General features: G+C 42.5%; 3 protein-coding genes and 1 pseudogene across 9 annotated transcripts; 2 read left to right on the top strand and 2 right to left on the bottom strand.

The window, feature by feature from the left end:
* The first annotated feature begins 26,782 nt into the window (after positions 1–26,782).
* On the top strand, positions 26,783–27,519 carry LOC127665030 (60S ribosomal protein L13-like; annotated as a pseudogene).
* A 2,377-nt stretch (positions 27,520–29,896) lies between these two features.
* Asb13 (ankyrin repeat and SOCS box containing 13) lies at positions 29,897–47,580 on the bottom strand. Its single transcript, XM_052157398.1, has 6 exons — positions 47,424–47,580; positions 39,867–40,054; positions 38,088–38,238; positions 36,619–36,753; positions 32,164–32,355; positions 29,897–31,548 (listed from the first exon to the last, which is right to left on the bottom strand). Exons 1-6 carry the CDS (start codon positions 47,464–47,466, stop codon positions 31,421–31,423), a joined length of 837 nt encoding a protein of 278 aa, XP_052013358.1. The 5' UTR covers positions 47,467–47,580; the 3' UTR covers positions 29,897–31,420.
* A 14,689-nt stretch (positions 47,581–62,269) lies between these two features.
* On the top strand, positions 62,270–107,756 carry Tasor2 (transcription activation suppressor family member 2). 7 transcript variants are annotated; one of them, XM_052157373.1, is made up of 20 exons: positions 62,276–62,624; positions 73,336–73,482; positions 73,613–73,736; positions 73,822–73,841; positions 73,931–74,030; positions 75,406–75,506; positions 76,483–76,586; positions 77,856–77,928; positions 78,029–78,091; positions 81,167–81,877; positions 83,289–83,531; positions 86,146–86,998; positions 88,435–88,873; positions 93,203–96,895; positions 99,551–99,676; positions 102,661–102,814; positions 104,288–104,393; positions 105,726–105,907; positions 106,308–106,422; positions 106,757–107,756. In XM_052157373.1, the coding sequence occupies exons 3-20, from the start codon at positions 73,711–73,713 to the stop codon at positions 106,758–106,760; spliced, it is 7,113 nt and encodes a 2,370-aa protein (XP_052013333.1). In that variant the 5' UTR covers positions 62,276–62,624; positions 73,336–73,482; positions 73,613–73,710; the 3' UTR covers positions 106,761–107,756. The 7 variants fall into 7 exon arrangements, with proteins under 7 accessions (XP_052013338.1, XP_052013337.1, XP_052013333.1 ...); XM_052157375.1 differs by having other exon boundaries at positions 62,276–62,666; positions 88,435–88,546; XM_052157372.1 differs by having other exon boundaries at positions 62,276–62,666.
* Positions 107,757–107,852: 96 nt separating this feature from the next.
* Positions 107,853–133,213, bottom strand: Gdi2 (GDP dissociation inhibitor 2). Its single transcript, XM_052157389.1, has 11 exons — positions 132,983–133,213; positions 122,321–122,428; positions 120,385–120,484; positions 117,345–117,479; positions 115,838–116,036; positions 115,347–115,478; positions 112,635–112,734; positions 110,561–110,732; positions 109,059–109,203; positions 108,830–108,884; positions 107,853–108,743 (listed from the first exon to the last, which is right to left on the bottom strand). Exons 1-11 carry the CDS (start codon positions 133,025–133,027, stop codon positions 108,597–108,599), a joined length of 1,338 nt encoding a protein of 445 aa, XP_052013349.1. The 5' UTR covers positions 133,028–133,213; the 3' UTR covers positions 107,853–108,596.
* Positions 133,214–144,179: the final 10,966 nt, after the last annotated feature.

Raw genomic sequence — 144,179 nt, 5'->3', positions numbered from 1 at the left:
CCGTTTGGTTTGGCTGAAGGTGGTACATCGTCAGAGTGGCAAGTGGAAGAGGACAAGAGGTCAGTCCTCCCTGTGGACGGGACTAGGACTCAGTAGGGACAGGGAGAAGAGAGACAAGCACATTCCCTGCTAAAACTCACTTGGGTGTGTACCAGATACCACCAGTGGCCACACATTGGCAGCACGGCTCAAATCCACCAAGGGTTAAGTCCAAGCAAGAAGATCTGTCCTTCCAGGCATTCAAATATCAGGGAAGCAGAGCCTTCCTGAGACACACTGCTCACTATAAAAGAGCTAACATTCATTAAGTGTGGTAGATTGGCCCGCGAAGGCTCATCGAATGTTTGGTCCCCAGTTGGTGGAACTCTTGGGGAAGGATTAGGAGGCGTGGCTTTGTTGGAGGCATGGCTTTGTTGGAGGCGGGATCAGGGGAGCCTTTGAGGTCTCGAAAGCCCATGCCACTCCCAGTTAGCTCTTTCTACCCAGTGGTTATGGATCGAAATGTGAGCATTCAGTCACCATGGTCTCTCGCCATCTGAAACCACAAGCCAATTAAACACTTTCTCTTATATGTTGCCTTGGCTGTGGTATTTTATCACCGCAATAAAAGAAAAAAAAAGTAGCTACGATGTTGGGTGGCTAAAGGCAATAAAATGTTACCATTTGGCAGGTAAGAAAACGGAGGCCCAGAAAGGCCCCTAGATAGTATTTCCACCTACAACTAAACAAGCCTTATTATTTCCCCAACATGACCACCTCATCCCAAAAGGAGCCTTTGAACAATAAAGCCACTTAGTCATACTAAGTTCAGCTCCCTCTGAAAATAGACTAGAAAAGTGAGGGAATCAGAACCACTAGGTTCGTTTAGTCGTCAGTTCCAAGACTCCTGAGGGAAGAACAGGAATTGCAGTAGAAAACATGCCAGGTTCCAAACTCAGAGTTCTCTCCTTTTTATTCGTTTTTTTTTTGTGTGTGTGTGTATGTGTGTGTGTGTGTGTGTGTGTATCTTTACACCTGGATATCTGTGTGTGAGGGAGTACATATACATGCACATGTGTACAGGAGCATGTGTCTGTAAGCATGCAAAGCCACAGCATGGGCATCCAGTGTCGTCCTCTAGCAAGCCGAACCTATGCTTCTGAGACCCGGTCTCTACCTGAACCGGAGGCTCGCATGTTCTCAGCTAAGCCAGAAGGCAGTGAGCTCCCAGGAGCTGAAGCTATGGAGTTCACAGCTATGTGCAGAATGCCTGGCTTGTTACGTGGGTGCTGACATCTGGACTCTGGTTCAAGCACTGTTTAACTGCTGACCCATGTCTTCAGTCCAAGCCTCAAAGTTTTCCATGGACTACTTTGGGATTCAGCTGGAGAAAAGGGTCCCTCGCCCTCCAGCAGGATGCAGGACCTACTCTTACAGCTTCTCTCCCTTGTGTAACCCGTGAGTCCTGGGGCCCTGCCTCACCTCTCACACCTGGGTCTTGGGAATGCCTCTCACTGTGCATGCTTATCCACCTGCAAAGTTCCCCCTCTGTGTCATTTGGTCACAGAAGTACTCACAGAGCCATGTAAGGTTAACGTGAAGAGTTTCTTTGCTCACTACCATCAACGTGCAATTGTTTATCCAAAGGCCAAGGCGCACCAGCCCTTCATCATAACGAGCGAGCACATGGTCAGAAACCACCAGGAAAGTTCTAGCTTTATAGTTCAGGAATTCAAAGCCAATTGGTGCCAAAGTCCAAGAGAGCTCCTGGCACAAGTGGTGTTTGCAGCTCTGAGTGACTTACAGATTAGAGGAAACTGAATCATAGCTCAGCCTCCTCGTTTCCTGGGAATCATACACTTTTGGACTTGTGGAAGAGTGGCATATGTCAAGGTACAGCCTTTTAAAAGAGGCCAAGATGCAGAAGAAAACCAGGAGTTAATCAGTGGCAAAGCTAAGTGCAGGGTGCAGCCTCGACTTCTGGCTTCCTACCCACGATCCACCTCGGAAGGCAGCGTGGCGTTGCCTGGCTCCAGCTCACTGGAGTGACAGCTTCTACCAAGTACTGATTGTCACGCAGAACAGCCTCCAACACCTAGGTTTGCATTTAGAGCCTGAGTTATACCTCCTAAATCATTAAACTTACTTCATTATAGGGTCACCAGGAGGTTGATGGGTCCTTAAAAAGCACTATCCAGGGAGATGGCTACTACTGGAGAGATGGCTCAGTGGTTAAGAGCACTGACTGCTCTTCCGAAGGTCCTGAGTTCAAATCCTACCAACGACATGGTAGCTCACAACCATCTGTAATGAGATCTGACGCCCTCTTCTGGTGTGTCTGAAGACAGCTACAGTGTACTTACCTACAATAATAAATAAATCTTAAAAAAAAAAATAGCACTATCTGGAAGATTGCTAAGGACTCTTCTGGGACTGCTGATCCTAACAGTCTATTTGACAGAACCTAGAGTGGATTAAGAGACAAACCTTCGGCTCTATCTCTGAGGGTATTCTACACCGAGTTCACGGACTGGATGTTACCGGTCTGTAGGCTGGGAGTACCAGAGCAAATAAAAAGGAGAAAAGCAATCTGAACGCCGGCATCCATCTCTGTCTCCTGACTGGAAAGGAAGTGTGGCCGTCTGCCTGACGTTCCTGTGGCGAGTGAGGGAAGGGCTAAGTGGGCATCCATTAATGACATGAGCGCGGCCACACGATGTGACAGACACCAGTGCCTCAGACCCACGGCAATGGAAAGCCTTCCTCCAGTCCAAGTCCTGATATTAACAATGATTGACTTTTAGCTAAAAACAATGTGTGTAGAAATCTCCTTCTCCCATATGTGCTAGGCAAAACTGCTCCCCTGAAACAGTGTTTCTCAACCTTCCCAATGTATAAAAGGAACCCTTTAATACAGTTCCTCCTGTGGTGGTGACCCCCAACCATAAAATGATATTATTGCTACTTCATAACTGTAATTTTGCTACTGTTACAAATTATAATGCAAATATCTGATATGCAGAATATTTTACATCTGATATGCGACGTCTGTGGAGTCCCATAGGAGGAGGACCCCTTCCCTACAGAGACCTCTTAGCCAGATTAGCTAACCCACCTTCTACTAGTTCAGCTGTACACAATAAACCTGTCTCCTCACTCAGCTGCATACAATAAACCTGTCTCCTCACTCAGTTGGATACAATAACCCTACCTCCTTGCTCAGTGGTTTCTAATAACCATTGTGAATTTCTGGGATACCGTTGGTGCATCTGCAGCAGAGTGCATGGCCCACCTGATTGCACCTTTTCTGTATCTGTGTCAGTGTGTCTGTCCTTTTTCCATGCCCTCATCATCAGGCCATGGAACTTACCACCGTGCCTTTGTGATCACGAGATCTACCTTCCAATTATGAGCCAGAGCAAGCCTTCCCTCCCTTAAGTGACTTCTTGCCTGATACTTGATCCCGGCACTGAGACAGCGAGCACCACATCTAGTCATGTTGAGAAGCAAGCAGACTCATTAGAAGGATTTCCTGATGAGGGTATGCAAACAAATTATGACATAAAACAACAATTCAACATTAAAAAAAAAAGGTTTATTCAGAGCCAAGTGTGAGTGACTGAAGCTCAGGGTCACAGCATTCAAGTTACCCTGAGATGACATGTTCCACATCACATGAAGTTGTGTAGTCACGGAACAAAAGAAATCATAAGTCAATACGTTTGTCGGCTGTATTGATGAGATCAGCAGATAAGCTACAGAACGGCAGAGCCATCATCTACCCTACGAGACTCATGTGCTCTCATGTCGGCATCCTTAAAGGGTTTCCGTAGGCCAGGCTGCTGGCCTCTGCTGCAGAGTCCCAGAGTCATCTAGTAGCCATGAGGATTCGAGGAAAGATGTAGGGATTGGCAGTAAACAACTATTTAAAAGAACTAGGGGGCTGGAGAGATGGCTCCGCGGTTGGTTTGTTTGTTTGTTTGTTTGTTTGTTTTTGAGACAGGGTTTCTCTGTGTAGCCCTGGCTCTCCTAGAATTCACTCTGTAGACCAGGCTGGCCTCAAACTCAGAAATCTGCCTGCCTCTGCCTTCCAAGTGCTGGGATTAAAGGTGTGTGCCACCACCACCCGGCCATAGTACAGGCTCCATGGTTAAGAGCACTAACTGCTCTTCCAAAGGTCCTGAGTTCAAATCCCAGCAAGCAGGGTAGCAGCTCACAAAGAGATCTGATGCCCTCTTCTGGTGCGTCTGAAGACAGCTACAGTGTACTTAGATATAAATAAATAAATAAATAAATAAATAAATCTTTAGGCTGAAGCGGGCTGGAGTGAGTGGGGTTGGCCAGAGAGAGCCATCCAAGCAGGATGACCAGAGTGAGCAGAGGTCCTGAATTCAAACTCCCAGCAACCACATGATGGCTCACAACCATCAGTAAAGCTACAGTGTACTCCTATACATAAAATAAATAAACAAATAAACCTTTAAGAAAAGAACTAGAGATAGCCCGAACCAGCTCTTGACTTCTATCCCACAATCATGAAGTCCTGGATGGCCGAGATCAGGAAGTCTACGGCTTCCTCTATATTGGTGTGGTTTTTCAGAGAACTACAATCTGGACAAACAAGCTAACTTCTTAGGATTTCCTTTCGCAGCTCACGCCAGACTGTAGAGAGACAGCTGCAGCCTGGAGAGACGCTACAAGGGCAGCCTTTTGACAGTCGCCATACTTCCATTTTAAAGCCTTCTTCTCGGCACTGAACCCCACTGGAGTCTGGCTCCAATGCCCCCCCCACCCCCAACCCCCAATTCTCCTCTCTACAAGCAATGAATAAAATAAATGTCTGAGTGAGAGAGAGCCCCCAGTTGGATAGTTCCACAGCGTTTCTTCATCCCTTAGTCCACACCAAGTGAACTCTGGTTCTGTAAGGCTTCATGTGGGCGGTGAAGTGGACGCTGGAGCTGAGGTGTATGCTGTCTGAGTGCTTGGGTAGATAGCCTGGTTTCAAGGAAGAATATCTACAGATCCAGTCTGGGCTGTGGAAATGAACAACTTAGTTCTAAAAGGACAAACAAGGGTTGGAAATGCAACTCGGTTGGCACATTGCTTACCTGAGCTGCACGAAGCCCAGGTGCCCCCTAGTACCCCACAAATCTAGATGCCCAGAAAGCTGCAACCCCAGCACTCGGGATGTGAAGGCAGGAGGAGCGAGAGTTTAAGGTCATCCTTGACCACATAGATCAAGGTCAGCCCGGGGCATAGATATTTCTATAAATATGTAAATAAAGAAAACCGTTTACCAGCCTTTCTTTTAGAAATCTTGTTTATGACGTGCAAGCTCATCAGCCTTAGAGCTACTGGGTCGGAGATACAGTAAGGAGGAGGCTCAGTGTGGGTTTTTTGGGTTGTTTTATTTTGTTTTTTGTATTGGGACCACTTTGTAGAAGGGTTTTCAGGAAATTCAGATCTACCAGGAACCAGGCATCTGGGTGTGTTTCACTATTCACATTGGCCTGGACAGTCATGGAAGAGCCCAGGATTCCACATATCTGACCCACCCTAAACTCACTGTTTTGGTTAGGTGTGTTTTGTACCACCTCATCACTAGCCCTGTGGTTTTCTAAGGCCTCCTCCCTGCTCCTGTTCCATCAGGTTCTTCTTTCCCAGGGGGCTATATTGCTTAGGGCCAAAACAAATATCGAAAACTGGACCGGAACGGGGCTTTTCCAAGGGTGGGGCTGCCCCGTGTCTTTTCCTCTGCAGTCTCCATCCTAACTCCACTTTCATGTTAGCTGCACGCCCCAGCTGGACCACGGGCATCTCCCCAAGCTCCTCGCTGTGAAGATTTTCAAGTTTCTTTAGATTGGCAGCAAAAAGGAGACACTGTAGCATTGGAAAATACTGTGTCCTTTCATCTATCTAAGACCACAGAGCACCACAGTCAGCAGGGACAGAAAAATCAATCCTGTTCACCCAGCCATCTCAAATGTGAGCCTCTCTGCTCTGCAGCAGGATGCAAGGGGAAAAAAAGAGTAACAGACCCCAAGTCAGACGGACATGGTTCACCACACAAAGGTCAAGCACGTGCTCTGATTTCCTCAATCAACTGTTCGCTTCTGCGCAATGGAGACAGCCCAGTAAAGTGGTGTCTTCAAGAACAAGGATGTGAGTTTGATGTCTAGAGCCAAAGCCATGTATGGTAATGCACACTTGTTCTGCCAGCACAGGGAAGTCAGAGATGCTCCTGAGGACTCACTAGCCAGCCAAACTTGTCTGCTTGGTGAGTTCCAGGAGTAAAGGAGCTTGTCCAAAGTTTAAAAATGTGGACAGCTCTTGAGTAAAAACACCTGGGCTTGCCCTCTGGCATTCACATGCACGCATATACATATATGTGCACATACACACACACACAGTCTGACACACATGTGCACACACTCACAAACTCATACACACTCACATATGTATGCATGCACACATGCATATACATATGCACACACTCACACATACTTATGCACGCACGCATGCACACAAATGCACACACAAACACATACACATGTGCACACACACACGTGTATGCACACACATGCATCTTCTGACTGGAGATATAGGTCAATGACAGACAACATTATCTTGCACAAAACTCTGGGTCCAATCCATGAAGCCAAACGGGTTTATTAAGTAGTAATTACATGATCTCTGACTTGTATCAGGCACCTCTGTCAACATCATTCTTCCCTAAAGAACGCCAATTGCCTGGATCTGACACTTCTAAGATGGTGAATGGGCAGTGATGCAAACAGCCCTTCCGATTGTGATGTAGATTACACAAAATGATGTCTTTAGATGTCTGGCACGTACTGGACCCCCAGGAGATGGGCACTAGCTGATAACCTCAGTTCATGAAGCTTTCTCAGACCACTCATGGATATCAAGGTCTTTCTTCTGTCTAGACTCTATGAGTCTCATTCAGCAACTGTCCTGAGTAAAACTCCAGTAAAATACCTTATATTTACCATGTCCAGAACAGTGTTGTGTCCCAGAAATGATTAACAGCAATGGCACCGTCCATTGTTCCTGGATTCTCTCTATCCATCCCACCTGGTACTCTCAGTCCCCGTCTACGCCACAGGGTCCTCCTCTTCCTCCATAACTGACCACAATGGGTTAGCATCTCTGTGAGTAAAAATGCAACCCAAGTGTGACAAACAGATATGAGTGGATATTTAAGCCTGTAGCAGGTAAGATGAATGTGGGAGGGCTGGAGAGATGGCTCAGTGGGTTAAGAGACCTGACTGCTCTTCCAGAGGTCCTGAGTTCAAATCCCAGCAACCTGGTGGCTCGCAACCATCTGTAGTAGGATCTGATGCCCTCTTCTCATGTGTCTGACGATAGCTACAGTGTACTCATATACATAAAGTAAATGAATATATTTTTAAAAAAGAAATATTAAAAAAAAAGACGAGCACGGGAATTATTTCCAAAGTATCAAAGCACTCTGGGAATTCATTTAGGATGCACTATATATTCATATAGGAAACGCTATTAGGAGGGGTCACATTCCTGGAACATGGTCAGTTTATAGCCATGGTTTAAGAAGAAAAAGATAATGGATACCCTTCTGAGCGTGCTTCACCTATGGCAATGTGTAGGGTATGTGTTTGAAAGACTAAGATGGAGGATAGAAATGCCTCTGGAACTGGGCAGTCAGCTTAGACCATGCAGAGAGTGGACAGGCATGCGAGCTTTCACTGGAATCTAAGCTGGAGAGAGAGAGAGAGAGAGAGAGAGAGCTTTGAAGGATGATGCCTGCCTCACTGAGTGGCTAGTATCTCTGCCAAAGCAAGGTAAGGTAAACAACCCTTCAATACGGAATGAAACAATTCTCTTTGAACAGCTTCCACTCCTAAATCTTCCATAGCCTTTTATTTATTTATCTATTTATTTATTTATTTATCTATTTTGTGCACGGGAATTCAAGTGTTTTAGACTTTGAGGAGAATGCTGTAGTGAGCTGTCATGGGTTGGACTTGAGAGACTGTCTAACCCCTCCACTGTCAGGGAGAGAGACCTTGTTAAGGAAAATGAGCTAAATGTGAGCTCTAGACTGGCCCAGACCCCTGGATTTCAGTGGCAGGGGGACCATGGGGAGAGTAATGAGATCATGTCTGCAGAGGCCCCCCAGCCCCTTGGAAAAGGATCCTTCCATCACTTCTTAGAAAAGCTTTAGCCCTCCAGCCATTTCTGCTCACACCATCTCAATTTTCCTGTCTGGCTACAGCCACCAACGGCAGCCAGCGATATCCTGCCAAATTTCCACTTACTTGGCCTCTGGCCTTTCCGTGCTGTTAGGTTTCTCCCCTCAGGACCAGATGCAGGTCTGAGCACGCGGGCAGAGTTTTTAAGCGTGTGGTCCCCAACCAATCATCTAATCCTTCAGATAATTTCAATAAAGGGTGCCTGAGCAAGCGGGATGCGTGGTTAGGTTTGCTTCTCTGCCCTCACGCAGTCCCTCCATCTGTCTGGATGTGGGGATCTGAGGAAGGAGGAGACAGTGGATTTCTTTGTAGGAAATGTGCTACTAGGGGGGTAGAGTAACTCGGGCTTTCCAGATCCTTTGTTGACCTTTGGGTATGTGCAGTTTCCATTTAATGGTTTCTCATTGTGCTCAGGTAGCAGGAGATGGGGAACCCCACCAGGCTTCTTAAACAACTCTACCCTAGACACCCTGGGACTGGGCTCCAATTCCACCTCTCAGGTCGATTCTCCTTGATGATGGAAGATAAATCCCTTTCCTAGTCTCTTGCCTGTGAGATAACCATCCCCGTCTGGGAATGGGGAACTTAAGGAGGTTCACCAGCTTAAGGAGCAGGAGGATGAGGATGGATGTCGTAGGAGCAAGAAAGGATTACAGGTGTCGCAGTCAAACCGGAAAGCCAACTGCTGGAGGCAGGGCCAGGGAACACTGGCTTTCCCCTGCATAAATTAGGCTCAGCTTGACACAATGATCTATAGGCTTGACCCAATGATCTATAGGCTTGACCCAATGATCTATAGGCTTGACCCAATGATCTATAGGCTTGACCCAATGATCTATAGGCTTGTCAGAATTGTTGCACTTGTGAACTCATGACAGCTATGGTTGCTTGTACAAGACCAGCCCAAGATGAAGCCAGTCAACATTCCAGTGTGGAAGGAACCCGCTCGCCAGCCCCTACCTCTAGCTAGGCAGCTCTTGACATTTGGTGGTTACGAAGGAAGGAAGAGTTCAGTTTCTGTAGGGATGTGGCCCTTGGTGCATTCACCATGCTCCAATGGATGGACTCCACACCCGTGAATATATAAGCAGCATTAATTAGGCAGGATGGATTATTTAAAAAAAAAATAGGAGAGGGGTGTGGAAGGTGAGTGGGGCGGTGTTAGAGGCAGGAGTAGAAGTATGATCAAAAAGCGTTGCTACGGGTATGAAACTCTCAAAGCATAAATTAAAATGGCATAATTAAAAATAAAAAAGTGTGCCTTGAGGCCACTTAAGAGAGAAGGTCCTTACCCTTCACCCAGACAGCTCATACACTGTCTGTCACTCCACTGTCCATTGCTCAGTGCCTTAGGCAACATCAAGACAGGACTCAGAGTTCTCCTTTAAAGAGGAAGTCAGTGCTGCACTCCAAAGGGAGTCAGTGGCCTTGGATGGTTGGTTCCCTCTCTAGGAGATGGACTCAGACCACAATTAAAGAGTGAGCTCTGGGGTCCAATGTCCCAGTGGGAATCCTAAGGGTCTGCCTTACCCCGTGTGTGGCTGGGGTGCATTTCTGCACTTCTCTGGGACTCCCTTAATTGTGATCTGGAGGTCACAAGAATTTCTCACCCATTGAGATGATCTTAGAATTTAACATTTTAGTCCATGCAAAAGGCTTAGAACCACACTCTGCATGTCACAGGGTTCCACTAAAGTTAGTTAAGATGCTGGGTGGTTTTCTTTCAATCAAATAATAATAGCTTTGAAGGAAGGCTGGAGGTTTGGGCTGGGATATAGCTTCCCACACAGTCATGAAAACCCAAATTGGATCCCCAGAATCTATGTTAAAAAGCCAGGAGTAGTAGCAGATAACTTGTAATCCCAGTGCTGGGGAGATGGAGACAGGCGGGTCGTTGGGACTTGCTGGCCAGCTGGCCTAGTCTGATTCCCCGAAACCCAGGTTGTAGTATGAGAACCTATCTCAGAAAGGAGGAGGAAGAGGAAAAAGAGGAGGAGGAAGAGGAGGAGGAGAGGAGGAAGAAAAGGAGAAAGAGGAAGAAGAGGAAGAAGAGAAAGAGGAGGAGGAAGAGGAGGAGGAAGAAGAAGAGGAAGAGGAGGAGGAAGAGGAGGAGGAAGAGGAGGAGGAAGAGGAGGAAGAAGAGGAAAGGAGGAGGAAGAGGAGGAGGAAGAGGAAGAGGAGGAGGAAGAGGAAGAGGAGGATGATGGTAGATAAATCCTAAGGAACAAAACTGGTAGCTGACATCTATTTTATTTCCACATGTACATAGCCATTCCTCAGCCAGGATCTCCCTGGTCTGAAAGACTCTGGCGGCCCATTCTCACCACACGTATGGCAAGGAAGAGGCCAGTTTCACGTTGACCCTTCTAAAGCAGCTCACGGTCAACAAGGACAGGAGATAAGGAAGTCACGCGCTGACTCCGGGAGTGTTCTCCCAGCCCGGGCTCTTGAACACACCGCGTGAGGAGCCAGCTCACAAGGCCCAGGCCTCAGAGGCAGAGCCTTGGCTGATTCCATGAAACCACAAGCGTAGACTTTTTCTCTGTAATTTGTGGGAGGCATCAGCATTTCCTCTTTGGAGAAAGGGCAGCCAACCCCCGGGGCTGAGGCAGGCGTGGTAATCAGTAACAGCTGCAGCCTCTGCTGGCCAAGAGTTAAGGCGACTCCAGCCCTGTTCTTTTCCCCATGGTTTTGCAGTCTGGCTGATCTGGAGCTCGTAGCTGCCCCCACAGCCCAAGCACAGAGCCCCATTCTATCTTGAGCCAGCTGTTTGGATTAGCTTACCTGTCAACCTACAGAGAGAGACTAGAACGACATAGGTCCCCCATTCAATGGTAAAAGGGTAGATTTGTGAGTCGGTGAATGAATGAATGAATCTTTCTACCTCTTTCTTCCTTAAACACAGCCTCTGGAGAGCTCAACCTAATGGGCTTCCCAGCACTGTGCTGAGAAGGGAGTGTGGTAAGTTTCATGTCCAGGTCTCACAGGTCAGAGAGCAGACAGTCCTCTGACCCTCCCCCAGATCATTCCTCCTGCAGGAAGGGCTCACCTGCCTTCCCTCTGCACAGCCAGCGGCCAGGCACTTGAGCAGACAGCATCAGGAGGGAAGCCATCTCCAACCTCAGCACCAGGTAGGTCCCTGGCTGTGGCAGGGCGGGCTGCAGAGGCAAGGAGAAGACAGGGCAATTCTATGCAGAAGGAGGTAAACATGCCAGAACTCAGGGTGTTCCTAGGCCCTGGCCCTGGCCCTGGCCCTGCCCTCCTTGGGGCCTATGAGGAAAGGGCTAAATTAAATGGACACCATCTCAAGAGAGGCTGTGGTTGCCTGAAGACCAAGGGAAAGGAAGAATTTAGCAGTATGCCTGAGAAATGGCCTTTCAGTCGGAGCAGCGGAGAGGCCTCTGCCCGTTCTCTCTGGTGACCATTTTCTCTGCTCTGTTGACTGACTCAGAGTGGGAAGCCCTATCTGAACATTGAGCTCTCAGCCCTAGTATGAGGGACTATCCCCTCTCCTGTAGCATTCCCCCATCTTTGTGAACTCCCAACACTAACCCTTTATTTCCCTTCTTCAAGGCTGGGGGATGACCTGAAGCAGAACCCACAGACCAGGCATCTGAGCCTTATCACGTCATAGCTTGAAGTGGTTTGGAAGTGAATCTGTTTCTGGATTTGTTTTGAGGCCAAAATGCATGCTTTGACTTCCTCTACCCTTTCCTGTTTCCATAAACTTGTTATGACTGGTTCTGAAGAGTACATGGAGAAAACAGAATTCACAGGTTTAGGGAAAGTGGCCAGTATTCCTCCAAAGAGTGCCCAGCCAAAAGGAAAATGTATTAGGCACATTTCTGATTGCTAAGACAAAAAAATTCTGAGCTGGTGAGATGGCTCAGCGGTTAAGATCACTGACTGCTCTTCCAAAAGGTCCTGAGTTCAAATCCTCAGCAACCACATGGTGGTTCACAACCATCTGCAATGGGATCCGATGCCCTCTTCTGGTGTGTCTGAAGACAGCTACAGTGTACTTACATATAATAATAAATAAATCTTTAGGGGAAAAAATCCACAAAAGCAACTTTTAGAAAAGTTTACTTGGTCCCTGGTCCAAGGGTCCGGTCCCCAATGTTGCGGAAGGCATGACTGCAGGCATGTGACATGGCTGGTCACATTACGTCCCACGTCAGGAAGCAGACAGACATGAATGCCACTGCTCGACTTGATTTCTCCCTTCTGTTCAGTCAGGTCCCCAAGTCTGCCCATGGGATCGTGCTACTCACATTTACGGTGGATCTCCCCCATATTCTCTAACAGATACGCCTGAAGGTTTGTCTCTTGGGTAACCCGAGATTCTGTCAGGCTGACAGTATTAACCTTCACAAGTGAGCAGCCGGAAGGGACCATAGAGTCTCGGGAGCAGTAACAGGAACATGGAAAGCCACCTAGAGAGGACATCATGGTCAGCGTTGGCTAAGATCCTCCTCATGCCCAAGGGACGACTGACACACCTTCTGAGTTTTGGACTGTGTCAACCTCAGACTACATTTCACACACTAGGAGTCCTTCATTTCTCACTTTCTTAGACTAACACAAAGGCAGAATTTCAGTTCCAGTCTCCTAAAGAAATAAGTATCCTGGGCCAACCCTGCACTTAGGACTGACAGCAAGATCACGTGAGTTGTGTGCACAGGGATGACGATGCGGAGCTGGGGGACATGTCACCGGCAGCATTCCGCCACAGCCCTGGAACAGCCAGCACACCACCCTAGACTAAACAGAAGACGGGAAAGCACTGCTTCCAAAGAATTGCTATTTTTACATTCCCTTTTCCAGAATTACAATATTCCAAGATAAGAATTCAAATCAGAAGGCTTGGTCAAAAGAGAGCAGAGGGCAGGAAGAATATCCACAAGTAAGAAGGATTCATTCCCTCCTCCCGTTGCCATGGCATTCTCTAACCTGGGTACCACGGCTTAAAAAAATACAGATTCTTGGACCCCCATCCTTGACTGACAGAATCATTCCAGACGAAGGGGTGATCTAGGACTGTTTGTCTCCAGTCAACTGTCCCCATGATTCTCTGCATGGCTGCTCAGAAGCAGGGACCCAGAGAGAGACCCAGATGCTTTAATGCAAAACAGTCCACAGCATCATAAAAAGCACTTTAAAATTTATCTTATTATTTTGTGCAGGGGGCTATTTTACCTGCACGCACATCTGTGCACCTTGTGCATGTAGTGCCTCTGGAATCCAGAAGAGAAACTCTGGGCCTGGAGTTACGGAAGGTTGTTAGCCTCTGTGTGGGTGCTGGAGACTGAGCCCAAGTCTTCTACAACAGCAGCCAGGGCTCTTAAATACTGAGACACCGCGCTAGCCCATGTAAAAGGCCCTTTAGATGATAGGCTGTTCATAAGCCAGGGAAGGTAGAAGGTGCCCGAACAGAGCCACCTAGAGTTGCTGTTGTACTGTTGACCTGTTGTGCTGTTGCAAGGAATGCAGGGAATCTGTGTCCAGACAGATCTCTGTTCTGTTCTGTTCTGTTCTGTTCTGTTCTGAACATTTCCCCCTACCAGAACTCAGCCACCCTCCCACGCCTATCTCCAACCACTTCGACTTGACCCCTAGAGCAAAACTTCTGAAAACTTCAGGTGTCTGGATGATGTCATCTCCGACCACCATCTTCCAAAACAGACTCCAATGGAAGGCCTTTCTCCGTTCACAGACTTGGAGCAGACTGTATTCTCTCAGACAGGCTGATGACACACTGACAGGAAAGGGCTAGCAATAGACAAGGTAGCAACTGCTTTACCTAAGGTTGCACAGGCAAGGGAAAGGCAAATGGGTATCAGAACCTAGAGCTTCTGTGAAACTAAAGCTCAGCCCTGGCATATTCCCTGCAGGACTAAAATCTGAATTGGAGGCTGCAGAGATGGCTCAGCAGGTAAGAGAACATACCACACTTTCAGAGGACCTGAGTTAGGGTCCCTACACACCCACCAGGCAACTTACAAGCACCTGTAATTCCAGCTCCTGGGAATCCACTGCTTGTTTTCCGCTCACATGCGCATGCCTGCACACAGACACACTCATATTAGTTATGCATACACACAACTAAAAGTCGTAAGATAAACCTTTTTTTAATCTGGCTGTATTAACACCTGAATTCCAGCACTGGAAAGGCAGAGACAGAGGATTCCCAGGGTGCACTGGACCGACAGCCTGTCCCAGTCGGAGAGCTCCCGGGTAAGGGAGAGACATCATATCAAAAGCTAAAGCAGAGCAGCTGGAGCGATGGCTCAGATGTTAAGAGCACTGACTGCACTTGCAGAGAACCAAGGGTCAGTTACCAGCACCCACGCGGCAGCTCAGAACCTTCTGTGAGTCCAGTCCCAGTGACCAGCTCAGGCTTCCACACATGTGTAATGCACATGAACATAGGTGCACACACATACCTATGCATAAAATTTAAATTAAATTACATGAAAAACACAGACAATGATTGAGGAGTAACACTGTAGGCTCATGCACACACACACACACACATGCACATAGGCACACACACATACATGTATATACAGACAGACAGACACACACATGCACACACACATGCACACGCACATGCACACATACAATGAATTAGCCAAAAAGTGAAAAAATTCCATTACACAGGATGAATGGCCCCCTGGACACTGAAGTACAGCCTAGTGGCTGTAGTTAAGAACCCTGTGTTGTATACTCGAAGTTTGCTGGAGGCTTCCTAAAGGGTTCCCACCACACCAGATAAAAGATCTACTTTGGCTGTGGTGATTATTGCCCTGCAGGTGCATACCACAATATCACATTGTATCCCTAAACCTTACAGAATGCTGTCAGTGCAGCTCTACAAAGCTGGGGTAACATCTCAAATTTTACATTTTACTTTAAGAAACAAAAAACAAACAAACAAAAACCAAACGAACCAAACAAACAAAAGAACCCTGAGAACAGAAAGTGTTCCTTATCTGAACCCTTAGTATTTCAAGTAAATAGTCTAAGGGCCGTGGAGGTAACACTCCCCTAAACCACTAGCTCAGTTGTGACATGTGAGATCTCTGTCCACCTCCAACTACTAAGGTTCTACCGTATCTGGAGTCCCAGAGCCATAGCGGTTACTTGGGATAGTAGCTGGGCTTCAGTAAAGGGTTGTCTGACAGCATCAGCAGGCCTAGGCCTCTGCAGCTTGGAGAGCCCCAGCTGCCCTTTCCCAGGAGTTGACAGACAGGCGGGTACTCTGACCAGGCAGGTACTCTGACCAGACTGGTGCTTTGGTGCCTCCGTGTGGCCAAATGTCTGAACAGCAAGCTGGCTATAAATTTAGGCCTGGGCAGCCTGTCCTTCAGAGCATGGCCAAAATCATTAAGAACCCCTGTGCAGGCTGGTGAGATGGGTCAGTGGTTAAGAACACTGACTGCTCTTTAAGAGATCCGAGGTTTAATCCCTGGCAACCACATGGTGGCTTACAACCTCCTATAAAGGGATCGAATGCCCTCTGCTGGCATGTAGGTGTGGGTGCAGAAGTAGATATACATGCATTTAATTATAAAACATATGTGTATATTATATTTGTATATGGTATTTAATATAATTTATTATACATATTTACATAAATGGGAATATATGTGAAGACAGACAGACAGTCAGAATGAAAATGTATGTATATTGACAACTCAGGATCACAAATTTGTGCTTAACTGTGGGCTGACAATATTTTAGGATGATTCCTAGATTCACCCATACTACTCCCCCAATCTGTCCCTTTCCTAGATTCATGACTTTTGGGTTTGTTTGGTGACCCATCTTGTGACCATTATTAGCTTGGGAATGTCCACTGGGGCATGACGGGATTAAGTCTGGGTACATAATTAAACTATCCTTAGGAGACGTTCAGTGCCAAGGACACTGCTCCCTGGTCCCCTCCTCCCTCGTGTCTGGCTGTTGATGAACACCTTCCTCTGCAGACCCGGCATGATCACCCACAGCTGTTGAGAACAGCAGTTACGAACCTTCATGTTTTCTTTTCCCTTTATGTCGCATCGTTTCTTGGGTGGACACTGAGCTGCGGACAGCCATGGAAGTCCAAGATGGCAGTGAGGATCTGGAAAAGAAACAAGGGACCCAGGTGACCAGGTCCTGTTCTAAACATTACTCTGTTTCTCAAGTTGCTGACTCTGGGCTGTGACAGGAAACTATAGGTTCGTTGACCCTGTTCTTCAGGCAAGCCGGGCTCATAAAGGCCATGGCCCTCTGTCAGACGTCCTTATTGACCTGGGTCTCAATCAACTCAAAACAGTTACTTATTCACCCCTCAACCCCACCATGTGGCTAAAATCTAGATTCCAGACTTCAGGTTTATTCGAATGCTGCTGAAACCTTTACCCACTGACCCAGAAACACTCTCCCCAAGCAGGGACCTTTGGATCCCTTGGCTTTCCACAGCTCCCCAGCCGCCACACCATATCAAAGCTGTGTCTGTCTGGAGAATGGCAGACGAAGGCTGCAGAGATGCCGGGCCCTGTGCTGTATGGAGAATGTGTGTAGGATTCAGAAGGAACTCTGGGGAGGGTAAGCAAGCTCCCTCCCACATGGTGGGCAAGGCAGGGACCCCAAGAACCGCTTCCTGCCTATCCTCCTTCTCATAGCAACCACCCTGGGGGAGCCAGGCCATGGGCTGGGGATAGGATTTGGGGGTGGTGGCACCCAGAACCTGGTTCCCATCTTCAAAGCACTTCATGTTTGAATACCTCTAAAGGTTCATTAGAAAATTATTAGAATCGAGTATGAGCATGGCTGTCACTGAATCCAAAAGCCAGGTGCTTTTGGTACATTTACAAGCCATGAGCCAGGCAGTGGTGGCACATGCCTTCAATCTTGGGAGGCAGAGGCAGAGGCAGGCGGATTTCTGAGTTCGAGGCCAGCCTGGTCAACAGAGTTCCAGGACAGCTAGGGCTACACAGAGAAACCCTGTCTCGAAAAACAAAAAAAAAAAAAAAACAAAAATAAAAACAAAAAACAAAAAAAGCAAGCCATGCCCATGCAGACCAGAAGGGGACTGATTCTTCAGGGATCATCTAAAGAGAGCCACCAGGGTTGTCAATCCGCTGAGCCCCAAATAAAAGGGAAAGGATTTCCTTGCAGCTAAGAAGCATCTGCCTGCTCAAGTCTTTTCAGAGTGGAGTATAGGCCAGGCAGTGCATGCCTGGGCACCTGTTGTTCTTTTAAACACACACACACACACACACACACACACGTATGTATATAACTTTTGTGCTGCTGCGACCACATAGCTAACAAGGAACAGCATGAGAGAATTTATTTTGGCTCTCAGTCTGAGGGCACTCAGTCCATCTTAGCGGAGAAGGCTAAGGTCAAGAAGCAAGGAGAGATGAAGCCTGGGGCTCAGATCACTTTCTGTCCTCAATGAGTCCATGGACTGATGACCCCGCATTTCAGCTGTGTTTACAGTCATATCTAAGAACAGTGTTCAGATTGTATCAGAAGTTACAATTCAACCCCTTAAACCCACAGACCCCACCCTGAAACCTACTCCTTTCAGGACTCGCGGGCAGGATGGGCGTGGCTCAGTTATCAGCTTCACCTATATCCAAGTGTCATAGACTGAACCCTGACGTTCTGAGAGTGGGAGTCTGCGGTCAGGTCACAGTGCAGATGCAGTGAAGGCTCTTCTGTGTGTATGGCTGTCTTCTTCTGTCTCCACGCAGATCGGGCACTGAGAGATCTCTGGTGTTACTCCCCCTTTTACGGAGTAGTCCTGTCAGACCAGAGCCTGCTGTTGGGGTTGCATGGAGCCTCCATCTTCTCTGTCAAGGCTCACTCTACAACTGCACAGGAAGGAAGTGCTCCCCAGTATGAATATGGGGAGACAAAGCTCAATCCACACACCAGGCATGCGTAAGAGTGAATCAAAAGGACATGAGGGACTGGAATATTATTGTCTTAGAATTTTATTGCTGTGAAGAGATACCGTGGCCATGGAAACTCTTATAAATGAATGCACTTAATTAGGGCTGGCTTACGGTTGCAGAGGTTCAGTCCACTATCATCATGGCAGGAAGCGTGGTGGCAGCATGCAGGCAGGCGTGGTGCTGGAGATGGAGCGGAGAGTTCTACACCTGGATTCCCAGGCAGCAGCGGGAGACTGTGCTCAACACTGGCCTTGAGCTTGAGCATAGGAGACCTCAAAGCCCACCTCTACAGTGACATACTTCCTCCAACAAGGTCACACATCCTAACAGTGCCATTCCCTATGGACCAAGTATTCAAACATTATGAGCTTTTGGGGACCAAACCTATCAAAGCATCACAGGCATGATGGTGCCTCAGGCCACCACTTACAAGGTCAAGTTACGAGAATCTCAAGGTTAAGGTCAACCTGGGCTACATAGTAAGACCCTATTTCAAATAATAATCATTATTAATAATAATAAGTAAATAAATCATGCAAACATTGAAGAGACTGGGCCAATAGAGAATTAGAAAGGAAGAGGCCATGGTCCATTTGGGTGTCAGAAAGACTTATTGAACATGTTTAATAACTGAGAACACACCATCCAGGGCAGATTATAAGTCACAGAGGGAAGTCTGAGGAGCCTGTCCTGTCCTCCTTCTCTGTCAGATCTACTTGGGTCAGTGATGACTTAGGCATATTTTTTTCTCACGCTATTCTCTTTTCACTAAAAGAAGCATTCTGGGAAATTGGGAAGGAGTGATGAGAAAGAGCCAGGATAGAGAAGCTGTGTGTTGGGGCCTTTCTGCACCACCTGGGAATTCTGCACCACCTGGGAATTCTGCACCACCTGGGAATTCTGCACCACCTGGGAATGTAGCTTGGTGGCTGAGTGCTTGCTTAGCATGCGAGAGGCAAGGCCACTCTGGGTTCAATCCCCAGCATATCACTCTCTCTCTCTCTCTCTCTCTCTCTCTCTCTCTCTCTCTCTCTCCCTCTCTCTCTCTCTCTCACACACACACAGAGAGAGAGAGAGAAAGAGAGATGGAGAGAGACAGAGAGAGACAGAGAGAGAGACAGGACACAGAGACTAAGAGAGAGACAGAGACAGAGAGACAGGCCACAGAGAAACACAGTTAGAGACAGAGAGAAGAGAGACTGAGAGAGAGAGAGAGAGAGAGAGAGAGAGAGAGAGTCATCATCTCATCCCTGCTGGCAAGACTGTGGAAAATGAAGCAGCAATACCTGGGTTTTGAGTAGAAGTCCTGCCTTTGATTAAAGTGTTTTTGCATAGCATTGAAATCAGTGATCAAGAGGCATCATGGGAACTTCTTCTGCAAGCCTTTGAGCAGGGCGGGTAACTCCTGGTGCCCATCACACACCATCAATCACAGCCTGGAGTGGCTTTGAGCTCCCCACTCCAATCTTCCGAAGCTGCTAACTATTACTGCCCCACAGGAGCACTCAATGCCCTCTCCCTGCCTTCCTCGCCAGCCTCCTCCTCGCCTCTGCTCTGCACCTGGAGCTCCACACCACATGAAACAGCGATTGAAGTGTCTGGTGTGGTTTGTATTCTTTAAACACAGGCTGGAAATTTCAAGTCATCTTTTTGAAAATTAGACCGGGAGGTTGCCTTGTTCTCTAAGAACACAAAAATGAGGCTTAGTGAGAGAGACCAGAAACAGGTAACTAAGAAGTCTTTATAAACTAATTTCCTGCCACGTGCTTCAAACGGGGCTATTGTAAGAACTGGGAGATTTAATGGAGGTAGGGCAGCTGGGGAAGCAGCTGCTAGGCTATGATCCACTTACTTCCCAGTGTTTCTTACTAAGAGAACCTTATGTTTTATGAATGTCAGTGAGCCAACCAAGCAAAGAAGAACAAAACAACATTGTAAATAAGGTCTCCCAGCAGGCAACAGTCTTTTACACCAGCTTTTCCGTTTTCTTCCTGTCTAGAACATGGTACCACGGCAGCCATTAGAAGCTATGAATGGTTAAGAGAATAATAAAAATGCTTTCCTTGATACAGCTGAGCTTACACACCAAGGGTTGTCCAACTACAGTACATGGTCCAAATCTGGATTCACCACTTGTTTCTGTAAATAAGGTTTTATTGAAACGCAGCCTCATGCTCGCTTATCTAAGGCTGATTTTTGTCATAAAGGACAGAGTAGTTATAGAGAGAGATGATGGGGACTACAGAGCTAAAAATGGTTACGATCTGAGCCCTGGCAGCAGCAGAAGAAGGAGAAGGAAAAGGAGCAGGAGAGGGGAGGAAGAGGGAGGAGAAGGGAGGAAGAGGGAGGAGGAGAAGGGAGGAGGAGGGAGGAGGAGAAGGGAGGAGGAGGGAGGAGGAGGGAGGAGGAGGAGGAGAAGGAGCAGGGAGGAGGAGGAGGGAGGAAGAGGAGGAGAAGGAGGAGGGAGGAAGAGGAAGAGGAGAAGAGAGGAGGAAGAGGGGGAAGAGAAGGAGGAGGAGGAGGAGGAGGAGAAGAAGAAGAAGAAGAAGAAGAAGAAGAAGAAGAAGAAGAAGAAGAAGAAGAAGAAGAAGAAGAAGAAGACAAACTACCAGCTTCTGCAATAAATTATAGACAGTTCAGCCTACCACCTCCAGATCTTTTCTGTAAAAACAAAACAAAACAAAACCATCTTCTGGCTTAAGGCCAGAGATTCCTTGTGATTAGGATCTGTTACTCTAGTCAAATTAGTGTAACATTGACTCTTTCTAGAGTTTACAAGCTATGGAAGCAGAGGAGAATGAGGAAAACACATAGGCCAAGTTCCCTTCATTAGGACAAGGATCAGAGCCAACGAACTGGACACAGAGCTACAAAGCTCCAGAAGGCTCTGCTCACTGCACAGACCTTCCTTCTTTTCTTTCTTCCCTCGTTCCCTTCCTTTTTCTCCTCCCATTCTTACTGATATCCTCTCCTCCCTCCCCTTTCTCTCCTCCTCCTCCTCCTCCACTTCCTCCTCCTCTCTCTTCTTCATCAGGGTATAGTCCAATACCTTGGAGCTTGGAGCTTGAAAAGATAACTGGAAACTTCTGACCCCCTTGTCTTCGCCCCCTGAATGCTGGGACTTGGAAGTGTGTTATCACACCTGGTTTAAGCGGTGCTGGGGATTTGAGTGCAGGAATTCTGTGCATGCCAGGCAGGGATTTTTATTTCTTAAACTTGTTGCAGCATTCATCAGAATAGCTGAAGGGCCTTGTTAAAATGCAGGTTCCCAGGTTCACCATTTGAATTTCAAGGAAGTCTCAGATGAATCCCAGGGGTTAGCATTCGACTAGGTTTCCAGGGGTGCTGGTGGGGTGTGTATATGGAGGGGCTATCCTTCTCCTCTACACAATCCTCTTTCTTTTTAACTTCCAGCTCAGTTTAACGGGTGGTCTGTGCAGTCTGGTGTTTTAGAAAGCCTGCAGCTCGGATCTTACCACGTTAGATTACCAGGCCACAGCTACTTTTACCAGGCCCCTTTTCAACTGCAGGCTCCTCTGTCTGCTTCCTGGAGAGATATCCCCCAACTAGGCAATGTGCTTTGCAGACCTTAAGTCAGTTTTCTCATTCCCATCTGTTAGACTTCCAGAGTCAGGCAAGCGTTTGAGATTGCGTAACTGAACACGGTAACTGTATGTACTTTGTGCCCATGGATAACAGATGTTACCTCAGACCAGATGACAACCATTATTTTCTTCCTTGTGTTCCAAACGCTGCAGTAAATGATTGATGAACGGAAGGGATCCACAAGTGTTCTCCACATCTCTATCATGTGGCTGAATAAGGATCAGCAGTCTTGAACTACCTTTCTCTTGTGTATCGGATCTTTCCAAGTGGATCAAGCTTTCCTTTTGAGTGCCCTCTCGAGGAGAGACTACTTCTATTTTCCACAGGAAACAATAACTCAAAGCAAATGTCCTACATGTCAGATGGTCGGTCACCTGCAGACAGAGCCTCACACGCCACTGCTTCCACACAAGTGACAGAGTGGTGACAGTTTCTTTCCTCATAAGAACACTGGAGTGAGCCCTGGGCTGCATGTTATTTTCTTAGTAAATTCTTCTGCAGAAACTGGAACCTCTGGTCCTTTAGGGAAATCAGAATGTCTGCAGGCTAGTAGTAGGTGACTACTCTGAGAAAAGTAACTTCTGTCAGGACTGTTTTCTCCACAAGCTCAAGAGAATATAGGAAGAGTCTGAAGGCAGGGACCAACCTACCTCTCCCTTTCCCTCATTGGAATCACAAGCACACACCACTCACCACACAGCTTTTACTTTTGAGTAGATTTCTGGGGATTAAACTCAGGTCCCTGGGTTTGCAGGCATTTTATGAACCAATCTGTCTCCTGGACACAAGGAATTTCTGTATTTTGAAAAAAGTTGAAAATAGTTTGAAGAAATTCAAGATACAACCTTCAGCATTTCGATAACGCTTTCTCCTTACCGCTCCATCCTCCTCCTGCTTTTCCCAAGTTCAGCATAAAGTAAAAGCCTGTATTTTACATTCTACTTTGTACAGTTGGTAAGTTTAATCATGTTTGTTCACTCTGTGATCTTTCAGACACATTATAATCCCTTGCAGCTATGAGACAGATTCCCAGGGTGTCTTCCGCACAGCAGAACTGTGCCTTTGGGGGTGTGGCACTCTCCTTCATTACCTGGACAAGATGTGGCCAGACCTAAGTTCTGTCAAAGTCAGTCAATTATGCTAATTAATTGTTAATTGAATACAAAACCATGCATTGTTATTGGCTGGCTGGAGAGACCCAAATCACTTAAAATATTTGCCCGTGTAAAGAACCGTGCTCTGGTTCATGTGTGGCACTGCTCCTGTGTGACAGAGAGGACACGGCAGTTCTCGAGTGACTCTTTTATAATGCCCTGTCTGAGTTAGGGGTTTACTGCTGTGAACAGACACCAGGACCAAGGCAACTCTTATAAGGACATTTAGTTGGGGCTGGCTTACAGGTTCAGAGGTTCAGTCCATTATCATCAAGGAATTAGCACACCAGAGACCAGGCAGGCATGGTGCTGGAGGAGCTGAGAGTTCTACATCTTCATCTGAAGGCCACTGGGAGAAGATTGGCTTCCAGGCAGCTAGGATGAGGGATTTAAAGCCTAAGCCAGCGACACACCTACTTCAACAAGGCCACACCTCCTAAAGTGCCACTCCCTGGGCCGGGCACATACAAACCATCACAGGTACTATTACAGCTTGGAAGGAACACTCTTCCCAAACAGGCTCTTACATTTGAATACATGGTCCAACCTGACTTTGAGGGTTATAATCCAGTCCAGCTAAAGTGGCCTGAGCGCTTGTGCTCTCTCTCCCCCTCTTTTTCTCTCTCTCTCTCCCCCTCCTCTCTCTCTCTCACCTTTCTGGTGGTCCCAGATGTGAAGCCACATCACAGGCTTCAGAGCTCCAGCCTCCCCTCCACGAAACTATAAGCCACTTTAAGTAAGCCCTTCTCCCTTAAGTTGTTTCCATCAGATATTTTTGTCACAGCAAGGAAAACAGTCACTAACCAGGCACTAGGTCATAACAGCTCCACCCTCCCAGAGGCTTCATGTCCTAATACCATCCCCACTGGGAGAGAAGAGTCCAACCTGTGGTACTAGACCATTGCCTGCCACAGGATCCTCTCTGTGTCTCTCCCTGCAAAACAGCTCTGAACGCTTGGGTGAGACCTGTTTCTGTTTCTTTTTATATCTTTGTTGTTTACTGGAGGACATAAAAAAAAAGGTGGAATAAAAGGAAAGCTAAGGGGGGAAAGGGGACCCAGTAATGAGTGACTGTCCCTTCCTGTCTTGCCTCACTGCTGTGTCCCTCGTGGAGCAGAATGAGCCTCAGGACTCGGGTTAACACCAAGAAGCAGTGGGAGTTGCCGTCGCTGAGCCCTTGGCATGCAGACCCACAGACAAGGGAAACGTCCTGGCTGGGGCTTAGGAGCAAAGTCTGCCCAGCTTCAAAGGCTAGGATCACAAGCACCACACACCTGGAGACCAGCTGCAGGGAGGTAAAATCTTATTTAAACAAAAAGCAGAGAGCAAGACTGAATAGGAGTCTCGTCGCTCATTCATCATTTGGAGACTGCGCTTTTCAGAGATGCTGCTTAGACTGGTCCAACTGAAAACATGCTCTCCTTACAATTGCCAGGCTAATATAAGCCTTCCCCGACGACGGCATGGCGTCGAGGCCGCGTGGTACCACGGTGGGTAAGAGAGAAGAGGCGAAGGATCTAAGGACCGGAAATAGTTTCTAGGCCCTTCCAGGAAACGGACTTGCCCCGCGGGCAGGCACAGTCAGCAGCTTGCTGATATCTTTATGGTACAGCTTCGGCCTGTGGACCGGCTCAGCTGCTTGTGATAGAGTTGAGCCGGAGAGTTTTGTTCTCAGACCCATTTTCACGCTCTCTTTGGTGAATAAAATAACTCCCCTGCTCAGAAGGGGAAGGTGTCACCCCTGAAAGAAAGCAGACTTCCTAACTAAGAAACCAGGAGGATCCAAGCATGCAAGGATGTTCTAGTTTTTTGTCCCAAATGATTTCCAAACTCTCCAAAGTCTTACCTAGCTGCTAGACAGATTATCATCTGTGGTATTTTGGAGGTACAGGAAAAGGTAAGACTTGCCTGGAAGACTATAAGGTACCCAGATACAGTTTCTGGGATCCAACACGACCCTTTCTCCCCACCCTGACCCCAGCCCCACGCCTCAAACCGGCAGAGGCTGGGAGCCACTCAACGGGATTGTCCAGCAGCCCAGCCCGGCACACAAGCCAAGATCTGTGACTCTCCCCTGCAGAATCGCCCCTTACGCAGAGCCTTGGTTTTTGTTTTTGTTTGGTTTGTTTTATTTTGTTTTGATCTCTACAAATGCAGAGCTTAAAGCTGGAGACTTTGTCCACAGAACCTCTAACATAGAAGGCTTGTCATCATCTAAGGGGTGGGCCACGTAAGAGAGGTGGTCCCTGAACGGCATTTTACCCAGCCCTTTCCTTCAGAGATGAGGGTGAGTCTGTGGGCCAGGGCTGCAATGTTTAGTTTATGTTAGAGTCGGACCAAAATAAGAGTCAGAGCCTATAGAGAAACAGATCACATAACCCAAACCACTGCTCGACAGCACAGAGAATCCAGCTTATAGTAATCATACAGTTCTCTCCTTTTTGTTTCTAAAAAAAAAAAACCCAAGAGACATTCTGCCTGCTGCTGATGCTTCTCTATATAGTAACTTTTAAGAAGAGCAAGAGATGGACTTGAGAGATGGCTCAGCGGTTAAAAGCACTGACTGCTCTTCCAGAGGTCCTGAGTTCAATTCCCAGCAACTACATGGTGGCTCACAACCATCTGTAATGGGATCTGACGCCCTCTTCTGCTGTGTGTCTGAAGACGGCTACAGTGTACTCGGCATATATATAAGATAAATAAGTAGATAAAATCTTTTTTTAAAAAAGAGAGTAATTAGCACACTAAAAAAAAAGAAGAGCAGGATATTTGGCTCAGTGGCTCAGCGGTTAAGAGGTTAAGTGGCTGCTGTTCCAGAGGATCTGAGTTCGAGTCCCAACATCCACATAGTAGCTTACAAGCATCTATAACTCTAGTTTCAGCAGATATGCAGCCTCCTCACCAAGCACACATGTGGCACACACACATATATGTAGGGAAAGCACCCATACATACAATAAAGATCAAAACCTAACAAAAACACTGAAATTCATTGGTAACCTCTCTTACTCTCACTCTCGCTGTGTGGGCTGTGTGTGAATGTGAGTGACTGAGCGTGAGTGTGTGTGTAAATGTGTGTGTGTCCTATTTCCCTCTTCCTCCCCCTGTCTTGTCTCAGACGGATTTTTGCTACACAACCCACACTACACTGGTCTCCAACTGGGCACTCTTCTGCCTCAGACTCTGAATGCTCAGGTGAATGGTATGAACCACCACAGCCAGATTTAACAAGGAAGTTTCTATTCGCTTTCCAATATTGACGAGTCACAGTATTCCGTTATGTTTAATTCATCTGACCTTCCCAGACAGGATATATCGGAACTGAGATTCCCTTTCGTCCTATCCTGAGGTCACATGTCTACTTTCCTCCCAGAGGTCACCAGAGTAAGGCTTAGCTCTTCAGTTAGGCTGCTGTACACGTAAATGGACTGAGTAGATGCATACAATTCTTAGGCAAGATTTGGCATTTTTTAAAACCCCCCATTATATTTTTGAGACCTGTTTGTGTTAAGCCTAACTCATCTTAACTTTTATGGCATGTAAGAATTTTTAAAAATTAGTCCTTTATAAGCAGCTTCAGCAAACGTCCTCCACATATCTTCTTACATGCCTGAGAGTGTCATTAGGGAATATTTATATAAAAGCAGAACTATTTCAAGCATGCCGTATGCTCATTTAAATCATATTACGTGTCATCCAGTAGTTTTCCAGAACGAATCAATCAACATGTCCCCTGTGAGAATACCTTGCATGTCCATCTGACAGTATGATCTAGCAGCGTTATAAAAGCCGTCAGACCTTTCCGCTCCGCCGTTCTCCTGCACAGGAGACAGCCATGGCACCCAGCCGGAGTGGCGTGATCCTGAAGCCCCACTTCCACAAGGATTGGCAGCAGCGAGTGGACACTTGGTTCAACCTGCCGGCAAGCAAGATCCGCAGATGCAGGGGCTGGGCAGTGGTGGTGCACGCCTTTAATCCCAGCACTCGGAAGGCAGAGGCAGGCAGATTTCTGAGAGAGAAACCTGTCTCGAAAAACAAAAAAACAAAACAAAACAAAACAAAAAATTCGCAGACGCAAGGCCCGGCAGGCAAAAGTGCTCCGCATTGCCCCTCGTCCCGTGTCCGGTCCCATCAGGCCCATCTTGAGGTGCCCTACAGTTAGATACCACACCAAGATGCGGGCTGGCAGGGACTTCAGCCTGGAGGAACTCAGGGTGGCTGGTATCCCCAGGAAAACGGCTAATGGCTCGCACCATCAGCATCCCTGTGGGCCCAAGAAGGCGAAACAAATCCACTGAGTCACTGCAGGAGTACAGCTCCAAGCTCTTACTTTTCCCCAGGAAGCCTTCTGCTCCAAAGAAGGGAGGTAGTTCTGCTGAAGAACTTATATTGGCCACCCAGTTAACAGGACCTGGGATGCCCATCCGGAAAGCCACAGTCATCACTGAAGAAGAGAAGAACTTCAAGGCTTTTGCCAATCTCTGCATGGCCCGTGCCAATGCCCGGCTCTTTGGCATCCGCGCAAAAAGGGCGAAGGAAGCTGCAGAGCAAGACGTTGAAAAGAAAAAGTAATGCGCAGTTGGAGAGAGGCGACTGATTTTCCATAAAGCAAATATATATATATACACCGTCAGATCTTCCTTCTGATGATACATGCCGTCACGTGTGCTGGCATATGTTGTAACCACAGCACTAGAAAGATTGGTTGTGGTCAGTTTGGGACAAGAACCCATACAGTTCACCTTGTCTGTGTAAAACAGTGATATTTAAAATCATCTTGTTGAATTAAATACTCATTAACCTGTATTTACTAATGGGATATTTGAAGGTTTCCCTTTTGTAAATTTCTTGTTCATATTTCCTATTCTTTGTTAAGTTATATTTATTGGACTGCCAGACTGTTGCTTTATTTTGGATTTTTGAAATAAGTTCTCACTATATAAGGATGACTTCAAATTTGTGATTCTTCTGTTTCAGCCTCATAAGTGCAGGAAGTACAGACATCTGCCACAAGACTCAGAGACTACCCCCCTCCTCTTAATGCTTTACCAAAAGATAGGAGTGTGGTGTGTGTGTGTGTGTGTATGGTGAATGTGGTTGTGTGTGTATAGTAAATGTGTGGGGTATTTATGTTTGTATATGGTGAATGTGTGTATGGTGAGTGTGTGTGTATGAGTATGTATGGTGTGTGTTTATAGTAAATATGTATATAATGAGTGTGTGTGGTATGTGTGGTGTGTGTGTATGATGTATGTGTGGTGTGTATGTGTGATAGGTGTGGTGAATGTGTGGTATGTGTGTATAATAAATGTGTAGTGTAAATGTGTGTGTATATAGTAAATGTGTGTGGTGTATGTGTGTATGGTGTGTGTATGTGTATTTATGGTAAATGTGTGTGGTGTGTGTGTGTAGTGTGTGTGGTGTGTATGTGTATGTAATGTGTGGTATGTGTGATGTTCGTGTGATGTGGTATGTATAATTGTGTGGTGTATGTGTACGGTGAATGTGGTATGTGTGTACGTGATGTGTATGTGTGGTGAATGTGTGTCCGGTGTATGTGTCTGTATATGTATAGTATGTGTGTGTGCATGGTGTGTGTGTGCGCATGTGGTGAGCATGTGTGTGGTCTGGGGGTGGGGTGGTGATAAGCCTAAAGTGTTCCTCCTGCATGAAAGGCGTATGTTTATGATTGCTCTGTTTTTGTTCACGTTTGCAGATCTTACACCTAAATAAATGATTCTCTTCTGACCTTGGGATGGTGCCATATATTTTAGGGGGTGCATATGCAAATCCTTGGGATTTGTGCATATATGGGTGGTGTGTGACATGTATGTTGGGGGAGCATATGTATGTTGGGGGGATGTGGAGGGGTCCTGTGGGGGAGGTGGTGTGTGTGCTGAGACAGGGTCTCATGATATAGCCTTGTTTATGTAGGCTGGCTTCAAACTCCTAGAGTTTAACCATGTTTAGCAAGTTTTATATTTTCGATTATGTTACTAATTATATATATTAAAATGTCAGCCGGGTGGTAGTGGCGCACGCCTGTAATCCCAGCACTCTGGGAGGCAGAGGCAGATGTATTTCTGAGTTCGAGGCCAGCCTGGTCTACAGAGTGAGTTCCAGGACAGCCAGGGCTTTACAGAGAAACCCTGTCTCAAAAAAACCAAATCCAAAACAAAACAAAAAACAAAAACAAAAACAAATATCTTCTCCAAATTATCAACTGCACATCGAGTTTCAAGATATCAGCGGTACTTCCTGAAATATATGGCACCCTCCCAAGGTCTGAAGAGAATGATTTATACAGGTGTAAGATCTGCAAGCATCAACAAAACCCAGAGCAATCATGACCATATATATGCCTTTATGCATGAGGAGCACTCTAGGCTCATCAAAGCACCCTTCAGTCACCCAACTTCAGCCCACAAAAGCTTGGGCAAGATAACAGCTCTCATTCCCTCAGCTGGAGGTTAAAGAGATCAGCCAATGGTAACAGTCAAGATCAATTTTATGTGGTAACAGCCTGGCAAGTTACCCCAACTTTATACTTGAGACAAGTCAGGCCCGGAGAAGCAAAGAAACTTTTTATCATCACAACCCCCTTTAATAATGGACAAGGAGCCAGGCACTGTGGTGCACGCCTTCAATCCCGGTGCTCAGGAGACAGAAACAGGCAGATCTCTTTGAGTTCAAAGCCAGCCTGGTCTAAAGTGAGTTCCCAGACATCTAGAGCTACACAGTGAGACCCTGTTGCAAAAAGAAAAAAGGAAAAGGAAAAAAGGAAGAAAGAGAGAGGAAGGAAGGAAAGAAGGAAGGAAGGAAGGAAGGAAAGCAAGAAGAGTGGACAAGAACCCAAGGTGCCTAGGACAGGGAGTAACTTCACTCATGTCACACAGAATAAAGCTCGTCCTGGCGTATCTGTCCTCCAAAATAAGACACAAGGACAAACTTCACCCAACTACTTTTATTGGACAATAATGGTGAGAGAACCTTATTTTATACCAAAAGACATCACAAGATGAGCTGTTACTGGATTTTATTGCTGGAGGCAAGATTCTGTTACAAAGGTGAAAGAGGCAGAATGCCACGGCTTCTGAAAATGATTGCTATTCCTACTCCAGACAAAACCATGGCTTCCCTCAGAACTTGGACCGAAGACTGACAGAAAGAAGGTGGGTTTTCTCAGTATAGAATGACTACTGAAAAATTCTCTGGTTTTCCCTATTGTATGTAGGGCATTGTTAAGATATAGAATGTCAATCGGGAAAAGTCAGTCTGAATGCAAGACTTAGTATTTCACCCACAACGTGCAGGGCTCATTTTTATTACTATAGAAAGGAATTGTGAGCACTTTTCCTGCCTTGGCTAATGAATTTCATTCTCGTCTGGATGAAGTTTTGCACTTTCATATTAGCTATTGTTTATATTGTTTGCACTGCTCATTACAACTCTTGTTACAGCATATATATTATGGATATATATGTGGATATATATAGTATGGATATATATTATATATATGTACATACATATATTCTAAAGGTCCTCCAACTTTTTAAAAGATTTTATTTATCTGTGTGTCTGTGTGTGTGTGTCTCTCTGTGTGTGTGTGTCTCTCTGTGTGTGTGTGTGTGCGTGTGTGTGTGTGCATACATGTCTGAGTGCTGAAGGAGGCCAGAAGCAGATGTCGGATCCCCTGGAGCTGAAGTAACGGGCCATTGTGAGCTGCCTTATGTGGGTTCTGGGAACTAAACTCTAGCCCCAAGCTACCTCTCCAGGCCCCAACATAAACTTTTTAACAGATTTGAGTCCTAATATTGGAGACAGTCATCCTAAAAAAAAAAAACACTGCTTGATGTGGGGGTACAAAGCCTGAGCCTCCCCCAGTCTGATCTGTAAAGCCCCTGAGTGATACACCTGGGGGCAGGCAGACCTGGGAAAGTGCCAGCTGCTGCCCCAGAAAAACTATCCAAGTGGCAAGATTCCAGCAGAGTGGTATCCCAGTCCACGGGGTCAAGTGCTTGGAACCTGACGCTTCTGTGTCATGACACCCAGATAAAGGACAATCAATATCAGTGTTCTGAGTCCCCAGAATTCCCTGTGCACCTTGAACTGTCTCTCTTTGAGGGTAGTGGATGAAAAGAGAAACATGGAGAACTGAGCCCACCCTAGAGTGACTGCATTAGTTCCAGAAGACTAGAAAAGGCCACATCCACATCTGTGATGCCAGACACTGGCCTCCTGGTGCTTCGGAGATCTTCTCTGGGGTTCAGAAGAAGACATCACAAAGGACAACCAAAAAGAACATGAAGGAGCATCAACCAACCTATCTACGGTGATGACGGTGTTCCAGAGAAACAGGCAGAACTCTTTAAGGCCCAGAGCTAGGCATAGCGAGGCGGTAACGGGGCCAGTCGTCAAGAGCCAGCAGCGAGCTCATGAACTCTAGGCGCCTTCCCAGCCCCCTGCCAACAGCTCAGTTGTAGGAAAGGTAGTCGATGAGCCGGGGAGGGATGTTCAACTTGGCCACCTTCTCCAGGCCTCGGACACCAGTGGCCTTCCGCAAGCTCACCCTGCAGAGCTGTGCGAGGGTGAGAGGTGTCTCTGGGGGAGAAAAGGATCAATGCGTGAGCATGGCTCTTAGAAGAAGCACCCTGCATCCTGCAAAGGCAGAACTGGAGGAGCCCAAGAGTTGGATGGGTCATACGTCATCTCCGAAAGGTCAGATAGCCAGGCACCAGCGGCAAGAAGGCAGGTAATAACATTCCGGGTGACAGTCACAGGGATTCATCTCATGGGGTTGGGTCTTTAGAGACAAGGGTCTTTTTGTTTTGTGGGAGGAGTTTGTTTTTTATTCTGTCTTAGCAAACAGACTTAGCAAAGAATGAATTTGTCGCTAAGAGGCCCAGCCAGCCAAGTCAGGCATGGGTGAAGGTTTCATCAGGGGAGGTGCTAGCAGCTAGCTCATGAACCCTAGGCTCCTTTCCTCAGTGGCCCCATAGGCTACAGGAATATAACAAGAGCTGCTGTGTCAGCACACAGTCCCCAGAGACAGGAGTATTCCTAGTACATCCTCGTGACCAAGATAGGAGCTCAGGCCTCAACTCAAAGTGCCCAGCATAAACTCAAGAACAAGCAACCGAGGGGACCCAGGATGAATGACAGTGGTTGCTGGCCACAGGGGCTATGGGAGTATTTGCACAACAGAGCCTGGCTTACTTTCATAGTACTCAAAGCACTTGGCCGGGGCACTGCTGCTCCACGTGTAGTCCGAGGGCTTCTTGCCCCGGTTGTCGCGGGCGTAGATGTTGCCTCCAAACTCTATGAGCATCTCAATGAGGTCGACATTCTTTACCTTGGCGGCATGATGCAGTGCCGTCTCGTGAAGCTTGGCTGCGTTCACATTGGCCCCTGGAGAACCACAGCAGAGAATGTCTGTCACCAAGGGGAGCGCATGGAGCCAAGAGCAAGGCTGACTTACACGTCACCCTGTGTCACCCGGGCAATCCCTGCCCGGAAAACAAAATAACAGACACCACTGTACCGTCTCAAAATTCTAGATTAATACTTATTTTTTCCTTATCAAAGTGAGGGATATATCGTATATGTAAGATATATAGAGTATATATAAAAAACATAATATGCATGATATCTATACATATACATCATGTGATATAGCCCCCAAAAGCAAAACACACACACACACACACACACACACACACACACACACACACAGAGCAAAGTAAAAGGCTTCTCATGGGTTAAATGTTTGTTCTAAGGTGCCCTGTAGTCTGTCCTCATGGGTCCCTAGATTTCCAGAGGCTCATCCTGTGGACACAGACACAGGTGACACAACTGCTCTATCATAGACATGTTGGGCTCAAAAACTAACTGGTTGGATATAAGAATGAATATTCCTTAAATATATTTTGTTTATACTCTGGAGAGATAAAGAAGAAACAGATAATGTGCTTAAAAGGTTAGCTGTGATCTCAGCTCCACTTCCCTTGCGTCTCTGGGGGCATGCAGAAAGATTCATGGAATTAGAAGCTAGATACGACATCCTGAGCCTACGCCCCCGACCCCGACCCAAACCCTGGTATTCCTAGGACTCCCATCCAGCTCTAACTGGATCTGACCTGGCTTAGCTTCTGAGTACAAATCAGAGTAGGTATGTTCAGAATATATGGCTAAATTCAACATTTTAAAGTACATTTTTTAAAAAAAAGATTTTGAGGCTGGCAAGATGGCCTAGCATAGGCCGGGTGGCCTGAGCTCGATCCCCAGAATCCACAAAGAAAGAGAAGAAAAGAACAAACTCCACACAGCTGTCTGTCCTCCAGCTGCCAGGCGTGTGCTGTGGCATGCACACCTGAAGTCAGATGCATGCAATAACAATAAATGTAAAAATCTAAGGTAAATGTTTAAATTTTTTTAATTTTAATTTTTAAAAAATGGTCTATGTGAAATGTCCTTCTGGACACAAAGCAATGACCAGTTCTATATAATGATTTTCTAAGGCCTCGGAGCTTGTTTGGAAGATGTTAATGTCTTTGAAGTCTCCTCCTGAACCAGTAAAGAACTAACAGCTAACAATTAATAGGAAAAGATTAAAGTATTTTAAAGAAACGGAACAAATATCTTAGCATCCATAAATCACCCAAATTACAGTTTCAAACCATGATCAGAAAATCAGAGCCGGGCTGGCAATGTGTCAGTGTTTAGGGGTCATTGAAGGTACTGGTTCCATTGCTCATAGCTGGAAAAGTCTGCTTTCTGCTTTAAAATCTGCTTAATCCTCTGAAGGAATTAAGAACTGTGCTTATCCCAACGGCCACAATGTGATCCTGAGAACACTCTTTCTGTTCCCCCTGGCAGAATCCAGAGACCTCAAGTCACCAGGGATGGTTTCCTCCTAAAAGAAGGCTTGAGTCATACGTCAGAGCTACAGAGTACCATAACACGGCAGGAGTGAAAAAGCTGACAACACTTCCATCACTCTCACCTCAGATGGTTTCCTTTCAATACCTGCTCACAGGAGTAAATATTTTTTCAGACTGCTGTAATCATCATGCAAAAACAATTTTTTGAGCGCTAGAGACAGGATTTGTAATAAAATTCAAATTGTAGAGCTCACAGAATTTAGAGTCCAAGTGGCTTTTTCTTACTGATTCTTGCAATATTCTGGCAAGAGCCAACCAGGAAGGGGTGTGATTATCTTGATTTTTAACAATGGAGAAAGAGACACAAGAAAGCAAAAGGCTTCCTCAAGGTGGAAGAGAAAGAAGTAAGAAAGATCTAGAGCTTCCATCCCCCCTTCCTTGCTGTTGGATAGCAAGGCTCCTCTGATCAGTCTTTGGACTTCAAGTGACTCTTCAAAAGTGTCCTTCTCAAAGAAAACAATAACATTTTCCCTATTGTGCCCTGGGCATTTTTTTTTTTTTTTTAGATTTGTTTATTTTATGTAGCTGAGTGCTCTATCTGCACATACACCTGCATGCCAGAAGAGGGCATCAGATCCCAGCATAGATGGTTGTGAGCCACCATGTGGTTGCTGGGAATTGAACTCAGGACCTCTGGAAGAACAGTGTGCTCTTAACCACCGAGCCATCTCTCCAGCCCCAGCACTGCACTTGGCTTTCTTTGGCTGGCTAGAAAGGAGGGCCAATGAGGAGAGGAGCTGACTGGAGACGTCAGACCGAGAGTGCACACAGCAATGTGTCAAGGCTCAGCTAGTGCTGAATGAACGTGGGAACAGTGAGAGATGGCCAGCACCAACAGACTTAGAAAGCTGGAGCAGCAGCAGAAGGAGCAGGGAGGGAAGAATGTCAGGAGGGAGGGGCTCTGTGGCACAACGGTCATTTCGTGTCTTGGCCAAGCAGGGAGATGGTAAGACAGCCAGCTCCTTCTGGCCATTAAGAACTGTCAATTCCGTGCTTCAGAGAAAGGAGTCAGAGATGGCTCACTACCAAAATCTTCACTTCAAAACACAATGGAATTAATGTGATTTGGAGTAAAACAGAAGCCAGTGAGGTGAGGGCTGCCCTAACACACCCTAGCACACAGCTGAAAACGGCCACAACCCTGGGCCAACTGTACAAATGACTCAGTGCCCAAGAACATGGGCTCTGCCAAGGAGAATGAAGTGTAAATCATCCTCATCTACCCCCGCTGGATGCTTCCAGAAGAGTTAAATATTTACTGTTAGTGATCAGGTGAAAAATTACTTAACCGCAACAAGCGGACTTTGATCCTCACCAGCTCTCGTCCTCTGCAAACACGGTCTAACGCCTTAATTTAGCCTTGCTACCTACAAAAAGGAAAGGCGCAGCCACCTCTTTGTCCCCCTGTGAGTACAGTGTGAGCACTTCACGCGTGGCATAGACCCGCCAGCAGAGCCAGGACCTTAGACATCACTGCACAAGCACCTGCTGCATGTCTTCCGGGAGATGTGGAGTGAACTCTTAGGTTCTCCCACAGGCTTAGGGCTCAGCCTCAGTACTATAGAATCTCATTGGCCTTGTAAAGCTTATGTGAGTCCACAGGACTATGCTACTTCTCTCTGCTTCTATACAGGATGGAACTATTTCACAATGAAAAAGTGCTTCAAAGAAGAAAACATTAAAGTGGCTTCTGGGGGCTGAGAGATGGCTCAGCGGTTAAGAGCACTGTCTGCTCTTCTAGACGTCCTGAGTTCAAGTCCCAGCAACCACATGGTGGCTCACAACCATCCGTAATGAGATCTGATGCCCTCTTCTGGTGTGTCTGAAGACAGCTAAGTATATTTACATATAATAAATAAATAAATCCTAAAAAAAAAAAAAAAGTGACATCTGGTCTACCTCTTACTGACTCCTGCCTTCAACCCCGGCTTGGGTCAAGGCTCAGGACTCTCTTTTCTCCTTTCTGGTACATTCTGCCCAGACTGCATCCATTCTCAATGCTTAGTAGCCTCCATGGAGGAAAGAGACACACACCCTCTCCCCAAATTCTACTAATCCTCTATTTCCTAGATATATGGAAATCTCCCTTTAACTATAGAGAGTTGGGGAGGGCTGAGAAGACAGACTCACCTGTAGCTCCAGGGTGGGCTCTGATTGGGGCAATCCTTTTCCTTCTAACTTGGGTGAAGCTGGACTAGAGGGATAAGACCTAGTTTAAGCCAATGGAGCATCAGGGGAGGCACATGGGTGACACTTGGAAAGGAGACTTTGCTCTTCTGCAAAAGCTACCAAAGAGCCTTAAAGTGTAACGTCAGTGCTGACAGACAGAGAAATGCTGTTCTCACAACTGCCTGTAACTCCAGCTCCAGGGACCTAATACCCTCTTCTGGCCTCTGCAGGCACCCTTATACATGTACACACACACACACACACACACACACACACACACAGATAGATAGATAGATAGATAGATAGATAATAAGTAATTAGATGCATTTATTGAGCTGTGACTGTATAATCAGGCATTATAAAAACATTATTGAGATAATTCCCAACACGTGGGAAAATAGGTTTTATTTTTCCAGTTTCATAGATACAGAGGCCAAGGCCGAGGTCAATCTGCGTAGTAGAAGAACCAGTCTCTCTGCTTCTGCTACCCGGCCATCTGCTAGTATGGCGCAGGTAAGTTATCCACTCAGGTAAATAGAAGCTTGAGCAAACAGCAACATACCTGCATTGAGCAACACTTTGACACAGTCCAAATGCTCCCGTGCACAGGCAACATGTAAAGGCGTCCCGAAATGGCAATCGTGTGCTTCCAGGTTGGCCCCAACATCAATAAGAAGCCTCACACATTCAGAACTCCCTTGAAATACGTGGGGGGAAAGATGGAGATGTTCATGAATACACACACTGGAAATGGTACCCGTGACACACAGCAGTTGAAAAGGTGGCCCAACAGGAAACCGTGGGGAAAGAGCCTCTATCTCATATATCTATATATACAAAGTGGCTGGTAACTCTACATGGCCCTAAGAGATTCCAAAGGCATCTCCCCTCAGGAAGTCTGAGCACACTTGGCCGGGATGGAAAAGGCTCGTGTCCACTTTCCCGCTGAGCACAGAAGATACCGGAAACTACTTGGACACCGGGAGCAAAGAGTATCCTGACCCTCATCTCCAAGGGCCCCTGCACCATGACTGGGGGCGTCGAAGCTGCAGAAAGCACACATGGCTGCCTGCATCCCAGCCAGTCTCCTGGATGAAGGAACCTTTCTCTGGCATTCTCGATATGCAAGTTGCGCTCCCCCCCCGCCCCCCCCCCCCACCGCACCTCTCCTGCTTGCTTCCTGTTCCCTCTTCTGTCAGAGCAGGTTTGGAGCAGGGCTTGGACCCTCTTCTAATGGAGAGTCCACATCCCCCAAACAACCTGACGTCATTATACTATCGCTGGCATGGAGGTTTTTGACCTATATCTCTTTTGTGTGGCTTTTTTCCCCTGAGGGGTAGAAATATCCTAAAATGAAAAGTCTGATCCACCACAGTTTAGGAGGAGACCATGCCACCTACCTCACAAATATTCATTAAAAACATCCTTAAGATCCACAACTCAGAATTCTCCGGGTGCTCATACTTTGGGGTAGCCCATTCCAATCTCTTTGCGGAGTGTTTGTTTTCGCTTAGCTTTGATAAATGAACTTCTGCTTAAACTATTTATGTCTCTTAATTGAATTCTTTTCTTCAAGGAGATAAGAACCGGGGCTGGTGAGATGGCTCAGCAGTTAAAAGCACTGACTGCTCTTCCAAAGGTCCTGAGTTCAAATCCCAGCCACCACATGGTGGCTCACAACCATCTGTAATGAGATCTCACACGCTTTTCTGGTGTGTCTGATGACAGCCACAGTGTACTTACATAGAACAATAAATAAATCTTTTGGCAGGAGTAAGGGAGGCGGGGGTGGGGCGGAGAGAGCAGAGGTCCTGAGTTTATTCCCAGCATCCACATGATGGCTCACAAGCATCTTTAAAGCTACAGTGTACTCATATACATAAAACCAATCAATCAATCAATCAATCAATCAGGAGACAAGACCCAAGAGATCCTACTGGTGACTCCTGGTATCTAGACAGGCCAACCTCCTCCTCTAGGCTCTAAGTGATTTATACTTGGGCATTATTGGTCCCTACCACACGGACTCACCGCTCATGCAGGCCTCGTGTAGTGGGGATGCGGTGTACAAAGGAGGGTTGACTTTCGCCCCATAGGACAGTAAGAGCTTCACACACTCAATGCTGCCTGAGGCACAGGCATCACAAAGAGGAGTGCTGCCATCAATGTTGCGTGCGTCCACCTCGAAAGACAGAAGAAGCAGATGTCAAAGACTTAGCCAAATGAGTGCGGTGACACCACTCTGTAATCTTTACACAGGTCCATCTTTGCAAAGATAATGTCTTAAAATTACCAGTTTGATGGTCTGCACCAAGCCATGGGAGGGAGTTCAAAGAGAAAGGTGCATGGATTGGGGTAGGAATGTAGGAGCCTCCTAAATATAGACATCTCTCACTGTAGGGTCTCTTCCCCGCCCCCGCCTCCCTAGGACAGGATAAAACTCAGCCTCACCCTCACCACCACCTCCAAGCTAATAAACATAGGACAAAAAGGAAAGAATCCTAGGCTGGGGAAGCAAGTTTCAAGTTTGATTGTTTTGTTGTTGTTGTTTGGGTTTTTGTTGTTGTTGTTTTGTTTTTGGATGTATTCTTTATTTTCATCTCAAATGTTATCCTCTTTCCCCGTTTTTCCCCCTCCCAGATAGCCCCATCCCATCTTTCTTCCCCCTGCTTCTATGAGAATGTTCCTCCATCCACCCTGCTCCCGCCTCCCCGCCCTCAATGCCCCTACACTGGGGCATCTATCAAGCCTTCATAGGACCAAGGACCTCTCCTCCCACTGATGCCCGACAAGGTAATCCTCTGCTACATATGCAGCTAGAGCCATGTGTACTTCTTGATGGCTTAGTCCCTAGAAGCTCTGAAGGGTCTGGTTGGTTGATGTTGTTCTTCCTATGAGGTTGCAAACTCCTTCAGGATTTTAAGTTGAGCTTTGACTAAAAAGAAATGTCTGAGACTGCTTAGCATGTCTCATGGAAACCACAAGCCAGGAAGAAGCCAACGCCCTAGACTGGAAAGACATAACTTAGAATTTATCCAAATTAGGCTTCTATGTGGATTCACACTGAAAACTGTGAAATCTGTTCCACCCCAAGCTTATTCGGGGAAGGGTAGGTGGTGTGCTGTGTTCACTCTGCACTCACATGGTGAGCTCAGAGACCAGAGTTCCATATTCTCCATAGGCACAGGGGGCAGTGCAGATGCTAAGCAGGCAGAGAGCCTGCAGAATGGAAACCACCCGCAGCGGAATCTAACTGCTGTGAATGTGCACACCAGGGAGGGCAGCCAGGCCACAAGTTTGTTTTGTTACCTTTTTCTCCACTTCACCCCAGTTATGCCAGCACCTCACACTGTATATCCTGGAGTTAAGAACTCTGTTAAACCTACACAGCAAGTCCTTCCTTCTACACTTGTTAAAGCAACAGGCCACCTTTCAGTACCTACACATCTTTTAATAAAAAGGACAACTGGTCAACCTCCTTGAAACAAAACAAAACAAACAACAACAAAAAACCCAACCAAACATATACAGCAGTTGTTCAACCCAGGGCCCAGGTAATTGCAGAAGAGTCTACCTGGTCACCTCAGAGCAGAGCTGTGCTGAAGCACTTTGCTAAAAGTGCCCCATCCATGAATCTGCTCTGGTCCACAGCAACCATCCCACTTCCTCCCATGGATTTCAGCACCCTAAGCAGCCTGTGTATTTACATCCTTGAGCACCTTACAGTCTTCTCTCTAGTGTTCTCCTGAGCCTATCCCACCAACCCCATAGCTGCCACTAGGTGGCTGTCAATGCCGAATGGTCACCCACCTGGGCACCAGCTGCCAGCAGCAGCTGCACACACTGGGCCTGGCCCTGCAAACTCGCTGCATGAAGAGGTGTGATCGAGTCCACCGTGACCTGATTAACACATGCTCCATTGTCAATCAGCTGCTGAAGCTGCAGGCTCTCACCCCGCTGAGCTGCCTCGTGCACGGGCGTGCGCTCCACCCAGAAACCTAAGGAGGAAACAGAACCCTTACTAAGACCCTTCTGCTTCCATCAAAACAAAGGAATCCACATGAGGCTCCGAGGCCCACTGACAGCCAAGACACCATATGTAACCATGTAATTGGTCCCAATGCTCCTATTAAAATCCATAAGCAATCCCCACTAGCTAGAGGGTGGAGCTCAAAGTTCTTGCCAGGGCATATAAGGGTGTCTTCACTATGAATCTGGCTCATATTGTGAGCCCATCTCTCACCCCTGGTCTCTTACAGCTATATAGCCTTATAGCTCACTGCTGCACCCAGCAGTTCCACACGTGTAACTCTGTATGCTGTACCTTACCAAGAGGGAAGTGCCCCATAAGTAGCAATATACAGTATGAGGGGATAGTGAGAAGTAGTGAAATAACAGTTTAAAGTCAATGTGAGAGGTGAAAATCCCAAGAAAGAGAAGTTTCCTGCTTTCCAATGCTATCAGCCATGCTGGAGTGGACATGCAACTGCCTTTGAGTTATTTCTGATTCTGTAAGTAATCCTTCACCCGTACTCCTGTAAGTAAAGACGACAAATATAGAAATGATGCAAGTAAGTGCTCATCAAGAAATGAGTGGGTAAGCAAAATGTGGTATACGAATACTAGCTTTACGTAGGGACAAACTAGGAGCAGACATGAATAAACCTTGAAAACATCATGTTAAGTGAAATAAGCCAGTCACAAAAGGTCATGTCCCATAGATTCCACTCACACAAGGTACCTAAAGTAAACACAATTGTAGAGGCAGAAAGCAGCATGATGGACCAAGAAGGACTGGGAGCTACCGTCTAATGGGTGTATGAAGTCAGTCTTGCAGGCTGAAGAGTTCTGTGGGTGAAGGGTGAAGACTGGTGTGCCCATTGTGCAATGGAATGCAATGAAACCACTCTCCATCTGAAAACGTTCAGATGATAACCTTCAGCTCTAAGCTTTTTACCACAATTCAAGTGCTTAGAAGAGAGCTGGAGAAATGGAGTTAAGAGTGCTGGCTGCTCTTCCAGGAGACCTGGGCTCAATTCCTAGCACCCACAGGAGGGTTCACAACCATTTGTTAACTCCAGCCCTGAAGATCCGATACCCTCCTCTGGCCTCTAATGCCACTGAACACATGTGGTACACAAACACACATGCAGGCCAAACACCCACAGGCATAAAAAGCTTTTTCAGTTTTTTAAGAGTAACTGTGTTGGTTCCTGCACTGGGAGCAGGAGGCAGCTCACACACTGCAGTCAGGAAGCAGAGAGCTTTTTTTTTTTTTTTTTTTTTTTTTTTGGTTTTTTTGAGACAGGGTTTCTCTGTGTAGCCCTGACTGTTCTGGAACTCACTCTGTAGACCAGGCTGGCCTCGAACTCAGAAATCCGCCTGCCTCTGCCTCTCAGAGTGCTGGGATTACAGGTGTGCGCCACCACCACCACCCAGCTGAGAGATCCTTTTTTATTCTGTCTGGGACCCCAGCTCTTGGGTTGGAGTCACCCACATTCCTTTGGGTCTTCCCTCCATAGTTGTACCTTTCTAGAAAGGCTCTCCCAGAAATACTCAGAGGTGTTACTCCAAGTCTAAGTAAGAAATAGTAGCCCTTCAGTGACAATCCAGAGACGAGCATGCTCACTGACATCAGAAAAAATACAGCTTTACGGCAAGAAGGACATAAGTCATCTAGGCTGCGTCTGATACTCCTAACCACTGGATGTCTCCTGTGCATTTATAAATCGGGGAAGAATAAGACATTCTCTTCATACAGGCCAGTAGCAATCATCAGGAAGGGTAATGGGAAAACTAAGGGAAAGATAACATGTGGATGTGAACCTTAAATAGATTCCTGAAGAGTAAGTTCACACTGAACAGACAGTCAGTTAGGAAATTGGCTGGCTGGTCAGGCTTCACCTCAGGCTGCTCCAAGCCAGTGCCAAGAGCCCAGTTATGATAAGTTGCCCCATTGCTGGATCTCAGCATTGTGTCCTTGAACGTAGTGCTGCATTGGAAATCCGAGCCCCTGCGCTGTTTCGCCAGCTCCCTCTGGGGCTGGGGCTCAGTCTTCAGTCTTTGCTATATAATTGCTCTCTCATTACCAGCTTCCTCCCATCTCCCCTCCTCCTTAGGAAGCCAAATAATAAGATGGCCATGTGGGACTTCAGCCACAGACTTCCAGTGACTCCTGTTTTTTATGTGTGCTGCTGGTTCACATGTGCACATGTTCACATGTGCACATGCATATCAGGCCAGAGGCCGATTCCCTGTGACTTCTTTAATTGTGTCTTCTATTGTCTTATGAGATGGAGTCTCTCACTGAACCTGGAGTTCGCCAACCAGGCCAGACTGACTGGCCAAGAAACCCCAGAGAGTATTCTATCATGTCTTAATAAGCCTCAAATGACTCAACTTGATAAACTTCATACAGAGTTCTCTTCAAATTCTTTTCTTCAACACAATCTAGAATCCCTGCTTCACCTTAGTGGGGAATCTCTGAGAAGTACTCCACAGGCATCAATGTCTCTGGCTTCCACTGTCCTTGGCAGACTCAGTACCTACCCTGTTCATCTCCTCAGTTCCTGGTCCTCTGAGATGGCGCCCACACTCTTTGCAAATGGTGAGCTCCAGATAAACAGCAGGGACTCTCCTAGCCTGGCAGCTATGGTGTGAGTATTCATACGAGGACAAGCAGCCAAACGGTTTCTTCTTTACCTGCTTCCTCCCTGTTGGTTTATCGGCATCTCCCTTGATGACAGAGGGCAGAGACCTGCTGCATGAGCTCAAAAAGTAGGTGTACAGCCCAGGCCCAGCCACTCTCTGAGAAACTAGGATCATGGCTGCCCTTCCCCAGCCTGCCAAGTGCAGAGCAAGACAACTTTCCGGAGGGCCTCCCTCCTTCACAGTATACTACAGACATGTCCAGGGGTGGGCTGCGCTTGACCCACTTGACCTTAACTTTGACAGGGATCGAGGCTGCGACTAAAGCTGCCACTCTCCAGCCCTGTCATCTCTCAGTAGTCAGCAGGCCCGCTCCAACAAAGAGCACCTTCAAACCCACCAAGGACACATACAGGACAAAATGATCCGTCACTGTGACTGTGGTTGGGGGCCAAACCTCAGGCCTGCCTTCTCTGATGTGATACGAATCTGCAATCTTATTCCAAGCGAGTCATTGCAGGGGATCTGTAGGTTAGCAATGAAGTTCAGGTGGGAGAGAGCCTGACTGCATATGCAAAGCCTGGGACTGATCCCTAGCCGAGGATAAAACAGGGAGTAACCGGATCTGGAGAGATGCCTCGGTGGTTAAGAGAACACAGTACTCTTCCAGAGGACCTGAGTTTGGTTCCCAAGTATCTTATAACTGCAACACCAGGAAGTCTAATGTAGGCATTGCATTTACACATACACACATACACACACACACACACACACACACACACACATACACACACAAATACACACACACACACACCATGTAATAACTAAAAAGTATTTAATGTGGGGGGCTGGAGGGGCTGCCAGCACACACTTGTAACCCCAACACTTGAGAGGCAGAAGCAAGTGACTCTCCATGAGTTCGAGGCCAGCCTCATCTACAGAGCTAGTCCCCAGAACAGTCAGAGCTGTTACACAGACAAACCCTACCTCAAAAAACAAAAACAAACAAATGAAGATAAATAAATAAATAAATAAATAGAGATACTGGCACCAGCCAGCCACACATGCCGGGATACCACCAGGGAAGAAGTGTGAGTGCCCATGAGTGCGAACATGACACTGCAGGGGACACTTCAAGACACACTTATCTTTATTTAGTTCTCATGGAAAACTCCAGGTTCCTGAGTGACTTATTCCCAAAACCTTGGAAAACTAAGATTTGTGTCGTTAACAATGAGTTCTGGAGCTGAGGACAACTCCAGAGATATTATACAACGGACACACACAAGCGGGAAGAGTCAAGTGCGTGACCCCTTTACCTTTCCAAACCTCCTTACAAAGGCAGTAAAGGGAGACAAGCATTGCTGCAGCTGCAGGAACAGGCCGGCCTCTTCGTCTTCCTTCCTGAGGTTTTCTCTGTACACTCGAGGGTTTGTGTTGGGCACCAGGTGAGCTTAGCTCAACGCCCCCAGAGAAGCTGTTTGCACAGGGAACAACACATCCTGCAGAACACCCTGCAGGGACCTCCCTGGTGCCTGACCTATGGCTATGATTGTTTTTTCCTGTTGTTTTTCACCCAGCGGCTAGTACATATTGCTGGCCCCTCAGTACGCTTTGGCATTCTCCTTACTGAATGACCCGAGTCTGTGTCTTCTGTCAATGCCCCAGGCCTACGCCCGATACTTAGTACCATGGCAGTGCGGGCGCTGTCAGGTTTTCGCCCTCCTCCCCACTGTACAGATGACAGTGCCTGTTCTTCAGGGTCCTATGACCACGAAACATGATATGTGTGCCCAAGAATGGCCCAAAGTAGACACCTAGTGTTATTGATCATTATCATCCAGCTTTAACTGTGCAGTCTGGATTTAAATGTTAACAGGCCTTAAATTGACAGGCACTTTGACTGCCAAGAGAAAAATAGATCTCTTTATTTGCAGAAATCCTTACTTTAAATTTGGGCTGCTTTTGTTAGTTTTAAAGATTGTTCTCAAGCATATCTTTTTAAATGTTCTAATTATGAATCTCCAAAATAGTCTTTGAGAAAACACAACATGATGCAAATGACCTGTGATGTGACTTTAAAACACACTCATTGTAAAAGTGGGAGGAGGGGGACGACAAGAATCTCAGTCTATATTTTTCAAAAAAAAAAAAAAAATACAGTGAGACTAAAAAAAAAAAGAAAAAAGAAAAATGTTTGCTTTCAAAAAGGGACAGGGAGCAGCAACTTGAAAGACTAAGTAAGCAAAAGAAAGTGAAAGAGAGAAAGGGAAAGTGAAACAGATTGGCAACTAAGTAAAAGAAGCAGGAAGTCTGGGCAGAATGAGCAGCTCCGCTCCCTGCTGACAAGGATCTCACTTAGAACTAGTGACTGCCCTTCTTCCCTGCCTTCAGTCATCCTAAAATGTCCATTAAGTGAGGGTACACTCCCTTAGTTCCTCCCACAGCCGATCATAAAACACAGTGAGCCTGGGCTTCACACCACAAAGCCCCACAGCTCTCGTCCTGTCTTTTCTTGTTTGTTTTTTATTTTTTGAGCGAGGTCGTTGGTAGTGGCCTGAGCTGGCCTTCAATTCACAATCCTCCTATCTAGGCCAGCTAGCAGCCGAGGTGACCAGCAAGAACCTCCAGGCCTGGCTTATCTTCTTCCATCCTGTTAAAGAACTTCAGAAAGGGGTTTCATTTGCAATCAGCCACAGTAGTTTTCTGGAGAAGGAGGTGACTTTCCACAGGGCCATGTTACAGAGAAGATAAGAATGTGCTGTTCTGGGCGGGAGAGATGGCTCATCGGTTAAGACTGCTCTTCTGAAGGTCCTGAGTTCAAATCCCAGCAACCACATGGCTGCTCACAGCCATCCTTAATGAGATATAATGACCTCTTCTGATGTGTCTGAAGGCAGCTACAGTGTACTTATGTATAACAATATATAAATCTTTTTTTTTAAAAAAAGTGTGCTGTTTTCTTCATAAACTTGTTTATTACTTATTATTATTTCCTTTGAAACCTCTGGTATGCTTTTGAGCTTGTTTATCAACAAGTTCTCTTTGAATTCCTACATTAGGGTGAGTTTTCCATTCCAACCATTCAAAGTATAACTCTAAGCCTTGAAAAGCATCCTGAATCCTGGCTAAGACTGAGCATGTCACAGGCATAAAAATGGTAAAGCCAGGGGGCTCCTAATGACACATGGAAGATCTTTTCTTTCCTTTCTCTCCAAAGACCTCATGAAATCGAGAGAAGAGGAATATATCTACATAAGCAAACGAAAACAATCTAAAAGAATGCATAAATATCTCGGTCACCATTCAGCAGGAATATAGAATTACAAGTCAGAATGTTACACAGTTTGCTGTGGCGGGTTCCACTTTGACTAGAACAGTGATTCTGGTTTGGATCCAACACCTTCAGCATATTCATTTAGCCCAGAAATACAAATACCAGCAGGACACATATTTGGAGATGCATATTAAATTTTTAAAATTACAATGTCAAAAATATCCAAGAACCCTAACACGTATGCACCCGCTAATCAAGAATATGATTTTCTTCTCCACAAGCTATGCAGAAAATTTACTTGGGAGTGGTGTTTTTTAAAATATGTAGAGACAAGATTGTGACATATAGCCTAGGTTGGCCTGTAACCGGCTCTACTTCCCGAGGGCTAGGATTACAGGTAGGAGCTCCCATGCCTGGATCAGACACCATACCAACCCCTGCATGAACAAATGTGTATGCTTAGTAGTAGTCTTTTGTTGTTAGCTACACTCTGCCTATTCACACGAATCAAATACCGACCACACTATCAGGGTCAAAGTCTTGTGCCAGCCTAGCGAGCCAAGAAAAACAGGTGCTTATTAAAGAGTCTTTGATCGTTCTGAAGGTGTTTGTTCTGCAGAAATCAAGTAAAAGATTTGTCTACCTTGTTATGATTGCAATTATCCAGTCAACTAATTTAACTCGATTCTCTTTACACTACCTTTTAACTCACATAAAGGAACATTTTGGATTTCTTTCTATTTTTTTTCAAGCTATCAAAACACAGCGTCATTGTCCTTTCTATTTACCATATTATTATTTTGTAAACAAGGAAAAAGTTTACTTCTCCAAAGAAAGCTCCTTTGCCTTCGAATCCATTTTATAGATTAAGACAGCCCCAAAGGTACAGATTCTTTAGATCCAGGTATGTTCCAGGGTTGGGCCATGGCCTCGTGTGTGTGTGTGTGTGTGTGTGTGTGTGTGTGTGTAGGATGCTGTAACCCCGCATGCAATACACTGCACCAAACGTCCGGGAGGTGGTGCAGTGGCCGCAGTGGGCTCCTGATGAGGCTGCCAACCAGTGTGTCCAGTGCACCCTTCCCAGACTGACTTGGGCAACGTATGACCCCGCATGCTCCCCAAAGCGTGCGGTGTTTTGGTAGACTGGCTGTTCTGATTCTCATACCTGGTGCATCTCAGAGACCAGCCCCACAGTGCACCGGCCAGGAACGAGGCGACAGACATTAAACGCCATTCTGAGATGACCAGGATCGTCGGGACCCTAATCGAATCAATACAGCCCACCCCAATGCCTCCGACCACCAACTCAACGGCGGGCGATGCCCATCTCTGGGGCAAAGGCCACCCAGGAACTTGCTTGCTCTGTCCTCAAGAGCTGGTCTCGTGGTCCTGACTCCAGCCCCGGTGTGGTGTCCTTGGCCGTTGCGGCGAGAAGCACGTACCCACATCTCCCAGGAAGCAGCCATCCCCGGCGCGCGGCTCCATGCGGCTCGCCGGCTGGGTGCCCCCTGCCTGCCGGCCTTGTCACTCCGAGCGCTGGGACCTGAGCCCGGACCTGAGCCGGGACCTGAGCCGGGAGATATCCCGGGGCGCAGGCCGCTGGGCGGAGCCTGACTGCTGCCATGGCCACCGCTGGGAGTTGTAGTTTCTGTATCCGCCGCTTGCCACCTGAGCGTCCCCACTCCACTGTCACCGCCAAGTGCAAACCAAAAGAGTGCAAAATGTGTGTCCCTGTTGACACGTGTCTGTGTTTAGAAGGAAAGCTTAAATCCCCGTGTCCTATCTAAAAGATACGTTCGTGTGTGAACTCCTCAAACGAGTGTCCATGTGCAAAATGTGCCTAGCTGCAAAAGCTGGCTTCCTGTGGTTTACACCGATACCGCTGAGCAAAGTATTCAGTCCCTTCATGGCTTAAATTTTCAAAAAGAGCTGTTCACTGAAGATGGTGATCAAAATATCTGATTCTTCCCCTTTTTCCCCCAAAATAAATCATAACTTTCAAACAGGTGATATTCGTTGAAGAAAATCACGTTTCGTGGTGGATGGTTTTAATCAGGTGTCTCACTAACCGTAAACCTCTTGCTAAAGCAAGAGGAAACTGGAACACCACGAGCAACCTAGCAGAAAGGAGACACCAGTCTTCCCAGGGGATTCCAAGTCACTAAAAAGGGAGATACTTAGGAGATACTCTAACCTTGACCTGTACAAAGGCTCAGAGTGGAAATACACTGTGACTCGAACATGAAAACGTCAGACTCATTAGAAACAGCACTGGTAGTCACCCTTTGAGGTAAGGATGCTTAAATGATGTGAAACTTTATCCGTACCTTGGACTACAGGTACTGTTTGTATTTAGGAGGCCTTGAATGGTATCTGTTGGAAACCCAAACTCCTGAGGAAACCTTGGAATAACATTACAAATCTTTTAGTAAAAGGAGCTATTTCTTTTTGGCCATTTGTTTATCAAATTTTGGTTCTTGTGGTTTTGTTTTTTGTTTGTTTTGGGGGGGTGTTTGTTTTGTGGGGGGCGTTTGTTTTGGTTTCTCTTTGTATTGTGTATATGTGAGTGTATGTGACTACATGTGTGTTTGCAGGTCAGAGGATACAGTCCTTGTTAGTCCTTAAGAGCCTTCCGATTTGTTTGAGACAGGGTCTCCTGTTCACCCCTGCAAACGGCAGGCCCGTGAGCTTTCAGAGAGCCGTCCACCTCCGCCTCCCATCCCAGGTACAGGAGTGCTGGGATTATGAATGACAGCTAACACTGCCCAACCATTACTTGAGTTCTGAGAATCCAAACTCGGGTCCTCTAGGATGCTTCAGCAGGTTCAGCAAGCCCACTGTCCACCGAGTCATCTCCCGGCTCTTCCTTGTGCATGCTTTTTTTTTTGGGGGGGGGGGGGGTTGGTTTTTTGGATTTGGTTTTTTTCAAGACAGGGTTTCTCTGTGTAGCCCTAGCTGTCCTGGAACTCACTCTGTAGATCAGACTGGCCTCAAACTCAGAAATCTGCCTGCCTCTGCCTCCCAGAGTGCTGGGATTGCAGGCATGCACCACCACCGCCCGGCTGTTTTCTGTGTTTTTAAGTAGATATAATAGGCTTCTATTTTCACATATTTTCAGTGAGATTCTGTCTCCCTTCTTGTCAGCGTGATATGTCTTTTCTTCAGCGTTTCTTATCTGACACGTGTTCTGCAAATCTAAATGTAGGCTACATTGAACATATATGAGGTAATACATGTATATTGTACATGCGTTATATAAATGTTTGCTATATGTTTCCTTTTTGTAAAAGTTTTTTTTTTTTTTTTTACTTTATGTATATGCATACACTGTAGCTGTCTTCAGTCACATGAAGAGGTCATCAGATCCTGGTACAGATGGTTGTAAGCCACCATGTGGTTGCTGGGAATTGAACTCAGGACCTCTGGAAGAACAGCCATTGACCAAGCCCGCTCAGTCAACAGGTTTTCCAGTGCGAGGATTGAAAAGAAAGAGACAATTAGACAAAACTGCAGTATGACCCCAGTCAATGCTGAGACTGAAGAGCGGGTTGAATAATTCTCAATCCATTTTTATTTAATTTAATTTAATTACATGCAGGAATGAAGGTCAATAGTAGTAGAGCAGGGAACAAGCAAGACAGTAAACACAAAATTGTTAAGGCTGTAAGCAAAGTCACTTGAGCCTACTTCCTTGTCCAAGCCCAGAATCTTGCCTGAAGCTTGTTTCTCTCATTCCAACCTAAGATAAAAATTCCAGCCTTAACCTTCTTCCCTATTATGCCCCATTGTCAGACTCCTGCTTGAGCTCTCAGCCTTGGTAAATGTCAGGCTACAGCCAGGCAGCATGGCACCCCAATAAGGCTCTCCACAAGCCACTGCTCTTAACCACTCTCCATCCCTGCTGTATGTTTCTTACGCAAGCATTTTCTTCTTACTTGCTTGTAGTGTTTTTCCTCTATTCCGATGTTTGACTTTAGTATTTACTGCAGAAACTCCCTTTTTAAAAGCATTTACATATTCAAAGTGCATTCTCTAAAATTAGGTCCTTGTCTTAGAGTTTTACTGCTGTGAACAGACACCATGACCAAGGCAACTCTTATAAGGACAGCGTTTAATTGGGGCTGGCTCACAGGTTCAGAGGTTCAGTCCACTATCATCAAGGCGGGAGCACGGAGGTACCCAGGCAGGCATGGTGCAGGAGGAGCTGAGAGTTCAACATTTTGTTCTGAAGGTAAACAGAATACTGACTTCCAGGCAGCTAGGATGAGGGTTTTAAAGCCCAAGCCCACAGTGACACACCTACTGCAACAAGGCCACACCTCCAAATAGCGCCACTCCCTGGACTAGGCCTTCTCAAACTACCACAGTCCTTTTTCTTCAGCTGCCAAAATGTATTCACCAAGTGTTGCAAGATATTTCCTATGCATTCACATTGAGGCAGTGGGAGGTCAGTGATTGGAGGGGAGAGGGGAGGAGGAGCTAAAAGAAGGAGGGGCGGAGAGAGAGGCAATGAGAGGCCAGTGATTGGAGGGGAGAGGGGAGGAGGAGCTAAGAGAAGGAGGGGCGGAGAGAGAGGGAGCAGGAGAGGAGAGGAGAGAGGAGTGGGGAAGGAGGCCCCGATATCCAAATGACTTCAGATGTATTTCTGGTGTTTTTGAGAGGTTAGAAATATTGGGGTAAGATCTTATCATTGTAAATTGGCTTTATGAAATTGGGAGTTTCTTATACATAAATATATTTGGTTAACTAGTTTAAGAGTCATGCTTTACTGGATACTTGGAAGGAGTGGTGCAGAGGCCTGGTGGGGTGGTACTATTATTATTACCCACTACAACCAAGGACCAAAATATGGATATTAAGCTGTTCTGTTTTTTCAGTATACCTTTGATCAAATGACTGAATTGAAATTTCTTACACTACAGAGAAAGAAAATATAAGACTTAAGTTAAGAGTTCCCTAAACTGAGAGGGAATTATTCCCAAACTCTTTACTAAGTAGTGATCTGTTTATTGGTGTTTGGGTTAATCTCCTTTAACTGCATGTTAAACTCCAATTATTTTTTAACCTTTTAAAGGATCTCTACAATATTAAAAAAAATTCTAGGATTCTTTTAGCAAAGACATTTATTGAGTAAGTTAGTGAATTTTTAAATTAACTACTTATTGGGGTTTGAATAGTAAATATATTCCACATATTCATGTGCTAAAGCCCGGGTCGCAAGCTGATGGTATTATTTGGAGAAGCGCTGAAAACCCAAAGAAATGTCCAGCCTTTTCACACAATAATACAGCAAGGTCATACAGACTTTATGCCCCAGAACTGTGAAATCAAGTCTCAAAACATTCACAATGTTGTGTCTAAGTGTAGTATTTAGTGTTGGGTCACATGTGTACTTATCTTTGGCCTCGTGCAGTCTGAGGGCCATGGCTGGATTTGCCTACATGGGCTTGAGCTTAATTGGAGACCTAAGTCACTTGGAACTGTCCTTGGGATCCATCTTGCCCTGGACCTTGCCACTTTCTGTCTCTGTGCTTCCTGCCCACTGTGAAGTGAATAGTTTCCCCCTCCACATTGTGTCCTCATGGCCATTGTGCCTTGCCTTGAGCTCAGCATAATGGAGCTAACAAGTCTTGGACTGAGCCCTCTGAAACCATGAGCCAAAACAGATAATTTCTCCATTTAAGTTGTCCTCACAAGTATTGTCACAGATATAGAAAGCTAAAACAACACAGCACACCGAAGTTATTTTTCGGTACATGTGAATTTTCAAAATCATACCTCTGTGGCAAGTTTTAAAAAGATGATAGAAGCTAATTGGAGAGTGTGAAATTTAGACACTCCCCATACATCAGGAACTAAGGGTTGATGTTTGGGGGCATAGACTGTGTTTTGTTTTTCGGCTGTGAGGTCCTATATCACTGTGTTGTGCCAGGCTAGACTCAAACGCACGCTCCTCCTCATACCTCCTCATACCCCACAAGTATAAAGAACTAAAGGCATGCACTAGCCTGCTTAGAACTGAGAGATAGCTGGAAGGCCTAGGTTGCATGCGTACTAGAATTCAAAACTTACCCTGAAGCATAGAAACTGAAACAGTGTGATAATATGGAATGCTGGAGAGAGGGTCCTAGAAATAGGTCGACTCACCTGGAAGAACTTGTCATTTAACACAAAACGTTTAACAAGTAAACAAGGACTCAACCAATAACTTCTCTTTTTTTAAGATTTATTTACTCATTATATATAAGTACACCGTAGCTGTCTTCAGACACACCAGAAGAGGGTATCAGATCTTATTATAGATGGTTGTAAGCTACAATGTGGTTGCTGGGATTTGAATTCAGGACTTCTGGAAGAGCAGTCAGTGTTCTTAACTGCTGAGCCATCTCTCCAGCCCACTCAATAACTTCTAATGAACTCAATGCCATTCTATATTTAAACAGACAAACATCATCTCAGATCACAAAATTAGCTCCAGGTTAAACCAGGTGTGAAAAAAAAAAAACAAAAGGAAACTGGAATGATAAGAAAAGATTGTCGCAGTATCATAATAAAAATTCCTTGTATAAGACACACAAATCCAAAGGCAGAAGGGGAATTATTGGTCACTTTAGCTACACTAAAATCAGAGGGTTTTTGAAGGACAAAAGACACAAGTAAAAACGACAAGACTACTGGAAAGATGGCACAGCAGTTAGGAACACCAACTGCTCTTCCAGAGGTCCTGAGGTCAATTCCCAACCACATGGCGGCTTACAGTGATCAGTAATGGGATCTGATGTCCTCTTCTGGTGTGTCTGAAGACAGCAACAGTATATTCATGTACATAAACAAATCATTAGGGGGGGGAAGAACTAGAGCATAAATCACAGAAAGAAGACCCCTGGGGGTGTTGGGGGAGTTGGAGAGGAGACTGAAGAGATGGCTCAGCAGTTAAGAGCACTGACTGCTCTTCCGAAGGTCTTGAGTTCAAATCCCAGCAACCACATAGTGGCTCACAACCATCTGTAATGAGATCTGATGCTCTCTTCTGGGGCGTCTGAAGACAGCTACAGTGTACTTACATATAATAAATAAATAAATAAATAAATCTTAAAGAAAAAAAAAGGACCCTGCAGGCATGACGTCAGCAGCAGGCTGAACCCTGCTGTAAGCTAAGTTCTCCAGAACAGTGAGAAAAAAAAAAAGACAAGAACAGCAGTGGGGGTGAGGTGGGGGGGGGGGGGACTGTTAATCAACACATAGGAATGGGAATCCACAGAGAAATAAATGATACTCGGTTAGCCAAAGAAACACTATTTCATGCCTGTATACTTGGCACTGACATTAAAGTTTGACGATAACAGGGCACAGCAAGGACACGAGAAATTAATTGTTAAATGTGACTGGCGGAAGGGAGAATGAGTACAACCGCTTTGAGAAAGCTGAGTCAGATGGGCTCCCAGAGTGGCTTCCAGGATCCAGTTTCTCTCCCAGCCCATAGCTTTAAGTCCTGCGTTTATCACCTCATGTCTGACTTATTGCTGTCAGAAAGGGGACAGGTGATGAGAAGCTAGCGTCTCATTGATATTTATTCAACAAGTGCTTTCAGAAAGGCCACTCAGAATGGGACGTTCTCAAGTCTAAAGTAGTGGTAGATCCCTGAGGGCCCTGTGGACGGACCGCCGCTCAGAGGTAGAGGTGATAAAAGGGATTTTTATAAAGAAGTTGCACTTCGTTCCAACTGCATGGAAGGTATTAGCAGGCTTTAGGTAAAAGAGAGCATCCTGTGTCTTTTTAATGATCAGCGAATTATCTTACTGAACTTTTCTTCTGTAAAATGGAAATACCCATGACTCAGGCATTAAATGTAAGATTGTAAGGTCTTCGAAATATGTAAATCTTCAAACTTCTTCTACTAAGTTCAGGGGCTTCTTTTGCATTCAACAAAATTGATACTAAAAAGGTTGTATAAACCTGAAACACTCCCAACCCTTTTTAAACTAATTTAGAATCTTATCTTTCTCTCTGTTAGTCATGCATTTAGGAAAGTGGTGGAAATCTTTGCTGAAATTCCATGATTTAACCTGTAGACTTTAATGATGCAATAACCCTATCTCCCTCATTTCCTACCTTCCCTCCCTCCTCTTTCCCTCCTTCCCTCCCTCCTTCTCTCCCTCCCTTTCCCTGTCTCTCCTTCTTCCTTCCTCCCTCCCTTTTCCCCTCTACCATCCTCCCTCCCTCCTCCCTCCTTTCTCCTTCTCTCCCTCCTTCCTTCTTCCCTCCTTCCCTCCCTCCCTCTTTCCCTTCTTCCTTCCTCTCTCCCTTTTCCTTCACTTTCTCTTCCTTCTTCCTTCCCTCCCTCCCTTCCTCTTTCCCTCCATCCCTTCTTTCCTTTCTTAATTCCTTCTCTACCATAACTTTGTAATAAATTCAGAAATCAAGAAATTTGAGTCAACATCATCCTTTCATAATGTTTTATAGCTATATAAGAACTGCAGCATTCACCTGAATTATAAGATCGGATTGCTTATTTCTTTTTTATTAGATACATTTTTTATTTACATTTCAAATGTTGTCTTCTTTCCTGGTTCCACCCCCACCTCCCCTCCCCCTGTTCCCCAATCAACCCTCTCCTGCTTCCCTGTCCTGGTATTCATCTACACTGCAGCATGTCTAACAAGGCCATCCTCTGCCGCCTGTGCATCTGAAGCCATGGGTAACTCCATGTGTATTCTTTGGTTGATGGTTTTGTCCCTGGGAGCTCTGGGAGTACTTGGTAGCTCATATTGTTGTTCCTCCTATGGCACTGCAAACCCCTTCAGCTCCTTGGGTCCTTTCTTTAGCTTCTCCACTGGGGACCCTGTGCTCAGTTGAATGGCTGGCTGAGAGTGTCTGTATTTGTCATGCACTAGCAGAGTCTCCCAGGTGACAGCTATATCCAACTCTGATCAGCAAGCCCTTGTGGGCATCGATAATAATGCCTGGGTTTTGTAACTGTATATGGGATGGATCACTAGGTGGGGCAGTCTCTGGATGGTTTTTCCCTCAGACTCTGCTGCACACTTTGTCTCTGTATCTCCTTCTGTGGGCATTTTGTTCCCCCTTCTAAGAAGGGACAGAGTATCCATACTTTGTTCTTCCTTCTTCTTGAGCTTCATTTGATCAGTGAATTGTGTCTTGGGTATTCCAAGCTTCTGGGCTAATAGCCACTTATCAGTGAGTGCATACCTCGTGTGTTCTTTTGTGATTGGGTTACCTCACTCAAGATATTTTCCAGTTCCACCCATTTGCCTAAGAATTTCATAATTCATTGTTTTTAATAGCTGAGTAGTATTCCATTATGTAAACATAACACATTTTCTGTATCCATTCCTTCGTTGAGGGACATCTGGGTTCTTTCCAGCTTCTGGCTATTATAAATAGGGATGCTATGAACATAGTGGAGCATGTGTCCTTATTATATGCTGGAGAATCCTCTGGGTATTTGCCCAGGAGTGGTATAGCAGGGTCCTCCAGTAATATTATGCCCAGTTTTCTGAGGAACTTCCAGACTGATTTCCAGAGTGGTTGTACCAGCTTGCAATCCAAGTCCAAGTGGATCAAAGACCTCCACATAAAACCACACACACTGAAACTAATAGAAAAGAAACTGAGGAAGAGCCTTTAGCACATAGACACAGGGGAAAATTTCCTGAACAGAACACCAAGAACAAGAATTAACCCTATACCCTATAGAACAAGAATTAACAAATGGGACCTCACAAAATTACAAAGTTTCTGTAAGCAAAGGACACTGTCAATAGGACAAAACGGCAACCAACAAATTGGGAAAAGATCTTTACCAACCCTACATTTGACAGAGGACTTATATCTAATATAAACAAAGAACTCAAGAAGGCAGACTCCAGAGAGCCAAATATCCCCTTAAAAAATGGGGTACAGAGCTAAACAAAGAATTTTCACCTGAGGAATATCAAATGGCTGAGACGCACCTAAAGAAATGTTCAACATCCTTAGTCATTAGGGAAATGCAAATCAAAACAACCCTGAGATTTTACCTCACACCAGTCAGAATGGCTAAGATCAAAAACTCAGGAGACAGCAGGTGCTGGCGAGGATGTGGAGAAAGAGGAACAGATTGCTTATTTCAACTGACAGAAAACTCAGTTGGGATTTTCTTCAAGAACGTGCTTAACCCATAGGTCAGTGGGAAGGCACTACCTTCCTAAGAGCATTCAGTCTTTTGTGTCAAAGCATGGGTGTCAAGGGCCATGCGGGAGTAACAGCTCATGGAGGCAGCCCTGTTCAGTCACTGTGGGTGTGCCTCACACAGGCACACAGGGACTACCCGTCCTGAAGACTTCAAGCGGGCAGCTGTGGAGTCCTGCTCTGCTGGTTGCCTTCACATCCCTGTTAACCTCAGAACTGGATGGAAACGCTAAGGGGACTTCCACTCACTGGCCAGTACCTCTGGCACTTAGTCACAGTGCTTAATCTCGGTCAGGCATTACGGCTGGAGCAGAATATTGCTTCAGTTACCCACCAGGAGAGAACTCAGAGATGTAGATGGTCAGCAGTGGCCACCTCCCTTAGAACGCATTTGGAAAAGTAAAATTGTTAGTGAAGCTAGGTTGAGATGCTTTTGCTACTGGCTGTAATGTAGAAAATCTTAGGGAACAATTTAAAGTTCAGAAAAAAATACTCTTATTATTTGAGCTAGGGACGTTGTGAGGTTAGACAACAAGGATGATAGTGGTCTAGCTACTAGCACTGGCTGCTGTGACTCTCGCTGAGGTGGACTGGTGATGACTGAGTTCCTACACCCGTTTTCCCCTCAGCTTCCTGATATGATTTAATAAGATTTGCTGATGAATAGATGTACATTCTGAGGGTTTAAAGTAGCAATGATTGATTGCTTTTTATATAAAAGTTCAGATTTGTGGTTCTTTTAATATTTTAACAAGATTATTTTTAAGAGAAAAAAATAAAATAATTTATCCTTTCTTAGTTACTGGAGATTTGCTGCCTGCCAATAAGAAAAACTGGTTGAGAAAATTACCTTGATTGCTCACATCTTGTTACTCTGTAGCAAGTTGCTTAGTTATGAATGTTCGCAGGTTCTTGGGAATGATTTGCTTTTACCTTTATTATGTAATGGTTTTTTCATGTAAAGGTTTTGGGGAACATAATGTGCTTTCATAGTCATTCACTAGAAGAAAAATAGAACGTAATCACACTGTAATTCTGTTCTATTTGAAAGATTTCACTGGGATACATAAGCTGTGGGAGAAAAATAGAGTTGTTGGGGCTTTGCTCCATGTGTCCACTAAATGTGTGTGTGTGTGTGTGTGTGTGTGTGTGTGAGTGTGTTAGTATGTGTGTATGAAATGGTTGAAGCTTGTTGTATATATAAATATATATATATATGTATGTATATATAAATATATGAGAATGTATGTGTAAAATGGTTGGAGCCTGCTTGTTGAAGCTCTGCTCCATCCATTCAATGTGTGAATGAATATATGTCTGTCCATCAGTCTATCTATATGTCTGTGTGTATGTATTTGTATGTGTGAAGTTATTGAGCATAGCTTGCTTCATATACTCAGTGTGTGTGTGTGTGTGTGTGTGTGTGTGTTTGTGTGTGTGAGTGATTTTTCTCTGATCACTGGCTGCCACAGGTGACACCCTCTGTTGAACACTATTTGAAATGACCTCCAGAAACCCTTCCAATTCTGACCTCTGTCAGTGCTAATCCAACCCCCAGTCACCAAATCCACACCTCACTGCCTTCTTGGATTAGTCCTGTAGTGTAAAAGTTGGCCTTTGACCCATGGGATAACTACTCAATTATTCCTGTCTTACTTTCTTTCAAAATTGCTTTGTAGCTTTTGGTATACATGTCTTTCAATTATTTTGTGAAATCTATTTCTAAATACCTTAGTTTTTTAGACTGTTGAAAATACCTTTCTTAAATTGCATGTTCAATGTAAAATGTAGAAACCATGATTGTTAATGGATTGTTTTTAAGGAAATATTGGGGGCTGGAGATATGGCTTAGTGGTTAAGAGCATTGATTGCTCTTCCAGAGGTCCCGAGTTCAATTCCCAGAAACCACATGCTGGTTCACAACATCTGTAATATAATCTGATACCCTCTTCTGGTGTGTCTGTGTCTGAAGACAGCCATAGGGTACTTTACTCAAACAAATAAACTATTTTTTTAAAAGAGATGGCTCAGAGGTTAAGAGCACTGACTGCTCTTCCAGAGGTCCTGAGTTCAGTTCCTAGCAACCACATGGTGGCTCACAACCATCTTTAATGGGATCCTATGCCCTCTTTTGCTGTGTCTGAAGACAGCTACAATGTACTCATACATACAACAAATATATCTTTAAGAAAAATATTGGTATTCTACAACCTCGCTGAATTCACTTATTAGTTCTAATTATGGTTGTACACATATGTATTCTGTAGGATTCTGGACATAAACAAATAGGGCGAATAAAGATACCTTACTTTTCTCATATAAATGCATTTTTTATATTCTCTTGCCAAATCATCTTTGCTGTAAGTTCTAATACAATATTGAAGAGAATTCTTCGGATCAGACAGATTTAGTCTTGTTCTTGACCAGAGTGGGAGGACATTCAGTGGTTCACCAGTAAGCATGTTAGAAGGAGTGCTTTGAGCCAGGTGGTGGTGGTGCACGCCTGTAATCCCAGCACTCTGGGAGGCAGAGGCAGGCAGATTTCTGAGTTCAAGGCCAGCCTGGTCTACAGAATGAGTTCCAGGACAGCCAGGGCTACACAGAGAAACTCTGTCTCGGAAAAAAAAACAAAAACAAATCCAAAACAAAAAACAAAAACAAACAAAAAAAGGAGTGCTTTGGAGATATCTCTATTTGTTTAAAAAAAGCTTCTTAGGGCTGGTGAGATGGCTCAGTGGTTAAGACTGCTCTTCCAAAGGTCCTGAGTTCAAATCCCAGCAACTACATGGTGGCTCACAACCATCCGTAATGAGCTCTGACTCCCTCTTCTGGGTTGTCTGAAGACAGCTACAGTGTACTTCCATATAATAAATAAATAAATCTTTTAAAAAAAAACACAGCTTCTTAATATTCCTAGTTTATTTTTTTTTAATCATGAAAGGATGTCAAGTACATCATTTCAAATTGGTTGTAATAACCAGGTATTGTGTTGCTTGCCATTGGTACTAAAATGCCCTTGCACTAAGGTTGATTTATCCTGTTACTCTGGTCTTTTTTAAGTTTTCATGTGAAGCTGGCTACAAGGTACCATGTTTTTTTTAGGGGTTTTTGCATCTTTATAAGAAATGTGGTCTGTAATTTTCGCTTATAGTCTGCTTGTCTTGATATTGCCTGATACCAAGTGTTAATGAACTTGCTTGCCTAGGTATCAGGTGTCAATGAACTCAGGAGTGATTTTGAAAAATGTCTCTCATCCATTTTGTAAAAAGGGGTGTAAAGCATTGATGTCACCTCAACTCAACAGGGCAAACCCCAAATTCTGCATCTTCATGTCTGATGTTAAAGGGCTCTTCCGATCTCCAACTCTTCAGCTTTGGTGACTGCAACCTCTCTCCTGTGCTGGTTCCATACCTAGCCTTCCGCTTTCCTCAGCAGGTATCCTATGAGTCCGGCATCGCCAACGTCTTAGGATCTCCAACACAATACCGTATTTAGCTTCACGGCTTTACAAAATGGCCTCTCAGGGCCTCCATGAAGGGACACTCCTGACACTGGCTTGGTCTCAGCAGCTTTCCTTTCACAACCCCTGTAAGACTCCGGGAGTCTTAACTTACCAGAGACCCCCTGAGTGAACAAGGTAGAGACAGGAATCGGTGCAAAACGCAAGAGTTTTTATTTAATCCAACATGCTGAGGTCATCCTGCACATGGGGAGAGAACGACCCACTGCAGCCCGCGCAGAGGGCCTTTTTTTGTTTTTGTTTTGTTTTTTTGGATTTGCCCCCCACCCCCACCCCCAGACAGGGTTTCTCTGTGTAGCCCTGGCTGTCCTGGAAACTTGAACTCAGAAATCTGCCTGCCTCTGCCTCCCAGAGTGCTGGGATTACAGGTGTGTGCCACCACAGCGGGGGGGGGGGGGGGGGCTTTTATACAGTCTTGGAGTTGCTTTGGTCACGGTGTCTTTTCACAGCAGTAAAACCCTAACTAAGTCAGAAGTTGGTACCAGGAGTGGGGTATTGCTCTGATAGGCCTGCCCATGCTTTTGTTTGGAAGAATGTGAATTTTGGAACTTGGATTTGGAAAGCAGTATAATGCTTTAAATGAGGCTGACTGGGATATCCTAGTAGGAATATAGAAGATGTTGTTACTAAGAGTGATTTGAATTGTGCAAACCTGACCTAATAGATGTTTTTTTTTTAAGATTTATTTATTTATTATATGTAAGTACACTGTACCTGTCTTCAAACAACCCAGAAGAGGGTATCAGATCTCATTATGGATGGTTGTGTTGTAGTTGCTGGGATTTGAACTCAGGACCTTCAGAAGAGCAGTCAGTACTCTTAACCACTGAGCCATCTCTCCACCCCAACCCAAGAGATTTCAGTGGAGACTTTCAATATGTGGCGTAGATACTGTTTCTGTGGTATTTTGCTGAAGAATGTGGGTACTTTTGCCCTTGTCTGAAGAGTCTGCCTAAGGCTAAGGTGAAGAGACTCAGATTAATTGCACTGACCAAAGAAGTCCCAGAAACATCCAAAGAACAGACTTTGTTCTCTGGTTAAGTATCATGAAGAGCATTTTAAACAAGTGTGGCAGGGTGAGAAAGGAAAAATATAAAATATGTGATCTGAGAATTAAAGGGGCACCAGGAAGTAAAATGGATCTGAATCCTGTGTTCAAGGATATTTAATTGAATTAAGAACCTTGGGGCAAGATTCTACCCAGCTAAATTTAGATCCAGGCATGGTTGTACAAGCCTTTAATCCCAGGAGGTAAAGACAAGCAGATCTCTGAGTTCAAGGCCAACCTAAAACAGAGCAATTTCTAGATAAAGAAAAACTTACATCTAGGCTTGGTAGACCACACCTTTAATCCCAGTGCTTAGGAGAAAGGCATGTAGATCTCTTGAGTTCAAAGTCAGTTTACACAGTTCCAGGACAGCCATACTTAGTGAAGGAACTAGAAAACAGAAAGCTGATAATGTAATAGAACAAGGGGTGCACGTCCCAGCCCTAGCAAGCAGCAGAACTCAGCAGTTTTGGCCATGAGGCTCTGGCTTTAAAGTCCAGAATAAAAGGGACTACTGGAGCAATTGATGCTGCTTAACAAATTAGTGGTGAATAAGAAGAGACCAGCATCACTGAAGTGAAATCTTCTGGGAAATGTTTTCTGAGAGCACAAAGAAGCTGTGTTCCAGAGAGAGCGAACATTATACCTCCTGCAGCAGCTGTACTTGATAATGTGTAAGAGTTACCCAGGTGGTGCTGGTTTTGAAGGCATGAAGGTGTCGTGAAGAACAGCTAAGGCTTGGCACTGTGAGAGGCCATGGAAGGCCACTGGTAAAAGTGCAGCCTCAGTTGCAGTTGATGGCCCAGGACTGAACCTCAACACTCTTCACATTGATAATAAACTTCAAGTTCATCTGGAGAACTTCCACAGTGAACTTAAGTTTTGTATGGATTTAACATTCAGCAAATTTAACATTCAAATTAACAGCAGTGAGATGTGGCAGATGGGCTAGACCAACCGGGATCACCATTGTCACTGAAGATGACCTTCAATTTATAGTTAGTTGTTTTTACTATAGCCAGCTAGGACTATACTCAGGTTTTTGGTATACTTGTAGCCCTGAGCATTTACACCTTCCTCACACCAAGGGGCTTTTAAAGGCAAAACTACATCTTGTATCTCAGTAGCTGCAAGGAGACATTTTGACAAACAAGCCGTTTGACAGAAACTAAGTTAGCTGTGACATCTTGGTATCAAGTCCTAGAATGGCTGGGTAATTTTCCGTCAAGGAAATCATTTCTAGTTAAACCTAAAATGGCCTCAGCAAGGATACAAGACAGAAGCGTCTCTGTACTATCTTGTTCTGACCCACTATAGTGAGTCTGGCACAAAATGCCAGAAAGCGGCCATGACCAACCCACAATACATCAGAGGAGGTTCCGGCTGAGGATCCTCACTTCCTGTGCACGCCTTCTATATCCGGCTGCCTACATCTCGCGAGAAGCCAGGGAAGGCTGGGTCGTCCAATCCGGAGCTAGGGTTGCCCTTCGCTTGCGCCTGCGCATAAAAGAAAAGCAAGAGTAACGTGGACGCCGCTGGCGGTCGCGCGTGCGCTTTGGCGCGCTCCCTGTGATTGGCTCCACGCGACCACGACGCTTTAGTTTTCACTTTCTGTCTGCCGAGCCCCCTCCCTTTCTCCTTGTCCACGAGGTTTCACTTCCGGTTGCTGGTGCCCGGGGGGCCGGAGAGCAGACGCGGTTCCAGCTTGTGTTGTCTCGGTAGCTGTTTCCCGCCCGTGGGGCTGAGTGAGGGGCCCGAGCGTGCGTGGCGCGCGCGCGCGGCCGGGACACCCGGGATCGTGAGGCGAGGTCGGGAGACGCGGCAGAGCGAGGGGCCAGGAGGAGAAAGGGACGGGCTGGAAAAGCATGGGAAGGACTCTGAGCGGTGAGCTCTACTCCTCAGGGAAGGCGGCCGCGCCGGGGACAGGTAATGCTCCCCCGGGAGCTGGGGCGTCCGCGGCGAGGACCCCCGCGGGGAAGGAAGAGCGGGGCTCGCGGGGTGCGCGCGCTGAGCGAGGGCTGGCGCGCGGGCAGCGCGGTACGGGGGGCCACTCGGTCGCCGGGGACGCGGGGCCCCCGTGCTCCTTCGGAGGCTCCGTCTCGGAGAAGGTTAGCCCGGGTTTCCCCCGAGCCCGTGGAGGGCGTGGGGATGGTGCGTGTTGTTTGTGCCACCTGTCACGGGGCAGCTCCATCCCCCACGGGATGGGATCAGTTCTGCACTGAAGTTTCCCCCCCCCGCTTGGGGTTGGCCTAGCTCAGCCCCCGAGGGGCTTTGGGCACAGCCTCAGGTCGGGTTTCTGGGTTCTGTGGAATCCACGGCAACGCACGCTCGCACGCCGGGCACGCTTTGCCTCTTTATTACGCATCAATGGGCCTGCCCCATATGGAAGCCCGCGGGGCCGGCTGCAGCGGCGTAGCGGGCATAGCGCGGGCGGCTGGCCCCACTTGCTAGGAAAACGTGGCGCAACTTTCAAAACTGGAGCGGCTTGGAAAGGTCTGGGTTCTCCTTCATCTCGGTTTAGCAGTTTGGCGCGCCTTACTTTAAGCAGCTCTCTCTCTCTCCCGTGTTCTTTCTGGAGGTAAACTTGGCATGGGGGAGTTCATGAAAGTCTTTCCCTAAAGCTGTGTGCTACAGACGAACAGTGTTCCCCTCGGAAGAGCAGGGTGAATGTGGCATAGTGTAGAATTCGAGATTGTTGGAAATCCTGCCGAAGAGGTTTAAGACAAAGCACGTGTAGTGTAAGCAGATACTCCCGTATTGGAAAATTGCTTGGTAAAGAGAAGCTCCGGCGTTGCCAGTGCACATCGATACCTAGCGAGCCCGAGGTAGAGAAAAGTAAAGGATAACTGAGTATTTGTCAGTATTTACTGTTTTAAGGAAGATAATGTCTGAAGTGTGTTGCCAATTTGTTGCCTACATTTCTTTTTTAATTAAGAAAGATTAATGTCATCTCTTCTGGTTCAAACATTTGTTTATGTAAATTGTTATTTGAAAACTGCCGGGAAATTTGCCTAGTAACTACTTGTTATCTGATTAGCACAAATACTACTGGGCATATTTATTCTTGTCAGTGGGCATTTTAAAGATTTTCTTATAACAAATCTGCGGAGCTGTGTTTTTTTCCCCTGCAGCTCTTATAAACAGGGTTTAGGTGCCGCTGACAACTGTAGAATCAAATTCTTACGATAATGCTAGGCAGTCTGTTAAATGCCTGGGGTGATTTTACTTTTTAATTTTCATTCCCCTTAGGTATGGTTTTCATAACTCTGTTAGGTAGCACTGGGTGGTAACAGTGTTTTCTAAACATCTTACTTAACCCACCTAGTAATTGAAAAAGGACAGTCTGGTATCCCTTGATTATGATATTGGGTCTGAATACTATGCTTTGCCCTATTTAACCATTACCATACTGTTTTAGTTATGGTAGCTTTATGATATACATTGGTACTTTCTTTTGGGGGAGGACCAGGGAAAACTCAGGATTCTTCCGTTTCTTCAAGATAAATCATCTCAATCACTATAGAAAACACCAATGGGATAATTGTTTTTGCATTGTGTAGCTTATCCGTTGCACTTATAGATTCACTTTAGAAAAGACGTTTTGTTTTTTCCTTCTAAGAATATATTTTTATTGTGTGTGAAAATGTGTTTACAAAAGCAAACAGGCTATTTCTGCACTTTGTTTAATAGAGAATTACAGGCACTTAGAAATAGATTGTCTTTTCTAGAAAGAAAGCATTCCTTGAACTTTCACCACAGTCTTTAGTTCATTAACTAACATACCTTCACCTGTTTTGGACTTAGCCATACTTTATATTCATATTTTTTATATGTTTCCAAAATTTATGTTATAGCATGTGTCCATGCTCCTCTACACATTTTTTCTTTTAAATTATACCCCAGGCTACCAATGAACTTGATAATGTAGCAAAGGCTGGAATTGAACTCTTGACCTTCCTACCAGGTCCTCTAAATGCTGGGATTGCAAACATACTGCCACGCTGGATTTATGCCATGCTACAGTTGTAAAAATACTGCATACTCCAGTTATATCTATTGATAATTACTACATCAGATGTTAAATTGATTACTTCCAAACATATTTACTAGTATGTTTAAAAACTAAACCAATTACATCTTGTCTTAAATAACATTTTTAAATGAAAAACAGCTATTATATATTAGTGATTAGAGTAACATTGTATGATGTGTTTGCAAATACATCATTTCATCTTAATTGTGCAAGTATTTCTGCACTTTGTTGTACAGATTATTTTAGTTGAAGTCTATGGCAAAATTGTCTGGTGTTGGCTAGCCCAGTGGTTAGAAAAGGAGGGACCTTTTAATGTTTTCTTATAGTTGTGAGTTCTTGTTATTCGTCAATTTTGATAGTTTCCATTTATCAAGCTTGTACTTTGGAGGGCTTTCATTCGAGTAGTGGTCATTTGGATAATACCATTTCCCTAAATTGCATAGATCTTTTAAATGATATGTATGTTATATATAATATAACTATCATATATAATATATTAATACTAATTGTAATACACACATACATATATGTATATATGCATGTACATCTTTAGGGTGTCACATTTGTTAAATTAGATTCTTCTGGGACTCTGCCATATGTTTTTTAGGACTTTATCTTAGTATTTATCAGTTATTACAGGTGCCCTCTTACTGTTTAAATGTCTTACTATTTTACATCTTCCAATTTTATTTATTGACTATTATTACTGCCCAACTGGTTTTGATTTATCTTACCTCTAATTTATCAGTTATATTAATATTACCAATGAAAAAATGTTTATTTTTAATTTCTCACAAAACTATTTTGATATAACTAGATGGTATATACACTTGTGATTTTAGTGTTGTTTATTTTGTAGTACTGAGAATGGAATCCAGGGCTGGATATATGGCTCAGCGGTTAAGAGAACTGACTGCTTTTCCAAAGGTCCTCAGTTCAAATCCCAGCAACCACATGGTGGCTCACAACCATCCATAATGAGATCTGATGCCCTCTTCTGGTGTGTCTGAAGATGGCTACAGTGTACTCAGATATAATAAATAGATAAATCTTTCAAAAAAAAAAAAAAGAATTGAATCCTAGGTTTAACACAGGCCAAGCTACCCCTGAGCCATAGCCTCGGCCCTGTACTTTTATGTTTTAAAGGCTGTAAATGCTGAGTAATAGAATATACTCCTAGTATGTGGGCCACGTTGGATTAATTCCTAGCACCGGTAACAAGTACAAAAGAGTATCTGTGAGAGTATATTTTCTTTTTGAGACATTATGTCACTCCCACTGCCTTTGTACCTGTGATTTCCCCACCATGTTTTTGTGTTTCTGGGATTACAGGTATGCTCCACCATAAGATTTCATATTTATTTTAAGTTATATGTATCTGTGTGAGGGTTTGTGCACTTGAGAGCAGGTACCTGTGAAGGCCAGAAGAGGATGGATCTGGAGCTGCACCCAACATGAGTGCTGAGAACTGAATTTGGGGCTCTTTAACAGCAATATGTGTTCTTAATCACTGACCATCTCTCCACTAGCTGGAATAGAAAAAAGGTTTTAAAATGTTTATGTCTGTTTGTCTATATAAAAGTGTGTATTAGTGTGTATGTAAATATGCATGAATATTTGTGGAGTGTGTGAGACAGGTGACTGGGCCCATAAAAATGCAACTGTGTTAACGTGTAAATGAAAATGAATAAAAATGTAAATGTGCGTATGAATGAATATATATATATATATATATATATATGTCTGTGCATATTTGTATAAAGAATTTTAAATCTTTTCCTTTCCTTCCTGTCTGGTTCCCAAAGTGTTATTAACCAGCCAGGTCAATGAAGAGCTTCTGGCTGCCTGGCCAGAGAAGGAAGCAATAACAATAAATTCTTTACTGAATCACTCAGCTGTTAGCAACAAGTGTCAGTAGATCCAGGGACCTGCAGCTTCTGGCCTCAGAGTAATTCAAGAGTCAAGATAGGCATATATTATTGTAGAAAGCACTCGCTAAACCCAGCCTAGTGCCAAGCTCCTGAGAATATTCTCTTCTTGTCTTTTGCTTTTTATTTTGTCTTTTTAAAATTGGTTTCTGATTTAATTGCTGCTTTTGTCAGAAGAAATGTGCCTAGGGCGTATGTTCTATTTTCATTTAATAAAATATAACATTTATTTGGAGAATAAATCTCTTGCTAATTGTCAATAATAATGCACTGTTGCTTGATGACATACACCTTTTAATGTATAGCTACTTTCCCTTAGGAGAAGAGCTATTTGACCCCAGCTCTTGGTGCCTAGTTCATTTGGTTACAGGGCATTTAGGGTGGAATATATATATATATATATATATATATATATATATATGAATGAAAGCAATTTAAAAAGGATTTAGTTCTGCCCCTTGCTTTGTAAGATATAATTACTGAAAGAATCAAAGATGGACTTTAAAATGTAGTTGTTCCTTTTTTTTTTTTTTTTTAAAGATATTTTCTGAGAAAAACCACTTAATATCTTTTGGGGAGGTATTAAACATACAGTCATTTCATTGAAAATTAGTAGTTTAATGCTAAAGCATAAGTTCATAAACCCAACTTGATAAGTTAGAACATTGGTCACAGAGTTTATATGGATGTCTTTAAAAAGTCACCGTAAAGGACTAGGGGATATGGCTCAGTAACAGAGCATTTATCTAGTATGTTGGATTCCCAGTATCACACTAGAGGGTGAGAGAATGCATGCAACCACATACATTTTTAAATAATTTTAATCAAAATTATATGATCTTGAACAATTTACCTTTTGGGCATCATGTCAAAACAAAAAGTTATTTTAAAAGTTATAAGTATCAGCCTGATCAGAAACTTTGTAAAACATCAAATTTGGGGGATATTAAAAACAATCTTCAAAAGTTAAATATTGCACTTAAGAGGCTAAGACGGTCACTGCAAGTTCAAAGGCCAGCTAGAGCCGGAAACTAAGAGGAGCCCTGTATCGAGGTAGGATGGGAATGCTCAATGGGTAGCTTACTTGCTGCCAAACCCTGGTGGCCCTCCCTGAGTTTGAGTCCTTGAACCTACATGGTGGTGGGAGAGAACCACCTCCTTCAGATTGCCCTCTAACATAAATACCACAGCATGCTCTCCAACACACGAAAAAGAGATTTAAGTTACATTGATCTTTAAAGTTGAATATTCAACCCAATCTAACCAACTTACAGTTAGATAAGTAAATCATAATTTGTAGATCTAATTTTTTTTAATTCAGTGGATATACTTTCCAGTCCCCCCCCCTTTTTAAAAAGGCAACTGCCACTGGATAAATTGAAATATCTAAGTCTATTTGCTATTTTGAGATAGCACATAATTACATAAGTTTGTTTGAATTTAAATAATTTGCTGTTGAGTTAAAATTATCTTCTGTATAGTAAATACAATATAATGTGCTTCTTGGTCTACATATTCCTTCACATTTATAGTAATGATTTTTTTTTATGTCAAAGATTTCTAATCTGAGTTCCTTTAATTTGTTTCTCTACAATAGAGACTATTTTGTTTAATGAATTACTTTTTTAGGGTAGGGAGTGATTTTATTGTATTTTACTTTTATTCTATCGAAGTAAACACGTAGTTATATGCTCTCTGCTTTTTGCTTCAGAAGATCTTTTTTAGAGAAAATTATTCCTGTAAGCATAATTTCTGTGTTATTAGCAGTCAAAGACTTGGAATAAAAGCATTTCAGTCTGTTACTGCTTTTAGAACAAATTAGTATTTTGCTATAGAACAAGCTTGTCTGACCAATGGGCTCTGTAGCCAGTGTTGACTGAGTACAGCCAACACAAAATCCATAAATGTAGTTCAGTGCGGGGCATACTCAATTTAATTGCCCAAGTATGAAGTTTTTGTTTGTGTTTTTTTTTGAGGAAGGGTTTTTCTCTGTGTAGCCCTTCCTATCTTGGAACTCACTTTGTAGACCAGGCTGGCTTGAACTTGCAGAGATCCACCTGCCTCACTTCCCAAGTGGTGGCATTGGCAAAAACTAGGACATAACTAAGACTTGGGAAAAATGTAAACTTTACAGATTTATTCATATGAAAATTAGACACTTGGTAAATGTTAGTTTTAGTTTTTATCATTGCCCTTTTCACTTCAGAATATTTGACATTAACAAGGAACAGGACTATGTCAAGAATTGAAGATAGAAACAGATGACTCTAGCTTTCCATAGAGGTGATTGAGATGGGGCTCAAATGAGAACAGTTAAACTAAGAGTTATAAGCTATGACTGAGTCTATATTGTAAGAAATTTAGTAGTGGTATTCTTTTCTCTAACCCAACGAGAGAGAGAGAGAGAGAGAGAGAGAGAGAGAGAGAGAGAGAGAGAGAGAGAGAGAGAGAGAGAGAGAGAGAGAATATATTATATCGAGACAGATTATTTTTGTTAAGTAAACTATAACACAATAACTGAGCAAGCATTAATCTAACCCTCTAATAGATCTGCTTCTGAGTCAACATCTCTGAGTTTTAGGATTGATCTGGCTCTCCACTTCATTTATTTTCACATAGTAGCTACTGGTCTCTTACCTCATGGCCAAATTTCTATCCCTCTCCTCACTGGAATTGGAAGTCCAGCCCTATTCTCACCTCTGCTCAGTCATTGACTGCTCAGGGTCCACTGTGTGTGTGTGTGTGTGTGTGTGTGTGTGTGTGTGTGTGTGTGTGTGTGTATGTCTGTCTTGTCTCCCTCTCCATAGTAGAAAATGAATGAGGAGCAGTGTTGATACAACACCAAGACAGGAGATACTTGGAATAAGCATTACAATGCCATTTCCTCATAGTAATCAGATATTGGGGCAGAGAAATCAGCATTTGAATAATACAAGCATAAAATAATATTATGCCAAGTCTAAAGTAGAATAATTAAATTTCAGTTATAATTTAGATGTGTAAAGCAAACAAAAATTTAAACTGCAATGTCCATATAAAACTTATTTAATTTTAGTCTTAAGTAGTGTTCCAATTGCATCATAAAAGATATATTACTATATTTGTATTTCAAATGTTGATGGTTTGTTTTTTGAGTCGGACATCAAACTGAAGATCTTACTTTCTCTGCCAAGTGTATCATGCCTAGCTTTGAATTAGTGTTTTTAAATTGGATTGGGGGGCTGTTAATGTTTCCCAGTGTTTTGCCTACATATACGTGTGTGTGTGTGTGTGTGTGTGTGTGCGTGCGCGTGCCACATGTGTTCCTTATGTCCACAGAGGCACAGAAGAGATGCTCAGACCCCCTGAAGTTACAGACAGTTGTGAGCTACCAAGTAGGTGCTGATAATTGAGTCTGGATCCTTTGGAAGTTATGAGGAACAAAGACAGAATTACCTAAAAGATAATTAGAACTAACATAAGGACTGTAAAATAACAGAAAAGTCTGTGATTGTTTAAACTAATCATCTAAATAGGAATAAAATGTACGATGGACTTAGACTAATTTTTCTTTCAGAAGTTTGGCTCTGCTTGTGACATCTTTGTTAATATAAATGATAATACTTAATGAAAATTTCCACATCATCAGCTAAAACATTTTGCTCTACATGATCTTGTTTTGAACCGTGAATATAGGAACCAAATTGTAGTTTGCTTTATACATTATAGAAATTTTATTTTAAGATTTATAATTTTCATTTGAAGATTTATAATAAACAGAATCAGAATTTTTCTTTTTTTCTTTTCCTTCCTTTCCTTTCCTTTTTCCTTTCCTTTCCTTTCCTTTCCTTTCCTCTTTCCTTTCCTCTTTCCTTTCCTCTTTCCTTTCCTCTTTCCTTTCCTTTCCTTTCCTTTCCTTTCCTCTCCTCTTTCCTTTCCTCTTTCCTTTCCTCTTTCCTTTCCTTTCCTCTTTCCTTTCCTTTCCTTCCTTCCCTCCCTCCCTTCCTCCCTCCCTCCCTCCCTCCCTCCCTCCCTTCCTTTCTTCATTCTTGAAGACAGGGTTTCTCTGTATAGCCCTGGCTGTCCTGGAACTCACTCTGTAGACCAGGCTGGCCTCGAACTCAGAAATCCGCCTGCCTCTGCCTCCCAGAGTGCTGGGATTACAGGCGTGCGCCGCCACCACCCGCAGAATATTTCATTTTAAGATTTATAATCAAATAGCATTATTGTTGTACTGTTAGCCCTTTGAGCAATCCATCCAGATGTAGGTCTGAGGAAAGTGAATTTCTTCTCTACAAAATAAAGTGAGATTTAGTTAATTCCCTGAGATGACTATAATAAAAGCCAGATTCATTAGTGTTGAGTGGGTCATAATTTTCAATTAGAAGTTTAGACATAATTGGGTTTTGAATATAAAACAAGGTATATTTAAATGCCAAGAGACTGTTCCTTTCGTAAGGATCTAATAAACCTTCATTATGACATAAGAATAGAGAACAGGTAGATCTGAGCAAACTTGACAACTGTGGAATGTTAGAGAATATAAGGCTTTCCACAGATTGTACTGATACTATGAGTAGAAAGGAGGCAGGAAGAAAAGAATTTCTGAAAGAGAAGCTGATAAATTCAAGGATATAAATAGGTAATAGTTAAAAAACATGATTAACGTGAACGTTTTATGCTTCAGTTTTCTCCTTTAGAAAATAGATAACTTTGTAGCATTACTGTGAGAATTAAATGACATTTAAGTCCTTAGCCAAGAAGCTTGTACTTAGTAATTTCTCAGGAAGTGGTCAGGTACTACTTTACTGAACTAGAGAAACACTCAGCCTTTTATGTTTCTGAAACATAGCCTTGCAGGCAATAAAAATAGTTTAGGGAGGGGTCCATCCAAACCAGGGTTGCTATCAGTTAAAATCAAGATACCATGTGGGATGATATAGAAGGAATAGATGGCCAAAATCTTTGGGACATTAATAGAACTAGATAATGGGGAAGTGGAGGAGCATATACAGCCCAAAGCAGCAGGAATTCAAGAAGAGCAGTGCTTAGCATTGCCCGGTGAAACTAACTTCGAGGACTGAAAAGGATCATATAATGTATGATGGCTAGATTTCTGATGTTTTCCTGTGTAATAGTATTCACCCATTTAAACTAGATGGTCTCAAATATGTGTGTGTGTGTGTCTGTGTGTCTGTGTGGTTTCAGGTATTCAGATTTGTGGAATTGTCATTAATCTACATAATCTAGTTAACTTTTTCTCACTTTTTTCTGTCTATTCAATAACATTTATGTAAATAGGACTGTACAGTATACAGGTTTGCCTTTATTTTGTGTATGAGTGTTTTGCTTACACATATATTTGTATGTTATATTTGTGTGTGCCTAGTGTCTAAGGAGGCCAGATCCTCTGGAACTAGAGTTACAGTGAGTTTCTATCTATTATTTGGGTGCTGGGAACTAAACCCAGATCCTCTGGAAGAGTAGCCAGTATTCTTAATCATTGAGTCTGCAGCTGGTCTTTTTTATTTAATATAATCTTTTTATTCTTTGAGAATTTCATATATTTTGATATTTACTCCTTTTAACTCCTCTCAGATCCATCTTCCACTTCTCTGCCCCTTCTGAACTTCCTGTACTTTTTTAAAAGTAACTCACCAAATCCAATTTGTGCTGTCTATATATAAAATCATGAGTGTGATCACCCACTGGAGTGTGGTGGACATATTAGGGCCACACCCTTGAAGAGAAAGTTCCCTCCTCCACAAGCTGTCATCTGTCAGTAGCTCCTTAGCAAGTAAAGTAAGCTTGTGAACCCCTCTCCCCCTCACACTTAATCATTCTTAACATTTCATTATATGTTAAAACTTAACTTTTGGGCTGGGAAGATGGCTCAGTGGTTAAGAGCACTGGCTGCTTTTCCAGAGGACCCATGTTCAAGTTCCAGCACCCACTTGGCAGCTCAAACTGTCTGTAACACCAGTTCTAAAGGACCTGACATGCAAGCAAAATACCAATGCCTATAAAATAAAAGTGAATTAAAAAAACGAAAAATCCTTGACTATTTTCTGTTGCTAGGAATCAAAACTAAAGTCTTTACCATATTTGCCCACATTGGGCAAGCATTTTACTACTGAAATATACATCCAATGCCAGTAAACTGACTTTCAGTTATTCATTTAATCTGCCATGGGACATACTATTGTGATCATTCTGCTTATGAATCACTTCATTTCATGTTTTCCCCTTGAAGGCGTTCAGGGCACTGCTGTAATGGCAGTTCATTAATACTTTGATTTAGAAACTCACCTTTTATAATTTAGATATCATTTGTCTTATTTTGTATTACAATCACTGCATAGCCATTCAGTGAAGTTTCATTAAAGATAATTGGTCTGATCATGTATGCCTTTGTGTGATGAAAACCTTAGAAAGAAACACAAGCACAACCTTTTAATATATATATATAAAGTACCTTGGGTGATGAAAACCATTAATGGCGCTAAGATTACTTTTTCTAAGAAGCATAAATTTCATTTTGGTTACTGGTGAAAAAGCACATCTACATCCCTGTTAGGCTACTTTTAAGATAAACCTTACTCTTAAGACTATTGCTATTTGAATACTTCTGATGACTCTTATGTTTCGATTCTAGGGAAAGCTCAAGTTTGTGTCTAAGAATTATACAGGTAACTACCTAACAACCCTAGGCCATCTTATGGCTATCACTGCCACGTGGATGCAGACATCTACAAAGTTTCTTACAAAAGAAGTCATTTTCGTGCCTTCAAACTAAGTCACTGTGAGTAAATTATACCTAAAAAAATATCTCTTAATCTAATGTCATAAGTTTCAGATTTGGCTGAGGTTAGGATAAACTTAATTCATAGCAGTTCCATAGTGCTAATAATACTTATTTTCCTTCCTTTCAGCATTACCTCTATGAACCTTCAGGCAACGCTGTTATTAAATGACCCAGATAGACCTGTCCTTATATAATTGTAGCTTTTCAGCACAAGAAACCTAAAAAATGGCAGCACCCACTTATAAAAGCATGTGAGTAATAATAAAATAGTAAATGTATACTTTGATTATTTGATTTGTTTCTTTCTCTAATAAAAAACTTCTTGTTTCTTTCTAGACTTGAGCTCAATAAAAATGGTAAGAAATTAATTAGTTCTTGTGGTTTTTGTTGTTTTTGTAAATATTTCACAGTGTAATCAGCTTCTTTTTGTCCTCATTTCTTAAAGCTCTCATCTCTCCATGGAAAGGGCAGTTAGTTATCCAGGGTTGTCTGCTGTGTGATATAACTCTTTGGACTGCTTGTGGCACAGTAGTTCCTATACAACTGTAAGTATTGTGTTGGCTCTCATCCTTAACATATGTTTTGTTTTTCCATTGCTGGGTACTCATTTCAACATTGCAATGGGTCGGATTGCTGTGAAATACAGTGATTTTTTTTTTTTCCGGTTTTACTCTAGGATGCTTTTGATTGTGTACAGTACGAAGTACACAGACCGCCTAAATTCTAATCCTTAAAGAGAATGATCTATTGCTGTAGTTGAGATGGGGTCTTGTTATATTGCCCAGGTTGGTTTGGAACTTAAAGGCTCAAGGGCTCTCACTTCAGCCTCCTGATTGAGTGGGACTGCTTATATCTGTTACCATGCCTGACTAGATTATTTTATATTAGAAGTTTGCTTTTTCTCTAAAACAAATCAGATTTGTCCAGAGAGCAAATAATACAGCAAATTATAGCCCCTTAATTCTATTATTAACTCATTAAGATTAATAGTATCTGATTTTCTAATAGTTACATGATTTCCTTATTTGAAAAAATACTGAAAGTAGCTGTTAAATCTGTTTGTAGTATGATGAATTATGATAATGAAGCTTTGGGTTTTTTTTCTCCTGAGGAACTGCAAAAGGATGTCTTTAAGAAATCTTTTTGTTTGGTCTATTCATACTTTTCTACTTACCACTAAAGCATAGATACAGTTTAGTTGACATATGATAATTGGATTTCTGTCAGAGTTCATTTTCCTTTGGCTATTTTTAAGAACTGAGTGCAGGGATAGTATAATTCATAACTAGTAAAGTAAGAACTTGGTGAAAAAAATTAATTTTGAAAGAAGAAAAAGCTCTTTCTTGCCATACAACGTAGTTCTAAATGTAAGAAAAATGATGGCATATAGTATTCAAGTACATGATAAAACAGGTAAAATTTTGGTTATTTACATATTTCTCATTATTTTCCTATTTGCAAAGATTCTTAACTTAGTATAATTTTTGAGTTTTAGAATATATAATTCTTTAACACATCTAAATATTTTGACCATTCTAGAAATACATGTATTCAGAAAATTTGAACATGTTTGTATACATCATCTGTGGGACATATGTGTGAGAATCTGTATTGTTTATAAATACAAATATATAGCAGATGTTATACTCTAACCCAGAAATTACTTGAAAAATAATTGCATGTGTGCTCTGTGGGTATGTGCATGTATGTGCGGGTGCCAATAGAGGCCAAAAGAGGGGGTCCTAAGCTCGCCAGTGTCATGGGAACCAAGCTCCTGTTTTCCGTAGGCTAGGAGCAGTACACACACTCTCTTAACGATTTCTCCTGTACTTTAAGGACTTTTTTATTATATTTCTGTTTGCATCTGTGTTAGAAAGTGATAAGCTCATGTCAGTATTTATGAGTCTTTGTTTTTTTTAGGCCCCGGGAACTAGATTTTAAGTATGTAATGAAAGTGTCTTCTTTGAAAGAAAGCCTACCAGAAGCTGCCTTTAGAAGACGGAATTACTTGGATCAGAAAGGTCTGTCGAAATGTAATGGCACATTCCATATCCTGGTCTTTCTTCAGTTATTGTCCACTCTTGTGGTCCGTATTTTCACATACATGTCTAAATTTTATCTTAAATTGGTCTTTTGAGGAAGTTCTAGAGTTACCATGTTGTCCACTCCTTGGAAGCCAGTTACAAACTGGCAGATTCATCAAAGATGACAAAGACTTTATCTTTAATACAGAATGCTTAGAGACTTGAACAGATAAACTAAAAAGTAGCTGAAAACTCAGACCCATTCCTCTCATGCACAACAATTTTTATTGCTTTGAATTTAAGTACTGTTAAGTTCACAACAAATATGAGACCAGCATTTGGAAGGCAGAAGCAGGTGGATGAATCTCTGAGTTTGAGACCAGCCTGGTCTACATTGAAAGTTCTAGGCCTACCAGGGCAACATTGTAAGACCTTTTCTTAAAACAAAATAGCAAAAATAAAATAATATGAGAAAATCTTGGGTCATGTAATTAATAAAACATTGGTATTTTTATCTAATATTTATTTTGTTAATTTTGTAGCAATGTAAGAACATTTTTTTGTTGTTTTAAAATAGGGTCTCATAATTCTGCCTGCCTTGAAACTCACTATGAAGACCAGGCTGGCCTTGAACTCACAGAGTCTGCTTGCCTCTGCCTCTCTTACGTATTAGGATTAAAGTACATTTTAAGAAGGGTTTAAACAATAAGTATTTTGAAAATGTTAAGAGAATTAAAAGTTCTGAGGCAAGATGTGGTAGCATGTGGCTTTAATCCCAGATGTAAGGAGACAGGCAGATCTCTATGAGCTCACGGTCACCCTGGTCATACATATGTTTGTTTGTATGTATGTATGTATGTATGTGTCCTGAAGAGAAAGGGCAGTGGGAGTATACGTGACCTAAATGTGATACAACTATTGGATTTTTCAAATTAAAATTTAAAATGTTCTATCTTTCTGATTCCCTCTACAGTCTGTTGTCAAGACTTATGCTTTGATTTATATGAAGTTGAATTGACAAACAAACAAGGAGAAAACATAGATAAGCTATTGGAATATATTAAATATAAGGAATTGGTAAGAATCACTAATTTCAAGTATGATTATTTAGTTTTCTTTAAACTAGGAAGTTGGTACCTAAGTGTATTTAGCTTACCAGAAGGGTTTCACTGTTAATGTTAACTGACATCATATGACGTTTTCACCTTCCTTCCGTCTCAGCTTACCTTTGTGTCTCTTTAGTCAGTTTATGTTCCTAACTAAACAAATGTTTGTTTTCTTGATACATTGATTAGATATCTAGTGCATTTGCATTTTTCACAATACCTCTTCTGAGATGCTTCTTTGAAAGCCACTTTTAACCATTATCTAAGGGTTTATTCAAGTTTTCTTCTTTTTCATAATAGAAGAAATGAGATTTAGGAATAGCTACTGTTTTAAAAAATTCTATTGGGGCTGGAGAGATGGCTCTGTGGTTAAGAACACTGACTGCTCTTCTAGAGGTCCTGAGTTCAATTCCCAGCAAACATGTGGTAGCTCACAACTATCTATAATGGAATCCGATGTCTTCTTAACAGCAGGTCTGAAGGAAGCAACCGTGTGCTTCTACATAGAATGAATAAATAATAAAACCTTTTTTTTTGTTGGTGTTGGGTTTTTTTTTTGGTTTTTTGTTGGTGGCGTTGTTGTTTTGGCTTTTCGAGACCGTTTCTCTGAGTAGCCCTGGGATTAAAGGCATGTGCCACTACCGCCCAGCATAAAATCTTTTTTTTTTTTTTTTTAAAAAAAAGGAAGAAAAACTGTCATGTTAGCCAGGGTTTTTTGTGTGAAGATAGATGCTTCACCCAGAGTTTGAGCCACCTTTTATGATAATTTCTGAATATTCCAAAGGAAATGATGCAAGTGTCCACAGTAATAAAACAATTCAGCTTTTGTTCCTATAATAGATAAGACATTAGTAAAGTAAAATAGATCAGGCATGTATGTGTATGTTTTGGGACAGTGACCTGTCTTAATGGTAGTGTTGATTAAAATACTCTGAGTCGCAAATAGCATTAATCTAAGATGGCCTTAATCAGTGAGAGTTTTATAAGCTTACTTTCTCAGTCTAGGTAGTAAGACAGGATTAAATGCTGTTCAGGACATTTTTCTTCCAGCTTCGCCGGTTTCTGGGTGGTAGTTTGTCCTATGGCTTCCAGCCAGAGTCACATGCTTCCTTTCCGCATGGGTGGGGAGAGACAGAGCCCCTCCTGACCACCGCTCTAGTTTCTGTAGAGCGGTTTGCATACTGTGCAGAGCTCTCCAGCTGGAAGTGGCAGGGTGACAGCCCTTTGTTTTATGTTTAAGGCGCTCATCAAATGCTTAGAAGACAGGAGTTTCTTCATTTTACTTACATCGTCAGACTTAACTCCAGAGCCAGGTAAGGACAAGCTTTCTAGGGCGAAAAAATTTAATGTATTTCTTTTTGTTTCATGAGATCAGCAACCTAGGTTTTTTTCTCTTGATTCTTACTCTTACAGATTTTGGAGATGAGCAGATGGGTCTACATGGTTTACATTTATTCCATGCACCTCAGCCAGCAGGTGAGGTTACAGTGGTACCCAGTTCATTCATCCTGCTGGGGTTGGGTACTTTCCAGTCCTTATCTTAGTAGCAAAGTACAACTTAGTAGCAAAGAGCACTTGTTAACTGTTTTTTTCCTTAAGCAACTGTCTTTAACCTTCCTAGTTGACCTCCTTTGCAAGTGGACTCTAAGCTTCAGACTTGTGTCTCCACATACTGACATATTTAGCATGATATCTAAACTTCTTTGTGTTTGGTCCATGTATTCCCAACATGGTATTGGCTCTGAGAACAAACACGTGGCTCTTAGAGACAAAATTATGTTAATTATGTATTAGTGATTTTTCTATTGCTATGATAAAACACCATAACTAAGGCAACATAGAAAAAGGGGTCTATTTGGGCTTACAGTTCCAGAGAGCTAGGATCTGGGATGCTGGAGTGGAAGCAGCAGGCATGGGGGCTGGAACTGCAAGCCAAGAGAACATAACTAGCATGGGGTTTTTAAAACCTCAACGTTTGCCCACAGTGACATACTTTATCCATCAGGGCCACACCATTAAACCTCCCAAAGAATTGATGGTCCCCATCAATTGGGGACCAACATTGAAACATCTCAGCCTAGGAAGGACATTCTTATTCAGACTACCACAAGTCAAGTCATATAGTACCTCAACAGCTATGCAGTGTCACAGCACATGTGATGTTGCAGTTAAAATGCTTGTGGATACGGATGTATCTCAGTCAGTAGAGTGCTAGTCTCATAGCATAAAGTTCTGGATTTGATCCTGAGGGCTACATCACCTGGGATGTATTTGCCACCACATCTGGGTGTGCTTGACATACAAATATATTAGTGTGCTTGGTTTGGCTTTTGGTTTGTGATGCTGGGATTCTGACTATGCAGTTTACCACTGGGCTATATCCCCAAGGTAATATCTACCTTGGCAGCATTGAATATATCCTCAGTGCATATATGTGCCAAACATCTGAAAAATTAGCACTGAACAAAATTATTTCTTTAAACTTACAGCCAGTATAAAAATGTTTTAAAGTTGATGTTTTAAAAGATTTATTTTATGTATGAGTATGTTGCCTACATGTTTGTATGTATGTTTGTATGTATGCATGCACTATGTGTGTACAGTGCCCCTGAAGGCCAGAAGAAGGTGTTGGGACCCCAGAAACTGGAGTTTTGGGTAGGTTTGAGCTTCTTTGGGTACTGGGATCTGAACTCAGACCCTATGGAATAGCAACTGCTGCTTTCAACTCATCAGCCATCTCTATAGCCCCTTAAAGTTGATTTTTAAAAATATATGTATATTTTGATCAAAGAAGAGAGCAGTACTTTTTGATATTTTGGAACAAAACAATTATACAGATTGACAAAGGACATTCATATTTATTGTATTATTTTTCCAAGTATAATTGATTAAACAATCCTTAAAGTATTGTTTATAACTATCAGAGATGAGGAAACAGACCGATTTGCATAAAATTAACCTGATTCCGGGGCTGGCTCTCAACTGCCATTCCATGCTACTTTATTTTTTGTTAGGTTTTTTGTTTTGGAGCTGCAGAAATGGTTCAGTGGGCAAGAGCACTTGCTGCTTTTCCAGAAGATCCAAGATTGGTTCCTAGAGCCCACGTTAGGTGGCTCAGCCTATAACTCTGTCTCCAGAGGGGTTCAGTACCAACACGTGTACATATGTGTGTAATCACACACAAATAAAAAGTACAAAATCTTCAAAGTTTTATGGTTGTATTCTTCCGTTTTGTCATCTCCCCTGGTTTCTTCCCTTTGTGGTGGAGATTGAATCCAGGGCCTCACATGCTTCTTAAGCCTTGCCCTAGTTACATCCCCAGCCTTTCTCCTTTTGGGGTCGGATAAGAACCATGACTTGTACCCAGGAAAACCACAGAAATGTTGTGCGGATGAATAAAAACAGTCTTGGGTTGCTTTTTCACATCTTTCTCATTGAGACAGTTTCAGTTTTTTTGTTTGCTTGTTTCTCTTGTTTCTGCTGCCCCTGCCAGACAGGGTTCTCTGTGTAGTCCTGGCTCTCCTGGAACTCACTGTATAGATCAGGCTGTCCCGGAAACTCACAGAGGTCTTCCTGCCTCTGCTTCCTGAGTGCGAGGATTAAAGGTGTGCCACCACCACTGCCCATAGGAAGCAGTAGCCCTAGCCCTACCCCTAACCGAGTTCCGGGTGAGCTTCCACAGCTCAGGTAAGCCTGAGGGACCAGCTCTGTTCACTTAGACACACCTTTTCTATATTCGCTTTTCCTTTCGTACTCTGAATGATGAACTTTGAAGAAATAAACTTTATTTTACTACTTAATTACATTTGCTTTTTTATTATTTGCCTCTTTGCCCTTTCCAGTATTTGCTATAGTGTTTAACTAGTATTTAACTGTGACTAATTTGTTATTTAACAATTCTGGAGATAACTTTTTAAAAAAATATAATTCCTATTTCCATTTAGTAGGCATTAGAGTTGTTTCTGTAGGTTTATATTACTTGTGACTGAAATGTTCTAGAATTTTGTTAACTAGTTCATAAGGAACTGACATTTTCCTTTTTCTCATTTGTAAAGTTATTTGTTTGATTTAAAAACAAAAAAGCAAAATTACTCCAAGAATAAGAAGGGAAATGAGGTAAAATACAGATTACACAGTAAATTTTTATAATATGTGTAAGATATAATTTTATAGGGAAATAAAATAATGGCTGTCATTTTCAGTGGTGTTTGAGGCTTAAGGCCTTTGCACATTTCAGTTCACTTTGCATTGTAGCATCCCAAAGAATATAAGTAAAGTAGCATACAGTCTGTCTGTCCTAGGACATTGCTACTGCTGTAAATGCCCACAGGGCTCTGTCTGAACACCCTGTAGATGAGATGGGGCCGGAGGCAGCATAATATAAATACATGGAGAGATACTCGCTAAATATACCCATAAAACTTAATAGTTGCCATCTGTTGTTTTTTTTTTTTAATAATGTAGCATATTTAACCTGGTAACTTGAAATCTTTTCCCCTGTATATCTTAAAGTACTATTGACTTTTTAATGTATGTGTGTATGTATTTTAGGAGCAAAGGACTTGAAAGTTGAAGATGGCCTCTCTCTGAAAGTGGTACCTATTTTACCTGCCCTTAGTTATGCACTTCTAGAAGCAAAGAAGTCACTTTCTGAAGAAGGAATCCCTCCAAACATCTTAGTAAAGCACAGTTTCCAAGAGCTGTACAAGGCGGACAGAAGCCTCTCCTTGATGGCTCCTCCTTCAGATGGAGTCAGAGATGCCGCGTCCACTGGGAGCCTGCCCCACGCCTTTGACCTGCCTGCCCCCCTGGAAACGTGCCCTTCGGAGTCCTTGACTCAGCTCAAGTGTTATTTTTCAGACCCTACTGGTTATACTCTGGACCTGTCTGCTGCTCTGGACTTGTTGGCAGAACATCCTCAGGTCCCTTGCATTTCAGATGGGATTTGTGATGCTGGGTTTTCTTTAGTTATGACACCAGATCCTGAATTTCTTGACTCAGAGATGGAAATGAGAAAAGAAACTGAAACAGCAGAAAAGTCTGGGAGAACATTGAAAGTAAAGAAGAAAGCTATGACTCCATCTTCCAATCAGAGAGTTCAGCCAAAGAGGAAGGCTACCACGGCAGCTGTTACACGGCCAAGTAAGCGGGTGAGCCTGGGCCGGGCCACTTCTAAAAGAACTGCACCCAAAACAGACAACAGGTCATGCAACCCAACTCTAAAGCTAGTTAAAGGGCAGTTTCCTCAGAAGAGAAAAAGAGGTAAGAATAATACATCTGATTACATTACAGTTTCACTGCAAAACCTATTGACTATCCATGTGAACTAGAGCTTAGCACTGGGTTAGAAGTTCATTGGAAAATCATTTTTCCCCCTGGGTGATTTGTATGTATATGAAAACTAGTGAACCAGTGTAACCTAGATAAAAGCTGGGGGGAAAAACATAGAGAAAAACCTTAAAGACCTGCTCATTGGAATTTAATGTTTCTCTAGTAAAGGTGGTGCTCACATATTAGATGATTTCTCTGGCAGATTGTAGGAGAAAGGGGATCTTCTAAAAGCAGATATACCGATGGCAGTATTCAGTCGTAACCAGCAGCCTAAGCAGTTTGAAATGGTCACCTAGAAATTAACCAGTTTCTAGTCCTTTGTGTTACCAGGTTTTGGTTTGGTTTGGTTTGGTTGTCCTGGAACTCTCTGTAGACCAGGCTGGCCTCAAACAAAGGCTGCTTCAACATCCTGTGTGCTGGGGTTAAAGGCATGTGCCATCACACCCAGCTTGTGTTAGCAGTTTTTAAAGGATCACCCGAATTTTATAAACCGCTAAAATGGAGTATGTTGTGGCCTAGAAACAAATTGAAAGAACTTCATGTGTGGTTTTGGTAACCCCTTAAAATTGGGAATCAATTTTCAAAGTTATTTAGGATTTAATTGGGGGTAGTGCCCACAGAAACCAGAAGATGACATCAGACTCTGGATACTTCCCACCACCACCCCTCACTTCAAGGTAGAATTCAAAGCCATTTTGAGCTACCTATTATCCAAGGTGCTGGGAATCCAACACTGGTTTACCGACTCTCTGTCTTCACCATTTATTAACAGATATACTTTAGCCAGGAGAGCCAATTATATGACTTATATGGTACCATCTCAAGTTGTATTTATTATGTTTTCTCTAAAACTAGGGAACTATAGTATTTTTTATTAGAGCTAAGCAAAGGGATCAACACGCTATATACCTAAGGTTCCCATTCATACATACATCTATCATCTCTGGCTCTGGTACTCTATAAGAAGGCTTGGAAAATTAAAGTCAGAGATTATATGACCAGAAAGTAGACTTTCTGGTCCTTGATGGAAAATGTTTGCCAATCTTTGGTTGGTGTTATAGTTCTAATTTGGAAATGTTAATGTCTAAAGAAAGGAAGCATGCAGAGTATACTACTCAGCAAGATCTGAGTGTTAAGTTGGACCCTGTGGCTTAACCACTAGCCATTTCCCTGCCTTGTACTTTACTTTTGAAATCTTTTAATAGTATCCAAGAACTCTCTAATCTATTTCCTATTATTAATTAACACACACACCCTGCAAAGAAAATGAAAGATTATGCTAACAAGTTTCTGGGTCACCCACACACAGACACTTAGTACTATCTTGTCTTTTCTGTATAAGGTGCAGAAGTGCTGACTGCACAAATTGTACAGAAAACCAGACTAGAGAGAAAAAAACAAGAAGCTTCTGTATCTAAAGATGCTCCAGTTCCTACAAATGCTAAAAGGGCAAAGAAGCAAGAGAAGTCTCCGGGTAGAACTGCATCACGGCCTAAGCCACCCGTGAGAAAGTCGCCACAAAAACGGAAGGTAAATGTAGCAAGAGGCCGTCGGAATACCAGAGTCCGAAAGCAACTCAAGCCTGGTGAGAAACCCTCTTCGAATAAGTAATAGCAATAATACATCAATAACTTTAGTCCATAATGCAAATAATTTGGTTTCTTTTTTCTCACAAGTTTTAGGTTTATGCATATAAGTGTTTTACCTGCTTTCATGTCTATGCACCATGTGCCTGTATTGCTTGTGAGGGCTGGAAGAGGGGGTCTATCTGAGCCCCTAGAACTAGAATTAGTGATATATGTGAGCCATTAGTCATGTGGGTGCTAGAAACTGAACTCAGATTCTCTGCTAGAACGACACATGCTTTGAACCATTGGACTAAACCTAGCCCTCTTTCTTAGTTGTACTATGTACTTAAAAGTAAAATAACTTAAAATTAAATTGCTGCCTTTTATACCAAATACATTATTCTAGATTGTTGACAGTTTTGAGCAAACTACATATTTAGAAATTTAGAAAACTAAGATTCAGACAGTAGCCCTTAATTTTAAAGCCTGAACATGAATTTTATAAGTTAAAGTATAAACATCCTTATTTATGACTAAATATGTTTGTATAGTTTGCTGGTGTTTAATAATCAGTTTGAAAAGGCTGTAAGGGTATCTGAAAATAAATATAAGTAGTAATCAAAACTATTTCTTTAAAAGATGGAATTTTAAGGTATTTTACTTTTGATAAACTTATATGCATAAGCTAAAAGTTGAATGTATTAGTCCTATATTCCTACCTGCTAGAAATTACTTTTTTTTATGTACATGAGTATACTGTCACTGTCTTCAGACACACCAGAAGAGGGCATCGGATCCCATTTCAGATGGTCATGAGCCACCATGTGGTTGCTGGGGATTGAGCTCAGAACCTCTGGAAGAGCAGTCAGTGCTCTAACTGCAGAGCCATCTCTCCAGCCCTAGAAATGACTTCCTTATCAGAAAGTACAGTTGTCACCTCGGGCTTAGCCTTGATACAACTGAACATGCAATATCCTCCCCTTAGGAGCATTTTTACTCTTCTGTAGGTGATGTGTTTCTTCTTCCAAGTTTCAAAGTCCGTTGTGTGTGTGTGTGTGTGTGTGTGTGTGTGTGTGTGTGTGTGTTTTCACACACACGCCCGCACATGCAGCTACCACAGTGCCTTTGTAGAGGTCAGAGTAGTCAGACAGTAGTCCGTTCTCTCCACAGTATGGGTTCCAGATAAATAGTTTGTCAGCCAAGCACACTTTTGCCCTACTGAGCCATCTTGGCAACTTCCAAGTCTGACCAGTAACATCTCATTTTTGATATTGAGTCCTGTTTAGTATGTCCTCTGTTTTAACATTCTGTCACTTTTGTATATTATATATAATTTTCTGTCTTATTTCACTGATCCTACTTTCTCATCTGTTACTCCGTGCGTATGTATATTAGTTTCTTATTTTGGGGATGGGAGATTTGAGTTTGTTCATGTTGCCCTGGGTATCCTAGAACTTGCTCTGTAGACCCAGCTGTTCTTGAACTCAGAGATCGTTCTGTCTCTGCCTTCTGAGTGCTGGGATTAAAGGTATATGCCAGCACCACTGGCCATTTTTATATATCTTACAGATGAAATTCAGCATAAAACTTCTGTTGAAGTGGCAGAATTATAGACGAGCTTTAGTATTTCTGAGTTCTAATGTTTTATGAATGAAAGTTTTAAAAATGCTTACTCTAAGCCAAAAGTTAAAACAACAAAACCAAATGCTTATCCTGCCCTTCCCTTTTTTTTTTTTTTTTTTTTTTTGGTTTTTTTGGAATTGGTTTTTTTTTCGAGACAGGGTTCTGTGTAGCCCTGGCTGTCCTGGAAATCACTCTGTAGACCGGGCTGGCCTCGAACTCATAAATCCGCCTGCCTCTGCCTCCCAGAGTGCTGGGATAACACCCGTTCGCCACCACCGGCTGGCCTATCCTGCCCTTCTAAAGTGGATAGCAATTCAAATTTGATTTCTGTCCCTTTTTTTGAAGGGAACTTACAATTCTTATCCTGTGGATTTTCATTGTTTGGTTAGTTTGTATTTTCACTGCAGTTCTTCCTGGTTTTGTCCAGTGGTGTTCTTCCTTTGTAGACATTTTCTTATGCTTTGATCCTCACAAATCACTAATTCTTATGCTCATAGCGACGTAAATTTAATTCACACTCTTCTAATCATTTGATAACTGAGTTTATAAACAGAATGCACACTGCCTTTTAGATAGTCTTATTCCTCCATTTTGTGATCACTTGTTCTAATCTGTTTTCTTTTCTTACACTTGAAATATCTGTGTTTGGGGGATGACTCAGTGGTTAAGAGCACTGACTGCTCTTCTGAAGATCCTGAGTTCAATCCCCAGCAACCACATGTTGGCTGACAACCATCTGTAATGGGACCTTTATTTTGAACTCAGTTGGTTTGGGGGAAATGGTTTCTGAGAAATTGTGCTTGCAAATTATATAATACATACTTCAAATTTCTAAATTACATTTTAACTATTTGCAAGCACACTGTAGACAGACTCTGGTATTTTGTTTTTCCATCTTTTTGTAAATCTGTTGAATTGACTGTTAATTTTCACTGAAGATATAGGAATACACAGGTTATTCTAAGAAGAACAAACATTACATTTGTCCTTTTGTGTTTTATTCTAAAGCTGAAAAAGAAATTGCTTTACATCTTCAACCAGAAATTTTATCAGATGGTCAAAAAGATGGACTTAACCTCAGTACATCTCAACAAGAAAGTATTGGAATGATTCCTAAAGGTCCTCCTGAAAATTCAGTCATCACCTGTGATTCCCAGGCCCTAAATATGTTAGCTGATCTGGCATTAAGCTCTGCTGCTGCTTCTATACCATCCTGCTTCTCTGAATTGCCACAAAACAATGTCTTACTCACTAAAGAAAATTCATTGCATGGTGCCTCTGACCATGAATATCACAAGGGAGTTAAAAGTCAAAAAGCTGCACTACTACCTAAACCATACTCTGACGAGAAGATTAGTTCAGAGTCAGACTTAACTCATAGCCAAGAAGAAAACTTGGCACCACCATCTGCTCAGCCTCTTGCTGTTGCCCAGCCAGCACCCCAAGAAGCCCGAGAATTCTCAGATGCAAGTCAGAACTCTGTTGTTGTGGAACATTCCTATGCCTTGCTCCTTGCTGAGCAATCAAAGAAACATCTGCATCAGAGAAAGCTACCAAGCCCTGCTTTTGTCAAGAATGGGACAAAAGGCCCAGAAGCGGGAACACCTGTAGGAAAGGTCATGCCATTTCGGCATCTACAGCATACCTCCCCACTACAAAAGCATTCTGAATATTCATTGACTAAACGCAAAAGTCTGTTTGTATCTTCAAGCCTTAAAGAGTTTTTTTGCTCTCATACTGTTCTTAGTTGTGATGGCTCCTTTAAGATTACTTTCAAATGTGAAGGAGAGTATGTATTCAGCTTAGATAGCAAATACACCAGCAACCCTTTGGAGAAAACTGTTGTGAGAGCATTACACGGGTAAGTACAAGGGATACAGGTTTTTGTTGACATGTGATAAGATGTAAGACTGGTGGCTAACTTTGGGGAAGGATAAAATATTATAAAGCCATAATATATTGTCAAGTATGTGTTTACTGAAAGTTGACAATGACAGATTTTGCCATTGTTGGTGATCACATGGAGAACTTTAAATTTAACCTTGTAACTGGACTTTCATTAACAATGTTTGTTAATCAGATAGGAGTGAATTATTTTAAATGGATGAATGATTCTGTAAGTCTTCTCTAAGAAAGTGCTGGTAGTACACATCATTAATCCTAGCACTTTGCAGGTAGAGGCAGTGGATCTTTTTGAGTTTAAGGACAGCCTCATCTACAGAGTGAGTTCCAGAACAGCCAGGGCAACAAGAGAAACCCTGTTGTAAAAAGAAGATGGAATCATGGCAACAATAATAGACTTATTAGCACTACAGGTTTCTGGAGCTTAAATTAATTAAAATGGCTTTTTTAGTTACTGCCTTTTATGACCTGGAATGTAACAGAAGTATGTGCTTCTAGGCAGTGATTCTCAGTCCATTTAGAACGCTCATTGAGCTGCAGATTCTGGTGCATTCTGAGGTCTATATCACAAGTTTCAAGATGTCAGTGGTGGATTAGTCTGGCTTTAATGGTAGCTGTCCTGACAGTTATCAATATATTACTGTGCTTTTGTAGTGACTTGCCCACCATAATAAGTGGTAGCCATTATTGTAAACAAGAAGAATTAACACTACAGAATGTCATTCAGCATTTGTGAATCATTCTATATTAACTAAGTGAGATTCCACATTACCCGATTTCTCTCCTTGCATGGGTTCACACAGATAATTGGTTTCTAATTAGCCTGATTTCTGTATTACTGTAGCCTAACTCTGCAGTTCTCCTAACCCCAGTTCAGCCCACCGCAGCTGTCTGCTGTCTTGTGTTTAAGGCCAGAAATGTTTTGTATCTTTCCTTAAAGTTTCACAGCACTATTTAGAACTAAAATCTGAAAATAATATAGTTTTTACTACATTGCCCAGAGAATATTCTAATCATTGTACTTTTCCAACTGTTATAAGAGACAAAAATGAAAACTAAGTGAATTACCCATTCTCGGCCAAACTAAAGTAATAAGAATCTGGAGAGTTGCTAGAACTATTAGTACCACAATAGATAGGCTGTCCAGAGTGCATTTGGGTAGTATGAAAGACAAATGCTAGACTGAGAATTAAGAGATGCCATTTTTGATCCCTGGTTTTTTCTCTTTAAAGTGAATGGGTAATAATTTCATAATTATTTGTTAAATTAACTCTTATTATTTTATATTTGTAATTTTTAAAATAAAAATTAGCACAAAAGCTATTGATAGAGGAACTGGTTTATGGTAATTAACTAAAAGTAGCATTAATTTTTGCATTTTCTTTAACATCTTAGACCCTGGAACACTGATTGGCCTGAAAATATGGAAGATGTGAAGCTTTTACTTCATATATGGGTAGCTCTGTTCTACAGCAAAAAGAACAAAGCCATCGGGTCACCTCGAAAGGTAGTAGAACACAAAAACCCAGCAAAATATGTATGCATAAATAGGTCTTTAGAATCTTTGGATCACAGTGAAATTGAGGAGTTTTCCAATGTGGAAAGACCCTCAGTTGGAGGGTCTGTAGACCCTCTGTTGGAGACTAAGGAAACACACATTGGTCATGCCACCATGACCTTCCCTGGACCCAACCGCGTGCTTCCTTTCATTAATCCACCAACTACCAGAGACTTGGAACTCTGTGTACAGAATGACCAGAAAGAAGTATTTACAGGGGAATGTCACCTGGATACTTCAGGAAACCAGAATTTCATCTATTCTTGTAATACTGAGGTGAGATGCTGTTTTAAATGCTGGTATTAATTTTTTTGATCATTTTTCATTTTGAATGTAAACATATTCAAAACAAGGTATTATTATTTCAGGGGGAAAATGGGTCTTTCAGCTAAGTAAAATATTTTAATTCCCCAAACTTAATCTTTAAGTTAACACTTTATAAAGTGTTCCTCTCATTATCCACAGCTAGGTTTTATCTACCATCTTAATTGAATTCAGATGAAAGGAATCCGATATGTAGGAACCCAGCTTGTCACTTAATAGTATTATAATTTGGGGCAAATTACTTACTATGAACCTGTTTTAAGAGAAGTGACTAACTGGGGGGAGGCATATAGTTTAGTGGATAAATGGCTTGTTTCACAACTAATGGACCAGAGTTCAAATTTGCAACTCCGGTGTCCAGGCATGGTTCTGTGCATCTATAACCCCAGCACTAGGGGGAAGGGCAATGGGTAGAGACAGACTAACCCCTGGGGTTTACTCACCCTAGCATGTTCAGTGAGCTCTAGGCCAGGGAGAAAAAATATCTTCAGATGAATAAAACCTCAAGAACAGAAACCAGAATTGACCTCTGACCTACATACACATGCACCACAGGAACATACACAGATAACTTATGGTTTGCCTAGATATTAAGGATCAAATGTTAGTAATACTAGTAGTGCTTTTGTAGACTTTGGTAAAGCAGACTAAAATTGACTATATTTGAATTAGTTTGGAAGGCAGATCATTGAAATCTAACATACCACACCTTTAAAGAAAAGTTATTTCTGGGTAATTATTTTCTAAGTGTGGAAAGCATACTTTGTTTTACTCCTTCATTTTCAGTCAGGCGAAATAATCCACATTTTATCTGTTGTATGTAAGGAAGTGTAACAAAAATTTTCTAAAGCTCACGGCCCAGGTTTTAGTCTAGAATAACATGACAGTTTGAACAGCACCTACAGAACTTGTTCTCACATATGAAGTCAGTGGGAGACTTGGAAGGGCAAGAATGAACCTAGGAAGGTATCTTCAAATGGCCATCTTTATTTGCAAAGTTAACATCTGTAGCATTGTATACCAGTGTTCCAAGCCCTTTACTCATAGAAACTTAGTTAATTCTGAAACAAGACAAGTAAAGCAAGCGTGCGCGCGCGCGCGCACCCACACACACACACACATTAAATAGATAAATAGGTAAATGAATGAATGAATAAAAAAGAGCTAGACTATGATGAAGAGACTGAGGCTAAAGAAGTTGTCTAAAGTCACATTATAAATTGCAAAACCAAAATTCAGATCCAAACAATCTTATTTGTTTCTGTGCCAGTATCTTTGGATGTAATTATATGCATGTCTGATGAATATTTTCTACATAAGTAATTTTTTTTTGAAAATGAGGTTCAGAAATGTTGTCCTGTTTTTAAAGATATAAATAAAATTTGATTAAGAGAACTAGATATTAGAATGACAAAATACTTTAGTGAGGTATATTTCAGTTAGTATGTAGGTTCATACTAGTTTCTTAAGTGCCTTTTTGTTAAGACAGAATCATTTTTGTTGTTTTCACAGTTTTTCCAAGACATGGTTGCTCTGTGTAGCCCTGGCTATCCAGAAACTCACTTTGTATAACAGGCTGGCCCTAAATTCAGAAATCTACTTGCCCTTGCCCCTGTTTTCCAAGAGCTGGGATAAAAGCATGTGCTCACTACCTGATTCGACAAATAATTTAATGAGACAATTACCAGTCTTAATTTTAGGAGTGATGTTTTCAAAACATAAAATAGAATGTAAAGAAGAATATAAAGATATATAAGATGGCTCACTAGGTAAAAATATTTGCCATCTAAGTCCCACAACCTAACTTTGATCCTGAAATCCTCTGTGGAAAGCAAAACAACCCTTTAGACATTATCCTCTGATCTCCATATTTGAACCTTGACAAAAGGAATAATAATAATAATAACAACAACAATAATGATGGCTATTGTTATTATTTATTATTATTTAAAAAATAAAGTATAAAACAGGCATGGCACAAGCTTGTAATCCCAGCACTTGATATGTAAAGACAGTAGGATCAGGGAGTTCAAAGTCAGCCTCAACTACATGCGATCCTGTCTTGAAAGCGTGGAAGGGGAGAACTAAGGGCTGAATATGTCCAAAGTACATATTCAATTAAAGAATGAAAATAGAGCTGGGCGGTGATGGCGCTCACCTGTAATCCCAGCACTCTGGGAGGCAGAGGCAGGCGGATTTATGAGTTTGAGGCCAGTCTGGTCTACAGAGTGAGTTTCAGGACAGCTAGGGCTACACAGAGAAACCCTGTCTCAAAAAAAAAGAAAAAAATAGTATTTTTTTAAAGTTTAAATATTAAGTAAAATTATACTTAAAATACCTGTGTAAAACATTGTTTACTAGCAAATAGACTATTTGATGAGAAAAATAAAGTAATTAAAATGAATAGTTTTTAATAATCTCTAGCATATGCTGGTTAAATACTGAGAAATGTTCAGAGTTTAGAATACTGCTCAGACTTAACTCATTGGTCATCACTATCTGAAAACCCCACACTTGGAATAATTCAATACACAAAGCTTAAGTATCGTGTCAACACTTAGAGGCCTTTCAAAGCAAGCATCCTAGGTTTCAGATTTTCAGATGACAGATGCTTTAGTTTAGGCTTCTAAGAATTTTGGGAGTGAGGTGGAGTAGTGCTCTTTCTTGGGTATTATGCCTACAAATAAAAAACGTGACTGAGCTATAGCCTTCCCTTGTTGCATAAATGGACACATTGTGGTGTAAAGAATATTTTAGGATAAAAGGCACTAGAAGCCAATAGCATGTTGTTTGTGGTTAGGTGTATACTTGGCCAACTTTTAAATAGATGTTATTTTAGAAATATTCCATTGTACCTGTAGTTAAATATATATATTTATATATAATACATATGTAATAAATATATATATTTAGGTATATATAATATTATAAATATATCAAGATTGTCGCAGCTAGCATTTCACTAAGAGGCATAGTGTGTTTTAGAGTTTTGGTTGGATACTTGCAGGCATGGTGTCATTGGGAGTACTTCAAGAAAGTTCTCAGGTTACTTGTCACCAAGAATTTTCTTTCACATTCTCTTTTTAAAACTGACATCATAGTTCCTGATTACTCAAGTTGCTATCTCTTTGGTTGAGACAGAAATGTTTTTATGATATGTAAAGTAGAGATCTTCTACCGTAGGCCTCAAGGCGTGGCAGTCTGAGCTTGGTGCTCCAAATACTGCACCTGTAGTAAAGTGTATCAGTTCCTGTTTTTCCTGGTCTAGACCAGATCACGTGGAGACTTTAGCAAAACAACTTCTTATCAGAATTGTTCTGAGATGTCCTGCTCATACTTAATCTAAGTTCCATTTAATACTGTTTAACTCAATCCTTTAACCATATGAAGTCATATTGACAAATTTTCTATTGTTTTGTAGAATGAGAGGAAGTGAAGTGAAAAATAATTTTCTCCAGCTTTAAACAAAGATACTTAAGAATTCAGGCCTTACATGCACAATCAGTTATTCAGAGTGCATGGGATTGTAATTATTTGCTATCTTGTGAGAAAGTTCCAGATGTCAAGTGGTTGTATGGTATAGTTGGAAATTATGGTTCAAGCAGAAAAGATTAGTTTTGGCTTTAAATGTTACCTTTTCACTAACAGCAAATTTAAAAACTACTACTTTTCTAATGCTCCGTTTCTTAAATGACAGATGGGACATTTAAATTTGGGAGTAGGGTGTGTGCGTGCATGTTTATATTTTAAGAAAGGTCTATGCAGACCTGGCTGGTCTCCAACTCACAGAGATCTTCTTTGCCTGCCTGCCTGCATCTGCCTTTCAGGTGTTAAAGGAATTCACCACTACACCTGGCACATTTAAGATCTAGTAGGCTGGTTTAATAAACTATAGAATTCTGGTCTCTGATGTTTGTTTTTTCTTTTATTTTTAAATGCTTGTTTCTTTGAGACATACTTTATAGCCAGGTTTCTTGAACTTAATGTTTTTCTGATTGCACCCTCTGAATGCTGGAATTACAGGGATATGCCACTACCCCCACAAGTTGGAGCATAGCTAAGTGGTAGAGCGCTCACTTACAGTATGCAAGGGCCTAAGTTCAAACTTGGCACCACAAAAAAAAGAAAAAACACATCCCTAATGGGACGGGTTTGTTTATCTCTACCCTCGTGATTTCTTACATAGTAAGACTGAGAAAACAAAACTTTTGCCGTTTTTCATATATGTAATTTTTCTTAATCTGTTGAACTTTTTTTTTTTTAAACCTTTTGTCATTTCAGGTAACTGGAGGTAAAGCCAAACAAGAATTACCAGAAAAACTAGAGACTTCTAATATTGTGCTTTCTGGTGTTGTAAGTGCCCAAAGTAATGGAACTTATATTCCCAGTGAAGATAAAACCTGTCAGAACACAAAAATGGTTTCTTATAATGAGTCTGTCACACAAGCCACCTTGACCACAGCTCATGATGAGACCAGCAGTGAGTCGATGTGTCAGAAGACTGTGTTCGACAACCTTGAGAACAAAGTTGATACTTTTCACCCATCACTGCTGATAAAAACAGGTGCTGTACAGGATGTTATCCAGCATAGAAGCCACATAAAAAATGAATGTCCACCCTCTGTAGAAAGGAGGGAGGATAATGTGGAATGTATGGTTAATCTTGAGCCAGTTACTCTTGCTTTTGAAAAAAATGCCAATGTACCAATACATACAGAAGTAAATACAACTGACAAACCTGCAGGCTTTAATACTGAACTGGTTAAACAAGTATCCCCTGCCTTGGGTATTCAGTGTCCTGTGTCTGCATTGGAAAAGGTACAAACACAGAGTGCTAGGGATGTTCCTTCTCTTGCCATGTCAAAGTATAAAGGTAGTAAGTGCCTTTCTGCTGATTCCATAAAAAAGGAAACACCTCCTGAGAGTCTGTGTCTATTACAGAAAGAGATTTCTCCTCTGACATCATCAGCTGATGGATTGATAATGGAGGCATTCTCATTAGTTAAAAGTTCTAGTTATTCGTTAGCCAGTAATAAAACAATGTGCCCTCAAGATACCTCTCTACAGACTCAGAATGGCTTGAGCATGTCTTCAGATGAAGTTCTAGAACCATCGCAAGTAGTCTCATCAACCTCTGTTCCCTTGCGGGAACAGCAGTTCCCTAACTGTATTCTAGCAATGAGTGATGTAGCAGGTGGCTCTTCAGAAATAGTGAATAGTGACAACAGTAGTCTAAACCAAGACAAGAGTTTGCAAACATTTAACTTGGCGGTATTTCCCAAACGAACTGATAGCTCAATGAATAAGGAAGAGGTTAGCATGGAGTTGCCAGGGGATGATGCTGATATTAATCTGACTCTAACAATATCACCACCTACAAGCCCCAGTGAGGAGATAGCAGCTGGTGAAATTGAACAAATGCAGGGAGTCCCAGTATCAAATGTAGGACAGCAGAGTAGATCTGAAGAAATAGTTGAACCAGAAAGACAAGAGAGACTCATAAAAAACAGAGAAACAAATTCAGCTAGCTGTATGTCAGTGTATCCCGTGGAATCCAAAGAATCATTAAAAAATTGTACCCCTGAGGTTACAGAGAAAGTTAATGTCACCTCAGACTTTCCCTTTGGCCCTCTAATAGAAGTGTCACCAGCCTCAAGTCCTGATCCCATATTACAGAGTGGAGACAGACAGTCATCTCCATGTTGTTTAAAACTCCATGGCTCACAGTCTGAGAAAACTAACAAGTTGTCCCATATTAAGTCAGGAGATGTAACTATGCCAGAAAAAGAAAGTCTTCTTGTTGGTCCAAAGGGACAAGATAAGTTAGCTCAGCAAATGCAGCTCTCAGCTGAAATGCCACAGATACCAACTAACACAGTAGAAGTAGAAGGTAGAGTTGCTGTGCCTGGTCAAGTAACCGAGGTCAGTATCCCCAGTGAGCATGTGCCTTTCTCAGAAAAAGTGCAGTGCTATGATACAGAGTTAAATAAGCCTACCTCGCCTGCCAGATATGGAGGTAATTTTAAGCCTCTTGAGAAACCTGTAAAAGCAGGAAATTCATTGGAGGCAGATTGTATGGAGAACAGAGACATGGACATAAAACACCTTGCCTTGGAGTCCAGTGTACCCTTACCTAGTCCTAGAAAAGTCGTTGAAAATAAATCTTTTTCTGACACATTGGTTTCTGTAACCACAAGTGGAATAGTGAATATGTCATTAAAACAGACTAATTCTGAAAACATGAAGAAAAGTGTCTGTGACAGTGATGTAAAAACAGAAGCTGATCGTAATGTGCAGGTGGGGACAGAGAACTCTGCCTCCATTGACAAAACTGAGGTGCAGGCATGCTTTCATCCAGAAGCCTCAAAGTTTGTTTCTTCCTCTGACAGTGCTCAGTGCACCTATTCTACAAACCCTGTAAATGTAGAGCCAGGGTTTCAAACACAGGAAATCCCAGTAGTCAGAATGGCCAGTTTACTTAAGAATATTGGAACTGAATTACATGAAGAAAGGATGGATCTCAGTGCTACTGGCCTTCGCTCTAACTCCATGTCTACAAAAGATGAACAAAAAACAATTCATGTGCTGCAGGACACAATATGTGAAGTAAAGGAGTTCTTGAATGGTGATGTTTTCTCCCAGGATGCTCATTCTTGCCAAAATACAGTAGACTTCAGTAAAAGTATCAGTGAAGATCCTTCTGCTTCCTTTGTCCCAGAACTTGTTGACTCTGTTTGTGGCGTCTACAAAGATCATACTTTCAGTGAAAGCCCTAGCATGGGCCATGAAACCAAGGCAGATGCTGAAACACTGAGCAGGGATACAGAGATAAGTGTAAATGTTCCCATGTGCTGTGGACCACGTTCTGGAGACTGTGTTCAGGATTCTCTTGATTGTACAAACTGCAAGTTTGATGTGGAGAATTTGAGAGGTAATCCCCCAAACCAAAAAGAAGCAATAAAAGGTAACTGTGAATCTTTCACAAGCTTAAACAACAGTGATGACACCTGGGCCTGCTCTAGCAAAATTTCAGAGCTTGAGACACACATCCCACCCAGAAACCAGGAAACAGAACCATGTCCTATCTCACCAAATAAGTGTATGCCATGCTACATCCAGATCCCAGATTCCCATGGTATCCCCAAGACTTATGCTAACTTTACTGTAACAAAAGAGTTCAAAGATACAACAAGAAGGATGCATAGCCTGAAGAGGCGTCGGAATGTGAGTGCAAACTGCAACCTCCTCAGCTCCTGGACTAGCACCTGGCATGTGACAGATGACATTACTCAGAGTACATTGGACCTAGAGTACTTGCGTTTTGATCATAAGCTAAAGCAAGTGATAAAGGGCTATTCTCATCAATCTTCCCCTTCCAACAACATCTTCCCGAAGGAATCGCTCATCCAAATCTCTGTTGGAACATCCCCTTCCACCCAAACATCTGAGGCCTCGGTGTATCTTCCACCCAAGAGCAGAAGCCCCATTCTGGTGACAGTCATACACTCAGACACCAGGCAGCAGAGTCATCACAGAAGGCACTCCTCACCCAGAAGTCTAGTCGGCTCTTGCTCTCTCTGGAAGGAAAAATGTAGTCAAAGTAGAAATCGTAAAAATTCTGAAGGAAGTCAGATTCTTCCATTCCACCTCAATAAACTGAAATACAACAGTACTTCAAAAGAATCTAGAAATGATATTTCACTTATTTTAAATGAATATGCTGAATTTAATAAAATAATGATGAATGACAACCAAACTGTTTCCCAAGATAAAGAGCTAAATGTAGCTTCTGTAGAAGCTGTTTACCAGGAGACATACCAGCCAAGACAGTCAGTGTCCTACAAAGATGTGATCACAGACTTGTGTACCACGCTGCAGGTCAAACTAAAAGGAGTTGTGAGAGAGGCTTGTAAGAGCCCTTTCTGGTTCTACCTCGTTGAAACAGAAGATAAGTCATTCTTTTTAAGAACAAAGGTAAAGTACTAGTTTATTCTATACTACCATATCTTCTCACTTTAGTTTATTTTAGAAGTAATAAACTTAAAAGTTTGGGCTTAAAAAGAAATGGTATGGGATGTGATAGTATTTGGTTTCTGTTCTTATCTGTGTACTACATGGCAATTGTTGTCAATAACTCAAATGGAACAAATTCCAACAGGGGGATGGGGGAAGGCACTGGTGGCGCACACCTTTAGTCCCAGGATTTGGGAGGCAGAGGCAGGCGGATTTCTGAGTTCGAGGACAGCCAGGGCTACACAGAGAAACCCTATCTTGAAAAAAAAAAATTCCAACATGGCAAAAGTGAAAAGACTAATGTTGAATCAAGATAAATGCTAGTCTCCCGGTGTCAGACTTTGACCATGGTTACATTAGTTTTCAATGGCCACATTCTTACCATTCAATATTTGAAAAGAAAATTTTATTCCAGGTCTGTGATGATGGCTCAATCAGTAAAATGTGGGCCATACAAGCATACAGAGGCCTCATCACAGTGCTCATACAAAAAGCTGTGTACATGTCATGTAGTCCAAACACTTGTGAATTCCTGGGGCTTGCTGGCCAGCCATTCTAGTTATATAGATTAGCTCTAGGTTAGGTGGAAAACTCTCTATCAAAATGGTGGAGATCAATAGAAGACACCTCAATATCAACTTTGGCACCCACATTGATTTTTACACAGGACTCACATAGCAAATGTCTTTTTTCATTTATGATAATTGAAGGACAGTAGGTAATAACTTCTGAAGTAAAGGCATCTCTACCATGGGAACATTTTGTTAAAAGTAATCTTGACACTAATTCAGATACACCCTACGAAGGGCTTAGTGGTCCAGAGAGAAACGGGGTGGCAAAAAACACAAGGTATGGGGCAGAGGGAGCAGCTGGGACAAGAGCCCAGCCTTGCAGGGTGGTGGAGGCCAGTCAGCACCAGTGGACAGAGTTTACTGTCAAGAGATGAGGTTCGAGACACATGAAAGAGCAGTGCTAGGAAGGGACTCACTAATGTTTTTTAAAAGATATTACTAACAGGGATTGTACAGATGGGCCAGCAGTTAATATTTTGGCTATTCTTACAGAGGATGTGAAGTAGGTTCCCAGCACCCACCCAGTAACGCATAACTGTTCATGGACAGTTGAATGGTTTGAAAATGCTGACAGTATTTCACCATGAGGCCACTGTTTATAATAAAGAGTAACACATTTGTACAAAGGTACAATTTTTAAGTGAGGAAATGAACACATATTAAATTAACTTGAGAATTATATGCATTCAATAGCACAATGTGTGTTGGGTGTGGTGGCCGACTCCTGTAAATCCTAGCAGTTGGATGACTGAGATGGGAGAATAACAGTTTGAAGATTCTATCTCACAGGACAGAATTTTCTAAGCCTTGGAAACATCCTGAACTATTGTTTAGTGGTGGGATGCAGGACAGTTTGTAAGATGAGGATCTGCAAACAGTGACAGATCAGTCTTTAAGTATTTCAGTAGACTATTAAAAGAACTTCATCAAAAATTATACTGTCCCTTTTGAGTGATAATAAAATAGTCAAATGTTCACCTGCTTGGAGATCCAAGGCAGACAAAGTAATACATCAGAAAGACAATAAATGAATGTTCTGACTGTGTGTGGAGTATAGTTGGGGTGTCCAATGGCAAACTAATTCTTCATGCAGAAGTATTCCATAAGAAGCATAGGGGAGAAAAGGGTTGAGGAAAGGGCATCACCCTTTTATTCAGATGTAGACAGCCAAGGAACAATGAACTCTACAAGTTGGTTCTCAGTAGTAGTAAAGGATGCACTGGTAAGTTGCTAAAGCTCTAGCTATATATTAAAAGTAACAGCATCATGTAAACACCTAGCAAACCTGTCTTTGAATGTGAAAGTTCATGTATGTGGATTATTTTGGAATGTTTCTTTTTTAAAGCAGCCTTTGATATTTTATAAACTGCTTTATCATTAAAATAAACTTCTTGCTTGGGCTGTTGAGGTGGCTCAGTAAGAAAAGGGACTGGATAACACACCTGGCAATCTGAGTTTGAGCCCTACGACCCATGTGGTATGAGAGAACCAAATCCTGAAAGCTTCTACCTGGCCTTCATCTGTAGTCCATGACATGTATGTGTGCGCACCCACTTAACAAATATACACAAAATACATACTAATAATTCTTTAACTAAAAACTGAAATCCAGTTCATAGTGTGTGTGTTTATTTAGTAATAAGACCAGTAGTTACTTCTGTTGCCTTAGAAATAGGATTTGATTTTTTTTAACGTATTGTTAAATATTTTTGTTTGCTTCGTGTTGAGATGTGTTACTAAGGAGCTGAGGCTGGCCTAAAACTCAGTCTCCTAAGTACCAAGAATATATACATGACCATGCCCAGCTGGTGGCTTGATTTTAATAGAATATAAAAATAGTTGTACCTGGGCACGGTGGCACACACCTTTAATCCCAGCACTTGGAGGCAGAGACAGCTGGATCTCTGAATTTGAGACCAGCCTGGTCCACATAGTGCATTCCAGGGCAGCCAAGGTTGTAGAGAGAGACTTTTTTTGGTCTCCAGAAACAAAAAGTTCTTTCCAAGTATCCATTGTAAGTAATAGCTATTTGTAAATCTTTCAGAGCATTCTAAAGAAAGGAGGCCATAAAGAAATTGAACTTCTGGATTTCTGTCAAGCTCTTCACAGAGAAAATGAAACACTATTAGTTGTCATTAAAAATGAAGACATGATTTCACATCTGCATCAAGTAAGTTCGTAATGTGTTCGAAGCGCTGAGACTGTTCTGTGGTATAGTGCATCACCATCATTGCTATTGTGTGTAGGGTATAGCTGGCATACCTCCATTGATCCTTTAATGGGAAGATAACTCCATGAGAGTACAGTGTAGTACACTGAAGAATCAATCGCCCAGGTTCTGTAGGGCAGGTCGATAATGTGTGTTAACTGAAGGAGAACTATGAAAAGATTTACTTCTGACTGTAAGAAAATCATGCTTTAAACGGACTTATGGAATATTTACTTGCTAGTTGACAAATAATTGCTTATCCCCAAGAAGCAGTTTGTGGACAGTAGTTAGGCTCATATTTCTATTGTCAGTGGGCAGTGTCAGGAGCCTGGTGGGTTTGGCACCACAGGTGAGCTGGAAACAGAATGAGTTTATATGACCTGGCTATTCATAGGTCCCCTGAATTTCAGTCATGTTCTTTCATGGACTATTTTTGTTGTTGTTGTTGTTGTTGTTTTTCTTTTGTTTTTCAAGACAGGGTTTCTCTATGTAGCCCTGGCTGTCCTCGAACTCAGAAATCCACCTGCCTCTCCCTGCTAAGTGCTGGGATTAAAGGCATGTGCCACCACTGGTCGGCTTCATGAACTATTCATAAAGTCCTCCTTTTTTTTTCTTTTGTTTTTTCGAGACAGGGTTTCTCTGTGTAGCCCTGGCTGTCCTGGATCTTATTCTGTAGACCAGGCTGGCCTCTGCCTCCCAAGTGCTGGGATTAAAGGCGTGTGCCACCACTGCCTGGCATAAAGTCCTATTTTTAATTAACTTTGAACTCATGGCCACTCCTGAGGTCAGAACTACTCTTTGTGTTTCAAAGTTGTCAGTCAGTTGTGTTGACTGAAGATATTTGATTTTCAGCTGTCCATGGTCCTTGAAATCCATAGGAATTTTTTTTTTGTTTTTGTTTTTATTAATTTTTTTCATTTATTGAAAAGGGAAGTAAAAACTTTATGATAAAATTAAAAATTTACATGGAAAATATTTCAGATAAACACATTAAAATTGACAATTTTCTTGGAAACTTGAGTAAAGTGGTAGACATGTAAAACATTGTTAAATTAATTGAAATATGAGATAGAAGCATTTTATGATAGAATTGCTGGGTATGGTAGCCTGGGCTGACATTTGTGTTCTCTTAGGGTCCATATGAGGTCCGCCCAGGATCTTCTAGCTTTTATCTTCTCTGGTGAGAAGTCTAGTGTGATTCTGATAGATCTGCCTTTATAAGTTACTTGCCCTTTTTCCCTTACTGCTTTTAATATTCTTTCTTTGTTTAGTGAATTTGGTGTTTTGATTATGTGCTGGGTGGACATTCTAGTCTGGTCCAGTCTGTTTGGAGTTCTGAAGGCTTCTTGTATATTCATGGGCATCTCTTTTTCTAGGTTAGGGAAGTTTTCTTTTACAATTTTGTTGAAGATATTTACTGGGCCTTTAAGATGTAAATCCTCACTCTCATCTATATCTATGATCCTTAGCTTTAGTCTTCTCGTTGTGTCCTTGATTTCCTGGATGTTTTGGGTTACCAGCTTTATGCATTTTGCATTTTCTTTGACTGTTGAATCAATGTTTTCTATGGTATCTTTAGCACCTGAGGTTCTTTTTTCTGTTTCTTGTATTCTGTTGTTGATGCTTACATCTGTGACTCCTGGATTCTTTCCAAGGTTTTCAATCTCCAGAGATGTCTCTCTCACTTTGTGATTTCTTTCTTGTTTCTACTTCCACTTTTAGGTCCTGGATGGTTTTGTTCAGTTCTTTCACTTGATTGTTGTGTTTTCCTATAATTTTTTAAGGGATTTTTGTGTTTCTTCTTTAAGGGCTTCTGCCCGTTGATCCATGATCTCCTGTATTTCTTTAAGGGATTTTTGTGTTTCCTCTTTAAGGGCTTTTACCTGTTGACCAATGTTCTCCTGTATTTTTTTAAGGGAGTTAAGTCTTTCTTGAAGCCTTCTATCAGCATCATGAGATACGATTTTAAATCCAACTCTTGCTTTTTCAGTGTGTTGGGGTATTCGGGACTTGCTGTGGAGGGAGAATTGGGTTCTGATGTTGCCACGTGGCCTTGGTTTCTGTTGGTAAGGTTCTTGTGCTTGCCTTTCGCCATCTGGTGCTAGTTGGTTTTGTTGTCTCTGGCTGGAGTTTTTTTTCCTCCTGTGGGCCTGGAAGCCTCTGTCCTTACTCCTCTGAGCTCAAAAGTGAAAGCAATGCTCGGAGATCTCTCTCTCTCCTGGCAGACTATGCATGGAAGACTGTGGAGTTTCCCAGCTCCCTGGTGCAAATGATGGTGGGCGGGAAGACTTTCATCCCAGCAGTTCCACTGATCTTAGGCCCTGTGTGCTGCTAACTGGGTCCCCTCCAGAGAGAAGGTGGATATCTCACCTCTGTGGCTCAAAAGTGAAAGCCTGCTGGGAGATCACTTCCTCCTGGTGGGCTGTGCACAGAAGGCTGTGGAGTCTCCTGGCTCCCTGGTACAAATAGCGGTGGGTGGAAAGACTTCCATACCAGCTGCTCCACTGATCTTAGGCCCTGTGTGCTCCTAGCTGGTCCCCTCCAGAGAGAAGGTGGAGATCTCACCTCTGCCCCCTGCTCCATCTTTCTAATCATTCTGCTCAAGATTCCTCTAGTACCCAAACCCTGTCATTTTAAGATATAAGATTATCTTTGAAAGCAAAGCCAAACCTCTCCCAAAGTATTCTCTATTCTCCACACTATTCTCCCTGAGTATTCTCAGGGTTCTCTAGAGTTACAGAACTTAAGAATATCTCTATATATTAAGAGAATTTATTGTGATGACTTACAATTTGTAGTCCAACTAACCCAACAATGGGCAGCTGTAAATGGGAAGTCCAAGAATCTAGTAGTTGCTTAGTCCCGTGAGGCTAGTTGTTTCCATAGGAATGTTAATTGTTGCCGCATGTGCCTTTCCTCATGGAAGTCCTTTTATGTCATAACAGATTCCTTCTCTACTGAAGCTAAAGCATTTCCCTGGTGTGGTCTTTGCTGGAGTGGACAGCCCTGAAGACATTCCAAATGACACATACCAAGAGCTGTTCCGATCCGGAGGCTTTGTGGTATCAGATGATGTCATACTGGAAAGTTTAACATTAGGTTGGTCTTTTGCTGCGGAAGGTCGGGGGGAGGGGGGGTTGGGGGGATTCAGACAGATGGGGGGACTTTGGATTTCAGGAAGAGGCACAAGTTCCACGAGATGACAAAAACAACCACAGAGGTGGCTTGAATCTGAATGTATTTAGGAGCTCTAAAGTAAGGATTTTTATACATGAAGAGTTGGTATTACAATTTCAAAAGATGTATCTAGTGAAGCAGACACAATTTTAACAATTTGGCACAAGGAAATGCAAAATCAATCAATCAGGTACAATGTTTCTCATGTAACAGATTTAGAGGATCAATTTACAGATACCATCAATCTTCCTGATTAGAATACTGAGTGACTTGTAGTTAACAGCAAACCTTTAAAAAGAGTTTGAAGTTTCTTATACCCCCTGCGTCTTAATGAGTTTCTATGAGAAATCCTTACCTAACATTTAGCTTTTACCTTGTAAAAACTTCTTGACTTAATCACCACAGTGATTAAGAGCCACCCTCATCTACATACGCATAGCCATATAAATTTGCACGTTGGGGGGTTGTAATTATGTAAATGACTATGAGGCAAAGCATTGCCATTCTTAAAGAGTTTGCAGTCAGTGAGTCTACTTCAAAGAAGGGATTATCAGCCCAGGCTCTTAGGATCACCTTGTAAAAGAGGAAAAGAGGAAATTTAGGGTAAACAAATCTGCTTTTGAGAACTATGGCTCAGAATTATTCCTCCAACTATAGAGTTCCATAGACATTCCCTGGAGACTTCCTCCCCTTCAGAGTCAAAGCGCCTCAGTCTGGAACTTTTTTGTCACACAGAATCTACTGGGGTTGGTGTGGCAGTCTTTAACTTTGAAACCTAGTTAGATCAATTCTCTTCTCCCAGGGATACAAATACTGTTTCATCAAAAAGAAATCACTCACTATATATTGAGGGCATAATTTGTGCCAGTTGCTGAACTGCATACTTTTAATATAGTAATTCAATTGATGGACATTTATGTTAATTCTAGTTCATAGCTATTGTGAACAGAGCCCGATAAACATGTATGCACAAGCCAGATACCAAGTCCTTGCATATATAACCCATGCATGTTATAGCTGGTTCATTTGGGAACTATATTTCTAGAGTTTGCAGAGAAATTTAGACCAATTATTAAATTGTCTGTTCAGATTCCAGTTCCTCCCAGTGAGTGAAAGTTCCTTTCCTCATACATGTGAGCCTTGTGGTCATTCGTCTACCTGATGACTGCTGTTCTGTGCTGCCATGAATCTGAGGTGGCAATCTGTATTCCCTAATGGCTATGAGCATTGATCCTGCTATAAAATGATTATAGCATGATCTATAGAACTAGTTTGTGGAGTCTCTGGTACTGCCCAGCAGTGTAAGGTGGAAACAAGGGTCTGTTGTTCATAAGTGGCAATGGACCTTGCAACAAAAACTAAGATACATCTTCTCTTGCTGAACTTACTCTACAGTTCAACTGAAGGGAATTCTCAAAATCCTAGAAAAACTAAATGAAAATGGCAGATGGAAGTGGCTGCTTCACTATAGAGAAAATAAAAAGCTCAAGGAAGATGTCAAGTAAGTGTGTGTGAAGGGTGCAGAAGCCCTGGTCCCAATGGTTGATGTGCTTAGTGTAACTCAAGCACCAGGAGGTAATGTTAGCATGGGTGTCATGTCCTAAGGTTTATGTCTGTTGGTTAGCATTTGGTTTTTATAGTAGAGCATTCAGTGAAAAGTATTTACAGCAACATTTTGAGTCAAGACTGAAAATACCCACAGGCTCTGCTGCCGTAAGCTGCAGAAATACAGTTAGCAATGAGCTCGGTGCTAGATACTTAGTCATAGATTGAGTTGTCAGGGTTTAACATTAAACAGGAGGCAAAGTCACCTTAATCTAAAGCAGTGATGAATTGTATGTGTGTGGTATATATGCGTTTGTGTAGGTTGCCTGCTCGTGTGCATGGAGCTCCATCAGCTGTCTTGTCACTTTCCAACTTATGTTTTCAGAGGTCACACTGACCATGCAACTCATCCATTGCACTAGGCTGGTTGACTGGCCAGTGAGGCTTGCTCATCCCCACAGGATTGGAGTTATGTGTGCTATGACATGTGTTGTCTGTGAATGCTGGATCTATACTCATTCCTCATGCTTGCCCAGCAGACTCTGTTGACTCCACCACACATCCCTAGCATCAAGGCAGTGCTTTTAGTTTTTTGTTTTTGTTTTTTAAGAAAATTGTTATCGGGCATGGCAGCACACAATGTGATCTCACCACTATGGGCAAAGCAAGGGGATATCTCAAACTGAAGGCCAACCTGAACTGTGAAGCAAGACATTCTTTCCCCCAACTTCTATGAGAGATTGTTGGTTTAAATATAATTAGCGGAGAAGTCTACTAAGACTAGTGAGAAAGTGGTGGTCTTTGTGTGTGTGATTACCTTGATGTTGCCAGCATACCTGGTTGAAGTGGCAGTAGCTACTACATGGGTTGTGACTCTTGCCTTGGAATGAGGCTCAAGGTTACAATCTATATTTTTAAAGGTGTCATTACTGTATAATGTTTAGAGGCAGCTCTTAAGGACAGTGAATACAAGAACATCAAGAAAAAAGCACAGGCTTGCTGACTGAGTGTTTTAACACAACTATTTAAAATGAAAGACACTTAGAGATGGTTCTGTAGTTAAGAGAGATGACCCAAACTTAGTTCCCAGCATCCAACACATTGGATGGCCCAAACTGCTTCTAACTCTAGATCCAGGTAAGCAGACATCCTCTTCTGGACACTTAGGATATCTGCATTCACACAGGCACCTTCTCACCCAGATACACAATTTAAAGTGTGTGTGTTTGTGTGTGTGTGTGTGTGTGTGTATTCAAATAAGCCACTAAAATTTCTTTGTATATTACAGGGTAGATTCAATTGCACAAAAAAAGAATTTAATTCTAAAGTCATATCAGAGTGTAAATATCATTGACTTACTTCATTATCACAACTGTGATTCTCCATCATCAACAAAAGGTGAAATTTTGAAATGCTTGTTAAACCTGCAAATTCAACATTTCAGTGCCAGGTTTGCTGTCTTCCTAACAGGTAAATATAAGCTAAATTCTAATCTTTATTACTCAGCTAATGCTAACCCTGGACAGCTGTAGAAATATCCTTCCTAGTTAGTTACTAAATGCTTTTAGATACATGTCAATGGCGTCCATAGCTATAGAGTGGCGTGTGTTCTGGCACTTAGTACGTCCAGGGGATGCTTGCTGAGGGCTGTTTCTCTATAGTTACCACTCTTCCCACGCATCTGAGTCTTAGCTGGACCGCCTGGCTTTCTGAAGCTGGTACAGTTGTCGATCGTGTCTTCCCTCCACCCGTGCTGCTGCTCTGAAGTCATTTCTCACTTTAGTGAATTCTGCTACCTTGATTGAACAGATGAAAGAAAAATCCTGGCCTTTTGTCATAGGTTTTTTTTTTTTTTTTTCTTCCTTTACAGACAAGCCCACAGCGGCCACAGAAATCTTTGAAAATAATGGAATCCTTGTTACAGACATAAACTACTTCACTGAAAATATACAAAAGATAGCAGCTCCATTTAGGAGTAGCTATTGGTAAGAACTTTTTGTAAAACTCCCCTTGAAAATTGGACTTATTAGCGGCAGACAGTGCCACTGAGGGAAAGAATGCTGTTAAAAAACTGCTCTGATTTGTAAAATTTCATTTTTACCTATGACTAGAATTCCTGTCACTTCTGTGCTTATCACAAATGAGATTAACTGGCCAGCTTTAACTTAACTTACTCCAATGATGTCACTTGTAGTCAATCTGGGTTGGCCTGGTGAACAAACACCATGATGTGTGACAACGCACAGGCCTCCCCCAGTAGGCAGAGTTGAGCCAGTTGTATTTCTTGGTCATGTTCTTACAAATTTTGTGTTCCTGCAGGTGATTTTGGAGTTGAGACTACACATGGAGTACATACAGCAAGAAGAAATTTGTATTTTCCTGTGTCTAAAAAACTCCAAATACATACAACTCTCATTTGAATAATCAATGTTTCGTTTCTCATACTTTGCTGTAATGTCTCATTTCATCATGGATGATAGTTGTCATTAGCTTTGGGTTATAATGTTGACTATTGTTGTAAATTATTTTCAACCTAAATATGATGTGTTCAAACTTATTAATTGAGCTAGATATTAAAACTTGAGACCCTCACGTTTGTGGCTAAAACTAAGTATTTTGACATATAGCTGTTTTTGCGTGTGGTCAGAGGCGATGAGCTGCATGTTTCAGAGGTTTTACCACATTGTAGAAAGTATCATTTGTAATGGTTGTTTGCTGTTACATAAGAAACACTACATAATGTAAACTTTTTTTGTAAATGACAAATTTCTACACTTTTACACTTGGGTTTTTTAATGCTGCACTACAAAGAACTCAATTGAAGAAATCTTTTATTTATGATATTAGAAATTTCTTAAATCTTTAAAATACAAACAAGAAAAAAAATTGTATACTATCTATTTGGAACAAAGGCTTTTATACCTGGCTTGGTTTTTTTTTGTTGTTGTTGTTGTTGATTTGTTGTCTTTTTGTTTTTTTAATAAAGACTCTGAAAATGCAGTCATTTGTAGTCTGTGTGCAATGTCTTAGGAAGGTTTAGGCCATTGCCAGGATCCCTTTAAGAAAGACCTTTGGTCATGCTTTATTGCCCTTTAGTAACTCATGGTCTTGGCTTTCTAAAGCCCTGCAAGGTGCAGAAAGGAAGGCACTAACTTTCTCTCAATATGGACAGCAGAGTTGACATCACAAAGTGAAAGAGGAAACCACCAATCTTAGTGATGATGCTTTCTGACCCATACCTGTGTAAACATGCTAACCTCTGCCTCTCTGGACTACATCTTCCCTGCAATGGGGGCTTTCCTCATAGAAGGGGCAGGGGCAGTGCAACTACCAAACTGAAGCCCATCCAAAATGTTAGTGCACAGCTGTTGTTCTGGAGTCTTTATAAGCAGGACATAGACACGCAATACCAACAGTGGTTTCCAGAGTTTGGCTTTATTTTGCAGTACAGAAATCATTTGGAGCCATTTTGGAACAGACATCATTGAAATTGAGGCTCTGTCAAATCAATACTGCATTGCAGCTTGGTCCATTGAAGAAGCCATACCTGGGATAAAGGTGCTTCTATATTTTTACCTGCTTTACCTTAAGGTTCTTTTACCTTTCTCAGCAATTGTTGTAGGTTAAAGTACCACATACTGGCTTCCTCCAACTCCCTAAGTCTGAAGTAGTTTATATCCACATAAACAAAACGTGGCTCTCCTATTTGGGCCCTGCTGTAATACTTGACATAACAAAATAGAGAGAACTTTGAACGTTTTCAGAAACCAAAGGATATTCAATTTAAGACTTCCAATATCAGGATGGCACAAATTGTATGGATCCAGCTCTTGGGCCACATCACACAATGCAAAGGCTACACTGATTAAAAGATACAAGTACTGTATCAAGTTCTCTGTATTGATAGCATATTTGTTTAGAACAGCTCCTTCACTACGAAAAAAAATGCAGTCTGGTTAAACTGAACAGAACCAATTCTGACTAGCCATTCCATGAAAACAAGTTAATACATGATATTAGAAAAGTGAAGGAGTATTCACTGGTATAGCACTCTTCAATCTCCATTTCGATCATAAAAGCAGGGCTTACAATATTGATTTCATACAATATACATTATTTGCCAAATTTTAGGTTTGTCCTAATTACATATGTACTGCTGTTAGTCTTCTCCATAAATGTCATTCTTCTTGCGCTTCATTTCTTCAAAGTCAAACTCAGATCCTGTCATCCTCTTATAGATATCTTTAATGTCATCACAGGTTGTCTCAAAGTGTGTGGTAGCATCATAGGCACGGGAAATGAAGATCTGGACATAAGAATTAAAGAGACTCAGACTACTTAGGGATGGATGGATCTTCCCCAATAACATCTTTTTCAGATCATCATACTTACCTGACTGTCTGTTCCCAAATCTTTAGGTACAAAGAGGTCACTGATGCTGACAAATCTATATGCAGGAAAACAAATCAGTATCACTGCTTTGCCTTATTTTCTAAGCCAGAAGCATTCCAATTACTCATAGCAGCCAATGGCTGCCTTGTTCTCAGAATTACCTGACCATGCAACAGATACCAGCATCTCAGTTTTGACTTTAGACGACATGAATGAGGACAATACTCACTTCTGTTCAATTGGTTCCAAGAGCTCCAAAGCTGGTCTGATTTCTTTCTCTGGTTCCTTGGTCTCCACAGTTGTACTTACAATGGCAATATACTTGCCCTGTGCTGCCACATTATGTGCAAAGGAGATCATGCAAACATAGATATCTAGAAGCAAATAACATACCTGACATTTGTAAACTCTGGGCATAATAAGGGCACTCGAGCATCATATGCTTTCTCTTCATTATAAATTAAATTACTTGAAATATGCAATGTCATTGCAACGTGTTATATATGGAAATAAACTAAGCCTTGGTAAATTACAAATCGGTGAAATTTCTCTTGACTATGGTATGGGTATAAAATGTCATTCAAAAGGGATTCAAACTCTGAAAGATTGGTCTTCTATTAGTAGTACACTTGAAAGATGACTAGATCATGAAAGTGTCAATATCACTGGCCCATTGACACAGTGGTTCTCAATCTTCCTAATGTAAATACATTGAATCTAATACTAGTATAATTTCAAATATAGAAACTCCTAAATTTTTAACTCCTAATTTTTAAATTTTTAAGTTTTTACAAATTTGAGACTGCTTGAGAGTCATTTTTTTAAAGATTTATTTTATGTATATGAGCACACTGTAGTTGTCTTCAGACACACCAGAAGAGGCCATCAGATCCCATTACAGATGATTTTGAGCCACCAGGTAGTTGCTGGGAATTGAACTTATGTCCTCTGGAAGATCATTTAACCACTAAGCCATCTCTCCAGCCCTTGAGAGTCAATTTTTAAAAAATTGTTTTGTTTACTAAAAATGGTTTAGTTTCAGCCGGGCGGTGGTGGCGCACGCCTGTAATCCCAGCACTCTGGGAGGCAGAGGCAGGCGAATTTCTGAGTTTGAGGACAGCCTGATCTACAGAGTGAGTTCCAGGACAGCCAGGGCTATACAGAGAAACCCTATCTCGAAAAACCAAAATCCAAAAAAAAAAAAAACCAAACAAAAATGGTTTAGTTTCTATGTGGAAAGAGGAAAAAAAAACTACTGAAAACCACATCTGACTGAAATCTGAGATGTGGCGCTTCGTCCAAAATGCAAAAGCCTTGTATTAAAAATCATTGCTTAAATCAAAATAGTTGAAATTTCAGATAACTCAGTCCTGACTTCGATCAGAGAAATGACATTCTTTTCTAGCACAGTGCTAAAACAAATATAATCATTAAAACCACAGGGACACAGACTCACAGAGACCAAGTAAACTAACACCTAACAAGTGAAGTTGTTAGCCCACAGGAGTCATCCATGCACTGTAGGTATGAAGCCAAGATTCTAGGCTGTGGACTTAAAGCCTGAGATCTTTTTAGTGCACTGCTCCTAGAAGGACTACACCTGGCTTCCTATGTCTGCTTCCCACGTAACAGCAAAGTCTCTACTTCAGTATGGAGTTAAGGCGGGGAATCTGGGTGAAAACACTAAGAACATTCACAAAATTCTACCCTCATCTGTCCTTCAAAACTCACCTGACTTGCGGTTGACTTGGTTCTGTGGAATGATGATCTGGCAGGAGTTGGCATCATTGGTGTTCTTGATAGGGTGGCTAAGGATACAGATCACTCTGATTACCTGGCCCACTTTTTCAACCCGATCTTTTACATAGCTGGGATCACAGATGAGCTGCTTACAGCGAGCAATCTGTAACAATATTTCAAAGAACATTATAAAGAAGATGTGGAAACATGGCAATCTGTCCCAAATTCATGTGTTACAAGGTTAAGCTCTTAAATCAATCCTGAAATGTATATTGAACCCGAAAGACTAAATTTAATAACTAAAACAATCTTGAAAAAAGAACACAGATGGAGGTCTCCCTTAAAGACTACATCAGTACCTGGTACTGGGGCACAGAGAAGAAAAGCCAGAAATAAATGTGCATGCTTCCAAGAGATTTTTGATAAACCAATTCTGGGACATGGTAAATCTTAAAAACTTGTGGTGCACACCTATAATCTCAGCACTTAGATATAGAGGTAGGATCAAAATTTTGAGGACAAACTTGCTCATACTTTAGGTCAGCTAGGTCTACCTGCATGAGGCCCAAAAACACAAAACAAAACCATTGTCCTTGTAAACCTATTAATACCCTTAAAGAAAAAAGCTAAAACTTACCCTAACATAAAGAACTAAAATTCCAAAAATTCTTAAGAGAAAAGTGGTAAGGTAAAAGCTTCATTTACTATAATTGGATGGTGAGTTTTTAGCGCATCAACTCATTTGTATGTATCAATCAGTATGTATTAAATTTTTAATTCAGTTAAAAGAAAAGGAAACATGACAAGAAATATTTGCAAATAATAAATATGATAAGGGAGTAATAGTGAAAGTATATTTAAGAAAGTGATAAAAGTCATCAATCTTTTTAAAAAGGACCTGATTCTAAAATGGACAAAGAGAGCTAGAGGGATGGCTGAGTGGTCAAGAGCACTGACTTCTCTTCTCAAGGTTTAATCCCAGCAATCAGGAGGCAGAGGGTAGATCTCAGAGTTTGAAGCTAACCTGATATACAAAGCAAGTTCCAGGACAGCCAGAGCTATAGAGAAACATTGCTCAAACAAAAAAACAAAGGGCAAAGAATTTCAACAGACATCACTCCAAAGAAGCTCTACAGATGGCTAAGTAGTACGTCACTAAAAGCTCCAGTAATGTGCAAACTAAAAACCTAAGACCCCTATTAAGATGGCTACTACCAAAAAAAAAGTGATAGATAGCACTGCTCATGAGAATGGGACATAATATGGCTGACAGCACAGCATGGCAACTTCTCAAAAAAAAATAAACAAAATTACTATTTAATCCAGCAGTTCAACCTCTTGAAATATAACCAAAAGCGCTGAGGACATGGTCTTGAAGATAGTTATTTGCACACCAGTTTTCCTCTTAAGCAGTGATTACTGGAGCTTTACTCAAAATAACTATTTGGGTAAATAATTTATAAATTATTCAGTGTTTCTAATTTTTTTCTTTTAAACCACTATACTGGGCTGAGCCTACAAAGTATAAGGTCCTAAATTCCACCCCAAGCACCACCAAAAACAATCTCCAAACCAACAATTATATTTATCTATTATCTTCATAAGAATAGTTCATAATGATTGAGCTACAGGTAAGCATTTAAACTAGCTTTGCCAATAACAAGTTTCCCCTGGGTAGTTGCAAGGTAATCAGAAGTAATGGAAATCCTGGCTCTACTCTGCCTTCAAGCGATTGCTAGACTGTAATACGTGTGCAGGCAGAAAGCAATCAGTATATGGCATAGCACTGTAAACAGATGATGCCAACATCTTAACACTTATGTGACAAATGTATTAAAGCCACTTCTGTTTTGTATCAAAACCCTGAGGCTTCCTGAAGACACCTCTGGAAAGATTTAAAAGGAACAAAAGGAAGAACAGAAACTGAAGTTTAAAAAAAAAAAAAATAGAACTTTAACCAGACAGACAGACCCGGAGAGCGCACAAATGTGTATTCAACATGTGATGCCAATGTTCACACCACAGTGTTTAACACCAACACATTTTCTTCACAATAGTTACTTACCTCTCCTTCAGATTTTACGCCAACTACTTTTCCATTTTGCACAATGATTTCTTCAATTGGTTTATTCAACATGTAGGTACCTCCATATATAGCACTTAACCTAAAAAAGTTTTTTTAATCAATTATATTCACAATTATAAGCACTGTTAAAATCTCCCTTCTTAAATCTTGATGAATTATAAACAAATAGGCCATGAAAGCATGAGGGAGAGCTGCTGGGAGGAGAGGGAATACCGGGAGGTAGAGAAAGGCTATAAGGGATAGTCCACTGTAGATAAAAATCAAAGTCATCAGTATAAAAATAGATCAGAAAAGTCATGATGTTAAGCAAAATAAGAGACTTAAATCACAATTCTCAAATACAGGCCTTAGATGTGAATGTATATATGTATAATGTGAATGCATAATGTAACACATTAATAAATATACACTCACATACATGTGTGACGTGAGAGTAGAAGGGTCTGTGTGGGAGGGGCTGAAGGACAAGGGAAACACGGGACATTAATAGGCAAAAGAGGAAAAGAGCTCTTTTTTTCTTTCATATGGAAAAGAACTACACAAAAAGGAATAGAAATCTTGCATAGCATATAGTAAAGCCCTGGATGAAATTCCCGGTATTATATAGAAAAAAAAAAGAGCCCAAAAAGTGATGAAATCTATGACAAATGAAAGTACGTCATCCAAAGTGAAAAAGAGAACAAATACAAGACACCAACAGATGAGCAGAGCTGGTGAGCTCAGGAAGCAGTGTTAGCACCGACGGCCTCACACAACAGAGGCAGACTGGAGCCAAATAGCTAAGAAATAATGACCTGAAATTCTGAATTTGGCTCTTTTTAAAGTAATCTAAATATTCAAACAGCAAGACTCAAAAACTGAAGAAAACCCAACAGCCAGATAGATCATTGGCAGAAGAGAAAATCCCACAACTGTCTGAAGGAAGAATTCCTGGGTTCAGAGACAGCCACCTCCTCATTCAAGCTAAAACCAGCCACGGAACACTGGCTTCAGTGAGCTAAATGTAAACAAGCTAGAACCCAAGTCCTTCAAAATGAAAGTAAAATATTTCCAAATAAACAAAAGCTAGTCTGGAGATGTAGCACGACTGTGTGCTTGCCTATGTGCCACCAATACAATAGCCAAAATAAAATCTGAAGATATATAGCACCTGACTTTTAAGACAACTACAAAATTATAAGAAGCAGGGCAATGTGGTAAAGGCAAAGACAAATAACTCGAACACAACCAAGTAGACACACACACACACACACACACACACACACCAGTAATGCAGCTAGAACTAAAGGCCCAAGCCCTCCATTACTTACACATCAACAATCTTTCAAGGTGAGTAACAGTTACACGAAAAGGCAAAACTGTCTCTTTGTGCCCCTAGGCTATGCAAAAATTTCATCGTTCTCAAAATGCATTAAACACATGTAAAATAAGTTTGACATAGTGAGCTTTACAAATGTAAAACTTCTTATAAAAGGCAACCCACCAACTGGAAAAAATACTTGTAATACGTCAGGTCTGACAAAGATTGGAACCAGAATACATCAAGACGACCCACAAAACAAAAAACAACCCAAATCTTTAAAACTAGGCAAAAGACTTGAACAATCACAACACAAAATTACAAATGGCGCATGAAAAGGTGGTAAAGATTAGTTTTCTAGACATGCAAAACCAAGCTATAGGGCCAGCAAGATGGCTCAGCTGGGAAACAACATAATTTCAGTCTCCAATGCTGGAAAATACAGAGATTACAGTAAAGATAAAACTGAGCACTGAAACACATGCCTTTAATCCTAGAACTTGATAGACAGAGGAAGGCATATCTATCTCTAAGCTCAAATCCAGCCTGGTCAACAAAATAGTCCCATGCTAGCCAGGACCACATAGAAAGACTTTCATCTCAAAACATCAAAACAAACACAGAAAACGTTTTAATTAAAAAGAATTGATAAACACACCTACTATACCTGACATCAAGGTCAATTCACAGGATCCACTAATATATATGTGGAAAGAACCTGAGTCTATCCCACATACACATGCACACACATTTTTACACACACACATATTAATAAATGTAATTTTAATGTCAACAAACAGTACCAAATAAGTGAAATAAATAAAACTCCCACTGCTGTGTGTATAAAAATGGCACAAGTGCTCAGAAAAGCAGTGGCTTATTACTTTTAAAATCATACTTTCAGCATCACTTAGCAATATTATCTGTACACGGAACTCTCATAAAAGCTTCATTCATAATAGCCCCAAGCAAGGAGTGTGGTATAACCATGTTCTTTACATAATATCATGACTCTCACTATAGGTGGGTCCTCAGACCATGCACCAACCTAAAGGGATTCATAAACACTGTTAAGCAAAAAGAAGCCAACGGAGGTGAATGAGCATAGAATGTTATTTTTCTATGTGGAAGGGACTAATTATGATCTAAGGTAACTTTGTGGGGGATGAAACCATTTTTGATGATACATGTTTATAAAGTCTATACACTTTTCAAACTATATTTCATTTAACTGAAGCTTTGGGTTTATTGTGCATAAATTTCACCTTAATAAGAATAAAAATCCCCAAAACAGAAAACAAGCAAATAGCATTTTATTATTCAGAGACTTTTTTCCCTTCATCAGTAAGGATCTTCACAGTTAGCGCTAACAGGTAAAAACAGGTACTCACCTTGCAAATCCTTGCGGCAATTCTCCAAGACCATAAAGTGGATAGAGGTATGGGCTTTTACCATATCTTGCCAAAGACTCGCTGTAAAGTTTGATTCTATTAATTGTATCACAACACGGCTGATCTAAGTAGCTGGGGACAAAGGAAATGAACACTAGAAAGACTACTTCTTTCTTATTGATTTTAAACTCTTTTCCTGCAGTAATCTCAATTACTCTTAAAATCTCTAATTTCTCTTAAAACACCCCTACACTCATTTGCAGCTAGAACCTCTTTCCCAGGGCCAGACAATAAAACACAAGTCTCACCCATTCCTGACTGGAATCCTCACCCTTTTGTCTGCTGCTGATACATTCTCTAGTAAATGTCTGCTACAGTACAGGAACTGTACCTCTGCCTACACCCACTGCAGTAAACACCTCCCTCCTAGCACTGCTAGCAACTAGTCCACAGCCTTTGCACTGCCAAGCCCATGCCCTTAGCATACTTACTCATCTGTTCTGTACAGTGCAAGGGAATGGCCAGTAAAGTCTATAACGTCTTGGCCCAAATCAAACTTTTTATACACATCTCTCATGGACGTCTTCTTAGGGTCAACACCCTCGAAAGTTCTAGGATCTTTTTCATCAAAGTTGGCAACATAAACCAGGAACTTCCTGAAGCGGCGTTTCTCAAACAGTCCCATTAAGCCTGAAAGATTTTTTTTTCAGTAAGTACATGGAACAAGACACTGAGAAAGTGAGACTGTGGGGCCTTTAAACACCAAAGTCATGACGTAACGTGCACAATTTACATAACCTGGACTCTAGCTGCACAACACTCTAATAAAACAGGTCATCCACAGTATTCAACTGCACAGCACAACCTCAGTAAATGGTACATATTTTCAGAGAAGTTGAGTTCTGTATCTTATTAAGCACAAAATAAGTAACACTGAAAAAAATTGCTCCAAAGACATCTATACCAATGTTCTTCCTCTAATGATGCTGATCTGTAATTCAGCCAGTTCCCAAAATTATGAATGTTGCTTTCTGTCTTCTAAATGCTATGACACACTTAGACCTCATTGGAAAAGACCAAGACACCAAGGAAGAATTAGCTACACCTTAGTTTAGATAGTAACTGCACTGTGTGTCACTTAATGAAATCTTAAACCATCAGTACACTGTTCTACCCAGGCTGGAGATGGCTCAGCAGCTAGGAGCACATTTGCTCAATCCAGGTTCAGTTAACAGCACCCATATGGTCACTCACAACAATTTGTAACTGCAGTCCCATGAGATCTAATGCTTCCTTCGGGCCTCCACGGGTACTAGGCACGCACGGGGAGCACACACACATATATAGGCAAATAATCAAACAAAATTTTTAAAAAATATTTAAAAGAAACACACTGGCCGTGGTGACACATATCTTTAATTTCAGCATTTGAATATAAAGGCATTCTCTTTATATAGTGTAAATGTAAATATGAATGTAAATGGATCTCTGTGTGCTAAGCCAACCTGATCTAGATTTAGGGCAGTCAGAGCTACATAGTAAAACCCTGTCTAAAAAGTAATTTTTTTTAACAAAAATTTTAATAGAGACAGGGCTATACATGCAAACAAACCCTATGCTTTCTGAGTCAGTATTCCTATTAACACACAGCTACCAGTAAGATAAAGATGAGAAAACTCGGCAGGGCAGTGGTGATGCATGTCTTTAATCCCAGCACTTGGGAGGCTGAGGCTGGTGGATTTCTGAGTTCAAGGCCAGCCGGGTCTACACAGTGAGTTCCAGGACAGCCAGGGCTACACAGAGAAACCCTGTCTCTAAACCCACCCACCACCACCCCCTCAAAAAAAGAAGAAAACTAGTTTTATATCCTCTTCTAAATGGAAGACATTAAAGTTAACTGGTACATAATCAGTATTTGTGACTAGGTAAATGGATTTCTGAGATTCCTTTCACCAGAAAAGTCTCATCATTGTGTTAAATAAAATGACAATTACTTACTAGATGCCAGGGCTTCTGCTTCAGTGGAAGGAACCTTATAGATTTTTCCTCCCTTATAGACAAAGCTCCCTTCAATCACTTTGAAGTCCATGTAACGAGTGACCTCTGTGAAAAGCAGCATCTTCACCAACTGACCTAGAAAAGCCACAAGATGCAGCTGTCACTCAAAAACGCCATTGAAAAGGAGTAAAGCTGCCATTAAAGCCCCCCACATTTTCCCTAACACTATAGAGCAGGTCTTCCCAGAAGCATGCAACGCCACGTTTTAAGTGGTGCGGCTAAAACACACACCTTAAGTATGCTTGAGCTCAATGCTACAACTCAGGCTAACGAAGCTCACCAAATCGGCTGTGCAAAGGTCATGAACTATGAACTGGCAGTGATAAGGTCTGCTTTACTGGAGGGAATTCAGGTAACTCTGCACTTCTGTATCAGACACAATTGCAAATATTCCAATTTCTAAATCAACTTATATTTATTAGAATATATTGACATCAGATAGATGAAGAACCACAATTAAGAATATCACCTGTCTGTAAGCTCATGTGCCAACTATCAAAAGCTTTTATGAGGCCAAAACCATTTTAATGCTTATCTGAAAGGATAATTACAACATCTTTTTTAAAGTTTGGGCTGGAGACATAACTCAGTGGCACAGTCTATCATGTATGAGACACTATATTCAAACTCCAGAACTAAAAAAGAAATATTTAAGAAATATAGTACAGCCGGGCAATGGTGGTTCATGCCTGTAATCCCAGCACTCTGGGAGGCAGAGGCAGGTGAATTTCTGAGTTCGAGGCCAGCCTGGTCTACAGAGTGAGTTCCAGAACAGCCAGGGCTATACAGAGAAACACTGTCTCGAAAAAACCAAATAAAAACAAAACAAAACAAAACAAAACAAACAATCAAAAAAAGATAGTATGAAGAGATACTCACACAGCAGAGTTTAGGTACATGAACCCTTGTCTGGCCCCAATATTAAGACTCATGATTACAAAGTGACTTGGCACACCAGGCAACCCAAGCCAGAAGGCTGAGGAAGAAAGCCCCGAGTTCCATGCTGCCTGGGCTAGCAAAAGACGGTATCTCAAATCCTCCATGACAAAGTATAGGAATTTAATAGGACAAAAATTCAAGTCAAAATGGTAGCAAAAAATGGTATCGAGTGCCAAATGACAGGCCTCTTTGAAAAGGTAAATTTTCAAAGAAGATAAAAGTAAATAAGCATCATACCATAGATTCATGTACTTATATGGTAAACAGGCAATTTTATATGGCAAGAAAGTGACGCTATTAAAAAAAAAAAAACTCAAATACTGATATTCTTAGAATCGTGTGTTTAAAAAGAAAATAGTGAGTATATTCAAAAACTCAATGGTTTTAAGTGGTGACGCACGCCTTTAATCCCAGCACTTGGGAGGCTGAGGCAGGTGGATTTCTGAGTTCGAGGTCAGCCTGGCCTACAGAGTGAGTTCCAGGACAGCCAGGGCCACACAGAGAAACCCTGTCTCGAAAAAACCAAATCCAAAAAACAAAACCCTCAACGGAAAAGACCACTGAATGCTCTGGACAGAGGAAGATTATGGAGTAGAGCTGTGAGACAGAGCCGCCAGCAGAAGCCGACTGAAAGGCTGTTCCTGTGTCCTGAGACGGGCAAATCTGTACAGAGTTCACTGCAAGGCAAACACAACTTTATAAACATGTCAAGCACTACACTGGCCAATTCACCAATAAACAGAAAAGCTGGTAAATAACCAAAACTCATCCCACTCTCTAATAGATAGATTTATGTTAAAAATCCAAATTTCACTTTTCAATAAGGAAGTGGCAGAAACAAGATGAATACCATCGAAGGTTAATAAAGAAACCAGAAAAGACAAATCCAAACGTGGCAATGTGCAGAAGAGGCCCTCTGGAAAAGCTCCAGTGCTCCCTAGGCATGAGTGTATGTAAGGCTGCGGCAGGGAGGAGGGGGGGTGTGCACGCTGATGCCCAGTGATCCACTGTGTGCACGGCTGAAAACCACGTCACCTGGAAGCACACATGCACGTGTACGATGCTGCTCATACATCAGAGTGCTAAGCATAATGAGGTGGAGACGTAATGAAGTGGCGGCTCGGTCCCAAGCACTGCAAACCACATCTGACGAGATCCTAACTATGAAAATTGTTCCCTTTCTACTTAATGTTACGTAGATTACACAAACTTGTCGATAATTTACCCCACAAGTATTCTGTTATTTAAATTTAAAAGACAAACTCTCTATTAATAAAACTATAAAACAAACTCTTTGTTTAACAAACAGGAAAAAGAGTTAACATATACTTCATTTCATGGGAAATAAATTAGTAACAAAAAAATTTAGTTTTTCCTTGCTTCATTTCCCCCCGCCCCCAGGCAGGGCCTCCCGCTGTGAGACCTGGTCGACCTAAAGTTTGTTTGTAGCCACAGGCTGGCTTAACACCATTAGCAATCCTGTCTCAGCTCCCCGAATGCTGGGCTTACAGGTAGACACACTATGCCTGGCTCATTACTCAATACCATTTTAGGGAAAAAACAAAGATACCACAGAAATTTTACAAGATATTTTACTCTCCTAAAATACTGAGAACTTGAATGTGAAAAGTTAATCTCAAAAGCTTATAAACTAGAAAGCCTTCAAATGTCCATGTAAGATTATTATGTAGGCATTAAAAAGGGAGTCTGTTACAAATATTTACAATATTACTGTATTTAGAATTTTGGTCTATACTGCATCAAACCAAACTTGCACCAAGTGTAAAATGTCTATAATTCCCTGCCAAGTTTATTATATTACAAAATCTTCAATTTTGGTAGGTACTGTGCCACATCATGATTTTCTTTCTTTCTAGAGCTATTTATATGCCTCCTTCCCTCCATTCTTAATTTGACTTAATTTATAATGGAATACATTAGTAAACTACTTTTGACATAAAAAAGCATTAGACCTGTGGTAATAGTCTCTACTTCCAAATCAGATTCAGCACACTGTCATAAGTTAATTAGCATTCATTACCGTTGGCCATAAGGAACTTGGGAATTAAGTCAACATTCCAGTCTCTTCCTCTCCCCATTGATGCTGGCGGTTGTCCTGGTAATTTAAATCTTTTGTATAACTAAAAACAGAACAGAAAATATCAATAATGTAACAAAATGTAACTTTTATCAAAAGTTATCAATGCTTTTTAGATGGAGAGGTTGTAGCACAGCACAATTCCAAGAGTTAAAGCACAAGGCGGTTTAGTTTGAGTCAGATAATTATTTAGCCATCAAGGCTTTAGGTCTCAATATATTATGTAAACAAACACAGTATTTAATTTATAAACTAATGCTAGGATTAACAGCACTGTTTCTCACTGACTATAGAATCATTTAAACTCATTCCCTCTAATTTTACTTCTCTAGCTACACAAGTTGAAATATAAATGTTATACATTTCAAAACTAGAAAAGATAGTTAGAAGTAATTCCTGTTAACCCGTAGTTCTAAGGTTTTACTGAAAAACAACTGCTGTATAAAACTGCACACACGTAATGTATACACTGTGATGAATGAACATAAGCACACACCAATGATTGTGTCACCAAAGAACATGACACACAAATTCGCCTCCAATGACTGCCTCCCAGTGTAACAGTGTATGAAGTTAGCATTTCAACAAGTTTTCTCAGACTCATACCTGAACTTCTCCAGAGAAAAAAAGGGTAAAGGAAAGGTGATAAGACTTGTAGATTCGGAGAAGAGAGAAGAAACACACATACAATGCTTAAACCCTTAGGTAATCCTGGTTTTAAAAACAAGTTTACTGAAGAGCTAAGTATTGCTCTCTGGATGACTGGAAATCTGAATACAGTCTAAATAGTGTTCATTTTCATAAATGTAGTGAAATTGTGATGATGTGGAAAACGTCATCCTTAATAGATGGAAACTGAAATATTCAGGTCAAGTGCCATAATGTCTTTATTACTTTCAACTTCTCAAAATCATGAGAAAGTGATGCCTACTGGCACAGACCCATAAACCAGGCCCCTGGAAGCAGGGAGATCTGGAGTTCAAGGCCAGCTAGGGCTACATAACAAAACCTTGTAAATTAAAAATACAGTAACGACTAACTACAACAACAACCCCCCAAATCAAATCAACTGCACCAAAACAATAACTGCTAGATTCAGATGGAAGGTTTTGCTACATTGGTAATAAAATACTTTCAATTCTTCTATATTCTTAAAGGGAAGAGGAAACTACTGATATATGTATTAAATTAATCAGGCAATGATTTTAATACTTCTGGAAACAGTATCTGTTATTTTCACAAAAAAGTTTTACTTACCATATATGCAAATATATACAAGCTCCAGATAAATTTAGAAAAACTCAAGTGACTCATGTCTTATCAAAAAGGGGAGGGGGAAAAAAGGAAAAGACAGCGGAGCAAACAGTATTAAGCTCAGAATCACAGCCCTGATGAAGAATACAGGGCGGTAACAGGCAAAGGCAGTAATCAGGCCAGGCATCAGCAAGGGCACCCACTGGCATGCGGGGTACAACCCGGGCACCGCTGGCACTCAGGGAGGGGGGCACAACCTACCCACCCTTGCTTCCTTGTCCTCACTTAACATTTTTACAACCCCAAACTAGAAGCTCCTAAAAAATTGGAGAGCCGCCAACTTATTTCATAAGCCAAAACTGCAGGGCGAAGAGTTCCACACCTTCAATCCCAGCGCAGAGACAGGAGTGGAGGCAGGTAGGCGCTCTGTGAGCGTGAAGCCACTGTGGCCTGTTCTAGAGGACAGGATAGCCAGGACTGGGTAGAAAGAAGGACACCTGTCTCAAATCCTCCTCCTACCCCATAAAAAATAGAGTAATAAGAAGCCAAAACCATGAGTGCGTCCCAAAGCCCAAGTGGACAGTCCGGAGCAGCCCTGCAGTAGGGGCGTGTTGAGCAGACTCACATCTTCCAGCGGGGTTATGGATGCGCTCTCCCCTCCATAGTACGGGTTCTGGTCCATATGCAGAACCTTCTTTCCATTCACTGACATTATCCCCGACAGGATGCATTCCTAAAGGCAAACGTGGATTTTTAAAAGAAGAAAAGACATACAAAACATGTTTAAATGTCTTCTTTATAAAAAAGTAAACTCGCTATGCATTCTCGTACTAATTAAAACACTCATTCACCATGACAAAAGGCCTCTCCTGGACTCCAGAGCTCCATGGTGAAAATGAGATTCCTAATATCAGGACAGATGAGCTGTTTATTTGCTGGGCAGACAGAGCAAAGGCAGAGGCTTTCACCATCCTGTTTCTCTATTCACCTAGGCATTCACTAAGGTCTTCGAGAGAGGGCACACTAGTAATACCCACCTTTTTTACACTGCATGTGAAAACCCAGCTCAAGAAAAATCTTTAGTGTCATACATTTATAGACTAGACATAAACACTGTTACATGAATTACCTACCATCTTTATTTGAAAGAACTGACAAACTGAGACTATTTGGCTTTGATAAATTCTTTCAGAAATGAACCTCTTAGAAATGTACAGGTTAGGTATGGGAAATGAGGAGGCCCTGAGTGAGTCCCAGTAGGTGTGTACTGTTGACATGATGGGACAGTTGCAGACTTCCCTCTCAGACAGACTCAGGGAAATGGCAAAGCCTTCCTTCCTGGCTTAAGTGTGAATACTGACTGTGTAGAAATGTCCACCACACCTTCCAGCACTACTGCTCTCCACAAAGGCTGTTCCTACAGAGCTTTCCTAACCCTGTCTCCTTGGTCTGACAATAACTGTAAATGCTGCATTCTTGTTTATCTGAATGTAACAACCAGGCCTCCTTGTTCAGATGTATGCAATGAGCATCTCTATTCGACTCTATATGAAGCACACATTGAGCTCCAGGAGAAAGCCCAGGCCGCCCCATCTGTATGACTGTCTTTTCTTCATTCCTTCACTAACCACCTGACTCAGATCTACCCCTGGAGCCCTGCAAGGACGCAGCAGATGAGTGCTGGAGAGATGGGCACAGGTTAAAACACTAGCTGCTCTTCCAGAAACCCTGGATTGTTTCCCAACACCCACAAGGCAGCTCCCACAGGCTATAACTTTTAGTTCCAAGAGCTATGACTGCCTTTTTCTAGCCTCCATGCACCAGACAAGTACAGAGTGCACAACATATACTGATGGAAAAGATGATGAACATAAAACAATAATAATAATGAAACCCCATCATTTGTTACTAATAAAATACAATTCATGAATGTAAAATGTTGGAAAGTTCATCTACCATCTTAGGGCCAATGATTACAGGGACTTTTAAAAGTGTTATTAGTAACATCTGATTATTGTAGCATATTTGATCATACTGTGAACCCCAAGATTGTGTTATTTATTGAAAAGAGATTTTCCTGTTGTGGTCCGGCTCAGCATTAGCACACACTTTTTAATCCCTCTGGCTGGAAGACATGCCCTTAGTACACACCTTTACTCTCAAACAAGGAAGGTAATGTTAGTTTGTAGAAGGAAGAGCCCATGTTTGAAGTGATGTCTGAGTAGCAGACAAAGTGATGAATCAGAGAAAAATTTGAGCAAATAAAATACTCCTTATTCTCACAAGAAGAGAGGAAAGGAAACCTACTTAAGAAAAAAGTGTAGAGGCCGGGCAGTGGTGGCACACGCCTGTAATCCCAGCACTCTGGGAGGCAGAGGCAGGTGGATTTCTGAGTTCGAGGCCAGCCTGGTCTACAGAGTGAGTTCCAGGACAGCCAGGGCTACACAGAGAAACCCTGTCTCGACAAATCCAAAAAAAAAAAAAAGTGTAGAAAGAGAAAAAGGAAAGAGGCAGTTTTATCAGGACAGGTGTGTTCAAAGGGGGGGGGGGGGGAGGGGGAGAGGGAGAGGATAAGCTAGACACAGGTAAAGACAGAGAGAACTAGAGAATGAGAAGGAGCCAGAAGATTAGGACAGATTGCTACACTTAGTTGAAAGCCAAGAAGAATAGCTGAGAAAAGCCAGTTTGAACCAATCAGATGGACAGAACTTTGAGGCAGAACAGCTGAACCAGTCAGGGAGAGTTTTACAAAGAACAAGAGGTGAGATTATTCACCAGTCAAGCCTCAGAGGCTGACAACATTCTAGGCCTGGATTAGATTGCATGCAGGCTGGACGCCCCCAGGCCTAGGCCTAGGTATCGATCAGCAGATGGAGCTGTAGTAAGCCTGCAAGACGACAATTACTACAGTAGAGGTTACACTTACACCTGGCTCTTATCTTTTATCTTAAGACAGTCTTCCTACTACCAGGTTGGCACATACACCCGAAGTGCTGGCATGTTCTGACACACCATACCACAAGGCAGGACTTTTCATATTAAGTGAAACACACCAACATGCAGACGATCTGTTGTTTAGAGTAAGCTAGGACTTCCTAAGTGTAACTGGGAGGAGACCTAACCTGAATGTGGCAGCCTTGTTGTGTGGAAGGATGGTGCAGGCATTTGGGATGAAAGGAGGAAAGGGAATTCTTTCTCTCTGTCAGAATGTGGGCTGCTCTGCCTCATTCCAGTCTCCCCGCCATTATGGCTGAAAGCTCTGAATGTAAGAGCTAAAATACCCCTTGTGCTGACTGTCAGTTCCTTTCAAGTCTAACACAAGTGAGTTTAAAGATAGGCTGAGGATTGGTCCACAATCCCTCCAAACGCAAGAACCTGTGCTAGAGCCCCAGGCCCCCATGAAAATATAACACAGGGTGGCACAGGCTTGTAACCAAGTGCTGGTGCATCAGATCAGGCAGACCCCTGGGCCTCCACGGTTACCCAGACTAACTTATTCAGTGAGTTGGAGACCAGTGAGAAACCTATTTCAAAACAGGTGGATATTGCTTAAGGACTGACTGTGTTTTTTTGTCCTAGGCCTTCTTCACACATACCCCAAAATAAGATTTGTTGCTGCTCTGCCTTTTGACAGTGTCTCACTATGTAACCCCAACTGGCCTGAACTCAGTATTCAGACCAGGCTGCTCTGGAACTCAGAAATCCACCTCCATCTTCTTCGTAAGTGCTAGCGTCAAAGGCATATAGAGCTTGCTTGAAGTCTTATAAGGACTCACTTACTTGTTCTTGTCATAGAACAGGGCCTCTTGGGTACATGGCCAGTCTAGCTGGCAGACTCGTTTCGTGAATAATCTTACAGGGTAGGTATCGCAATGCTTGTTTATATACATACTGTCTGTGGCTATTTTCCCAGTGACAGAACAGCTGGGACAGAGCCCACACGGCCTGCAAAGCCTAAAATATTGTGTCTCATCTGAAACTCTGCCTACTGCTGCAGAGGTCTCAAGGTTTTGCCATAATCTGCCATCTTACTGAGAAATGTACACTCTAAGCAGGCTCTGGAAACTCAGGTTGAATCCACAGCTTCCAAAGGTTTAATAAAACAAAACTGAGATCTGTCTCCTGGGCTGCTTGGGAAGGGAGGGGATGAAAACCTGTATCTTCAACAGTTCCTAGCTGATGGTGACCAAGCTGGTCCAGAACTCATTCCCAAAGAGCAGCTACCACAGTAGCATTTCTCAAAGCTGGTCCAGAACTCATTCCCAAAGAGCAGCTACCACAGTAGCATTTCTCAAGTGACAGTCACCAGGGGCTCAGAGGAAAATGGACACTCTGATTCCTGTGTCTGCCTGAGGCTATGTTTCTGAAAGTTCTCACATGCTGTGGAAGCAGCAGTCTAGGGAACAGCACTTCTGATAACAAAGCAAAAGAATTCAGAGGACTGCACTAAATGAACATACCAAGGGAACATGCCAAGTCTTATGTAGCCACTCTCCTCTTGGTGGGCCACTGACTGCCAGTTCTTCACTAGTTGAATCCTGTTCTGCGGCCACTCCAGGCACACCATTTGTTACGGCAGCATCATGGAAAGCAGACTGTGCTCATCAGCTTTCCGTTATGACTGCAAACTCATGGCATTGACAGCACATAACCCCTGTTTCAGGCCCATCAGTCACTCTGACTAGAGTGTGGTTTCCTCACAGGCCCTGATGAAATGAGGCTGAGAACACTTTATGACTGAGTAATGATTGGCAGAACCGGCTAGGATTTAATCACACTTTTAGCCTTTCCCCCTTGTTTGAAATAATTTTTAAAAGATTTCATATATAATTACACATACTATTATGTGTGTCTGTGTGCATGTGCCCAGAGACCAGAAGAGAGCTTGAGACCCCTGTAGCTGAAGAGGCAGGTCACTGTGCAATGCCTCAGGAGGCTCGGAAGAGTACTGGGTGAGCTACTGGGGCCACTGACTCATTTTTTAAAAACACTTTTAAATTTATTTTTGTTGTACTTTTTTAACTTTTCGTGCATGCGTGTAGGTGCATTCCTGGACCTGGGGCTACAACAGATGGCTGTGAGTCACAATGGGGGAGCTGGGAATTAAACCCTGGTCCTCCAAAAGAGTAACAAGTGCTCATAATTGCTGAGCTGCCTCTCAAGCCCTGACTCATTTTCTTAAATGGAATGTTGAAAGTGGTCTTTTTTTGTCCCACTTTATGAAAGGTGGGACAAAATTCTATATATTGTAGAAATGTGAAGTCCTTTATAGGTTATATGTATTGTAAAACATTTTCCATCCTGTGTCTACCTATTCACTGTCTTAATGTCATATTGATAAACAGAATTGAAAGTATTTTACAAATATAATAACCAGCCCTAATACTACTTAAAAACAACTCCCTTGTCTCTCTGTCTCTTTTCCTTTTTTTTCAAGGCAGGATCTCACTATGTAGCCCTGGCTGTCCTGGACCTCATCATATAGACCAGACTGGCCTCAAACTCAGAGCCCTGCCTGCCTCTGCCTCCCAGCACTGGGTGAACGGTGTGACCCACTTCACCCAGCTCCCGGCATCTCTAAGTACCATATTAAAACAGACTGCTCAGCGTGCGTATCAAAGTGGAGCAACAGGCTCTTGCATTTAAAGAGTATGACCAAAAAGTCACGTTCTCACTTATTAAAAGCAGACTTCAGGACTCAATTTCTGAAACAAAAATAGCAAGCTTTGCTGAATAGCATCTACACCTAACTCTTCACACTCCTACAAATACGCATGACCATGGCCCTAAAACATGAAGGCTAAGAACAAAAATAAGGGGCCTAATAATTTAAAACACATCAAACAGCTGGCAACAACTTCCTTCAAAGGTGTCGTTTAGAACAGATACACCTTGGCTTTTGTTTGTTCTTTAATGTGGGTTCTGGAGAGCCTCGTTTCTCACAAGCAGGATACAGACAAGGTTTTCCTAGCCCTGCACACGCTTGTATTAACGCTTATGTATGTGCGCACATGGATACCACAGGACAAATGTGCAAGTCAGAGAAGAACTCGAAAGCAGAGAACGGATCTCATAACCCATGGATCCCAGTGATCAAATTCAAGTCAGAAGGCTTGGCGGCAAGCACCTCTTCCTGCTAAGCCATCTATTCTACTAGCCCTACAGCCTTTTATAAACCCCATCCTACAATGTTCTCTCTGACTAGGAAAGCATTCCCCCTGTATGCAAAGCTTACCAATACTTGTTTTTTTTTTGTTTTTTTTTTTTTTATTTATTTATTTATTGTATGTAAGTAGTCTGTAGCTGTCTTCAGACACTCCAGAAGAGGGTGTCATATCTCATTACGGATGGTTGTGAGCCACCATGTGGTTGCTGGGATTTGAACTCAGGACCTTCTGAAGAACAGTCAGTGCTCTTATCTGCTGAGCCATCTCTCCAGCCCCCCCAATACTTGTTTTTTAATTACTTTGTTTTGAGATGGGGGTCTCTCTATGCAGCCCTGGCTATCCTGGAACTCACTACGTAGACCAGGGTGGCCTTGAACTCAGAGCTCCTGAGTGCTGGGATTGAGGGGTGTACCATCGCAACAGGCTTGCCAATGGTTAAAGCCGGTTAACCTCCTTTGACGAAGTTTTGGGGATTCTATCTGAACTTCTCCTGCTTCCTTTTTCTCTTGTCAGATAGACACGGTCTCATTGCAGCCTAGGCTGGCTACAAACGCCAATCTCCTGCCTCTGGCTCCTCTGAACTGAGATTATATACATAGACCCCTCAGTGCCTTGTTTACTCTAATTATAATTACTCCCCCACAGGAGTAACTTGTATGCCTTGATTCATTTGGAGCACTCTAAAAATCTTTTAGGCTAGGAATACTCAAACATTTTTTGGTTTTTTAGGTTTTGTTTTTTTTGTTTTTTTAAGAATTCGAAAGCCTTGATCCTGTGACCACTACTGCAAGGAATACAAAGTTCTTTGTCTATACCTCTCCAAAATACGGCAGAGGTTTTCAAGACACTCCTGTTACTTACCACATCCTTACAATACAGGAAGCTTTGAAGTTTACCTTTTCACTTACCACAACAGACTGCAACAGTCACTGATAGCTTAAAGAACACTGAAATAGGCCAAATAATTCCTTCAATTTGAGTCTTCAATCAGGAGACTCTCTGAAGGAGGAGAGATAATGGCAGCTCGTCCTGTGAGTTCAAACATTAACCCACATTAACCCTAAGTAGCCTTTTCAGATGCCACTTGAAATGAGACAAAAATTAGACACCCAAATCAAATGCCTGTATGTATGCTTAAATATGTGAACCTCAAGTCCTTGGAACATTTATATCTTCTAAGGCAAACACAAGCTGCTTCTCTGATCTAAAGGGCCTGAAACAGGTATTTTAAATGTCTGGTTTTTTCCCCATTTTAGAAAAATTTGATACATATGGGGGTTTTGTTGTTTTATTTTTTTAGGCAAGGTCACACTATGTAGCCTTGGATGGCTTGGAACTCTGTCAGTAGATAGACCAAGCTTATCTCAAATTGTCTGATTCAACCTCCTGAGCCACCCATATGCTAAGATTAAGGTGGCACCAAGCCATAGCAAAGTTTCTTGGGAATGGGATCCAAACCTAAACATAAACTTGCCTTAGGCTGGCCTGAAAGTCCCTTAACACAGCATGTCAGTGTCCTGTATCTTGACACTACCTAGCAGCTAATGTCAAGGGTGGAATTTTCCATTTGTGGTACTGCGTCGGAGCTCCAAAGATTCATTTGGAGCACTCTAAATTAAACATCTTTAGGCTAGGAATACTCAACTTCTTTTTTTCTTAAAGAATTTGAAACCCTTGGTCCTATGACACCACAAGGAATACAAAGTCCTTTGTCTATACCTCTCAAAGCTATGGCAAAGGTTTTCAAGAGTAAATCTAAGTCTGAGCAAATTTAAATTATAGTTTAGGATTCTCAAATCAAGCACAAAACCTAGTATTTGATAAGTATGTTTTAATAAAGAGAAATGGTAGGGAGCATATTCTGGGATATAAAATAATCTTTAAACATATAATGCTGAGAATGAGTTGTTTATATGCCAAAGTACATGTTTCTGTTCATAATGTGTAGGTTTACTGTGTAGAAAATAAAACAAGAACAAAGCCTTGGGAAACACCAGTGGAGGTAGATAGAGCCAGCTCTTTTCCAATAAACTAATTCTAGCACAACCAAGTGCTTTCTTACCAAGTCCATGAGTTGCGTGCCAATTACGTGGTAAAAGTCTGCATGCACATGCTCAAAGCATAGAAATGCAGAAGTTGCCAGCCAACCAACAAAGGGATAGGAAGCAAAAATGAGACTGAATAATTCAAAAGGCGAAGAGCCTGAGCCTAGTGAAATGCGCTGAAGTCCCCACAGAGCTCTCTGGGACCTAATGCACTCATTATGTCACCGCACAAAAACTAGTCCTCACAAACACAGTCACCAGAGTCACTCTTACTCTGTGGTCAGTACAAAGGCTTATCTATAAACTATAGGTTCAGAGGGGGGAGGGGTACCACGACTTTTTTTTTCTTTTTCCAGACAGGGTTTCTCTATGTAGCCCTGACTGTCCCAAAGCTGTTAACCAAGCTGGCCTCCAACTCAGAGGTCCATCTGTGTCTATGCCCATTCCCCATGTCCAAGTGCTGGGATTAAAGGTGTGTACCACGACCTCATTGCGTTTAAAGTGATAATTCTCAATGTTAGAGAATTTCACAGAATCTGCCATTTCTCATAGAAAATTAAAGGTATTCTTTACTAAAGTTACTTTCAATGCTGGATTTAACTGATTGGAACAATGCCAACACCAAGCAACAAGGTCCCTTCATTCAAAGTCCTTGACACACCAATATTACCTAACATTTGCTATACACTTTTATTAGGTTCTGAAATCTCCAGCAAGCCAAACATTAATGGTGTGAATACTCTGATATTCAAAGTTATTTCTAATTTGTGGTTTTGAACTTTGGGAATTTAACCTAATTCAAGATTTCACCCAAGTCCTAGTAATGTCATTTCTTATTGTTAACATCATCCTGCTCAATGATGGTCCTATGATGACCACAATCTACACTGATACAATTCTAAAACATTTCCCAGTATTTATCTAGGACCGCCCAGCCCAGTGAGAAACAAAGTTAGCACAGCTGTAAGATAGCAGAAGCTGTTCTAAATTCCAGTTACTTATGAATCCACTACCCATTAAGGAATTCACAATTCAAGTGAACATTTAAAGGGTGTTAGTTTGTTAAACAGATTGCTATCTTTGATACAAAGTGATGCCTCTAAACTAGGCCCATGGAGCAATTGCTCATCTACACTCAACTGACACTATTAATGGGCAAATATGAAGAATTAGCAATGACAATACAAAAGGGAAATAATTGGCTCTCACAATATGCTGGCAGTCACAGAGCCCACTAACAGGCCACCACAGACTACTTACTATGCCTGGAACCCAATTAGGCACTAAAAAAGGTCAACCTGCAGAGAGCTGATTAATTCATGCATTCAAATCTTCCCAACAGACAATGAAAAAAAAATCCAATGGCTGGATGGGTATGTGCCTTTTAATCCAAGTACTGACTGATCACTGGCAAGGCTGGAAGGTAGAAATATCTCTTTTAAATCCAGGGCCAGCCTGATCTACTTAAGGAGTGCCAGTATAGCTAGGCTACACAGAAAGACCTTGCCTCAAAAAAAAAAAAAAAAAAAAAAAAAAAAAAGGAGAAATTCAATCAATCATTCACAGTGAGCGGATGGCTTCGTGGGTGAACATCGATGTCTATCTCCAGTCTACTGTCTGGGCGGTCACATGTTCACGGAGCCTTGAGCAGAACATATTGGCCTTGCCTTTCATCCCAACATCCTGGAGACAGGGATAGGCAGAGCTCTGCATTCCTGGTCAACCAGGGCTACATAGTGTGAGAACTTGTCAGAATACAATAATCTCTTCTAGCAATCATCATTCATTGCTGCAAAGAGAAAAATAAGCTTTTCCTAAAAGTATATAAAAAAAAAAGTGGAATAAAAAAGTCTTGAAGGTTTTCTCTAAAACAGTCATTTCCTAGTGTTTTATCATAAAGATATTTGATCCTAAGAAATGTCAATGCATTTCAACAAATTCAAAAGTGGTGGGCTCTTATTAAATGGCTTGGACAGTTGATGGACAGACATATGGGATGTTTACATCAATGTTCCAGATGAAGTGATTTACTCACAATTCACATTCAACTCCCCCCCACCCACACCGAAACTGATAGTCAAAATGCTTGGTTCTCTTCCCAATTCCTTTTTTCAAATGATCAGCCCTTTAGTTGGGGGGTTAAGGGGAGCACACGATATTAAAACCTGTCTATATTTTTTCCAGATCTAAGCAGATAGATACTGTAGCATTAGGCACCGCCTTACATTTACAAACTAGCACAATCACGCTGCGCATTTATTTTCTAGCCTGCCCGAAGTGTATGAAGTACTGAGAACTTACTTAGCTCCCCCTCCTCAAGAAACAGTGGTGGCACGCAATAAACCGAACAAAAGGGAAAGGGCCATGTTTAACAGTCAAGTTTTGAAAAAAAATTCATTTCCCATACCAAGCGAGAGGATGAGAGGGAGGTAAAGCAATGCTTAATTAAGGCTTAGTTGAAAAGGGGATTTTTTTCCCCCAAAGAAACTCGTTTCATTATTTCTCTAGAAACTTAGGTTGGCCAAACTCTAGGACAAATTACCGATCAGCCATCTGCCCGGCTCTCTGCGCCCAGTGTCCAGCTAAGCTGGCGGCTGCGGCTGCTGCTCGCCACATAGGAAATGCAAGCGCCAGCAGCGACTCCCTCCCTCTTGGTTCAGGTCTCGCCTGCTTCCAAGCGGGAGAGGTCATCCACCCAAAAGGGAAGTAGTGTAAGGAGCGCAGGCTGTTTTCCCTTCCCTCTTCCTTCCTGCAGGAGGTCGAGGCTGTTTCTCTCCGGCTGTTGGAGAGAACTTCCCAATGGGCAGGCTTCCCACCTACACGTCCCGGGTTCCGCATCCCGCTTTCTCCTATCACACTCGGACGTCTTCAAATCACTGCATCCCAACCAGCCGCGACCTCCCCCTCCCCAGACCCAACCCGGGCGAGTGGGACCGGTCCCCAAAGGGGGTGCAGGCACCGGCAGTTCGGGCGCGGACGCGGGCGGGGCTAGTGTTCGCCGATCGGACCCGCCCTCGCCCCCGGGCCCGGCAGAGGCCGGCCGGACACGTCTCCCCGCCGTCCACCGCAGCTCACCGTCAGGCCGGTGCCCAGCACGATCACGTCGTATTCCTCATTCATGGCGGGGAAAGGAGCGCACGCAGGGGCTCGGAGGCCACCGTAGAGAAGGGAGCGAGAAGTCCGGCCGCTCTGGGCCCCGGGGGGGAAAGGGGAAAAGCGAGGAGAGGAAAAACGGAGCTGAGTAGGAGGCGAGGCCGGCCGCCACCTCAACGGGAAGAGAAGAGCCGGGAGGGGAGGGAGGGGAGGCGGGGAGAGCGCGGGGAGAGGAGAGCGAGCGCCGTGGCCGGGGCGGGGCGTGCGAGAGGCCGCCGGCGCTGTCAGTCACGGAGGACCTGCTCTCTTATTGGTGCATCTTCCGCTCGCCCCACCTCCCCCTCGTTTCCCCTCTCGCGAGAGAAGGGCGGGCTGCTGCCATCTTGGCTTCCGGTTATTCCCCCACCCCACCCCCCAACCCGTCTTGTGCTACAGTGGTTTGGGCGGTGACACGCGAAGCCTAGGGTAGGGTTGAATAGGAGGAACAGGGCGGAAACTGCGGCCGGGCCACCACGCGCCTGGCTCCCGCGCCGCGGCGTGAGATGGAGCTCGGTCAGTCCCCAGGCCCCGGAGCGCGAACTCCGCCCTTGGGACTTTGAGTCGGGTGTGCACCGCCCGCTGCGTGCGGGGCCAAGCCGTCAGGACGCCAGCCTCTCGGAAGGTTGGCAGCCTTGCAGCCTCTGCAGCTTGGCTCCTGCCCCTGCCCGCGGGGCTGGGAAGAGCTCTGGATTCTTGCGTGCCCTATTTTAAACTTGTATGGTTCTGTTCGAACAAATAAGTGGGTTCTAAACTGGTAGCCATACTTTAGGTAAAATGTGGTCCAGAATCGCTGTTCTGTATAATGGTCCGCATTCTAGCTTGAGATGCAAATCAGGTTATAGATTTAAGAGAATTTACTCCGGTAACCAAGCAACTGGGGCTCAGCTAGTCTCAGGCTGAAGGCTGCCAAAATGTGCCCATAAAAGGCAAATGCTGAATTGCACTTTTGAGGTAATTTTGTATATTTGCTGTGTTTCAACCTCTGCATACAGTTAACCGCCCTAGAAGTGGGACATTCTAAGCCATCTCAGGTGTGCTGCCTGCTTCTGGATCCTGTTCCTTGTTAAAACTTTGTTAAATATAACTAATTTCAGGGTTTTTTGTTTGTTTGTTTGTTTTTGACAATAGAATTGTCAGGGTACAAAGTAAACTCCAGTAACCCTCGGGACCATTAAAGCAATATTTGCAGGCCCCTTGGACCTCAAGCTCCACTGGCTTTGAACTAGCTGTGGTGTGGCTCAGCCCTTAGTAGACACCTTTGATCCCAAACAATAAGCATAAAATTAGTTTGTAGCCGAGCGGTGGTGGCACACACTTGTAATCCCAGCACTCTGGGAGGCAGAGGCAGGCGGATTTCTGAGTTCGAGGCCAGCCTGGTCTACAGAGTGAGTTCCAGGACAGCCAGAGAAACCCTTTCCCGGAAAAACCAAATTAAAAAAAAAATAGTTTATAGAAGGAAGCACCCTTGTTTAACGGTGATGTCTAATTGAGTGGCAGACAAAGTGATGTATCAGAGAAAGATTTGACAGGTTATGGCCAACTCTCACAAGGAGAGGAAAGGGAAGCTACTTACGAGGCAGTACAGAAGAGGAGGAAGCAGTTTCACTGTGACGATTATAATAGGACAGGTTGCAGAGAGGACACAGGTGAAGACAGAATGAGAGTCAAAGAAGGAGACAGATTTCTGCAGTTAGTTTAATGTCAAGCAGCAATTCAGGAGAAGCAGGGAGGAGCCAGATTGAACCAGTCAGCTTGGAGGGAAGTGTGAGCCAGAACAGCTGAGTTGACCAGCCAGAGTTCAGAAAGAACTAGAAAGGGTGAGTTTATTTGGCAGTAAGTCTCTGAGGAGGAAAACACTCTAGGCCTACATTAGATTGTATGGAGGTTAGAAGCTTCCACAACTAGGCTTGGGTTAGCAAACAGGAGCAGTATGTCTTCCAGATGACAGTTACACAGGAGAATAAAAGTTACATTAACACACCATAAGTAGTCTCAGCCAACTTTTACTAAGTCGGATTGGTTAAGTGGTCTCATTTGTTAGCTGGGTTAAAATAACAATTTTAAGAATCAAACTGGAAAGTTCTGTTAAGAGGAATGAATGCATGTAAGAGCCTTGAAAAGATACTTTTTCTTGATTTTTTTTCTTAGTTTGGGAAAAAATAATTATTTTACAAAAGTTCTTGCCAATTCAAGAAGCCCAGGTCTTTACTTCCTTGGACACCAACTAAAGTTCATTTGTTAAAATCATGAAACCAAACTACATATAATTTGTTGAGGATATAGGTTAATTTAAACAAACGGCTTGGAAAAGCAGTGGCCATAGTGGAAAAGACGATTGTTTTCGAGGCATACCTGGAATTAAAAAAAGTCAACAACCTTGAAAAATGGAAGGGTGTGGCTCAGTAGAGCAGTTACCTAGCACGCACAAGGCCCTGGCCAGCTTGGTTAGAATACCAATTTTATCTTCAGCACTACAAAAAAAATTTTTTTTTGTTTTAGATTCCCTGTCTAGATAAGTCTTGTTTTTAATTAGGATGGAGAAGGATCTAAAGGTGTCAGAAGCTGTGAGCTGATCCGGTGTCCCTGTGGTAAAAGTGCTTGCAACAAAAGCCCGACACCCTCACTGCACTCCCAGAACCCACAAGGTGGAAAGAAGAGAGTCAACACCAGTTGTTCCCTAGCCTCCGCGCAAGCAGGCTCAGAACCAAGCCTACAGAAGTAATGAGCACAGATCAAAAAGGAATCAATAGCTGCTTCCTCAAAATGTTCTCTGTCGAGATAATGAAAACCCTGAGCAGCAAACCCAGTACTTTACACCTGGCCACTCCCTTCTTCTGTACCTAAGTGCTCTGATTCGTCTAACACGTTTACAGAGCTGCCTTTCCATTTAAAAACAGAACAGGCAGACATTGCCTTATGAGATAAAACTTCTGACCAACCAGGTCTGCGCATACCAGCTTTTCTCCATGCTCTGAGGCAGTGCTGGTAGCCACCCCAGGAAAACTTCCAAATCTAAAAGAAAATCTTCAAAATTTTACTAAGTTTTGCTAAAAGTCCCTCCTGTGAGAAGTTGTAAATTCCCACTACCCTCTTGTACAGTCCTCAGGACAAAGCAATTATAATTCCACCACAGTTCACACTGGAGAACCGTTGACGTTATTAGGCTGGGGAACACTAGAAAGTCTACACCCAACACCAACGAAGATTACACACACACACACACACACACACACACACACGTCCTAACTGTGTAGACAGAGTCCCCTTTCTCATCCCTCCCACCTAGCCCTTCCCACCACCACTACCAAGGCTACATTCGTTTGGGGCAGAATTGCATGTAGCTGGGTAGGAAGGGTGTCTGGACACTCAGATGGTGTTCCTATGGCCCTGCCAGTGGCTCCCCCAAAGGGGATGCCAGCAGTCCACAAGCCAATCAGTGATGACCGCTGGCAACCAGGAAGAGCTTAACTCCTGACGATGGTGGCTGTTCAGCTTGGAGGATGATCCCAGTCAACAGTAGTTTAGATCCCGTCTGCTTCGGAAGAATTGTGTTTAGCTTTCTTGTAAAGTCTTCAGCAGTATGTAGTTCTGAGTGTCTCAGTCCCATTGAGTTGAGAGAGATAAATGCACAGTGTAAGGCTCTGAGACTTGGCTCCAGTGCACATGGTAAGAAGGGGACGGTGCGATTGATGGTTAATATGAGTTAACCCCTAGGACACAGGGCAAGAATCCTGGTGGGCTGGCACAGGCTTGTGATTGCACAGCACTGAGGAGGTGAGATGGGCAGGTGTGTCTGGGCCTTGCTGCCCTGCCTGTCTACCCAAATCCATACCCCAGGTCCCGGTGAGACTGTCTTGGAGAAGAAGGTCGATTGCTCCTGAGAAACAGCGCTTGAGGTTAAACTCTGGCTTCCACAGGCCCATGCTGCTTATGCAGTCACATAGAAGAACATGTACGTACATAAGAACTTGCAATCAGGCTGTGTATGGTGGTTTGCACCTATAATCCTAGCACTTGGAGGGTGGAGGCAAAAGTTAGGAATTAAAGGTCATCCGCTGCAAAGCTAGGTCCAGGCAAGCCTGGGCTACATGAAACCCTATCTTTAAAAACAACTTAGCAGGTTCCTTCCCAATCAGATGGAAAGGCAGGCTTTCTCTGATGTCATTTCCTGAAGATGTGATAGATTCTGAAATACCTTTACTTGATGAAAGTAAGTCTGGCACAATATAATAAAAAAGACTTAAAATATGCAGGTGGTGGCATGCCTTTAATCCCCTATAAGCGCTTGGGAGATAGAGGCAGGTGGATCCCTGAGTTCTAAGACAACCTAGTCTACAGAGTTCCAGGACAGCCAAGGCTACACAAAGAAACCCTGTCAAAACCAAAACTAAAACATTATAATGCTTATACATCAGAATTTGGGAGAGCAGAAAACACAAGAGGCACAATTCAAGGTATGGACATTACCAGACTATCAGAGATCAAACTGCTTAGTGGGAGCTGACCTGCTAGCCATTCAAAGCAACAGTACTACCAACACCATAAATTCATTCAGCTAACTGCCAATTTCAATTTTATTATTTGGAAATATGGTTTCACTATATATTGCTGAGTTTGCCTCAAACTCATGGTGTCAAGGCTGGTTTCAAATTTGCAGTACTCCTGCCTCCACCTCTCAAGGGCACTACCATGCCAAGTTCCAATTTCTAAGTCTCATAAATCTTCTTTAGTAGTCCAGAAGAATTAGGTGACAGGGAAAATGGCAATTCAATGGTGCTCACAGGGTCTGACTAAATTGCCTGTTAATTTGTTCATTGAAATTGGTTCCTTTGTCACTGGACATTGTTTCAGGAAGAAGAAGAAGAAGAAGAAGAAGAAGAAGAAGAAGAAGAAGAAGAAGAAGAAGAAGAAGAAGAAGAAGAAGAAGAAGAAGAAGAGGAAGAGGAAGAAGAGGAAGAGGAAGAGGAAGAGGAAGAGGAAGAGGAAGAGGAAGAGGAGGAGGAGGAGGAGGAGGAGGAGGAGGAGGAGGAGGAGGAGGAGGAGGAGGAGGAGGAGGAGGACGAGGAGGAGGACGAGGAGGAGGACGAGGAGGAGGACGAGGAGGAGGACGAGGAGGAGGACGAGGAGGAGGGGGAATGGGGAGGGGGAAGGAGTGAGGAGGAGATGTTTTCTAGGAATTTTAGCTCATAATATAGCATCATCTACCTGAGAAATCCTCCATCTGGAAAACATGCACACAAGGACTCACTGGAACCTCTTTAAGGTTGCAAGTGCAGTCCATCTCTAAGTTTCCAAAGGGTTCATTAGGTCTACCAAAAGTTTTTATTATTTTCCAATTTATGGGGAGTAGAGGTTTATAAACTGCTTATAAGCCACCTTTGCAGTTAATCATGTGGACCCATGCCAATTACCCTCACAGACTGACGAGGGTGTTTTTTCATTCAGTTGTGTGCCGCATGAGGTCTGGGAGCCAGTGCTCCCTCCTTCCCAGGGAGGGTGCATCAATAACCTCTACCCCTCCCACCAACAACAATCTGGGGCATGGGTTCACCAAAGTTCACTCTGAGGAGCCAGGGAGTTTACTGGGCATAGGTGAGGAGCTAACATAGGGGTGTGTGAGTGCTCCTCCCCGACAAGGCCACATCTCAAAGTCTTTACCTAGCAGGGATGATGGTTTTCCCGCAGCTATACAGATGGAGAACCCTCCCCTGTATTCTCCAGCCTCCCCTCACCCCTAGCCCTCCAGGCCATAAGCAGTTAGGTCAGAGTTTCAATCAACAGGTGCTTGGGAGTTACTAGATTCTCAGGCGAGGGTCTGGTGACCCTCTATCAGGTGATGTAGAAAGTCCACAAACCCAGATGGGATGATCTTTGGCCAGCAGGTACAGCTGTTTGGCTCAGAGGATATCCTGTACAACTGTAGCTTACAAAGGCCTAACTCTGCAACTACAGAATGCTTGTTTGCTCCACTCCAATGACCTAATCTGGCATTTTCAAAGCCTTCAGGAAGGCAGAAATATCACTGGCAACAGGATAAAGGGAAATTGTATCACCCAGGCATTGTCTGAAACAATACTACACACTACCTCCCTCATATGTCCTCCTGGCATAGCTAGAGGCTGCCTGCATCCATCTGCTCCATCAGCCTTCCCAGGAGCTTGGGAACTTGTATTCCATAAAATTGTCTAACACGTGATAGTTGGCTGAGCCCAGTGATAATAGGATGAAGGTGGGCAGCTCACTAACAAACTGGTCCTTAAGACTGGACCTAGAGTCTGCAGGACTTTATTTGTGTTGCTAATTGTTGCAACTGTGTCAAGTGAACCACCAAACAATGTATCCCATTCAGTCCCGAGGAAGGATACAACTTGAATAGGGGTGAGAGCCCAGTCTCCATCCTGCAGTTTCTGGGAGCCGAGGATGAATGTGGTGATGCTGGTCTTAGACAAGCTACCTGCTGAGCTCCTCTTAGTGGGAAGCATAAGTTAACCTGAGGCAGTTTGGAAGCAACTCTTCACCTACTGAAAGATATAGTCAATCAGGTACAGAAAATGACAACTGCCCAATGGGACTTATTAGGCTTTGAGCAGAGGAGACTTTTTGCCTGGTACCTCCCACTTTATTCCTCCAAGTCCCCTTTTCTTCAGCTGTTACTAGAATCTCCAGTGTTCCTGAAAAGATGGTAAGTATGCCAATCCAAAGGGCCCCTGAGGAAGCCCAGCTTCTGTTTTCGATTTTTGTTTTTTGGGCTTTTTATTCCATTTTGTTTTGTTTTCAGTTTTGAGACAAGATCTCACTGTGTGGCCCTAGCTGGCCTGGAACTTGGCATGTAGACCAGGCTGGTCTCAACCATATAGAGACCAACCACCACACCTGACTAGACAAAGGGCTTTTTAAACTTCTCCCACTGATAGCCCTTTTTTAACCTGACAAATTTTTATGCAACTCTAGATATACTGGTACATAAAACAAGTTTGCAAATCATTTACAGATAAAATATAAAGAATTTTATTTTAAGACAATTTTTGGCATACATATAAATGTACATTTATTAAAGGATTAAAGCAAACCTGCATACTAACGGTATGGATGTGCTGGAAATTGATATTACAGCCTGGAGAGCATCTTCAACATTTTTCAGAGTCAACTAATGTTTTTGATTTGATAATCAACATTGTTGAGAGCACTGCTTTCTGTAATACTATGTGGCAGGTGTATATCTGGAACCATGTCAAAAGAGTTGAAAATTCTGTCCTAATTCCATGTTAACATGCACTCAATGTTTCGGTGTGAACTCAAATCTACAAGTTTTTAAAATCAAGCATTCTAATAATATGATCCAAAGATACACTAATTTGATACTTGATGATGAATGGTGGTGGAGAATGCTCAAAGACTCTGTTTTCACAATTAAAGCATGTTTCCTACAACAGCTGATAACTCTGTATGCACGCTGGAGACACTACAGTTTGTAGCATACACTGGTTCCCCATTTGAGCCCAGGTATTTGGGGCTTACCTCATTGGGCATATACCAGGAAGTGAGAACACACAGACAAGGCTGGCTGGGCATAGTGATTGATAGAGGCAGGATGATCTCTGTGATTTTGAGGACAGCCTGATCCACATAGTAAATTCTAGATAGCCAGAACTACACAAAGAGACCCTTCCTCAAACAAAACAAAACAAAACAAAACAAACAAACAGGCCATATCGGATCTGTATGATTTAACACAGCCAAGCATGGCCTGAAACTCCTCTGTTCATCCCACTGTGTCTAATTTTAAACTGATTTTTTATCCTTTCGCATTCAGAATTTTTTTCTTTTACTTTTGCCAAATTTTCTACAACTTCTACATTTGGTTAGGCAGTCCCACACAGAGTCCAACCTACGTTTTTAGAACCTGTGACCTAAATAAATGGTTTTCGTATGGCTTATCGGCTGATGGAGGACTGGTGTTTCTTGCATGTAATCTGCAAACCCAGTGGATTTAATAAAGTTTTAAGATTCACTCAAACTTTACTCTCAAGGACAGCTGGAAAGTCACTCCTCAAAGCAAGTCTTGGAATTTTTCATAGTTGAAGAATTCAGATTAAAGAACATATGTCCTTAGAGATTTTTTCCTTTTGTTTCTGAGTCAGGATCTTGCTATGAAGGCTGGCCTCCAATTCTCTGCCTTCCTGCCTCGGCCTCCCAGGGCTAGAATTGTAAGCACAAGCAACTGTCAAGCAATTGTGACACTTGTGACTTTTTTTTTTTAACATTTCTTCTTGCCACAGTGGATTTAAGGAGGTGTGTTATTGGTCAGCAGACCTCTCTGAGAAAGAAGAAGATAGCTATTTAAAGCTATATGAAACAGTAGGACTAATAAAATAGTTCAGCTGGTAAAGTACTTACCAATCAACCAAAAGGCCCCAAGTTTGGTCCCTAGACACCATGTGAAGAGGCCAGACATAGTGACATATGCTTGTTGTCCCAGCGCTAAGGAGGTGGGACTCAACGGTCCCTAGGCTTGGCCAGTCTAGCATACTTGGTAAGCTCTAGGCAGGTGAGAGACCCTTTCTCGTGTAAGATGAATATACATATATACACAGGAATATGTTTAAGCAAATAAATGAAGCTACGAGAACCTTAAGTTGACATACATGTTGAAGGCCAAATAAATTTTTATAAGAAAAAATATTAAGTACAAAATTATGGGATATTAAACCTGACTATCTAATAGTGAGCATCACTGCTGCAAAACAGCTAATGCCTTAAGAATGCACCACTGAGGAACATATCGTACATACAGGGACAGTTTTTGGGATAGCCCCCTCTCCAGTTATACGGGACCTACATGAAGACCAGGTGGCCCATCTGCTACATATGTGCAGAGAGGCCTAGGCAAGTCCAGCCCGTGTGTGCTCTTTGGTTGGTGGTTCAGTCTCCGAGAGCCTAGCTGGGCTGCCTTGTCCGGCCTCAGAGGGAGGATGAGCCTAGGGTCACAATGACTTGATGTGCCAGGGTGGGGAGACAACGAGGGGGCCCCCAAGTGTTCAGAGGAGAAGGGGAGAGGGATGGGGGAAGGATTGTGGGAGGGGGTGATCAGGAGGCAGGCAACAAGCAGGATACAGAGTGAAAAATAAATAAATAAATAAATAAATAAATAAATAAATAACATACATACATAATACATGAGTAACTACACAAATAAAAATAAAAAAAAAAGAAAGAAACCACTGAGCCAAGTGGTGGTGGTGGTGGTGGTGGTGGTGGTGGTGGTGGTGCACGCCTTTAATCCCAGCACTCACGAGGCAGGGGCATCTCTGGGAGTTTGAGACCAACCTGATCAGCCAGGGCTACACAGAGAGACTCTATCTCAAAAAATAAAATAAAATAAAATAAAATAAAATAAAATAAAATAAAAAAGGAAGGAAGGAAGGAAGGAAGGAAGGAAGAAAGAAAGAAAAGAAAAAGAAAAAAATTACCAATACCAGTTTTTAAGGCATCAGAGTCATGATGCTTGTATTTTTGAACTGATATGAGAAAGCCATTTTTAAAAGTAAATAGTAGTACTAAAGAGCTAGTTTTCCAAGAGTCTTTGAATATTAAAGAGGCTTTTATGTGTATCAGCTGAATTATACCACGTTGTTTTGAATGAATAGTATTTCCTCAAATAGACAGTCATCAAGAAATGTAAAGGCCTGGGCAGTGGTGGCACACACCTGTAATCCCAGCACTTGGGAGGCAGAGACAGGCAGATTTCTGAGTTTGAGGCCAGCGTGGTCTACAGAGTGAGTTCCAGGATAGCCAGGGCTACACAGAGAAACCCTGTCTTGAAAAACAAAACAAAACAAAAAAAGAAACATAAAGGCACTGGGACACAAATACTGGCATTAAGGCTAGCAAGGGGCCTTTTAGACGAAAGGTTTCACGTTGTTGGCAGTGCAGGTCCAATAGCCCTGCAGGAAGGACAAGAAGCAAAATCAAACACTTGACCTGAGCCAACGTTTCCAGACTGAACCCAACCACAGCCATTTTCAGCTTTGCGTCCGTACCTACCCCGGTCGACAAACAACTAGGTAAGCAACAAAAGCTATCCATGGTAAAGCATCTCTGAAGCCACTAATTGGCTCAGTGATCTGCAAGGCTGCAGATGTGCTTAGTTCCTGCGGCTGTGAAACCGGTAGAAGGGGAAGTAGGTCCGCTGGCAGGAGCGGTAGAAATACACCAATCTGAAACAAGTTCTTCTCCACACTCGGCAGCACAGCCGAGTCTTCCTCATATCTGAGCACTTGGGAGGAACTGTTTGCTGAGCTGGTTTTACTAGCCTTTCTCACCTTCCAAGGAAGAAAGAGTTCAGGGAAGGAGTATGACTGAGCTCTGATCCAGGCCAGGCTCTCCTGGGCCACTGCAAGTCTCTCACTGGGCCTTCCCAATGGTCTCCGCCTCTACATTCTAAACCCAGTGTCTTCCGAAAACTGAGTCTGATCATTTCCATGCCTCTGCCAATGTTTAGTATTGGGGTGCAGGGGAGACAAGACCCATGATACGGCTCATACAGCCAAGCTCAGCAGGCGCATCAATCTGTCTTGTGCTGTGTCTTTGCTTCCTGATGAGTTCAGTCCAAGCACATTAGTTCTTCAGGTCCTAGAATCTTGCTTTAACCACCTAAGATGTGTGCTCCTTTGGGCTTCGTAACTACCAACCTACACTTCCTCCCTGAGCATTTTCACACAGCTAGCTCTTCCCACTTCCCCTCAAGCAGCGTTCTGTCACTATTTGCTTTCCATTGCTTTATTAAACTGTAAAGGATTTTTCTCACTTGTTCTCTGCCTGCCAACTAGAATATCAGAGTCCACAAAGGCAGGGATATCATCTGCCTCCTCTACAATTATGCTTCCAGTGCTCTGAAAAGTTAGGAGCACATGCAAGGTGAATGAGCAAATGGCCAGGATCAGATTAAACATGACGGGAATAGATGGTGGGGTTCAGTACCAAAGTGCTTACCCAGCATTCATTGTGCCCTGTGCCCAATCGCTAGTACTGAAGAAAGGAAAGAAGAAAGGGAGGGAGGGAGAGAGAGGGGGGAAGGAAGAAAGGGAAGGAGAGAGAGAGAAAGGAAAGAAGAAAGGGAGGGAGGGAGAGAGAGAGAAAG

This window comes from Apodemus sylvaticus, chromosome 14, assembly GCF_947179515.1.
Source record: "Apodemus sylvaticus chromosome 14, mApoSyl1.1, whole genome shotgun sequence".
Lineage (NCBI taxonomy): Eukaryota > Metazoa > Chordata > Mammalia > Rodentia > Muridae > Apodemus > Apodemus sylvaticus.
Note: the sequence above shows the minus strand (reverse complement) of the source record. Positions and strands in the feature narration are given on the sequence as shown.

What these genes read in the sequence shown, in the direction of transcription:
- Gdi2 (XM_052157389.1), bottom strand. Translation starts at nt 133,027, where the DNA reads ATGAATGAGGAATACGACGTGATCGTGCTGGGCACCGGCCTGACG. An exon ending in AGCAGAAGCCCTGGCATCTA is followed by an intron (nt 116,037 to 117,344) that starts GTAAGTAATTGT and finishes AAAATCTTTCAG; the next exon opens with GCTTAATGGGACTGTTTGAG. An exon ending in CCAAGTCAACCGCAAGTCAG is followed by an intron (nt 109,204 to 110,560) that starts GTGAGTTTTGAA and finishes ATTTGCTTCTAG; the next exon opens with ATATCTATGTTTGCATGATC.
- Asb13 (XM_052157398.1), bottom strand. Translation starts at nt 47,466, where the DNA reads ATGGAGCCGCGCGCCGGGGATGGCTGCTTCCTGGGAGATGTGG. An exon ending in CTGCTTCCTGGGAGATGTGG is followed by an intron (nt 40,055 to 47,423) that starts GTACGTGCTTCT and finishes TTTCCTCCTTAG; the next exon opens with GTTTCTGGGTGGAGCGCACG. An exon ending in CAAAGTGTTGCTCAATGCAG is followed by an intron (nt 32,356 to 36,618) that starts GTATGTTGCTGT and finishes GTGGTTCTCCAG; the next exon opens with GGGCCAATGTGAACGCAGCC.
- Tasor2 (XM_052157373.1), top strand. Translation starts at nt 73,711, where the DNA reads ATGGCAGCACCCACTTATAAAAGCAT. An exon ending in GCACCCACTTATAAAAGCAT is followed by an intron (nt 73,737 to 73,821) that starts GTGAGTAATAAT and finishes GTTTCTTTCTAG; the next exon opens with ACTTGAGCTCAATAAAAATG. An exon ending in CCATGCACCTCAGCCAGCAG is followed by an intron (nt 78,092 to 81,166) that starts GTGAGGTTACAG and finishes TATGTATTTTAG; the next exon opens with GAGCAAAGGACTTGAAAGTT.